The following is a 144,179-nucleotide window of genomic DNA, read 5'->3' on the forward strand; positions in this document are numbered from 1 at the left end:
AGTGAATCACACTGAAGGCAAAGGGAACATCCAAATTAAGGGCCTGGTCTTGCAAACCCCTGGAATCTGTGCTAAAACTACTTGGGCTTGACCCAAGTTTCTCTGGAGGCAACAGGGTGGGTATTTTACAATTCTCCACCTTTGCTCCCAGGTTTACAACTTCCAGCAATGGCTCCCCAGAAAACACCCCAGCCCATGGTCCCTTCCTCCTGCTCTGCTGCAGGGAACAGCTTTCTTTAGTGTGCAAAACCAGCTGGGACCATGCTCAGATTACTGAGTGTCCTTCCTCGTGATGGAGAAATCCCAACCAGAGAAAATGTAAACTGCAAGAATCTTGGGTGGGAGAGAATAGAAGAATTGGGAAGGATGAGAAATTGGGTCTTTTTTAACATGAAAATTTCCATTATCACTAGCAACCATCTCAAGACGAAGCATTTAATTTTGTCTGGTATATAAGCTCTTTTTGATAGTAAACAGTTTATTCAGAAGCAGAGAGCTGAGAAATCATGGATCATGAAGAATCCAGCCTCTTTTCACTAAAGTTAATCAAAGCTGTGGCACTAAAGTTAATGTGAGCAGAATAAAATAAAATCTAGATATTTTTCTGTTCCTCTATTATGCAAATTAACTGTGACATGCACAGCTCTATTGCCTGTTTCAACACCAGCAGGAAACCCAGGTAAGCAAACGCATTTTTCTTCTACAATTTATACTTCAAATTATATGATCACCCCCCAGCATGCTGCACTGCAAACTACTGCAGGCTGACAAAACACAAGATGAGGGTTTCATTGCTTGCAACAAGCATTTCTGGCAAGAAAGTGACTGGCGATGTTTCCAAATAAAAAAAATGCTATCACATTATGGTAAATAGTCATTGGGTTTTCTTCTTGGGCAAAGTTTTAAAATGTCTCCAACACTCAGTAAAACATTTTTATGTATGATATTATGAACTGCAGACAATAACCTACTTCTGAAAGGTTTAGAGACACATTTAAGCTTTTGTAATCAAACACGGAAATGAAATCACCTTGCAGCATTTACAGTCTTGATTAAATGAGACTGCTCTGTACCAGTAGTCACTTAGAACTACATCATAGCCTGTTTTCAGGCTGTCTGAGAAGCTCTACTATCACCACTCAGACTCTGCAGAGAGCACACTCCACTCTTCCTTCAGTCTTCCCTCCGTAGGCAGCTCCAACTGGAAAGGAGAGAACCACTGCAAAAAGTGCCCTCCACTTCCCAGGACTTCCTTGTGTATCACATGGCAGAGGGAAAACAATAGCAGGAGACTAGAGAGGACTCAAACACTTGCACCCTTTTAAAGCTGATCAAAAATCCTCCAAGCTCTTCCTCTCCCTTTTCACAGGTATAAAAAAAAAAAAAAAAAAAAACTGATTTTTAGAAAGAGACGTCAACAAATATTTCTGGTCCAATTTCCCCTTCCTATTTTGTATCAGACAAAACATTTCTCCAGTGTCCTTCATTTTCAGATGATTTTCAGCTGTGTAAGGAAATGCTATTTCTATAACAGCCATATTGTATGTTACATTACATATTTGACAAGCATTGCACTCAGTTGGCTTTACACATTTCAAAGATAAAAGAAACTGGTTGACTACACATCCTTCTTGAGGACAAAATGCCTGCATAAACATAGAACAGGCATGATATTGGCAGTTACCAAAAAAATGTAGAAAAGAATCAACACATGTTACTATACAATGATTTTTTTTCAAGGATTTTCCTTCTACTTTCCACTGGATTTAAGTTTTTGAAGACTTTGGATCTCATAAAGACTGAAGGACGTGGCTGAATACAAAGAAACACTGCTCAGCTGTATGCAACACCACCCAACACAAACTCTCTGCCAGGATGCAGAGAAAAAGGAGGACTTTGATGAATGTGTAGTGCTGCTCTTAAGCATCACAAGTTGACTGGAGATTTTATTTGTAAAATAGGTTTCTGAAAGTCTCAGGAAATTCCACTCAGCCAGTCTGGCTGGTAAAGAAAAGATCACTGGTGGAAGATGGAGAACAAACCTTAGACTGCTACAGATTTGGTTTTGTAATGATGGAATAGACACTGACTATACCATGACTTCTGTATCCACATTATCCACATTTGGAATCTATTTATATTTCTTTCACAAAGCCAGTCCTGGTTCTTTTAACCTCATTACTGCTATGCTCTGCTTCCTCACTAGACACCAACTTGGAAAAAGAGTCAAACAGAAGTGATTCGTATGCACTGACAATAGAGGCAAGTCCTTAAAACTTTTTTGGTTTAGAAGTGGGTGGTTTTTTCCCTAATAGCAACATCTGTAGAATTAAATTTAAGTGTCTATCTGCTTCTGGATATGTCAAAGTACCTCAGAAAGACTTACTCCATAAATTTCACAGTCCTGGCTGCTGAAAGTCAGTAAAGGAAGAAAAGAGCCCATTTATATCCCAGGACCCACTATAATGGCACACAGTATGTTCTTACATCACAGAATCCATGTATCAAGAAAATAAGCAAGTTATAACTTTAAATGATTAGGGAAATTTTCCATGTTCTAAAAAAGGGAAAAAAGAGAACAGGATTTTTCTATTTTATCAAAATGAAGAAATATTGTTGAAATACTCTTATAAATGTCTAGAACATCATCAGCAACGCCTTCCAAATACCATCCATACACAGTTCTATTTTTAATGCTGGACTGTTCTTGAAAGCTGCTAAGAAAAACATTTATTCATAACACATAAAGCTGTATCCTGTCTCTGCATTCCTCTCCATTTGGGAGAGTATCCCAAATGTTGGTAAAATGTTTAGAATTATTTTCAAAATTTTAAAAGAACGTAAGTCCAATCTTTTGATTTTCTTCCAAAACTAACATTGAAGGATCAGATCCTGTAAACTTTATCTCACAAATAATTCATCAGAGTGCAAATAAATCCTTTCCTTGCAAGACAGACTTAATAAATACATACCCTCTAGTAATTAAAGGTTATCCATTCAAACACCACTTTTTATTCTATTATACAATGTTAAAAGGAACTGACATGAATCAGCCCTTTCCCTTAGGAAATCTATTTTCAGGAAAGCAGAAAACTCCTTTCCATAAAATCTGGGTAAATGTATCGTGTATTTACACATTTAACAAAAATTTTATTAGCTCTTAGGAGCAGAATTCCCGAGGATTGAGCATCTTCTTGATGCAGAATACTTGTATCTGGTAATCCACCATTTCCAAACCAGAACACGTACTGTGCTGCATCACAAGTCATCCAAGGTTACCACGGCTTTGTTTTCTCAGATTATGCATCTATTGTCTCTAAGATGAGACTCCATGGAATTGCCTTTCTAAAGTCTGGCACAGATGTAAAATTCTGCAGCGGGTCTTGTAAAAAGTTGTTTTACCTTTAGCACGGACCTTTAATCAGCATAGAGGGCCATGGCACAGGGAGCTGTGCCTGTGTAAAATTGCCAGTTGAGTGTCTCATTTAGGAAAAAGAGTGGGGTTTACTTTCTTTTTCTCTTCAGTCAAATTCATTAAACACTCACATTTTTAATGGCTTCTTTATGTACTCTGGTCTTATGCTGATTCCTGAAAGTTTGCTGCTGTTTTAGTTACTGAACTTATATCATCACAATAATGTAATTTGGGTATTCTGTACTTAGCTATACCCAGAGCAGCTCTGACAATCTGTTTCACTTACTCTGCTCCCCAATTTCCACAAATACCATAAATACTGCTATAAAAATCAGCTCTGCAGTAACTCTCATAAAAGAACATCACACACACCCCCAAAAATAGAACAAGCTCAAGAACTGCAATCTTGTGGCAGAAGAAAATTCCTGATAACTATCAACACTTTTAAGTTTAAAGAAAATTGGACTAATTTTTTTTTCTGACTGTATCATCACAGTCCTGAGGTTACAGTGTGTATTCCCCTGTACTCTGTAGCGATTACACACTTGCATGATGTATCATCATGTAGTGACTATTTGCTTTAGCTCTGTTTCAGGGCTGAGAGAAAACCCTGGGTTGGTGCTGACGTGACACCCCAGCCAAACGGTTACAAGAAGTAATGGGGCAGCAAGCCTGAATGGTCTTTTCACTGCTTTTATTTAAAATGATATTGCTGAGGGATTATTTCCCTCCTGTTCTAACTTGGTACACAATTTTACGTGACACATCTCATCAGCAAGTAGTAACAAAATGCTGTGTTTCCAAGGGAACCAAAAGGGAGCATTGCCAGGGGCCTGAGGCAAGGTGAGCGTGTGTGGCTGGAGTCACCAACGCCAGACAACGCTGGGACTGCTGGAGCTGCCTCAGCTCCAAAGAGGCAAAGGGAGGAGAAAAAACCAGAGGATATCATTCCTGAAAGCCTTGCCCTGTGAGACAGCAGGTCGAGGTGCCCCAGGAGAAGCAGCCCGGGCAGATTTCAGCTGGTTTTGACCTCGCCTTAAACCACCCTCCCTCCCAGCCCACTTCCCCTACTCCTAAAGCAGGGATATGCCTTGGATGTGAAAGATAATAACTTGAAAAATAAAAGCTTTGCTGTCCTTTCCCTCTTGTGCCATCTGGACATTCATAATTGATACCCTTACATTTTTGTCTGCAGTGCAAAATAATATTTTAGCTAATATTTGTAAATACACTCATGATCATCACTGTGAAGGTAAGAGATAGTCATTAATCAGAAAAACCTGACAATCTGATTTTAAAAAAAAAGTGAGTAGAAAAAGGAAATCCATTTGAGCTGGATTATGCTGAACTTAAAACCTTGTGAATTTTGAATTAACATCTTTATCCTACTGCTCAAAGAATCCATTTCCCCCAAGCTTCCCAACTCTTTTCTGTTCGAAAGATTAAGTTTCACCATCGGTGTTATGTTCAAACGCAGTTTTCTGCTCCATTTGAAGGAGTGGATTGCACCAGTCTGTTAAACCCCAAATCTTCTGAAACACAGAATCAGGGGTTTAATGCCAATCCAGCTGGGAGGAGATACTGCTACTCAATAACACAGGCACAAGGAACTTGACTTGTATGAAGTAAAGTACAGTTTATCATTAACATACTAAAGGAAATTAATGGAAATCTGTGAAAGTAAGATTTTCAAATAAAATGGCTTTGACGAGAATAGAAATTAAGAAAAATAGAATTGGGATGACACTTTTGGTAGGTGGATCCCTAATTAAACAGTTGTCTCTGACACTGCTAGGGAAAAAACCCTCAGATTTTTTCCTCCTCACAAAGAAGATTCATCTATTCATAAAACAGTTCCTCAACCAACTCAGTGCCTGTATATCAATTTCCTTTCCACATAGATACAGAAATGAAGCAAACCCCATATCAGTAAAGTATAAGCAGATGTGGGGAATCCATTTCAAACTCTGTGGTTAATTGGTCTTCTTTAATAGAACTCTAATTCTCTGAAAGCAAAAGATTTCCTGCAGACATACTGAAGGCTGAGAGCAGAGATGAACCAAAATATAAAGGTTATTTCTAAAGACCAAGCATATGTTCTGCACATAGATCAAAAGAGAAAATCCTGAGCAAACGCCCTCCACTGGCAACAGAGGGAAAGGGGAGAGGTTGAAGATTTCCCGAGCCTCCCCACCCAGTTCTTACCTGCCTGTCATCAAGTTCTTATGTCAGACCTCCCCATCCAATTTCAAAGCAACCCTACAAGAGCCTTCCTTCTAATTTATTCTGACAGTTTCCATTGAGAACCTGTGTATGGAGCCATTTTTACACCGTTTTCAAAGCCACAATTCCCAATCCAAACAGTCCCAAATACTGAAAGTATTTCACAGATTAAAAAAACCAAACCAAAAACCACCCAACCCAAAACCAAAAAAAAACCCCAACAAAAACCCCCAAAACAAACAAAAACCCCACAAAACCAAACAAACAATACCCAAAACAAAAACAACAACAACAAAAAAAAACCAAACACAAACCCAACCAACCAACCAAGCCCTGCTTTTACTGTTATAAAAGCCGCCTCTTCTCTCTTAGCCTTGGTCACTCCTCATACAGAATTTAGGACTCATTTTTACGAGGGACAATATTTTCCTGCATTCCAAGCACTGCACAAGGATGCAGCCTTTGGGAAGAATTTGACAGACTAAGCACATCTCAAACTCAAGTCTCAACAAAGGATCCCAACAGGACATCTCTCCTGAATCTTTGGTTGATAATCCTACCACTCTCACCTTCTCCACTGTTCTCCCAAATTTGCCATGCTTGTGGCAGTAAACCACTGCAAGGAGCACCATTTATTTTAGGAAGATACTGCACAGGACAATGCAGAAACGTCTTGAGATCCAGTTTCATCCATGTACTACCTTCACAGTATTTTTAGAATTACTCTGTAGGAAATACCAGTACACCTGTAAGAACATATTCATGGAATGTGGTCTGAATAAAACTGAATAAAATTCAATGCAAGAATGTTAAAAGATATAAATATGCAAGTAGTACAAGCTGCAATTCCGAGCTTTTGTAGTTAAACTCATTTTTCTTCAGATCCCCACTCGAATTTCACTTTTATCATCAGGCATTCAGGACTTGATGAGAAGATCAGGGAACATAAATCTTTAACTGACATTCTTCACTGATTTGGTAGAATCAGCTCATGCAAATTAGTGGTCTCTGTAATGACTGTTTTTACCAGTCTCACCTCTTGTCTATCTTGGTCTTTTTGTACAAAGACTGTGTCTCCCCAGCATGCATGGAAAGGAGTCCTTGAATGGATCTTTCAGCACCAAATAAATGATAATAAATATCAACCTAGGTAAAACTTTTCATTTTTTGTAAAAACCAAAGTTGCATTCATTTCTTGACCACCCTTTAAAAGGAGATTTCTGCTATCATACTTTATATAGTGAAACATTTTGAAGAAAAGCACTACTACATTTTAATAAGACCTCGAAGTTAAACAAAGCTTTCTTGATAAGTCATTTTTAAAAGAGAATATTTTGTTTAATGAATTAGTTGCAGTTTACTTTAGTAATGTGCTGCCAGGTAAAGGACATAATTTTCACCATTCAAGCCAACCTGGAATAGCAGGCAGTTTGAAGAGTTAGATCTTTATCTGAGACAAAGATGTTGTCTCAAATCTCTTCTGTTTCTGATTTAAAACAGAGATGAGAAGGCACTAGACAGATCCCTTGCAAGCCCTTAAACACCAATTCACAGGCATTGTCCAGAAGGGAACATTCTTCTATGACCGTAGTCCCACATTCATCCTGACACAGAGCTGTCTGAAATTCTTAAAAATTTTTGCAAGGCAGAGTTTTTTTCCCATTATACGCCCATTCTAATTATATCAGATCCCTGGGACTTACGATTTTGTCAGTGTATATTTTTATTTTAGAATCACGGTTTGCTGATGGATGCTACAACGTTCATTCTTTTGTATAAATTAGAGTGTGCCCACTGCAACCTCATCGAAACAATTCAGCATCCTCTCAGCTTCTATTTAAAGTAGCATTCAGTGACCCATAGGCTTTGAATTCTGATTTGCAGTTCAATCTGAAACGCTGTTACATTGTCAGAAAAGTACCCAAAAGTCTTGCCTGAGAGCATAACATTGGTTTGGGAGGCAGAAAAACAGATAAGCCCTTAGGGCATGCAAAGTTATCTGCATCCAGAAAGAACATAAACTGTCAAACTCTGGCAGCTGCTTTGCAGAGGAGTGGAGGAAATAGTTTCATTCATTGACCACTCTGGCCAGGGTGTTGTAATGACAAGGTCTCTGTGCCAGTTTTATGGCCCAGGGGGAAGGTTTGCAGTGGATGAACAGCCACGGATGGCTCTGAAGAGGCTCACTGGTGTTGTGTCCCAGGACACACTAAACAGGTACCTCAGTCAATGCTCTCACATAACCATGTTAGGCAAAAATTCTCAATTCCCCTGCTCAGACTTCCAAAATTTGGATTTTTCTCATCGCGTGGCATTGAGGAGCATTTTATCTTCTACAAAATAAAAATCATAGCCCCTATCATTGCAGAGAAAAACACAGACATGCTCCAAAGAGAAGGCAAGAAAGTACATATATTTTTCAATCTTTAGATTTTCAAGGTCTGATTCACAATTTATAACATATAAGATTAGTCACATCTCAACTGTATCACAGGCTTGAGCGGTTTAGGCTGAAAGTGTTGCTGATGCAACTCTAAAAAACCTCAACAAAATCTGACTTCTTATGTGAAAAAATGCCTTTTAATGTTCACTTAATGCAGCTGAGCTTATTTTGGTTGGTCACATGATACAGATGCTAACATTATATCATGTCCTTACGATGCAAGAGTATAAACTATCTTTTCATCACCACCAAGAATGAAAACACTGCCCATGTAACTTCAGCATCTGCAATTTATATTCTCAGTAACAACTGTGTAATCACCATGTAACTGCCAAGTTTAACATAGCATTGAACAGTAAACCTGAAACCCATTACTGGGAGCCCTGGGAGAGAAACCATGAGTTGGACCAGGTTTTCATACCCACTATTTACTCACCTGAGTAAAATGTGTCCTGAGGAATTCTTAAATATACCCTATTTTTTCCCAGGAGTGTTATCTCAAGTAGAGAGGTGGAGAGAAAGTAGACTGGGAGGAAGATTAACATCACTTAAAATTCCTCAAGCTGTGGAAGTTATCATTTCTTCCAGAATGATGTTGCAGTGGCTTTTGAGCTCATCAGTTCAGTACTGAAAAGTCACCAGGAACACCTAATTAGTCCTGCTAAATACTCCTTCTCAGTGGCCAAGGGCCGTTCTGATCAGTTCTTGCCATGAGGTGAACTCTGCAAGCACAGCACCAGGGGACCTGTTACTGCTCCTGATCAGTCACACATTGAGAGAACTGCAAAGAGAAGATCACTGTAAATTTGGACTAACAAAAGGGTAAGAGGCTTTATCCCCAAAGCCACCACCTGCAATTCGCAGGCCTGACATCCAGTACCTTTAGCCTACCATAGACTATAAAATCCAGTTAACAAATAGTACCCAAAAATGCTCTAAAACGTACCACACTGCTTAAAATTCAGATGGGCTTGAAATTCACATTCTGAAAGGAGTTGTGCAAGCAAAAACATCACCAGGGAGTATACGGAGAGTGCACACATTAATGATGCAAGTGTGGTCAGAGAGAACTCCATTTACATCCGACTATATATTAAGAAAAGGGAACCGTGGATGGTTTCTGAGGGTGAAATGGGACTGTTCACCAGAAAACTGCATAACATCAGCTTAATTTGATAGCTCTCCTGGAACACACTTTTTTTTTTCCTCTGGAGAAAACTGAACACACACTTCAAATACAGTTTCAATGATTTAAACTCTGGAAATAAAAGATTAAGCTCTCAACTCAGAACAGGTGTACACTCATAAATACTAGTATATTCAAAGCCACACAGGATGTTGGTCTCCATTTTCAAAAAACCTCATTTTCTTTTGGCAGAAAACACTGATTCACTGGAACCCAATACATTTGCTACACTTTTTTTTTTTTCCCTGAAAAAACACATATTCAGTGATAGTATTGGCAAGCATTTTCTTCAGTTCCAGTAAGGATTTCTACTCAAAATTATTCAAAAAGAAGGAGGCTTAAATTCCCTGCAGCCAGAACAGCTAATGGCCCAATAGTTACAGTAGACACAAGGGATGGGAAAGACCTGGCCATAAGTCCCTGCTCTACCGATTCAACAGTATTCGTCTTCCAGTGGAGAAAGGAGTTATATTTTAACTGCAGCAAAAGTGTTCTCCTGGCATATTGACAGCAACAGCAAGGTGAAGGTTGGGGATTCTGAGAATCTGACCTCAAGTCTTGCCCCTGTTCCTGGGCAGATAAGTGGCCTGAAGTGTGTGAGGGACTGGATGTCCCCCTGTCCCCACCCAGGAACTGGGGCTGGTACAGCTGAGCTCCCTTCCACAGGCAGTTGAAGATAAATGTCTGCACCAACACTGGCTGTGTTCTGCAGTATTCAAGTATTAAACATGATCCGAAGTCCCTTCAAGTTGACTAAAAACTGTGGAACATTTCTGATCAATTGAGCACTTGCACAAGTTTCCATACGGTGAATCTGGCACCGCCCCAAACTGCCCGTGAGTGATCCAGGACATTTTGACAACACAGACCAGGAACATTTCTAAGCTGCTCTCTGATCTTATTCCCACAGAAAGTAATATCACTCGTGGAGAAAGTCATCATGTATAATTTTGTGCAATTGCAGCTTATAAAAGTTAATTATAAGAGTTCCTTGTACCCCTGGCACAATACATGCCTTTTAATAAGCAACACAGTAATTGAGTGCAATTGTCCACCACAAACCCATTCTGTGTACCCAGAGGCAATTATATTAATACTTGAAATACAGAAGGAAGCTCAACTATCGCATAAATTAAGCTTTAGGACAAAAAAGGCCTTCACAGACCAGCACTGTTACAAAATAGCAGTAAACACGTAGCTGTTCCCTTCAGAAGCTCACTGTAAGTGCAGATGAGCTACTCACATTCAGATGTTCTTTGCTGTTCAGCTGTAGCGTTTCAGTTCTCACACATTAAATAAAAACACCATATGTATCAAGGATGAGTTGGAGGCCATTTTATGAACATTAAATTGCTTCCTGCTATTTTTCTCCCCTCCATTCTAAATGGCAAACATCTCATCTGCTATTATAAGACCAGACTAGCGCCAGGAAATACAGGTTCCTTGGGAACCAACATAAAGGTCACATTCAGATACCACCCACTGTCCTCAAAGCAGAATTGCTTCATATTTGAGAGGTAACTATTGATCAAATGTATACATCAGAATCTCTACCTCAGCATCTCTCTACTGGTTTGGATGGAACCAGGCAATCTCTGTTGACAGGTAGAATGGCATCAATCCAGCCTTGGTGTTTCCACTCCAAACAACTTAAGATTCCCTCATCTCCTACATGATCACCTCAGCAAGCACATGGAAAACTTGGGCTCTGTGGAGGAGGCAGTGTGAAGAATATACATCATATGTATCCTCCCTTTATGATGCAGCATAAACAGTGTACAGGCCTGTGGAAAACAGATGACATGAGATTAATTTGGTTTGCCCTAAGTGAGGAGACCACCATTTTTCTAAATGTTTGAGGTTTTAAAGAAACTTCACATAAACAACACACTTGTTCAATGGTCCAGCTACAAAAGACAGAGGAAAAGATTGTTGTGGGATCTTCTGGTTTCAAGTAAAATGACTCAGAACAGTATTTGCTACTTTCCACCAGAAAATGAGTGAGGCATCCTAAACAGCAATCAGAACAAATATGACACATGTCAAGACCTTATCTCCACCATACCAAACCAGAGGGTAGCTCAAGGGCATATATTTAGAAACTGGGATGGTCCAGAGGATTTTGGTACTATTTCAGAAGAGTAAAATGAGGAAAACAACAACAACAACAAAACCCTGTCTCAGAGGGATCTGAGTGTGTTGTAACTGGCCCCATTGTAATACCTCACACTTAGTCAAGCAAGCCTATAAATAAAACGGTTTAAAAAAAAAACCCATAGCACCCATTTTTCAATTTAAAACATCATAGGCCCTTAACTTCAAAAGCTGCAATCATCAGCAAGAATGTCTATGTCAAGAGGATTTTGAAGCACCCACAGCTGCTGAAGAATCTTCTAATGGAGGCCTAAAGAATGCAGTAGATTGCAATGCCAAGTTATGCCATAGCAAAGGTAAGAAATTTTATGCATTAAGGGGATGTGCTTTGAAGAAAATTCAGGAAACCTGCATGACAACACATGATCTACAGAATTACAAGTGGAATGCTTCATGTTCCCCCAGCATCTCTTCAAAACATTAATACAGTCAGAGAAACGCAGGTTTATACTATGCTTTGACCTTTGCAGTATTTTATATTTTGAGCAAATGGGCATTCCATCCCTTCCCAGAGGCTGGTGAGACTGTAAACAGGAAGAAACGAGGAATTGCAGCCAATCTAATTACAGAATATTGAAAAGGTCAAAGAAGTGCACCAAGCCAGTTTAATTTGCAAAATGAAAGTTGTAAGGAGCCCTTTGATGGGAAAAGTAAAAAAAAAAAAAAAAAAAAAGGTAATAGAAATAAAGAGTGCAATCAGTAAAGATCCAGCTTTCCAGAGGGAAAGAGGAAAACCCGCAGAACGTACGTCTGGGGAAAATGTGACCACATTTCAATGTCAAATGCCTCAAAGTGCCAAGCAACAAAGTCTATCTACAAGTGGTTTTGCACTAACATCCCAATATACTTAAGTCAGAATTTAATTGCTCTAATACAACTGCACCAGTGTTAACAGCAAATAGCTCTGGGAGAGCTACTGGAATGCTGTCCATCCCTGCATGACCACAGCATGCCTGGCCAGAGTCATTCCTGTGGGCTTTACACACGCTCTGTGCCAGGGAAACCACATCCAAATGAATTCCTCTGAAAGGAAAACTGGACCAAAATCAAGCCAATGTATGAGGAAGAATGAAGCTTCACAAACAAATAGCAATAAAACGATGGGACAGTTGTGTAACTTAAACTAACAAAAGTAAACACAAACACCTCACTTGCTCACAGAGTGTCATTGTCCAGTGTGAGCACAACAGTTTTAATTCCCAGAAAATTACAAAAATGTCAGATCTCACTATGAGTTTATCCAAAACATAGGGGAGGTGCCCAAGTTATTCCTACTCCAGTCACTGCTGGTTTGCTCTTTCTTGCAAACAGGAGGAATTCTTTAGTAAACATTGTCCAAGATCAGGATGGATCTATGCCACAGAAACTGAAAATTTCTGTGAAAACACATATATTGCCAGTTATCACTGACTGCAGCTCTAACTTCTGCTATTTGTCAATTCTCAAAATATTTCTCATTCAGATCCCAGTAGTCATAATGAGAAGACTCATCCATCTTTATTACTTCAAAAGGAATATATTACCATTTAAAGTCTCTTAATTTTCAACACCAGCTATGTATTTTCTGGTGAACAATTCACATGGAAACCACATCAACAGCACACAGAGATGATGATTAATGTCCAGTCAAATATAACAGAGTTTCATCCTAACAAATATTTTGTTATCACCAGTCGCTATGATTTATTGTGATCTATAAACCTTGTGCTCTCTCCCCCTTTAAATAAATAAATAAATAAATAAACAAGAAAAAGGAAAAAGAGACCATCTTTATGAAACGAATCTGTGTTCCCCACAGGAAAATTCAGTTTCTGATCATTTTCAAAAGAGATGAAAACAGTGTTATGAAATGTCACAAATCACACCTCCCTAGCAGGTGTGCAGCAGGCTCTGTGAATGGCTCCTGGTTATGGCTCCCATTCTGCTCTGCTCTGCTGCTCAGCTCAGATGGAAAGGAAAATTCTCCTGCAGTTACAGATCCGGGGCCAGAGCCTCGGGAAGCGCAAGCAGCACTGCTGCATTAGCAGCTGCTTCCCTTCCACAGTGTTCCCTGGGCAGCACTGCGGACACTGTTGGGAGTGAGCTCCCATTGACAGCAGCACATCAGCAACCAACAGGGGAACTCGTGGGGTCAGGGATCACAGGAAAAAAAGGGCAACAGTAGTAACTGTCCCATGTAAGTGTCGTGTTACCCCCTCTGCCCCCCATTTCTAAGCAATGTTTAGGATGGTCCCTCCCTCAAGCTAACTCCCAAAAAAACCAGTTTGGAGCAGCTCCCTATTTTGGTAAATTTAGCAACATGGCCATGGATCCCTACACATCAGATGGTTGAAGGGCTGGGAATGGTCCTGTGCACGTTCGAATATAAATACAGGTTCTCTATCCTGGTATTTCATCACTGTATTTTTCAGCTTTTTCACTGGCAAGAAAAGGAAGATGATTTTTTTTCTACTTCATTGAAATGGTTTGAGACCCTTAAGTGAAAACTGCTGTACAATTGTAAAGCCTTCTTAATAAAGAAAACTGTAATGTTTTTCAGTATATCACCAACAAATTTTGATTTCTAAAGAGACAGCTGACAACTAAATTATTGATTCAGCTTCACCAGCTGATAAACTATCATAAATTCCTCCAGACTCTATGAGAATGCATGGACCACTGGTTCTTCTCAAAGAAAATGAAGTCTAATTTTACTGTCTCTCTGATTTATTTTAATATGCAGCAAAACCAAGAGGTATAAATACTAAATGGTGTTTCAAAACTAAACACAGAGGAAAGCACAAATTTCGGTAGTCATTCTGTCTCTGTGCAATAAAAGGATATATTTTTCTTTATAGAAAAGAACCAAAAGTCACTTGCAATGATCATATTTTTAAATAAGAAACCTACCATACAGTGCCTATGAATTTTTCAAGGTAATGCAGCACACACAATATTATAAGAAAATGCAGCTATCCTGAAAACTTTCTCTCTTGGCCTTAAAAGTGCACTCTCTGCAAGAATATTAATTTTATAAACAAAAACTTCCATAAATAAAAGTACTTTACATTATCTGGCAAGGAGGGTAAAAGGAGATTAAAGGGCCAAGACCATATAAAAGAATAATTATGGTTAAGAAAGGACTAACACTTTCCATATGGCAAATGACACCAAAAGCTACTCCCATTAAAGGGAGTCATTTTATCTCTAGTAATCTACAATTTCCTCTCTAAGAAGTGGTTCTACTTGCAAAGTGCAATAGCTGCAGCTTTGCTAACTTGGGGTACAGGAAGAAAAGGGAGTCTGTGTTACTGAAGCCCAGGCTGAGGAGCGAGGCAGCTGCTGTGCTGACACTGTTCATCTGCAGGTCTGCTGTCAGCACTGCAGCTGCACAGGCCAGCACTGCACCACCTTCCCTTCTCCAAGATTTTTAATCTGCAATGCAAGGCAGGTGCTACCAGATCATTAATTAACTCAGAACTTGTCTTCAAAAAACGTATCTCAAAGCCAAGGCTGAGGCAGCCCTGAAGGCACAAACGGCAACAACGAGCAACGCCACAAAAGATGCTGTGTTGCAAAAGGGTCTTTTTGAACCTGCTTGACTTTGCTTTCACTTTAACAGTGGCAGATTCACCTTTTTCCCCACTTTGTTTCTGTCAAACAAGAAATAACAAATGCCCAAAGATGCATGCAACCAGGACCGCCAGGCCTTCCATCAAAGACCCCATTTCTAATGAACTTAAAACTCTATCACCCTGTACTTTCTGCTTTCTGACAGTCAGCAGAGGTCCTAGGGATGTTACTTTTATTTTCACAGGTTAGATCTTGAATTCTAAAGGCATTTCACAACTTATCCTTAAAGCATTTGCCTTCACTGTAGTCTTCCTGGCTCCCTTCGCTTCCAAAAGCAGTTATTTTGCTGACATGACGTTAAATTTTCTCTTACCTTACAAGAAATCATCTTGTCTACTGTAGTATCTAATTCCACCAACACAAGTACAAAATGACCGAGGCGAGATGATCTGTAAAGCCAGTTATTTTGTGATTTCTATTTAATTTAATCTGATAGAAGTGGATTAGGTCAGAGTGCCTCGAATGCTTAGTTAATGATCCAGGTATGAGAAGGACCGAACCCAAGAACATTTCTGGACAGAGTGCGCTACAGAGAAAGAAACGCCCAATTTCTAATACAAAATTGTATTTTTCATTTCAGACTATCCAATTATGATAAATTACAGAGACACATTAAAAATCCTCTTCTGATAAAGAAAAATAAAAGTAGTGTTTTAAAGTTTGCTTTTCAGAAAGTAGCTCTCTTTCCAGAGAAACTACTGTGTTAATCTGAAAGTGCCAAATTAAGAATCCAGTTTAGGTGCAATCAATGACTTGGCCAGCTTGCCACAGCTTTTCCACTTGTAAAAGAGTTTTCCCTAGTTCCTTTTTATCACTCATGTTTTTCTTGGCTTTTTAAATTTTTATTGAGTCTGCACTGCAGCTACCCCAGAAAAGCTCTGATCTCTGCTGCACCTCCAAGCACTATTCTATCACATATAAGATGATTCTGAAACAACTCTCCTGTAATTAAAACATCTCTCTGAAGCACCTGTAAACTTTACAACAGGATAGGAATTTTAATTTGATGATGCTACAGTTGTGTTTACAGTTGTTATCTACATTCTACTTTATTTGGGGTCACAAACCTGACACAAGCCTTCAGTGGCAACAATCAGCCTTATTCCACATAACATTATACTACAGTACATACACAGATCTTGAAAAATCACTTTATACACTAGAAAAATGTACTCTGGCGCAGTTAGAAAGGCTGAAGTACCACCTAACTGATATCAGTTCACAAAGGTCAGTTAGAAGAAAGATATAATAAAGTGATATTGAAGGTAAATTACTCTGCCTCTGGAGATTTTCAACTGAACACAATTACAGTCATGCTTCTAGTGATGCCTGCATAATAAAAAGAATTTTTTCCATATTTAAAGTTGATTGAAAGATACTTTTTTTTAAAGTACACTAAATTGTCATGTATTTCAGCCTAAGTCACTCTAAAGGAACTGAGCCCTGCAAGTAAATTGGTTATATTTCTGCTAAGACTATATTAAATAAGGCCAAATTCCTCTGTGACTGGCAATGTATCTTTCCTGAGGCTCCATTCTGCTGAAACGCACGGCTTTCCAGGCACGGAGCCGAGGGAGGTCAGAGCCTGTAAGAGGGTCTGCTCCAGAAGAATGTAACCCCAATCATTTACCCAGCAGCCCTGCCACCACACATATTGGAGCCACACGATAAGTGAAGAGCTCAGACAAATAATCTTTGCTTTTTTTGTTGAACAACACACATTTCCAGTTTCTCCTTCAGTATCCACAGCTGTGCAGAAAATGCAGGGCACTTCATTTATCAGAAGACAACAGTGTTGACAGAGGTAGCACAATTAGGCAGCCTCTTCCATCTGTTATATATATGCCTCTCTCTTCCCTCTCAGCTTTCTTCTTCCCTCTGCAGAGGAGGAGCACAAGTAGTTTTATGCTAAATATTTTGGCCATGTATCCCAGTTTTGCCTTATTCTTCTCTAACTGACAAGTCAAATTCCCCATGTCAGACCAGCACAGTCATTTATGCCACTCATTGTTTGCTCACAAAAGTATGTATTGAGAATATAATATGGTATTGTCAGATCAGAATGACAGCTGATGATAATGCAAGTTCCTCTGTATTCTGGTTGCCAATATTATAGTCTAACTCTTATTGAGGCTTAATGCTCAAGGGAAAAAGAGAGTGAAGCTCTTACTTCAGACTTCAGCTAGTTTCAGTTTAGGAAGAACACAGCTCAATGACAGTAAATTAAATAAATTCAAAGAAACAAAGTTTGGAAGAAATTCTGAAACAAAAAGATGTATAATACATTCTGAAGATGAATGACTGAGAGTCTCAAGATGCACAAGCATCTTTCAAACAATCTGTTCTATTATTTTACTGGTGCTGGTTCACAGGAAGAAAAACAAATTGGCTCTGGGTGCCATCTCAAAACCCTCATTCAGTCTACAAATGTAGCTCAAATTTGTGGCTGGTGCCACCATAAGGTAATAAAGAATGAGATTTATCATTCTACATACAATGGATCCAGACCAGAATACGATTCCTTCTCAGAAGCGTAGGATTTTGTTGTTGTTGTTGTTGTGGTGGTTTTTTGTTGGTTTTTGGGGGGTTTTTTTGTGAAGGACTAGAACCTTCTTAGCTCTTGAATTTATCGCCAGTTGTTTTGTAGAAAAAGAAAATCATAGTAAGGAAAACCAAACCAAGACAGTCAGCCTCTGCAGTGGCCCAGCTGTCCCAAAGCCTTTGCTCAAAGCTTTCTCTCCTTTTCTGTTCACAGCCTTCACTTACTCCTCCAGCAACCACAACATAAGCCCAGTTCTCTTGCAAACTGAAAACATTTAAAGGGAACAAAGTTGGGAAGAGAGTAACAAGCATATGGCTAGACTACAAACACTTTTAAAAACAAGAAGTGCCAGCAGTTTCTCCTCCTATCCTCACTTCCCCTCTTTGGTTATAGGCTTTCCTTTTGACTGTGAATGCCCAACCCTTTGAAATTTTGGAAGGTTGAACCTCAGAAAGGCATCCCCTTAAATATTTCTTCCTGGATACAAATTCTGTTCAATCCTTTAATAGCAGACAGAAGCAATGTGTTTGGGAGAGATTACCAACTGCAGATTAAGGGATTTTAGGAATCCTTACAATAAACCAGAGGAAGAAATATTTGATTCTGGAAAAACACTCATGATATTAAGAATAATTCATAGAATCACAGAATTGTTTAGGTCGGAAAGGACCTTAAAGATCATCTCCTCCCAGTTCTCTCTACTATGGGCAGGGGCACCTTCCACTAGACCAGGTTGCTCAGGGCCCCATCCAGCCTGGTACTAAACTTTAACAGGGATGGGGCAGCCACAGCTTCTCTGGGCAACCTGTGCCAGTTCCTCACCAGCTCACAGGAAAGACTTTCTTCCTACTTTCTGATCTGATCTAATCTAATCTACTCTGTCAGTTTAAAGACATTACCCCTTGTCCTATCACTACAAGTCCCTGTAAGAAATCCTTCTCCAGATACCTTTAGGTACTGTAAGTTGCTCTAAAGTCTCGCTGGAGCCTTCTCTTGTCCAGGTTGAACAATCCCAGCTCTCCCCAGTTTGACTTCAAAGGAGAGGTGCTCCAGCCTTCTTATAATTGTGATATTAAAAACATTATCACCACATAATTTCTCTATGTTCTGAAACTGTGGTATTTAGAAAGAGATCCATCTGTTGGTAAGCAAAAGAATAAACATGAAATTATATTTGTAATATCAATTTAAATTTCCTGGGGCATATCCAGTAGCGCGTTTACTTATTCCATTTTTTTCATATGGCACTCCCATCTTTATCTCCTTTATCTCCTATTGACACACCAAAGAGCAAGGATTGTAAAATGTAAGTCAAAGGTAGAGTTTAAAGCATGCAAAATTTTCATTCTCTTTCTGTCTTCTGAGGAAGGCTACTCATGCAAGTCAGTCCCTGATACAAAGCGATTAACTTGGGTGAAGAGCATGGTTATAATGGAAATTTTCCAGTTGTTTTGCACAGCAGGGGGGAAGAAAGCTTACTCCCAGGGAAATTTTCAGAGGCCGTCCCGCTTTGCTGCAATTTCATGCTTACACTTCTCGTTATCAGAAGAGATTCAACACCCACGGGATTAGTTCCCCTTCTCCATTAGCCCATCTTTAAAGATTTGGACAATAAATAAGTAATAAACTGTGGCACACTGCAAACGAGCCTCTCTGTCTGCTCGGTTCATTTTGGTCTCTGCTGCAGCTCCTGGCAGCACAGTGACCTCCTGGCTGCAGGCCCTCTCTGCTGGGAAAGCAGCAGCACTGGAAGCTCCCAACATCTGGGCTGCAGCACAGAGGGACCCTGCAGCTTCCCAGTGCTCCTTCAGTGCATCCCATACCACAGGGATGGCCACAAAGGGAAAATGCTGAAACTCGGTTTAGTGGGGGTTATTATAAAGAGGTTGGCTTGTGTAAGCAGCTGTAAACCAGGAGATACATCCTGAATACAAATTTGTGGATTCCCTCTGACAGACAGAATGGGGTTAATTTTTCTCTGGTAGGGAAAAAAAATAAAACAAAAAGTATGGAAGGCGAATCTTCAAATTAACCCAGAACAATCATTTATGTTCATCAACATGCTCTAACCACCAGGAATACCACAAGACTGCAGTTCAATCCTTCCCTTGAGTTGGAGCTTTCAGGGCAGTACAATGCTTATGGGTATCGATGTCAATTGGGTGTTCAGATTTACATACAGATGTAGGGACTAATTAATCTTCTAACGTGCAATATTCTTGAACATGCACACACAATTGCTTTCTTGAAAATGAAACAATCCCAATTACACACATGCTTTCACAGGAAGCTTTTACCCCAGAAGTTTGGTGCCAGCCAGCCTGGCACAGGCTTCATGCAGTGAGTTGCAGACCATCACCAGGACACTGTGCCCCCTGTTACAACCTCTGCTTCAGAAATGACAGTCCTAACAAACATTCTCTGATACTACCATAAGCGTGACCAACATCATTTTGATAAGCTCTGGAGAGCACTCATTGCAAAATTGCTGTCTGCAGAAACTCAAGCCAGCAATGACTGTGTGGTTAATGGAAAGCTGATGTGTCTCGGTGAACCTTTAGCAAGAATCTAAATAGGAGGAATCCAACAATACGTTGCAGAGAGTTTAATCAATACTTTTTTTTGTTAGCACAAACATTAGTTTGCCTTATTACATGATATTATTAACTTCCAACTGTGGGTAATTTTTATGCCCTAGACATTCAGCTTGAAGCAGTTCTTCTTGTGAATGGCTCAGCTTGACCAGTTATAAAATAGGGGGAATGTGTAAATGCAGGCCCGATTTAGCATGGAATGAAATTCTTTTTCACTAATAGATCTTTATTTTCCTCTGTACATACATATACAGCAAGGTCTGAGGGGAAAAGATTTCAGAAACTAGGTTTCTTTTTAAGAGAATTAAAACCTGTGGGACAAAGATAAGTCACACTGTCATCCATAAGCCCCTTCTCATTCACAGTCCCACCAAGCTTGGTGAGAGCTTTCATGTAGCCAGACATCACCAGGAGATAAAGCTGCAGGTGGTTTTCTTCGCTGCTGGATATAATCACAGTCTCCCAACCTCATCACCTGCCCCCAGTATTTGTGTCTTAGTTCATATTTTATGCCCCTTTGGGGCACGTCCAGCAACAGTGACCCAGCTGTGGGTGGCTGCAGGGACACTCTCACACAGACTCCCCAGAAGCAGGGGGGGGAAAGGAGCACAGGACTGAGAACCTTTCATCTCTCAGCACCAGCCAGGCCAGGCCTGTTCTAGGCTGTGTGCTGACCATCGTGGCCATGTGCACTCATACATCACCTACTAGCATATAAACTGTTTCCAGTTAATAGTGCTCCTGACATTTTTCATCTACAACCTCACTGTCTCAGAAGCCAAACGTGATAAAAATTTCCCCACGCAGTTTTTCAGAAAATTTTTGCCAACATGAATAAAAATGGTCAATGCGTAGGGTTTTTTTATTAAACGGCTTTGATTGACAAAGCTTGACATGTCTCAGCATGTTTGCTTGTTTCAGTTTAGGGTAATCACTTGATTCTTCTCTGTCATACCCAGAAAGATATTTTAAAGCATAAGATTTCCAGTGGGCTCTGTACCTCACACAAAATTGATTTCAGCACATACAGTACTCCTGGTGTCTGATACTGATGAATGACCCTGCTAGTGAAACACAATTTCTACTAAATCAACAAATAGTTTCCTATAAAGGCCATAGGATTCACTCAGTTTCTACAACAAAAGCTCCCATTTCCTCTTCATTAATCCTTGTAAGTGAGATTCAATAGACAAGAGAAAATTCTTGCTGGCTAGCTTTACAGTGTTCTTGACCATTTTGAAGAGAAGATTAAAGAAAACCCAACCATCAAACCAGCAGAAGTTAATTTAAGTTGTGAGAGACCCAAGGGAGTCTGAGGCCACTATTCAAAACTCTTGTCTCCTATGATTATGGAAAATTATGTATTCTCCAACTAATCTCCCAACATAGATTACTGAAAAGCAATCCTTCAAGCACCGAGAACACCACTGAATTCCCAAAAATCTCCTCCAAAACAAAAGAGGTGTACCCAATTTGAAGACAACACTTTAAAATTGATTTTGAGTAATTTGTATATTATGTGCTATTTTCTCATATTTAAAACCTACAATAGACCAGTTTTTCAACATTATTGCTCTGCTTTTCCAAAAAAAAAAGACCAAAAAAATACTGGGATCCAGAATGGGAAAGTCTTTTTGATGCAGCCTTTTTGCTTTAAAGTGAAATGCAGAAGGGAAACACATTCATGTGGCATTTCATCAAATAAGGAAAAGCAGTTCTGTATTCTTTCACTGTTACTGCTAAGGAAACACTCATTCCTCTGAAAGCCTAGGTGAAATATTACTGCAAACCTTGGTTCATGGCTGTAATAGGGAGCAGAGAGATTCCATACAGTTCCACAGACGGGAGTCCAGCTCAATTTATCCCAAAATCTCTACCTCGCTGCTGTTGTACAGAACGGACCCACCGACAGTGAGAGCCAAAAATCAGGCACTGCTTTTCACCTACCCTACAAGGTACCCTGTCACAAACAAAACAATATCACATCCCTACTAAAGTGTTCTCCCATTTGCTGTATTTTCACTCACTACAGATGCCTTCACACTCAACAGAACATCAGTCCAGACAGGCTTTGTTTAGGCGACGTCACCCAGAACCTTCCATCCATTTGCTTGGGAACTCTCTGATATTTTTAGTGTCATACACAGCGGAGTCAAGTCATCTGGAAACTACTTCTTCCTCTCAGTTTTTGATAATCTATTCAGTGAAACATTTCTTCTTCTAAATCCACATACTGTTGTACTTCAATTGGTAAGAAGAGGCATTTAAGTCAATATGAACACAGCAGTACAAACAGTATTGGAAACATTCTACTATCTGCAAAAAGTTGGAAGTCCAGATGCACACAGAATGCTGATAAGTAGAAGCCAGTTAACTTGATGTTCACACCTGTAAATGCTGGATCAATAAAGTAACCTTCCACAGATTAACACAGACCCATCTATGTCATGTGAAGCGTCACATTCTGGCATGTCATAAAACAAGGACCCAAAACCAAAGAACAAAAGACAAAACCAACACTACATTGACTTCTGTGTTTTACCAGTGGCTCCACAGCACAGGAAAAAGCAAAGCACTGCCCTGACTGCACACCACTATCCATGTTTTCTTATACACCATAACAAGGAAAATTCCATTCATCTACCGTGTGGTACAGGGATATTGCACTTCCAGAGGCAATCTCACGGGGCACTTCCTACGTCACTCTTGGAGTTCTTCCCATGAAGAATGAAGGTTACATATGTTTACTGAGTGCCAGTTTTATAAAATAAAGAATGCAATTGCTTAGGTCACATAGCTGGACTCGGCTTTGAGCCATGTTCATGAGCCATTTCAACAGCAGGACTGGAGAGTCTGGATCCATGCAAAGCCATCAGCAAAATCCAGAACTGTCCAGTCCCCCTCTCAACTCAGTTATGTAGATAAGATCAACAAACAGACCCACATCCTGTAAGCAATACTGTTACACATGGGCTAACACATGGCATAAAGCAATTCTAGTTCCTTAATTAACAAAGGGGCCTTGAAGCAAGGGCGAACAGTCCCATCAAGTCCCAGAATGCAGTTAAGCCTCTGGTTGCATGGAGCAGGTCACAGAGCCTCCAAAGAGCAGAGATGTGTAAACTCTTCTCCCACACTGCATTAGGCTGAAATAATTTCTTCACTCAAGCTTTTGTTGTGTCTAATTATAAATTCTATTACAGCTACAGATTCATTATCGTCAAGGAAAAAGGAGAGCTACTAAACAACATAATGTGTGTGCTGTCTGCTCCAGAGAAACCATCCTCTACGTTCTTCAGATCTAAGGTCAATAGTACTTACCCCAGCTACACTCCCTTTGCCATCAGCCTTGATGTCATTTCTCTTTGATCCCCTCTGTTGCTGCTGTTTCTTCAGCTGCTGTTAAATGCCTGTGAATATTTTCCTCTTAGACGACTAATTACTACATCATCATGAAAGCTGCTCCGCAACAAGCATGTTCAAGGGCCACATTCCATCGTGCATCAATAGTCATTGACCCCACTCAAGTTTGAACACCTTCTCGTCTTTGACAGGAACAGAATTTCACACTGCCCTTAAGAGGAAACAGCTTTCATACCATTTGATGACTCATTCTCAACCAGGTACTACAGTGGCAAACCTCATTTTGCACTCCAAACAGTGTGAAGTCAGCTCTCATGATTAACAGGGTGGCCCAAACTGCCTGTGGAGGTCCCCTGTGCAGTTCTGCACTGCTGACAGACATACCCACAGCCACACAGGAGCTTCACACTAAAGACATCCTGTTTATATTAACAGGAGATACTCATGCATTAGGCAGGAGAAAAGGCCAAGTGTCTCTCTAAGACCTGTGTCTAAAAACCAGAAATTGCCAGAGAAGTTAGTTACTTCTACTAATGAACTTCAAAAGTCTATTTGAATCTATTAGTTTTAACTTTCCCAATCCCGAAATGTTTATTGCTCTCAGTTAATCATACGTTAGGGTGGGCTTTCTTCTGAAATATTGATGGACTAAAAGACTATTCATTCCACCCAATTAAATGAACATTAGAGAGAAATACCTCCCTCTTATCACTGAGTCATTTCAGGGAAGCTGCATGGTCTGTTATACAGAAGGACAGCAAAGATGATCACAAGGATCATCTAGCCTTGGAATTAATTCATTAAAAGAAACAGGTACACATCAAAGGGCCTGACATGCACAGTTGGGCTGCTGACAGAAACTGGTCACATTAATGGAGAAGTAATTACTGGAATAAATGCAACATTCAAGCAAGAATGGGAAGGTGGTAGGAGTGACAAATGACACTGTACTCAATAAGAGTACATTGGAGTCCTCCCCTTCACGAGCACAGGCACAGACCAAAGGTCCCTCTACAGTCACCTTCTCTTCATAGATGGGTCCTTCCATCCTTCCATCCACAGAGATCTATAGAGTAGGATGCATTTAACTATTGGAGCACCCTGAACTGCAGAGATCATCATCCACAGCCTCTGATCAACAGCTCTGCCAACCAAGGTGAAATTCCCTCCAGCTCCCCCACTAAGAGCCTTCTTGTCTTTGCCAAGGTCACCAGACCACGAGACAGTTTTGGTTAGTTTTCCCAAGGCAATAAGACTTAGAAGTCCTAAAGATAATTTTTGCAGAACTTGTAAGAATTTGATTCACTGAAAAGGAGAGACACCCACATTAAAGACACACCTCTGACCAAAAAAGAGAGGCTTAACCAAAAACTGTTACACACTCTCCCTGGCTGCCAGCTCAGAGCCCAGCTCCACACTTCACCATGAACAGCAGCACCGAGCATTGTCAGAGCTACAATTAAATTTGGGAAAGGGAGAAAGCTGTGGGACAGAATACTCAGCTCAATTCCATTGTTAATGGAATACACACTGCTAAAGCAGCATCTATTTCAGTGTGTTCACACAGTAAAGTTGTCAGAGCGGCAATTTTTGTGGATACAGAATTTCAGGCTCACAATCAGGACATTTGAGTCCTTTTTAAAAATTAGGAGTACGTATATCCCTTAGAGGAGATAATATAAAGAGAGACCAGATTTCATTTCCAGGATATTTTTTAATTTACTCCTATGATGATTGAGATGAGGCCAAAGTATCTTAAAATGCTTCTGAAATTCCATTTGCCAAACTCACAGAGTTCAAACCACTTCCCTTTAATAAACTGGTTATTGCTCTTCTTCAAATGTCATTATATTTAACATTTCTGCTTTGTTTCCTGTAGCATTAATCTCAGTTATTGACAGGCAGCAGCCACACTCAAGATGAAAGGAATTTTCTTGCCATGATTGAATGTGTTTCACATCCTGATAATTCTTTCCTCATTCCTGCTGTTTTAAACAAAACTAGCTAGAAGCACCATTTCTGCCTTTTACTTATAACTGCTGGCTGATAAAACAAAACACATCCCAGGGGCACTTTATTACATTATTTGCCCCTAGTTATTTTTAGGAGGATTAATGATGTGTTCACCAAAGCTTTATAATAAATACAAAAGTTCTTTGATATTCCTAAACAACAATCTCCCCAATTTCTTGCAGCCCACCGAATAGACATGACTACATAATGTGCTGTAAAACTGCTTACAGACATCCTCACAGACATCCTTAATGAAGGGTTACCAAAGAGCCACGGATTTATATTTTATCTTGCATTTGGCTATACTATTTCTTGTTTGTTTTTAAATGATAGCTGCAACCCCTCAAGCTCTGTTTAATGAATCCTAACTTTAACATATTCAAAGGCACAGAAGTACAGCATTTGCCAGTGTAGGTTGTTTGAGCCTCCAGTTTCCTTCCTTTGTTCCTTCTATCATCTCAGATCATGGTAAATCAGAAGACAAAGAGCAGCATTTTAGGAAGTATCTTAGAATTTCTTAAAACACAGCTACATTTTCACATTTACAGTGCACGAGCCTCCTGTCACTCCCCCCTGTGTGACTCGGCAGTAGTGCAGATGAGAATGAAGAGGAGGGACCAGACCTCGTTCTTGCCTACGAGACCCAGAGCTTCTAATCTTCCACACCTTTGTTCAACTCCTCAATACTCCCTCTGCTTCAACCTCTGATTTTAAGCAAGTTGCCAGAGTTGTTGCTGTAGATGGGCAGTCTGAGATGCAGGTTCTACACGGGTAAGCGTGACAATTACTTGCACTGTCCTGTGCTGCAGCAGGGAGCTGCTCGAGGAACCTGCTGGGCTGGAGTAGACAGGGCAGCAGCGACCGGCAGAGGAGAAATCATGCAGAGAACTTGTGCACCAGACAGCACTGCACCAAGCAAAAGGAGAAAAACCAGTCCCTACCCCAAACAGTTTATTTTTGTAACACAAGAGGTGGATACAAACAGATGGGGAAGGAGGAGGGAATGAGAAGACACTCCGATCAGATCATCAGCACCCAAAGTGCTGTCAAGACTCTGGGAGGCAACCTGCCAAAGACAAACTTTAATGAGATTTTTAAGGGGGTGGATGCTCATTAATTTTAGACAAAAAATGTAAACAGCAAGGGCTTACAAACCCAGTTCAGTTCAGAGAAGAAAATGCCATTCTGCTAAGAGGAACAGCCCTGCCTCTCTGAAGTGGGCACCAAGCACCAGCCGTGCAAGTGTTGGCCTTCTCTAAAGGACTCTGGACAACCCTGACACTTCCTCACCCTCACATCTAACACTCCTCTGGAAGAAAAACAAATACACAGGCCAGGGGGACATTGCAGAGCTCCCTGATTTCCTAAGCGTATCACAGACAATTCTCTTTCAGGAAATGAGATGTGGACTTAATTTTATTTTAAAAGAAAGATTTCCATTACCCTTTCAGAAGATCAGGGCTTTATAGAATCTGAGGTCCTGTTGATTTACAATAGGAATAAATGTCAAGATTCTCTTTCAACTGCAATTTTCAAATATAATTAAGAGAATTTTTATTACAAATCTAAAGTGATAGCTAATTGTTTTTTGGGTATTTTTTTTCTGTTCCAACACAAGGTCATCACTACACACAAAGAAGCAAGATAGATTTGGGGCACTGTTTGCTTAAGGGCTAATTCTCATTCCAAATAATGATTAACAGGAGATCAAAAAAGGGTGATATTGAATGGAGTAAAGCAATTAAATGATAAAACACAAATGGAAAACGAAAAGCATTTGTAGCTAAATGAACATACACCAAGTGACCAATGGTTTCAGGGGATTACATTCTCATGGTAATAATTACATATTAATGTAATCAGTAACAGCCTACATTCATTATTCAGTGGAAATGAAATAAAAGCACACACAATTCCCCCACAATGGATATTCAGTTTAGCTAAATTGCAATCCACAGAAACTTGGTACCGATGAATGCCCATTTGGATGATGGTTTTGCTGCCTTTACCAGTCTGAACACTGTTTCAGAGCACAGATGGGATCAAACATGGCTTGACCTGAGGATTTTGCAACTTTCAAAATTCTTGGGAAAAGAGACATTTATTAGATGTGGACAGAGATACTCTTTTTTCCATGCAAATTAATTCATTCTCGAGCATACTGGACATGCACAAGTTTACAGCTCAGAGTGATCAGCTCAGTCTTAAATTCCCAAGGCTCTCATTTTAAGATAACAGAAGTGCCCTGGAGTTTGCTTTAGTTCCACAGCACTACTAATCAGAATGCAGTGTGATTGTGAAACCATGGATGAACACAGTGCACTCTGAGGCTGACACTTTCAGTTCTAGATTGACCACAGAGAGCTGTTCTCTTCCTTAAACTGAAGACACACTGCATTCTTACCATGCTGTTCATTCATCCTCTTGACAGGTGTGCTCTAGCAAGAAGTGCTGCAGTCAGCTCAGCTGTAGCCATTTCACTGGCAATTCCTCCAGGGAAACACCCCCCACACAGCTCTGAGCTTCACTGGACCTCCCAGCCCAAATAAAGAAATAAATAAAGTTGGATGTTTAGGGAAAATAAAATCATTTCAGAGAGTGGCATAAGCAGTTCATTGGGCAAACTCACTCCTTGTATCAGAAAAGAACAAGGGACATCTTTGCACTTGTGTCTGGGAGGAGGTCACACTGCACCGCCATGACTATGGGAGTTTGTCAATGAATACCAAAAATACCATCTCCACGGACAGAGGTCTGTGTCGAATAAAGCAGGAACTAGAAGTCTCTTCTTGGGATGAGATTTGCAACACATCAGAGATAAAACTGGAAAGTTAAAAAATGCCTCTCACTTCCTACTGACAGATGCTCCTTGATACAACTGCATCTCACATGTCTCTGGGTACCTTGTGGTGCATGGCAAAGAACCAAATGCCACAGAGAACCCAGCCTATGAGAGAATGAGGGCATCAGGCAGGTGCAAGCTACAGCTCTTTTGAGCAGAGTTTCTGAACCCATATATTGATTTTTTTTTTCATAATATATAATTCCTTTGTTAGGGAACAAAAAGAAAAAAAAGGATGTAGGAATCTAAAAGTCAAAGTCTTCTACCAAAATACTGCTGTCAGCAGCAGAAAGAGGCTGAGGCAGGAGCACAGCAATGAGTGCAAGACGCAGAAGAAATGGCAGCAGGGAAAAGGAGGCAGAAACCTCACCAGCAGACAAGTATGAGAAAGGTTGTCTTACTCAAATCCAAAGTATTTCCTTAATTTTGATGCCAGAGCACCATCAAATAATAATGATAAAAATGTACAACTTTCATTCTTCCTATGTTCTATGACACCCTGCCCTGTTCCTGGCATTCATTTGCATATGTCTCATCAGAGCAGACTGGGGCATGACACTCTGAGGCATCATTAGAAAGGACAGTCTACCAAGTACAAAAATGTCACCAGCCCCCTCCTCTCTCTTCTTGATCAAATGACAGCAAAACTGGAGCTTTGTTTGCTCATCAAACTGGACCAAGCAAAGGAAAGCTGTAGAGACAACCCATTACATCAGCAGAAGTCACTTTAAAACAACATAATATAACACAGGAAGTGTTACAAAACAGTGCAGTTTTGAGGAAAGAGTGAGGACTGTGGTAGTGTGAGACAGATGCACACGTCTTAGCAACTCAGCTGAGCTACCCCTGGTGTCATTTCCTCACAGAGAATCTTCTCTCTCTCCCCTCCACGTTGAACTACATACATGTCATCTCCCCTCTTCTTGCCCCTTCTCTTCCCCTCAGCCACTCCTCCCACCCCTCCTGAGAGAGGTGCTCGTGGCCTTCACTGATCACACTGCAACTTCTACTCCCTCCTTGCAGTTCCTTTTGGCTCTTCCTGGCATTTCCTGGTGTCTCCTCATAGAACACAAGCATGTTTCAGTTGTTCCCATTTTACAGCTCCTAACCTTCAACTATACTCCAGTCTTCCATCTCGTTTCCTCTCTAATACACTTCTTGCTTACTATTTCTGTCCCTCCCTTGGCATTTTTCTGAACTTGTTCTAACCAAGATGAATGACAGTCTTACTCAAGCCTCAGAAACACGACTTTGTTCCCTCTGCCCCAGCCAATACTTCCATCACACATGACCACGGTGATGCTCTTGAAATGTCATCTTTTATCGACCCTTCTTCTCCTCTCACTTTTTGAGGTAAATCTTTGACATGATCTGGGGTGGAATTTCCTCTCAAGTTCTGGCAAGGCTTCACAAAACATGATGACTTCGGCCTTCACTTTTCCCTCCCATAGCACTTCCCCAGCTGCAAGCTCCCAGTCTGTCAGCAGAGAGAGGGGGGAGCTGAGTCACAGATCCACTCCTCCGCTCCTCGGTCCAACAAAAGAAATTTATGTGCATTCAGGAGCCCGTGGCCAACTTTGACTCTCTTGTCTCAACGCTCTGGCGTAATTTGTTCAGATCAGCACAGAGTGATTATAATAAGAAATACAAAACAAGGCTCTCAAATACAGATAAATGGTATACCAGTAACTTTACAGGAATTACAAAAATACCAATTAAAAATTGTTGATGGAATAAGCAGTAGTGTGAATCAACACCTGAGTGACAGTAAATTTTCTAAGAAGATTGAGGGCTGTTTCCTGCTATGAATAACAGCTAGTAGGAGGGTGCAAGGAAGGACTATTCTCAACATCTCAGTTCTAGCCTTAACTAGACAAAATTAACCGGCGTCTCAATGTACCATTTCCTGTGCATCATAATATAAAATCATTGAACAAAATCCTCCCTTCTTGACTGTCACTTTAATAAAAAGCACAACTTCAGAAAAAACAATCATCTTCATTTGTGCAGAAGATAAACAAATTCCTAAGGCTGCTGAGCAGAAAAAAAATGTGTTTCAGTTGCTCTAACTGAAAAAGCACAAATGCATCATGACAGAGTTAAATCTGCTCAGCCTATGGAACCTCCTACAATGAGTTTCTCATCCTCACCTAGAGCAGGAATCATCCAGTCTGGGGGATGAAGCCATAAAATCATTGACATCACATCCCTAACTATGAAGTGATGGAAAGATCATTTAAGACTTGGTTTCTCTTACTCCACAAAATAGAGGAAGTTCTCTGCCTTAGACTTAGATGAAAATACAGTACTTTTGATTAGCACTCATATCAAAAACAATATAAACACATTTTGTGAAACCATCAAGATCTACAGTGATGGATAAACGTTGTAATCCACCTACTGAAATAATCAGAGAAAATAGATTAGTTAAACTGCATCACTAGATGGTTCCAGAAAGCACCAAGAACAACTGCAAAGTCTGGAAATACAGCGTAATATTCTCAAAAAAGCAGGTTGTAATTCTAAATTAACTCATGACAAGGTACTGGCTAGCTTTCACTGGGAAAGTTGTTCTTCAAAGGGTTTTCCAGAGCCCAATGTATAGGACAAAAACAACACTTATCTCTTTCTTTTGTACAACAAAATGAAACAGCCATCCCAGTTTCTCCAAGAGGTAGAATGAACAGGAGTGCATCGCTGCAAAACATGCACCTTCCAACTCTGATCCACAGGCAGATAGTCCTTTGCACTTTTATCTAGGGATGTAATGTGTAATCCAGGAATGACACACTGTCAGAACAAGCCCCTTCCACTGGCACAGCTCCTGTAGCTAAACATGAGCTCAGAGGGGCTGCACTTCAGCTACTTAAAAACTCACTACAAAGGAAGGGCAATGATAAATAAATAATTTGTTGATTTTCTTTTCATTTGTTAGTGCTACAACTGGCAGTCACTCCCAGCTTGAAAACATTCCTCACTGGGAATAAATTACAATTTCAGACCAGCCTGATCACTGCCATATGAGAGCACTGCTTGCATTTTGGTCATTGGATCTGGGGAACACTTTCCCAACAGTGTAACAAAGAAGGAGATCAAGGACCCATTTACAAAAGCTGATGGCCCATTTCCAGATAGTTCCTCTTCAAAAGAAAAGGAGAGAAGGATTGATCTTTGCTGAGGCAGGAGCCTCACACTCATATTCAACAAAGTGCAGTTCAGAGAACTGCTGAGAACACAAAATTTAACCAGAAACCGAACACAGCTTAGAGCTTGCAATATTATATCTACCTTGGTGAACTTCAAAGTAGAGGTAGAAGTACAAATAAGTAAGCATGGCTCTCTGATTAACAACACATCATTCTCCTCCAAGATATACCCAAAATACTCCATGCTTTCTTGCCAATGGGATTATTATGAAAAATAAAAAACTTTAAGTCAAGTTTAACAATAGTGCAAATGTGAAATAAGCTAGGAACTTAACATGAGATAAATAGCAAACTACTGATTTAGTTCAACCACAAAACAAAATACCTTGGTATCATTTACGACACAAATTACATGAAGCACTAATTTATAACAGTCACTGATTCATTCCATTCCTTTTAGATTCAATGCCTAAGAACATGAGAGGTTTAAAAGTGATGTGACCATCAAGATTTTAGGCTTCTTTAGGAATTTGCTTTGCTAGAGAGTGGGCTATGTGAGCCTACACATTCAGTAGAAACTCCCACAAGTCAGGCTTGCACGCTGGCTCCGAAGATCCTGGTTTAATAGAGCCTGGATAAAGCCTGCAGCTGTCACCTAGACTCCCATGCTCCATTCATGACTTCAGGAGTATTGTAGCCACAATCTGAGAACTGAATAAGCTGCCAAAGGAGTTTGTGTCACTCATCCCTTCCCTCCTTTTTCCTGCACTAGGACTCTGAGAGCAAGGACCTCTCTGGTGAAAGGACTTGAACCGTATCTGCAAGACTTGCTGAGAGCTCCCTCCTGAGTTGCCTTTCTGAGTAGAAGCCTCTCAACTCAACACTCCAGTGACTCTACTGTCAAAAGCTCTGAGGAAGATGTCTCCTCTTGGATTCCCTAAATTTCTCCCTGCTGGGCTGCTTGCACCATTAGGGCAAGAAACACAAACCTCTGACATTCCTTGAGATAGCCATAAGCCTACCCAGTATGTAACCATTAGTTCTGTGCCTCACAAATATTCCAGAGACAAGATTAATTAATTCAGGAACAGACCAAATAAAACATTTCCAGAAGATGGAAACATATTCTGGTGAATGCAGGAGTAATATTCGGTGCACAGAAACTCCACAGTAGTCCTGTGGTTTTGTTCCTTACCTGCATGAGGGGCAATGCCCAAAAGGAGCACTTTAGGAGGGTCAAATGAAAGGTTTCTCCATCCACAAGTCCTAATGTTATCAGGAGCTCTGAAAACCTGTCTCATCCCCAATGGGTCATTCTGTTGTGTGCCAGAGTGGCATCTCACATTTCAGAATAGAACAGACTATTTCAGTTGGAAGGAACCCACCATGATCATCCAGTCCAACTGCCTGACCAGTTCTGGGCTGATCAAGTTAAAAATGGTCCAAAATGCCTCTTAAACACTGATAGATTTGTGGAATCAACCACCTCTCTAGGAAACCTGTTCCAGTGTTTGATCATCCTCTCAGTACAGAAATACTTCCTGATTTTGACTGAACTGTATAAACTTGGTGCTGCCCCAGAGATTTAAATGTTCTGAGATTTAAAAAAAAAAAAAAAAAGAGCACAGAAATGCCACGGGGCAGAACTCAGCTGCTTGCATAGGACTTCCAATAGCAAGAGAAAGGCAAGTCAGAAGCACAGTAATACATCAGCACACCAAGAACTGAAGCACCTCTCCCTCTGTACAGAAACACCACTTGTGTTACACAAAGACCAAGGACTATTTAAAGACCAAAGCTGACTCAGATGCACAATGTTCTGAAAGCGATCTCAGCCCTCTAGTGATGGAGAAAAATAAGTGAAATGGCCACCCCTTTGAGTAAGAAAATGTTTCTTGTTACACTTCAAGATGAAGTGATGATAACACTGCTGACTCCTTAAGTACATTACATCCTTGCATTTTCCCTTCCATTAAAACATAAACCAACAGTACAGCTGAGCCATATACGAACAGTGCAGAATTAATTAAATACTTTTCCCCCTGTTTTATTTTGATCTTAGACATTGTTTCCTTTTGGGGAAATGTTATGACCCTACTGCTACACTAATTATTTAAATCCATTAATAGATTATGAATCATTAGCTCTTTTCCAGTAATATTCCATGTCATTTCCCATGACTGAACAAAAGTTTTATGGAGGGAATAAACTATCTGAAGAGGGGAGCTGACCACGCAGACTTAAACCATGTTAACACATGGATTAACAACCAGCTACTTTCTTCTCACCCTGCTTTCCAGCTCATAATACTGACCTTACACTCCTATTATTGACCTCAGCCAAAATGAAGCAGATTAGTTGCATTTTGAAGCAAACAACCCACCCTCCAAGGCTTCTATCACTCTGCAGCCTTATACAACACCTCAGATAACATCAGCAAATGGTAAATTCTGGCCTGCAGGAAAGACTCTGATTTTAGGATGGCCCAACCAGCAACCGTGGGCCCAAATCAACTTTGGGAGCCCAGAGACCCAGAGGGGCACAGCTGGACACCCAGCCTGTCCACCCTGAGCCACAGCAAGCTGTACCTCCCACTCAGCCACACCTGGGCAGCATTCCACATCCCAGCTACTCCTGCAGGTCTGTGGAAGGACGCTCCAAGATGATTTTCTAATGCTTGCTAAGCAGTCTCACTTCTTGTGGTACCAAGCTCACTGGGCTTCTGAGAACCATTTTTAATCATTCATGTACAAGTTAAGGCCCTGATTTTTTTTTTTTTCCAAAGGTTTGAGAATCCATTGTCTTTTAATGCAGAGAGCCCAGCTCATAAATATTCCCTTGAAGAAAACCTGCTCCTTAAAACAAGCACTCAGCTATAGCTCCCTGGTGAACAACCCCTGCTCCATGGCAGGGAAGAGGGGGCTTTGGCTCACACCCAGGGCCCCCACGATTGGCATTAGCTGAAGGTTTCTCAGCAACTCAGTTTTGGAGTTAAGCACCTACTGCTGAAGTCTCACTTAAGCATTCCTTTTAATCCATCCCAAAGTGATTAGCAGCACACATTTGAATAGAAGACAGCAGGTTCTCACTGCAGAGAATTCTGAAAATCCCCATGTGAGACCTCAAAAAGAGACAAGATAAAAATATTTGAGATAAGGAGGGAGGGAAACCTTTTGGCCAAGCAAACATAGCTAGCAACAACTTAATTAATACAGGAGTAACAATTAAGATTAAATTTCGATATACAGATGTAGAGCTTCTGGTGATATTTTTAGTTAATTCACAGAATGCAAATAAGGTAGGTATGTCCCAGAAATTTTTAAGAATACAAGTACACTGACCCTTTGAACTACTTTCCATTATTTCAAGACTAACCTATCTAAAACAGGCTTTGAGTAGATACTGAAAATGTCATTTTGCATTCTTTTTAGAGCACTCCAGAGGATAACTTCATGTGTGTAAACAAACACTCCTGGCTAGTCCTTGGCAATACTAACAGGAGCCCCCATTAACCACCTGGAAAAAGACAATGATTACCTGTTTAGACTAGACCTCAGTAATTAGCAGCACTGCTAATATAAACAGTTAAGTGCTAAGCACTAAAAACAAGACCAAAAAAAGCAAATAAAAAAGGAAGAAGGCGGCCAGCACGTGAGGGGGACTCTAAGCTGTGCCTGTTACCACAAAGAAGTGCTGCAACAAAATAGGATGTTAAATTAGTTTCAAGAGACTGCAGTGGTGCATGAAATTATTTCTTACAGCATGCTGCATAGATCCATGCCCTGTGGGAATGCAAACCTCGGGCAGAGATAGCCACAGAAAAAGGGCTCTTTGCAGGGGTTGCTCAAACCAAGCTGCCTGGGGACACAGGGCATGTGAATTTGCCTAACTGCTTTATTCCTGAAACACCAGTTTAAAATATCAATAGTGGTTGTTTTAAGTTTAGATCAGCTTCCATGAATAATTGCCTGGATTTCTTTTCTGCAGCACTGAGTGCATGGCTAGATTTCAAATATTATTAGAACTTTAAATCTTTTTCCATGTCCCTGCTGCACTGACGGGTCAAGCAAAACTGTATTTTTTCCACAGCAATAAAGTAGTAGGAGAATGAAAGCCCATCAAGGAGAAAAGAACATATTTAAACCACCTCCTACCAAAATTATGGGGGTTTACATTGTCTTATTGAAGGAAAACCTGCACCCTTGCCTTGCTCTGGATGCGAGCTGCTCTCACTGTGCAGGCAATGTATGTTAGGGAGAAGTGGGCAGCTGCTTAGAGGAACAGTCCCTGCTGAGGATCCTACAGCCACCACCAGCACCATCCTTCTGCAACAGCCCAACCACAATTTGTAACAGCAGGGAAAGCTGATAACTCCAGGGGTGTGGAGTGAGGGGCAGCACAGAGCACTTCAGGCCAGGGGACACTCTCCATCCTTCCACAACCTGCAGCCTCACCCACACCAGCCTTACTCTCGGCTACAACCTTCTTACTCTGTGCTGTCAGGACTGCAACAGCTCCCAAACACAAAGCTGGCAGGGGAGAGCAGGGTTTATAGAGTGGCAGCACCACGTCACCCTAAAAGCAGAGTGCAGCTGCAAATAGGGGAGCAGAGCTGTGCTGGTACCTTTGACGTCACAGGGCTTGGGCTTCTGTGCCCCTGGCTGTCTGTGTGGCAGCCTCTGCTGCCTGGCACAACATACCCTTGCCTCACTGCTGGTCTGAACACACACACACCTCTATAATCTCCAGTATTGGCATTGCCAGCAGTAATTAACACCATTGTCCTCATTAAAGCCATCGTTAGCAATGCCATGTACTGTTCTTTTTCCCTGCTGTTTCCACACGTGAACAAGACCTTTTTGACACAGGTAAACATCCCAAATTACCAGATATGAATAACTACTATTTCTAGGATTAGTTGTCAACATTTATTAAGACATATGACTTCTCAAATAAAGTGAGAAGAGAGAGTTTGCACTTTTCTCCTCACAGATTGGACTGTGCTGGCAGATAACCCAAAATACCCTCCCATTTTTCTGATTTTCCAATTCAATGGAAGGTTAAAAGCGCCTGCAGGATAGTTGTTGATCAAATTTAAATCAAAGCAGCAAACAGGAGAGATGGAGAGGAAGGACATCACACCAACTTCACATTCTCCCCTTGAGGCCTCACAAATTCTGGCCTGTTCTTAACTACGTGTGGAGTAACGATCCCAGCTGCCCTGATGTCACTTCTCTTTGAGGAAATTGGATTTTCTCAGAGAAGCTAAGGCCACTCCAAGGGACAAAATATCCAAATGGGATCTAGGTAGAGTAAGTTAGATTAAGGGCAGCCCTAAGGCCAGGCTTAAATAGCAGGTGTTCTGATGCCACATGTTCTTGCATGGCCATGTAGAAGTAGGCCACAGCAGTAGCCTAGAGGTTGGGGACCTCAGGGGGTTCAGTCCAGATGGTCCTGTGGGACTGAAACTTGTTTTAATGGATTAGGAAAGGAGCCAGCAGAGCTTCACCACCCGCTCAGGGTCAGTCAGAAATTGTCCAGCAGCAAATGGAGCCCAGGGATAAAGAGATCAGAAGCAAAACGAAACCCAGGAAGAGCAGAGGGCTCCTTGCAGCACCACAGACACGTGGAGAGCTCTGAAATGGGATGCACATTTTGGAACACACATTCAGTCTGATGAAGACTAAGGATTTGGGCCATATTGCCTTCCCAAATCTACAAAAATTGAGAGCTAAAGGGTGAAATTCAGGATTAAAGCCACCTGTTAATGTAGATAAAGCTGATGACTCAAAGCACAGGATTGTAAAGCAATGAAATAGAGTCACCAGTTATGCTAATCTTTTTTACAGCCTCTTATCTGTTTAGAATGATGTATGAAAACACAACAATCTCCATCATGGGTAGACCTTGGGAGGTCCTTCACCATTACATTTAATTTAAAAGTTTTATAATGCTAATTAATAAACTTATCCAGTTAATTACACTATATTATTATAACCAAGATAAACCTCTTGTTTGCAAAGGAAGGTCTAGGAAGATAGCAGTATTAAGTGACGAGCACGAGAGATTCATTTCTAAAATACTCCTCAATGTCTGACAAACTTTTAGACACCCAGACTTGCTAAGCAGTGACTCAAACTGTGCTCAGCTTGGGTATGTGCCAGGGAGAGGCTCCCTATTATCCAACAGCCCTTTTTCCAAATTTGAACTAAAAGTGATTCAATTCTCCTTTCAGTGAAGCATGGAAATCTTTTGCTGAGCACAGTTGATTAAATAAGCTTTTCTAAATAGTTTTTGTATTCTGAATATTTCCCTCATGTGGCCCATGACTTGGAGAAGACTAAGCACGTGCTACCCTGCCAGGGCAGTGTGGGAAGGAGGCAGGTTGTGACAGGGCCCAAAACCACCAGCACTGAAACCTACTGCAAAACTTCCAACTCTGTGGAAAGGTTTGGACTAATCAACCTCATATTCATCACACAAACTGATAAATACAAAGGATACTGGTACAAAATCATTAGTATGTTACTACTGCCCCCAGAAACTCAAAGCTGTTAATGCTGGATATCCTACAGCACACACTCGAAAAGCTCAGGCACTGCAGAATAACAAAGCCCACTAAGTGACTCCACTAATGACTCTGTCCCTGAACTGTCTCAAAATTTTGGGGGGAAATTCAAGCCAACTGTTGAAGTTGTCCAGACAGATGTAACTCAGAGAACCTGGAATATATTTCATTTTTGCTACTTCTAAAGAGGAAACTTCTGAGGCTCTCAGTGACATTGGAAAGAAAAGCAGAACCTTTCTAGTGTTACAACAATATTTCATAGAAACTTACAGTCTCATGGTGTTCTGCAAGGAAAAGTGGGAAAGTAATTGCTAACATATTTTAAAATGGGAATTTGACCAAAATTATATAGAGCCTATAATATTATGCAACATTAATTATTTTCTCATTATAGCAGGTTGTTCTCTAAGATGATTAATTTACAGCATTTTTGACAGCACTGGGAGTGGGTTTAGTCCTTGCTGCAGTCCACAAAAATGGTACTGCTTGCATTGGAAGCAAATATCAAGTCTAGATTTTGTTTGGTTTAAAATACCTGCTTCCAGGCACAAGCAAATCCTCTATATCTTACATTGCTCTTTGCAAGAATGGATGACAACACTTCTCCTTCCATAACCGAGTTTGTATATAAGAACTTAATCCTGGAAGCATTGACCTGACCTCCCATGTTTTCACCCTGGAAAGAGATTCCCTGCATTTATTTATTTTTTTAAAACAAACAACCAAAACCTGAGAAGCCAAAACAAGAAAGCTGGCAAAATGTGATGTGATGGAAACCAATGGAAAATACCTGCTTATACAATTGTTTGTTTACACAATTCTGTAAAAAACAACTATTATGTTATTCAGAAATGCATGTTGAGACAGAGAGATGCTGAGCAACTTCATACTACAGGTAGGCATTAGGATTTGGAGAGTTAATAAATATCAGATTCCATTCAAAAAACTAGGTTAGCATTAGCAAAGAATAAGCAAAGCTTTTCAAATACTGCACCACAGGATGTGATGTATCTCTCAAGAAATCATGGATTTTTGTTCTTCATGACAAGCCCTGTCCTTCTGAGATGAGGGTGATAAATTAGTTAAAAGCACAAAGCAGCCAGAGAACTGAAAGATGTAAGATATTTCAAGAAGCTGTGATTCTTCAAGAAGCTGTGTCAGAGCTTGTGCCAGCAGCTCTTGCCAAACACAAGCACAATTAGCCAAAGTGAATCTGCAAAGTCTGCAGGGAAAATAAAAAGGGGCAGGAAGATAAGGAGATGGGAAATGGCTCATCAGATCTCGTGTTTGAACTGTGAAACAGCAGAAAATAGGATGGTCATGTAGCAAAGAGGAAAAAAGCAAGATTATTGAGCAAAATAGAACATGAGAAGAGATAGTAAATGGATACAGAAACACTGTAAGAAAAAACAGGTCGGTGAATATACGGGTCTTTTCAAACCCCAAGGATGTATCACACAGAACATCAGGAAACAAGGCAGTTTGTGATTGCATGCCCAAGAGGAAAGCAAAGCTATAAGGAGGAGGTAACTGGTGATAGGACAACAGCAGATGTTCTCCCTTAGGGATAGTAATGACAGAGTTTGCATGTTCACTGAAAACACTGTTGGGAGGACGCTGGTTTGGTTACAGGGAAAGGCTGTGTGTGTGTGTGTGTGTGTGTTGATAGGCTTACTCAGACACCCTTTGGTAATCATCTCAAGGTATCAAGAGAGAAGGGTGGGGGGAACAAGGAACAGAATACAAGGTGGAACCCAAAATTTGCAAGGTTCATATGGACAGAGCAGGGCTTGACAGTCCAGAGGAGTAAGGCCTGGAAACTTCTCCAAAGGTGGAGGGACATTAAGTCACAACATCACATCAGAAAACACTTAAAGACCCCAAGCCCATTTGTTCTGAATTTGAGATGAAGCAACAGATCCTGGGGAATTCCATGAGAAAGATCAGGAGTCATTTTTTTGTCTGCAAGCAGCATGCCCTCGACCTTTGTATGTCCTGGAAAGCCAAGTAGAAGGCCACTAGTCTCCTCAGCCCAAACCCAGCAATAAACAAATAATCCCAGATGGAGGGACAGAGAGCAGAGGGAAAGACAGGTGCATCTGCGTGGACCTCCCCTCCTGCCCTTCAGTCTCCTTCATTTACAAAGGACAGCATTTTCAAAGCAGGGCTCTTTTATAAAGCAACACTTCCTAGAGAGTCTGCACTAATTGGATCATGTCTCTCCAGAGGTTTTCCAGCACTGACGTAGTGTTAGCATTCCTCTTAACCTTTTAATATCATAAAGCAAGCAGAAGCTACAGCTCGAGAGTGAGATCAACTAAAATACGCTTGAAACTTGTGGCTTCATTGAGAGCATCACAGGGCACTACCAGTACTGCAGTAAGTTTTCCCCTTTTTGGCTAAGAAATCACAACCAAATATGAAAGGATTTACCAAGAAGCAGGACATAAATGAAGCAGATAAGGATGAGCAGGAAGAGGATGGGAGCTCAAATTTTTTTGAGTGCTGCTGACTCTCCTCTGTGCTGGGTATCTTGGCCCCCCAGAATTCCTCAGCCAGTTGTGAGTGTGGTCTGCAGACAGGTCACAGCCTCTATCATCCAGCACACAGAGCCATGATCTCCTCTTATCCAGAGGAAAACTTTTAGATCTAATCAGCATTGCCTATCTCGCAGAAATAATGAGAAAGAGTATGCCCCGTTCCATAACTGAATGTCATTCTGCAGCAGCTTCATTGGTCAATCTTATCTTCAGAATTATAAATCAGAGAGATGGATGTATAGCCTGAGAAATTTTCCATTTTCCTCAAAGAAAAAAAAAGGCAAAACTGAGACTACTCAGCACTGCCTGCTCTCGGAAGTCAGAACTATAAAAACGCTGCCAGCAGCACTGAAGATGATTTGAGTTTACTTTGTATAGTGAGCAACTGCAGGAGAGAACACATTTGTTTGGTGTTCTAGGGCCAGCCAGCTTTTTGGTAACCAATAAATTAAAATGTCCTTTCTGACAGCCACTGCACAGGCTTCTCAGCAGGGAAATGTTTGTTTGTTTGAACTGAATCTATTTCCCAGGCTCACTGGGGAAGGAGAAAGAGAACTTCTAGCTTTGAAAGCACTGTATGGCACGCTGGTAAATATATACTGACTGCTACAAATGCATTGTGGTCAGTGGTCCTTCACTCTTTAGGTGTCTTCAGATCTACAAACATTTTGTCACACTTTTTTCGCAGTGCCTCAGAAAAGGAGAATGTTATTCCAAACCACATTGCTCCATTAAATACAAGCAAGTCTATCTAATACCCAAGTTAGCTTGAGAAATCCAATATTATCTGTGCCTATATATTTTACAGGGACTTTTTAATGTCGGACAAATATCTTATGTGGTTTTCTTTTTTTTTTTTTTTTTTTAAAGGCACCAAAACAACAACAAAAAGCCCCCACCAGTTTGGAATAAAGCTATTACTCATCCATTATGTGCTACAGCACTGCTCCACAGCAAATTTTCTGAACAAGATTACAGAGAGGTCTCTGATTTTTCTTGAGTTTGTAGTTATAGAATTACCAGAATGCCTGAAGCAAACAGAAAGTAATGCACCAGCTAAGAAAGCTTTCCTTGATTTAGAAAGGGATCGTGGGCCATGCAGTCACTACTGAGCTTTCTGCAGGGTTCAGCAAAGGTGCACCATGAATGAGCAGTCCCAAGAGCCTTCAGTGAACAGGAGCTCCATAGGCAAAAAAAAAAACGTATTTCTGCTCACTGAAACAGACCCACAGTGCTTTCAGTAGAATATATTTTAAACAGGCATAAGTTGATTTCTTTTCCAATTTTATATTAGGGGAATCCTGCACGTCAAGTGATCAAAACATTGGATTATTCTGCAGATTATTCTGCCCTCAGTCTGCACTCCAACCAAGCAGTCAGTCTCTCTAGGCAGGATTCAGCTAATCTAATACAGGCGTATGGAAATTTGCTGTGTGTATAAGCCTGCCCCCTGAGGCCATCTTATCATCAAGAGGGAGAAACAGGCACCTTTAGAGGGAAATTCACCTCATACTTCAGCTAAAATTTATATATGAACCCGATCTTTAGATATACAACATTTCATAAGTATGTTTTTTTTTTTCCCAAACTCAGAATACCACAAACAAACAGAAACTAGTTATGGTCAGAGGTGAAAGCAAAGGCACATAACATTAAAGGCAACAATTTTCAACAAGATGATGATTTTGAGTTGAATATCTCCTTGAAACTCATACAGCACTTGGGTCAAAATGATTTAACAACACTGCAAGGAGCTTAACCTTCTTGAGCAAAGAGCAGATAGGGAGTGACTCATCATTTAGCACTAGTTTGAATTACATTGTTCTATCCTAAGCTATTAATCCCTTACCTTTGGAAAACAAACATATTCATGTTTGGAGTTCACCATCATATTCTACCTCCCTGTGAAACTTTACTAATAGCAATCCTAAACCAGTATTTCCCTACATGACTGCAAATTGCTTTCACTGCACACTTAAATTACGTGAATTTTCCCTTTATGATGGTTCCTTCAGTTCTCATTCAGAATAAGTAGCATCTGGTGCAGTACTTAGTGGGGAACTGATGTCCTTTTTTAATGGGTACCAGAAGAGACAGAAACACAATGCATGAAGAAACAGTGATTAACTTTCTGCTGCCCGAAGTCTCCCAGAGCTTACTTGTATTTCATTTAATGGTTATACACTCAAGCAAAGATAACTGTGTATTGTTTATGTGATGACTTTGCCTCCTCTTAAACATGAGAGGAGACACTTGAAGCTACATTCCAACATAAAATGAGAGGCAGAGAACTGATAAATCACTGGAAAGGGAATATCATTCCGGGGGGAAAAAAAAAAAATCGTTCAGTGACTCATTGTCACTTGCCATGCCTAGCCAGGAAAAGTTGGCTGGAATAAAACAGCTACTAAATGAGACCTGAAGCCAGATCAGCCTGAGCAAGCACTGAAGAGATGCAACAACCAGCATGGCTTTTCAGACCAGGCAGAGGTAACAAAGGTGCTGTTGGCCCTCATGAAGCTCTGGCCTGGTGAGAAGAGCATAAACTTTCCAGTAGAAATGCCTGGGCCTGAGATTCTCTTCACACCTCATGCTCTGGTAGCAGGGGGTGTGTGCCCCACTCCAGCAGCTCCACACCCAGCTCACACTCCAAGCTCACTGTATGGGTGAGGAGAGACCATCTCACCAGGTTGTCTAAAGGCAATGCACACCAGAACAGACGCACTCATAGCTTCAGTCTCATTCAATAAAGCCTGAGATCTCAGCCCCCAGGGGGTGTCTCCTAATGAATTCTAAAATATCAGTCTCGGAAAGTCCTTCTTTTCTTCTTGTGGAGAGCAAAGAGTGCCTTTATGTCTTCATCAAGAGCAGAAAATGTTTACAGGAATGAACAAATGAACCCAGGCACCTCACTGCTTCAAAGTACACACAGAACTGCACCTACTGCACACCAGAGGCAGAATATTAACATCAACATTAACAGCCAACACTTTGACTCAAAGAAGTGACTGTACCACAGTAACAGCACTGAAATGATACCTTTTACCAGCACCTAAGCTAACTCAAATATCTTTATGTCACATTCCTCTGGCTGCAGAGCAAATAAAAACGTCTAGAAAGGTGAGAACTAATGAGACCCAAGTTGTACCTGCCCATACTATACCATTTTATCTCAGCCTTCTGCACTCTCACCCAGCTGTAAAGAAAGAATAACTCAAAAATCATGGCTCATTGAATCAGTTACAGAGGAAGGAGAATGAATGGACCCTTCCCTGCTCAGTTGGGACTGTTTGCAGAGGAAATTGTGCTGAAATAATGGTTTATCAGATACCTCCAGCTGTGCAAGACCCTGCTGTGCCTATCCACTAAAACAGGCACCCAGCAGCACGTGGCTGATCCAGAAAATCCTTGCCCTGATTCTCCCAACAGCATCTGCTCTCTTTCCCCTTGGCTTTCTAGACTCACTCTACTCTCCTGCTTCCAGCTGGCTTGGCCTGCCCCCTGGGCAGCCTCCTCTGGGAGCAGCTCAATAGGGGACAAGTCCTGGAGCTCCTCCCCGGGCCCACACCCACAGGACTGGAGGCTCCTGGTTGAGGTGCACTCTTCTCCCATAGCTCTGCCCATTTTCAGCACCTCCTTTCAGCCTTCTGTGGTTAGCACAGAGTAGGCTCTTCTGAGTGACTGTTCCGTCCATCTCCTCTGTATTTAACACTGCCCCCAGGCTGTTTGCTGTTATATGTGCAGTTCAGGATTTGTGTCTTCTTCCCTTCTCTCCCATTGATCTATTTTTTCATTGCTCTAATTTTGGGAATTGCTCCTATAAACTTTCACTTATACTCACAGTTTAATCTGGGCTTTAAGTTAATGATGTGTTCAGCTTGGCATAAGCCTTTTTTACCAGAAAACTTTCAAATGCTTGAAAGAGGTGAACTCTCCTGTGCCAAGACTATTAAGCATTTCACCCCTGACTTCTGACACTGGTTTAATAGTTGACATCAGACCAAGTGTCTGCCCTCCAGTCTGTGTCAATACAGTTCACCTGCTCAGATAACTTGTTTTCTTACCTGGTTGTATGACCTATGTTAAGCATAATTACATAAAAGCTAAGAAGCAGCAAAGCACAAGTGGATTAAATGTCACCACCCCTACCCACCGCAAAAAAAAAGTTATTATTTAAAAGCTTTAAAAATGTCAGTTGGTTAGTTTAGCACAAAATTTAAAAAAAAAAAAATACAGCCTTTGCATAATTTATTCCTTTAAAACAGGATCTCTATTTTAAAGAGGTCTTCGTTCAAATACATGTCTTGACTTAGGAACCTGAGCTCTCCTGGGCAAGGACAACATTAGAGTTTGTTCAGAATACTTCATTTTGTTTTCATTATTAAATACATGCAAATAAGACAAATGCAGATGCAGAACTGCATTTATATTGAATGTGTCATCGGCTCCATCTAAACCCACGACATCAACGCTAAACATTTTTATTTCTCCATTAAAATAATTACTCAAAGAAAGACCATCCTTACTGCTAACAGAGAACACCTTCACTTTAACTTGGAGAGAGCAAAATGATATGGGCTGTAACAAAGCAGCTGACAGTCATTTACTGCTGTGGCTTTTTGGCACAAGCCTCAATCCATGTCTTTCATTAGGAACAGCAGTGGGATGGTTTCCGTTCACCCGAAAGCCACTTGTTTCCTTGCAACATGTGGCAGAAAAGCCACTGGGTTTTATGACACATGCAGAAAACAGACCGATAATTGATGAAAATAGTCTGTTTAATAAATATTCTGCTGCCAAATGATGTGACTAATGCAGTGCTAGGGGAAAAAAAAGCCCCACAACCTGGCACACTGAGAACATTCAGTTCACACAAGGGCTAGAAAAAGTCTTGAGCTGATCCAATTCTGTACTCCAAACTCTGTTTTAGTTTTTGAGGTGCCCTACTAGAAAGAAAGATTAATCTTTCAAACCATCACGTTACAGCAGCACAGAGAGGACAGCACAGCCCTGGACACGCTGAGGACACCATGACAATTTACCAAAGGCTGGTTCCTTTGCTGCCATTGGCCTGATTCCATCTCCAAACTCAAGTCTATCCAAAGTAAAGCAAAGCACTCACAGAAAGGGCAGCCTTTCTTTGAGTCATTAAAAGCATGATTGCTTCAAGCTCAGAAATCGACCTTTTTGGATTCTAAAAAAGTATATCTTGTCATTAGGGAAGTTAAGTCCATCTCCAGCCTCAAGCAGAGAGGCTATCTTTAAAACAGAAATGTCCTATTTCAAACTGGGGGAAAAAAAATTGTTGTTTATTTTCAAAAAACCCTAGAGGAACATGTGATTCATTGGTTGTTTACTTAAGCAAATTTTTAAGCCGCTAGAGATTCATCTATTGCTAATTCAAAAGTTGGCACAATTAATGCAAACATTTGTTCCAAAGTAGTATAGATTAATGGGGGTGGGGGAGTGGGGGAAGAGGCGGAAAAAATAGAAAAATCAAAGGATCATGAAGAAGCAAATATTTTCTGATAATCTGCCACTCAACTGTCCTTATTTTTGAAGTACATTATGCATAACTTTGGAAAGCTAATGGAAATCACCACCTTCTTGGAGGCAGCTGGTTTATGCAGAGGGACGTGAATTGGGAAATTTGTAAGGCATGAATAAATTAGGGGGGGTTTAATTTAGAAATAGTTTTACATGTGCACAATAGATTTCTGAATAGACTGATTAATCGTGTCAGTCCTGTGAATAAGGGGACAATCACAGGTGGTTTTCAGTTTCAGCCTCTGCAAAGGGTAGCACTGACCAACCCCACCTCAGCCAAGACTCTTCAGTCCATCACCTGCCACCTTCCCCAGCCACCCTGTGCGAGTTCCCTGGCTCTGCTCCTTCCCTGCATGGAAATGCATGCCAGCTGCTAAGGAAATCCTGGCTTTGGTGGTGCTTGTGTTGCCATTTCGGGGACAAATGGGGTGGGAGCAAACCTTCCTCCCAGACCCCAGAGGTGGCTGAGATATTTCGGCTCAGATCTCCTCCCTGGGTCAGGGGAACAACCAACCTAAGCACAGCCATTTGTAATTTTTCAAGAAATCTTTTTAAGCTTTTATGAAGAACGGCAAGTCTTCATAAAGACTTTATGAAGACCAACCAAGTTTAAAATAAACATGCCATACAAAAAAAGTGAAGCAAGACAGCAGAGAGCAAGAAGAAAGAGTTCACAAAAAAAGACACACGAGCTAGGAAAGAATCTGAAATAAATTTGGAAGAAGTATAGCTGGCAGTGTTAGATATCAAGAAGCTTTTTCTCAAAGTATAGAAGGGGACTCAGCCAAGGATGAAGAAAGATCATTTCAGAAAGGAATGAGAAATACAGCCACAGAGGATGGTAAAGCAATTCAAGCATTAAATGAATACTTACATGTTTACAACAGAGATGCCTAAAAATCTGTCAGATGACACTGGCTATATATCTGCTATCATGAAAGAATTCAGAAGCAGTTAAGGAAAAGCATTAAGCCAACTGGAGCAGTGGAAATGAAGGACAAGACCACTGGAGAGCCTGGAGCACTCTGGCTGAACTGCAGGCCCATCGGTCACGCAGCAGACACGGCTCAGCCTGCTGACCACACCTGGGGACAGCACCAGCACTGACACCTCTGCCCACTGAGCTCTGAGCAAGGGCAGCCCTGACCCTCACAAGAACTGAGAGCAAAGTTATATCTGATAATAAATTCAACAAACCGCCTTAAAAATCAATCAATAAATAAATTAACCCCACGCTCAAACAAATACCCGGGCAGGCAAGACTTGTGTTGATCAGAATAGCATATCTTTAAAAGGGAAAATTCCACACAACTGAGCCTCTTAACAGTTGCAGGGTGTTTCATGTGTGTTCATGCAGACAATGATGCTCCCCTTAAGAGGCTTAACTTCACAGTAAGTCTCTTACTGCCTCCACGTTTATTTTCACGCTAATGGCTCAAACAACATGACTACAGTAGAGAAAATGAGGGGAAAAAAAGTTCAACAAAAAGACAACAAAAGTGATTTTCAGCTCCAACAGGCTTCAAAGCTCAGAAGGAAAACTGAGCTAATATGTAGTGAATCACTTAATGAATTTAGCCTCCCTGTTTGCTAATTGTCCAACAATGCTTGGCATTTTTCACACACACTCCTTATTGAGAACTATTTGCAAAATATCTCTTTCAAATAATTCTGAGATTCCAGATTGCTCACAGGCAGTTCATTGTGACTATGAAATATTAAAATACATAAATAAATAAATAAATTGGACTGTCTGGCTTGCCTAGTGTTGCACAGCATACTTTTCACTTCCCAGACTGGATAGCATTTAGTCTCAGAACTGGGCAGGTCTGTGTCCACAGGCTGAAAGTGCAGTTTTCACACATTTCTCTAAATGTAAAGTTAAAATTTCCATTTTTTCCCTTTGCATCCTCTATAAAATCATTTAACAGGCAGCTGACAAACAACATACATACAAAAGTGGGTTTTTTTAAATACTGAAGCTATCATTTCTGCTGCTTATATCTGTCCAAATTTTGAATTGCTGTCTATGACTGCACAGTCTTTCACGGTGCAGCATCCTGGAGGTTGACTCCTGAAAATAAAGGTGCTTATTGTTTTTCCCCACTCCATCAGCCACAGGATTGTTACTGGGAATGCAGCCACCTTGCCTATGGCTATTGCTGTGTTGAGAGCTACCCTATTAACAACTTTATAATCTTCTTTCATATATGATAATTGATATTTACACAAATAGTACCAGAGCAAAGGCAAGAATCCCTGTAGTTCACCTCCAGATGAAAGCCTCCAGCCCCAAAAGCCTGCAAATATTTCAGTGCACTATATAAAGCAGAGCTGTGTGCAGGCAAAGAGAAGCCTGCCAGAAAACACAAGCTGAGGATGTCGACCCTTGATCCCCTGGGAGGTGAGGGCTTCAGTCATACTGAGAGCTGCCCCCATCAACCCAACTTTGGAAAGCAATCCTGTTGGACAGGTGTCTCCCTTCTATTCCTCTGCATGGGTTAAAAGAATGAGATGAAGAGAAAAGGGGGGTGGAAGAGAGGGAGACGTGCACCAGAAGATGACAACAAGCAAAATGTTTGTTAAGCCATGCAGGCTCCAGCCTGAAGCATCCCCATGTGTTTCACAAAATCACTCCTGGAAAGATCTCTTAGTCTTTTTAGAGAAGGATAAAGGTGTTTCATGTAATCCTCAGATTCATAGGGCAACCAAATATTTGTTTTTTCATTTTAAGGCATTTGTGTATAAGATTCTTTATGTTGTGGACCACATTTACAGTAGTTCATGGGAAAAACTAACTTGGAATTCTGGGCATGTCTCTACAAACAATATCTGTGGCAGCTCACTCACACTTATGCATTATTTTTATTCCCACGGTGCCCTCTCCTTAGTGCTAAGTTAGATTTATTTTTTTTTTTTTGTTTAAAGGAGTATTCCTCTTCTATAATTTCAGTCTTCTTATTTCTGACAGAAAGGAGGCAGAAGGGGTCTGCATTTGGTGAGAATATAAGCTTCAAGTTAGGCACAATTTTGCTAAATTACAATCTGCTTTGTCAAATAACGAGGCATCCTCAGCTGATCATGTTTTAAATAGGACTGGTTCCTTTTGAACAAATCACTTGCAAGCCTGGTTCAGAGTTATTTAAAGTGGCTGGTATTTTATGACACCACAATGCTGCACAATGCAACTGCTGAGCTTTAAAAACACAGAAACTAGAAAGTGGGTACAAGAAACTACCATCTGTCCCTCTAAACAATTATCGTCCTGCCATCTGTCTATACACTAGATAATGTTTTTGCTGTCGGTAATATTTGGTTGAAAAAGCTCTCCCTATGGATACTAAGAAGAGGAAACCATTTTAAGAAAAACAAAAATATATTGCTGATCATTCAAGTTTCTCTTTTCCACAAGCAAACCTGCCATGGCACTGTGTTAGACAAAACATGAAGGGTACATTGCAACCACATTGGTCCCCTTAAGAATGAGGAGCTACTTCACCATTATTCATGAAGTCCTTACTATACTTAATATAAAAGGCACATGAGAGGCCTAAAACCAATTTCAAACTAGGAATAGGATGAGGAAATTTAGATCCCAACATAGGATGGACAGAAAGCAGGAGCTCCCCATAAACTGCTGATACTTCCCAGCGTATTTCAGCCAGTCTGGAAGGGCAGTTACGTTGCTGCCAAAAGAACTTCCATGAAAGACACCCACGAGAAGTCTCTTGCCAGATCATGAGTTCATCCCAACACTTCAGGTTTTGCCCTGTACTTTCCAACCTCTGAGATGAAGGCCTGTGTAGAAACATGCTGCTGGGTATAACCCACACAGCAAAGCCTGCAATATAATCTTGAGTTTGAGCATGTCAGAGTTACCCTCTGATTAGGTCATTAACATCTTTATTGTAATTATGATTATTAGTGCTACAATGCACTTACGCAAGGCCCACCCCTGTAACTTGGATCACCCAAGACCTTTCTCCAAACTCAAAAGCATAATGAAGGGCTGCAATTGTGTTCAGGCTGTTGCAATTCCTCCATATCTGGCTCCTGTGGAGCCAAATGAATGCAGCAGCAGACACAATAATGGAACCAGCATCTGTTTAAAGTCTAAGCAAAGTGCTAATGAGATCTGTAAAATCTGCTGAATGTTTTATTAAATAAATCAACCATAATTCTTGCTGGGGAGGAAGAAAAGATGCCTGGATTACAGGTTTCATGAAGAGGTTGACACCTGCTTTTTGCCCCTCTAGAAAAATTAAATCATTTAGATGAGGGGGAAATAGTTTCACGATCCAATTCTAACCCTTTATGACATAAACAAGTAACCAGAAGATTTCAGCCTTTTGGCAGCCTCTAATCAGTAAAGGTCCAGTAATAGACCAGATGCTTTTAAAGTCAAGGACAGATGGAAGGCAGGGACAGGTGCAGGTATGGGGGTGTAACCTTTATTTGAACTTCATCTGGAGAGGTTATAGGTTTAGGTGAGGGTGGTACTGTTCATTTTCAGTGAACATCATGTTTAATGCAACATTTTAAGAGAATTAATAGTATTTTAACAGATTACAAAAAATTTTCCAAAACACAGTGATCACTGAGAATGGGAGTAACTTGACAATGCACTAAAAGCCAAAATGTTCATTTCTCCTGCAGCAGCAGCACACACCATTCTGGGGAAGGAGTCCCAGCAGTTTATGTGAAGTGTGCTCTGTACATGCAGAATATCCTGAGTTAGAAAACACACAGTTCTTAGTGAAAAGCTGAATAAGCACAGCTGTGTTTCTGAATGGGCTTGAGTACAGCAGATAGTCCCTGGAATCTTACGACTAAATCACAAAACTTCCCCTAGCCTGGATATGCAGAAAACATGAATGTAGACTTAGTGCTGGGGGAGGGGGAGAGAAGAAGAGAAGAGGAGACAGCATAAGAAGGGCACATAGCAGCTGGATTTCCTGAGGCATGTATTTTATTCATAAGTGTAAGCTGGTGAATAATTCACATGCAGCAGCATGTAGCAGAAGCCAGTTAAAGAACCCTACTGGGGTCATTCCTGGACTTAGCTTTGCCAGTTGTTTCACTGAGTTACTCCAACTCTGCCTTTTTGAAACATTTTTCCAGCGGAACTCAAAGCAGCTGAGAGAGCTCAGCGGTTTTTGTTCCAGATCTACAGTGGTGATATTCTTTGGGAGAGTTACTGGGAGAGGAATGAGAGGATGTGACAGGAACAGCTCTGCAGACACTCAGGTCAGTGAGGAAGGGGCAGGAGGTGCTCCAGGCGCTGTAGAAGTCTGGAAGATAAGGAGCTGATGTGTGTGCCTCAAACACCAAGAGCTGGATGGCTGTGGAGCCAACCCAGGAGTGCTGGCAATAACACCCTGTGAGAATGAACAGGACGTGGCTGGACAAGGGGCTGTGTGGAGGCAGAACAGCCCTTCCCTGGGACAAACACCTTGGTTGTGGCTCCTGAACGTAAGCACAGGAATGAGGTCAAGAAACGGGCATGGACTGTTGACCAAAGGCCAATCCAGTGGGAAGGGGGAGGAAGGGGGGGGAAACAAGACCACCTGAAACTTCTGTTGTATCTAAACATGAGTGTTAAAACCTCAGACTATACCAAGAAAATGAAATACAAATTATTCTATGTTTAAAATATATTGAAAAATTAAAGTGTTAAAGTGATGATGAAGAACACTTGTAGATAGCTCAATTTGAGCTTTTTTCATCACTAAATGCAAATTAATCACACTGGACATTTTCTGATAAGAACAGCAAATCATATCTTAGTTCAACTGAAACACTTTCCCTACATTGTGAGGATTAATTCACTAGCTGGTTTCTAATATTTACCCTTTAGGCCACAACCTATCAACTTCTTACTTCTTCACTCGAACTATAAGGCAATAAAGGAAAGAAGGATTTATGCAAATAAACTCTGTCCAACCTCCTATCACGGCACAGTTCTCCAAGTTCCAAATTCAAAATCTACACACCTTCCTCACACTGGGCACTTATCTCAGCACACCACAAGTAACCATGCAGTGTAGCAGATAAACTTTTATAAGAAGATTATAAAATCTTAACATTTTGTCTTTGTGAAAATAACAGCGAAGTTTGCCACAAAGGTGCAGTGAGCAGAGCATTCCTCTTCTCCATCACCCCAGGACTGATGAGCAGACAGACTTCTCATTTCCTTAACTCTTCCTACAGCCCCCACTTTCCCTTCAGACCCATGCCTACAATTCTTCTTGAGTGGAAAACTAATCAAGATAAGAAAAGGGCAGCTTGATAACAGAAAGGGATTAGCCCAAGCTAATAGCACAACTAGAGAGTGAGATAAACCCAGCCCCTCTGGTGTGGAAACAGGAAGGGGAAAGGGATAAAGAATGTTTTTCACTTGATCCTTGTCTTTAAGCACATCATTTTGAAAATCTGTTGGAAATGAAAGGAATCTCAGGAATAACGGCAAGAGATGTAGGAATGCTGGTCTGTCCAGCCTGAGACAGCAGCCACACACACAGCACTCCCCATGTGACAGCCAGGATAACAATCCAGATTCCAAAATATTCAACCTGCAAGTGTAATTCACTCACAAAGGAAAGCAGAAGGGGACCAGGACAAGTACCAGAAATTTTCCCCTCCCTCTCCTTTGTCACACCATGCTAATTATGCAATTCAGAGAAGCAAAGGATTTTATGATGTTGTAACAGGAGAGATTTAAAATTCTAATTTTTTTTAATTCCAATCTCTCTCTGAAGCAGAAAATGAGAAATCAAAAAGCCAAAGTTATTTTAAGAATTCATAAGTTATTGCACTCTACTGGCCAGTACAATGAACTATTCTCAGTTCATGTCAGTAGTTAATAAGACTTTAACATAATATAGCAACTCAGCATGATTAAAAATACACCATAAAGGACATTCACCTCTAAAAATAGTTATAAAAAAAATTGGACAAAGTCAATCTGAAAATAGATAGGGGGAAAGGAAGAGCAGCAAAATAGATTAAGTAGGGCAAATCAAACTGGATGCCAGGAATGAGTGCATTATTTCAAGTTCATAAACCAGTTTTAAATAAATGTTTAACCAAAGCATGCAATAGCATGTTAACCCAGTCAGAGTATCCATACCAATCACTTCTTTGAAACCATAAATAGCAGAGTTTCCAGCTCTCTTTTTAGGGATCCTCACAACAGGTTCAGTCATGCAAGACAGTGAGAACTCCAGCATTAAAAATAAAGGCTGTGTCCATTAAAGGTATGAGTAGCCTTGCCCTTATTTTAGCCTTTCAAGTTCATCAAAAAAAACCCTCCCTGCAGCCTTACTGGGATAACTGAAACCAGCTCTGAACTTGCACCACAAAAGATGATTTCATTGAGAGAAAACCCAAGTCCATTTTTCCTGAAGTCAAGCAGACAACCCAAATGCTCTCCTGGTCCAGTGCCAGAGCACCCAGCACTTGGAATGTTCACCCAAACTATTTCACCTTTCATTGTGATTGCTATCATAGCACACAGAGCTAAATGCAGTGCAAGTATTTCATGTAAAGATTGCTGGGAGAGTGAGGATGTGCTACTCAAGTTTAAATTTAGCTCCTTGCTGACGCAAGAAACTAACACCTTGTTTGAGAGAAATAAGTGTTAAAAAACACTTTTAAGAAATTGATTCCCCTTTTCTCCAAGGCAGAGCTGCTGCAGATTTCACTGATAACAGGTAATAACACTCAGACAGACTACTACAAGACTTTCTCCAAATCCTACCAGCAAATTGCAGCCACAAATGAGACAAGTTTTGTTGTTTCATGAGTTTGTTCAGCACCTCCTTCTCGTGGTACTTCTTATCTAATGGCCAGAAAGTGAGTCTGGGATCAACACTATTCTGTTCTAAGATTTCAGAGGAAATACACTTCAAAAAACATCTATACAAATTCCAAAACTATTAAGGAAATTAATATTTTTTTAATTATTCTTTGGGATTCATGTATCAAAAGATAGACTGAGTGTCTAAATCTATCTGGACTCATCCTGTCTTAAAAAAAAACCTTATTCAACTTACAGCTGTGAATACTCCATGAAATGTGTATGGTTTTTATGGCTTCCTTCCTGAAACCAACTCACTTGAATCTCAAGTTTACAGATTTTTTTGGTTCACAGTGATTACAACCATTAAGAAGAGGAAAATGTTTCAATGCAAAGTCTGTGCAATTTTCTTTCAAAACCCTTAGGTGTCCAAGTCAGAGGGATTTAATTTCCCAGATGCCAAACAGCTGCTTCCAGGCTTTGGGCCCTGGCTTAGCTCTGCTGGGGGGAAGGAGGAGCTGAGAAGAGTTAAAATTCCTCCAGTGCAGATACTTCAGCACACCTTCAGTGATTCCCTTCTACAGGCAACCTCCTCAGATATATAATGAAACAAAACAAAAAAAAAAAAAGGCCAAAGCATTTTGGACAGCTCCTGTGAGAGTCCAACCCCTGTAACGTTTGCAGTGTGAGACCACATGCCCTCTGAAGAGCCAAGTGAGTATTTCAATAACTTGCCTGCCTAGAATATTCAAAATTACTCTTATGTAATTACTCTGGCTGTAACTGTGCAACAAAAGAGCAGCCCAAACAGCACACGCTGTCCCCCCCCATATATATTTTAGTCTCCAAAATAAAGGTTTAGCTTTGGAATGATCTTATTGAATCTTGTAAATACTACTTTCACCTCAATAGTGTAAAACTCATTTTCTCTTCATTACTGATATGGATCTATTGAGGCTATTGAAGGGATTGAAGTCCAGCCATGTAAACTCAGCAAACAGCACTGGTGCAGGTGCTGATCTGTCTGGCAAGATCTTGTGGCCTTTGCAGAGTGAAATAGCCTGGACTTAGGTCAGTGAGTATGTTACTATTTGAGGAACTATCTTAAAGGGCATGTGTCAGTAGAAAATTGAACAGTCTCAAGCTTGATATATTTCTTGAATAAAATGACCTATTTACAGTATTTATAACTTGTGCACTAGGACTTCATCCAAAGCCCGCTCAAAGTCATCAGAAAGGTACTCACTGATCTAAGCAGGTTTCTGGTCAGGTATTAATTGGTATATTGTTTGATTTTTCTCCCAGAGCAACAAACAGCAAATATGCACCTCTACCATTGCTCTAATCTTAGCTTAAAAACAGAATTCAACTGCTTCAACATCAGAGGCTGGAAACAGATTTGTTCCTTTCCATGTCTAATATGGCAAATATTTTCATCTTTGCAATTACAAGCTGGCAGAAATTTCACAAAAATGGGGAGGTTAATTAAGATATTTTCATGCAAAGATTCTTCCTGTTAGGTCCTCGAGAAAACATTTTTTGGTTTATATTATGCATCTCAGGGTTTAGGCATTAACAACATGGGTAGGTAAGGTGATTACTGAGGGCATCAAAAGGATTGCATAAAGGTTTGTGGATTAAACAATGCCGTGTTACCAGCAACTGCTTAAAGCACTGCAGCTTTCAGGAGGCCTCTGATAAGGACACAGTGTTACCAAGCAGGCCAGGTGAGATCAGTCCACCATCAAGATCACACAGGGCTGGACAGATTTGCTGGCCAACTGATGGTCCAATCAGCACAGCAAGAAAGAACCCAGAAATGGCCTCTCTTCTGCCCCAGAAAGTCTCTGCACTCCTGGAGTCAGGTTGTCACGGTGTAGAGAGAAAAGCAGCTTCGTGCAGCAAGTGGAAGAACACACAAGGAAAAAGAAAGGAAAGAAGAAAAATGCCTCCTGCTGTTACCTGTGGAGCAGAAGGCTCATCCACCACCCTTCACCTGCCCCTCTTCCACATCACCAGACTATGCCGAAAGAAACAATGCCAGCCAGCAGGGTGTCAGAAAAAACAAACAGAGAAGCCTGTTCAGCGACCAACACTTAACATGATGATTAACTCCTGTAATTACAAACCACCATCTTTAGCAAGAGGGTTGGGGTTTTTTAAAAATAAATTACTGGAAGTTCTCATTGCACTTGGTAACAGTCCCCTCATGTGGGTCAAGAAGCCCCAGCAGATGCAGACATCCTGCCGGGTTTGCCTACGCAGGGATGCAGCCCTTGCTCACAGGAGCGGTCATGTGAGAGGAAACTTAATGCATTCTTTCAGATCAATAAAAGCATCATTTAAGAAGAATTCAGAGTTCAAGACTGATTAAGTTCAGGTTGTTGATATGAAAGATAAAACCAATACGAGGTACAAAAATATATGAGTGTATATTTTCCCCCACTTTTATTTCATCACTTTCTTATAATATGGGACATTTTAGGACTGTCTGCACAAAAAGGAAACATTTCCCTCAAAAGTTATTTGCATTTTCAGCAATATAAATATATCTATGAGCAAGAACATATTATTTGTACCTCTTACCAAAGGATACAACTGATGCAGCTATAAGAGAAAAAGTGAGATCTTGGCTATCAGCATTGTCACTCAGAGTTCCAGATCCACCCCCATCCCCCAACAGAACAGTAGAAAGAAGTTTCTGTTTATTTTTTTTAATGCAGGCTTACATGCCCCCTGGCTATTGGAATACAAACACAAAAGCAGATGCAGTGTTAATTTAATTCTGCAGCAAGTTTTCAGTGGTGCAGGAGCAGCATCAAAGACAGTCTAAGAATATCAAATTAAAGCCATCCATCATTCTTCTTGCACCACATTGTCCAAATGGCTTAACCAATATCAATGAGGACTTAACTGTCACCAGCAAGTGGAAACACTGGTACCGTAGGCCTAAAATTAGACTAGATTTGAGTAAATTGAATGATTATTAGAGGGGGGACATTAACACAAGCTTCAGTCCAGCAAATTTAAAGCCTGTAATCAATCTTCACCAGGTAATCAACACCCATTTGTCACTGAAAATATTGATGCTTTGTTAGATTACAGGAGAATACCAAAAAGCTCCTAACTTCATTAACATGAAAGTGCTAAGCAGATTGAGTCTAATCCAGGACAGAAGCCACTCTGGCTCCATACTGGGTCTGTCACTTGATCTGCATCAGCTTCCCCAGTGCCACCCCCTGCACCTTTCAGGCCAGGGGAGGCAGAGAGGTGGGGGGTGAAGGAGTGAGAGTGAGCCTGGGACAAACTGGAGAGGGAAGGGGCTTTATGTTTTTGTCTTTGCTTCGACCATCCAACTCTAGTTTTAACTGGTAATATATTTATTTAATTAACCCCAAGCCAGGTCTGTCCTACCCATGGCAATAAGTGATAAGTGATCTCCCTGCCTTTATCTCAACTTATGAGCTTTCTCCTCTGATTTTGACCCACACCTTGCTGGGGTGGGGTCGGGGGGCAGGTGTGACAGAGCAGCTGAGGGGGTGTCTGACAGCCATGAAAAATCAGTCAATCACCACTGTCTTGTAAAAATCCCACACCTATTGCCTGAGGATGAAGAATCTGAAAGCAAGAGAGAACTATGAGGGAGGGAAGCACACGTTCTGAGTGTCCTCCATCATCCAGAGAGGGACTTCAGATCGATTTCAAAAGCTTTGATAAAATGAAACTACAAGTGCAGGAACAGTGCAAAACCACTGATACAACTAGCCTAATGTTTGAAAAACAAAACACCAATACCGACAACAAGCACAAATTCAGGTTGAATTCTTCAGTCTTTGTCACTGGAAAAACAAAATGAAATTTGTGGCACCATGTATTCATCAAGCACTAAAGTAGCAATATAGGGCACCTAACCAATGCAAAGCAAACAGCAATCACAATTTAAAGTTCAATTTAAATTTCACTTCTCTTTGGAGTCGGCTGAGCTACAGCACTGCACAAATCATAATTGTCACAGTGGCTGCAGGAGTACCATTTCATCAGATAAGCCTACCATCTTCAAAAGAAAGATGAGGAATTACAAAAAATCAATTTTCTACTCATTACAGAGTGCGTAAGGATCACTAAAGATCGCTCTGACTGCCATAGTGCTTTGGGTAATTTATACAACAATTTCTCAGTTTGTCATGCTGGACTGTCACATATAAGGCAGCGTGCAAATGAAGAACATAAAAATAATTCAAGCAACGCTTCTGAGAACAAAACTGTTGAGGAAAAATAAACCACCAATATTTCTTGGAAAGAAATGTGAAAATGCAGACAAAAAAACCAAAACATAGGTGGTTGCTAGAGAAACAGCCAGAGTATATCACAGTATCATCCACAGTTATTCATACAGATCACTTAACTGAGACAGCAAATTAAATAGGCCCCCTTTTCCCCAAGAGAACAAAAATGATACATTGCAGTAAAACAAAATCTTTGTGTACTGCCAACAATACATTAGTTCCTGTTTTAAATGAGAAAACAATTATAGACTTGGCTGAGAAGTAAACTTTTTCCCCCTCTGTGATTCCTAATACTTCAAATCCTGGAAACATTTATATGATTTTCATAAATGTTTGTCAGTAGACAGCTGAAAAACAGTAAAGCTCTTTTAGAAATATTTGAAACATAAAAGTGCAGCTAAATCAAATGATTTAAACTTTTGAAAATATCATAGTTACAAGAGGTAATTTCAACATTATTTTTCAGAGGCATCCCTCTAACTGCAAATAAACAAAAATCGGTATAAACAGTTGTTTCAAACTACTTTATTCATATTCTTGATGGTGTAATGAACTGTGGTACAGATAAATCAACAATTTGGAAGATGGGAAACATTTTCAGTCATTTTTCCTCATCTACAGAAAGAATTTCACTATTAGAGAATATACTTCATGCCCCTCAAAATATGGTACTGCCCCTTACTTTTCACGTGGTTGATCCTTTCCCCAGCAAAATGGTCAGCTACTTCATGATAATATTTAGCATTCAGTGGAAATAGGATTTGTGCCCAATATGAATGTAATATTGGCCTTTGTGGTCAGTACTCATAATATCATTAGTAATTAACCCATAAAAAGCTTTAGGCTTTTCAATGTCACATTAAAGCCAGGTCACAATCTGACACAGGACATGACAGAAGCCCTAGTGACAGTCTGACATATTTATGCAGTACAAGACACTGGATGGCTTTTTTTTTTTTCCTTATCCTCTCTCTCCCTTCATCCAAAGATTCCAGTATACTCTGCAAGGCTCAGATCTCAACAGAAGAGAGGGGAACCCCCTTTCCTTAGCACTGACATCCCAACATAACAATTTAAATGGACAAACCCCTGCAGTAGGCAGAATCAGCAAGATCTTAGAGCTACTTTGAGCATGTATGTTTAACTGGACATCAGGGAATTCCTTCGGCACAGACCTTGGCTGGGGCTCAAACTGTATTAACAGCCTCTGGCTGTACCAAATTAGAGCATCCCCTCTCAGGAGCTGGGCTGTCACTCGCCCTGCTCCACGAGGGGATGGATGGCAGGGAGCAGATGAGAACAGCAGTACAGGTATTCCATCTTCCTGCAGCAACATATTTTTCCTCAAGGGCTCCCCTGTTGCTCTTCCCTTGGCCCTCAGGCTCTGTGCTCCCTTTTTCAGGTTCTCAGCCTGGCCCATCACCCTGGTTTGCCAGGCCAGCAGTGCTTTACCAGGATGAGCCAGCACCCAAAAGCAGGATCTGTCCCCCGATTCTCTGAGCAGGCTGATACTGAGAAGGGCAGGTGTAAAGGATGGTCAGAGCTTCACAGGGAAGGAGATAAGAGACCAGGATACAAAGAACAAAAACCAACTTCAGGATGGAAATTTTATCACCTGTTAATCATCCCTCCGAGATTTAACAAAGCAGAGTCTTCAAAATGTGATTATCTGTGGGAAACACCATTACCTGAAATTGCTTAATATATTTTTTATTTCCCGAGATTCCAGAGAAAGTAATGATAATGCATTTGTACTAATGGGAGAGAAAAAAAAAAATGGCTGGTAGGACCAAAAAGATACACCCAACCAGGCAATAAAGTGCATGGTTCTGAAAGCAAATCCTATACTGAACACACCTCACTGTGTGTGAGCATTAATTATTTTCAAGCACAGCAAGACCTTTTTCCCCAAGACTAGACAGTAGGTGATACCTGATACAGGAATTTGAAGGATTTGCTCAGAATTGTGATCTCTGGCTCTGGGGATTAGCTTGTTCTATCCACTGGTGCAGCCAGATGATTCTGTTGTTAGGAAACTGCCACTTGTGCTGAGGATTTACATGTTTATCTGAATGAAGTTAGTGTCTGGTTTCTCTGTTCTTCTGTTTATAATATTCTTGTCAGATTTAGCACCAATGACCAACACCAAAAAAGATTACTAAAGATTTCACTTTAAAAACCCAGTGATATACAGTAACTTCCATGAGCAAAATAAAGTTATAACTGCAAGAGAGAAAAGCAGAGCATTGACTGACCCAGCGTTACCCTTCCTTACAATCACTAGTCAGTGACCCAGAATAAAATCACAGAGAATATATGTTATCTGTTCAGAGGAGCAGATTACACAAAGAAAATCTTCCTTGAGATAGTCCACCCTTCCAGTTAGTGAGAGATTGAGAGACGCCAACCAATTCTGAGCTTCCTGGTTTCTCCACACAACCTGCAGGACCCCTGGTCTCTGTGAAGAGGGAACCTGCAGTGCACAGCTTAAAAGGGAGCTCCAATATGTTCCCTCCCAAGTTCCAAAATTTGATGATACAGAAACCATGACCCCCAACTCACAAGTGGCAGACACCAGGCATGGTTCTCATGTACTGCTGACAACTGTGCACCTTCACCTCCCACCAGAAAAACACTCTGCTCAGCAGCCAGTTGTCAAACATTATCAGCTTCCATCATGTTCCTTCACAAAAGAAGTTAACAGGTAAACAAAGTTTATCCCTCATAAATTAAGCCTGCTGCACTGTGAACTCAGAGACATCTGCCCCAGACCAAGTGCTAGTAGATGCAAGAAAGTAATTTTTCTTCATCTTGTTGCCTGAGTGTTTGGAGCAGCACAGAGCAGTAACCTCTGTTACTAATCGCTTATTAAGGGTTCTCAATTACATTTAAAAAGAAGGGAAAAAAAAAGAGGGTTTTAAATTCTTTAACCCATTATAATCCCAGCAGGAGAAACTTGAAAGCTAATAAGAGGAGTTATTTCAAAAGGCCTATGAAGAGCTGTCCCAGCATGGTTCCTTGAGAAGTCTGCTCTTTTCATAAATCAAACTCCAACAAACATCTGACAGCAAACGTTGGCTATGACAGAGACCATTTGGAGCCACCTTCTGAATAAAAAATAAATCTGTGAAGAAGGTTCTGAAACACCACACACGTACACACTTGAAACTTTGCACCATTGCCTTTGGAAGGTGACTTGTGCACATTTTTAGACTCTGGGGGAACCCCAAAAGAAAGGATATAAGCAGAAGGGCTGAGGCTACAGCCAGAAATTGAGCAGTTGCTGAGAATGTTTTGAGGAGGCTGCTCAGCACAGCTCCATCTCAGCTCTGTTCCATTCCTGCCACCACCTCCCCAGCCGCCTCCCCTGCTGAAGGAGGGTGCAGAGAGGTTTTGCTGCAGAATCCTGGGAGAAAGGCTTCTTCAGTCAAGTCAAGGATTTCTGGTTACCTACTAAAAGATGTCATTGCATTTCAGGAGACAGATTCCTACTGAGTCACAGTACACCAGCCTTCTCTGCTGTCACTACAAGCACACCATTAATTTTGCCAGTGCTGCTGTCTGTCTTGCACAACTCGAAGAGGTTTCTGATTTTATTGCTCATGGGGCAGGCAGTGACATTTTGAGGGCAGCATCTCTGCTCTGCTATTTCTTTTCTGGCCACCCTGCTTTGAAGGCTGCTTCTATCAAAGAAGACCCTTCCTTACCTGCTGCAAATTTCCTGACTGTAGCAGGACTAACTAAAATTCAGCTGGGTTCAAGAGATGTTTTGCACTTGTGGCTAGACGAGTATCCCTCAGAGAGAGGATATTCCCAAAATTCCCCCATCCCAGTGAGAAAAGGGATAGCTTTTATACTACAGATGTACTCCAGTAGCAGATAAGGGACAATTGGAAATTTTTTCTTCCTGAAGGAGAAATACAAGTTAGGGAATTATGGGACAGGGCTTGGGAAAAGTATGACTGGGCCTAAAGGGCCTCACCTGGAGGATCCATAAATGCAGTTCAGCAGTAGCTTCACCTTTATGTATGATAAGCAGAAAGCTGATCTTTGGCAGCCTGTCTGTTCATATATTCAAGAAATTAGAGTGTTTTCCAGAAAGGGCAAATCTGTGTTTAACAGCTATGATAATTCATCACAGTTAGTATTTCGAACAGGCCAGAATGAGACAGCCAAAGCAGGAGCCTCTCCTTTCAAGGAGGCAACACTATGAACTCCACTACGCTTCAGACACACCAGAGTTTCTGTAGAAAACCTGCTCCTACATCTTCAGAATCCAATCGGTTCAGCTACAAACCAAACTCACTACAGAAGTCCTCCTCTTTCTCTCTCACCCCTTTATCCTTCTCCAAGCTGACGTCACCGCAGCCGTACACAGAAATGGATTGTTAATGGACAGAACAATGAGCAGAAATGCAGAGCTCAAGAACCTTTTGTTTTTCACCTCAACATGAATTATGAAGCCTTCTTACCTGGGCTTGTACTTGCCTCCAGATAATGGAGAAGAGCCATGAAGAAGGCTTCTGCACAAATGGAGAATGACACAGTGCTTTGTAACAGCACGGTCTGGAGAACTCTTATCACCAACCCCTCAGCAATACTGAAAAAATAATTCACTGACTTGCCCCCCCAAATAACCCACAGCAAAGTAAAAAGAGCAACTTCAGAGCACAAAACTGGGCATTTACACTGATGAGGAAGAATGTGCATAAATACCCAACTTTTGTTAGCAACTGTGACAAAATGTGACATATTCTGTATTTTCATGTCCTTGACGCGTGTGAGAACATCCTGTCAAACTGCTGATTACTTCAACAGTGCCCAGAACGAGACCTTACAGATGGCATGGCAACTTGTTTTTTTCCCCTCCATTATATGTTTAACAAACATTATTTGGAAATATGTTAGCAGGACTGTCAGCTGCACTATCAACATGCCATCTTTGAGTCCATGCAGTCATTGTCATTTCTGCTGGCTGAAAACCTGGCATTTGCATTGCCAGGGTTGGTAGTTCTGTGCATTAGTAAGAATCCTTGTCTTCCCGTTATAAGAGCCTGTTTTCTTCCTCCCCTCAGGGTTAGCCAATGTACACAATACTGAATATCTTTGTAACAGATCTTGTCCTCTTGTTCATTTGAATTACACACAAACTTCAGCCAACATAATTCATCTGCACAGCAAAGAAAGCACATGCAGACATTCCTCTGTGACCCTCAGTCAGAGCTTTGAGATTTGCCAACATAGTTTTCTCTGCTATGAGCTCTCCCAAAATGATCCAAAGTCAGATTTTTATTACAATAAAGTTGGAATACTTCATTAAAATAGAAGAAAATCTCAAAAAAGACTACAGAAAACAAAATGGAAACAAGTTGTATGCTCCATTCTCCCATTCACCACATCAGGACAGTACCATCAACTTCTTAACAATTAATTTTTTTCCAAGCCCTAGAGAGGGTAAACATGTGGAATTTAATAAGCATGCAATAAGGAGAGATATTCCCTATATTACCTTCATGAAAGAATCCAAGTTGGTCAGACTGAGCTGTGAAGAAGCATAAACAGAATGCTTTCAACAAAGTCCTCAATTTTAGTCTTTAAAATACCGCATCACCTCATTGTGCTGAGTGTGCTCCATCTATTCCTATACGTGACCATGACATGCACAGAACTGACACCTGTTCCTGCATTGGAGAGTAGTAGAGGGGTCCATCTAAATTAGAGTCAAGAGAATAGGAAAAAAAAGGACACTCATAACTAAGACAACTGGACGGTGCTACCAGAATGAGACTGGCAGGGATACAGACGTCGGTACTTGGTTTGCAGAAACTACTCCTGAACAGTCCAAGTGCAGTGTTGCCACTACAGTTTCAGATGCTAAAGATCTTAAATGGAGCACCACAAGCTGGCAAAAGACTTCTGACCTTTTCTCTTTTGCTTCAGCTTCCCCGAGTTGCTGTCACTGCCTCGTCTCAAAGGCTTGTTGTGAAGATAAAGTCATCATTAGCGCTTGTGAAGCTCCCAGACACTGCAGTGGCAACTGCTGTTAAAAAACCCGTGAGGAGATTTAGATTTTCTTTTCAGAGCAGAGTTTCAATAGTGTGCCATAAATAAAGCATGGGACCACACGCTGAACAATGGGGAAAACATAATACTGAATAGCTGCTCATTTAGTGAGTGCTATTCATCCTGCTCACTGAATCAGGCAGGAGGAGAAAAGGTAGTATATGATCATGTAATTAAAGACTGCATCATAATGCATGCACACAAGGGGCCTGAATCAGAGTTGCACTGACAACCTTATGTTTGATTGCTTAATTTTGCAACCTTGATGATGTCCCTTTAACGTAGTTTAACATTACATTAGAATTCTTTCTCTAAAAACTGCATTAGGCAGCATTTGTCAGTAAATGCAAGTAACCCAATGCATTATGTATATTTGGTTCCCTCCAGGTCTTTCAGTATAATGAGAATGGTTGCCAAATAACATATTTAACAAGATTTTCCAGGAGTTTGTCTGCAAAGTATTCTCCTGTTTAAATCCTTTCAGTGGATTCGTTGAAATGTCTCCAACACAAAGCTATGAAGTGAAACAGCACTTCTATCATAATTATGCAACGAAATTTTAGCCAGAAGCCTTTGCTCTGCCTCTCTGTAGAAACAAGAAAATTTCCTCTCTATCCTAGTAGGACTAACTTGATAAAATGGCAATGAGAATTACAGGCAGCCCTTTAACGGGACAGTGAAGACACTGCTGATTGTGAAAATAGAGTTGGTGTGAAGCCATGTCTCTTAAATATGAATAAGTGAAAATATTGGCATTGGCAATGTGACTTAGTGAAATATTTCCTATACCAGCATTCCTGTACTTTTCTGTAGGCCAACACTTGGACAACAATGGCACCCAGTATGGCAGAGCTGTTCCACCCCTCACCATTTGCACCATTTCAAACGGGCTTGAATATTCCTGTCATGCCCATATAGTCATGGGAACCCAAACTCCTACATAACATCAAGACTTCAGCTTTGGTTTTGAAATCCCATTCTAAACATGCGTGGGATTTAATTAATTTGAAGTGGGAAGCTAAATCACTCACAGCTAGCCAAATTCACTGTATTTTGTTCTGGCAATACCAGGAATTACTGTGCTCAGTCAACCCCTTTAGTTTGTGGCTTCAGTGAAGAAATGACTGTGAGCCCAAAACGAAAGATTGCAGGCCTGACATAAAGGTAACTCCAGACAAACTGCAAAAGCAATTATTCATCCTACCATGGAATAGGTAGGAGTTCAAGAAGCGTGATTTGCCTTTTTTATTTGTTTGCTTCTGTGTTGTTTTCTCTTGGACCACCCTTGTCAGGCACCTTCCTCTGGTCAGGAGGCAGCACGATTTGCTGAAGGGAGAGCACAGACAGGATCCCCCAAAGGGAAACGCACATCCTGCTCTCCCATGCAGAACACACTTTTTCCTCTTTCTGGCCTTTCACCCTGTCCCCACCCCTCCACAATACAAGATTCTGGTATTTACAGCAAACTGCTTCCTCCTGGTTGTAGACCAGCCACACAAACAGTGTGAAAACCCTTGGACTTCTCTTTTGAGGGCCAGCTATAAGTTTTTGGCATCCAACCTCCTTCCCAGGCAGCCCCTCTTATTTTTCAGCTGTTCTAACACATCTCTTAGTTGATTTTTTCTCCTGATTAGATTATAGCTTTTATCACAGAATTCACAGATCATTAATCCTTGAGAAAGTGGTAATTGTATCTTTTCTCTCTTTTTTAATTTATATTTTATTTATTACAAGATAGCAAGGAAGATCCTTGTTTTAAAGGATTAAGTCCCAGTGGAGTCATTAGGACAGCTTTCCAAATTATTTTGGTTGGTTGTAAAAGTGCTTTGGTTTACACTTTTGAGGGGGAAAAAAAAAAAAAAAAACAAGGAAAAAAAAACTACAAACAAACCAACAAAACCACTCTAGAAAAAAAATCAAAAACCTGGATGAATGCTAGTCAGTAGATATTTTATCAGGGGCTGCTCAGTAAGTGACATAAATAAAACAGTTGCTGACAGAAGAGGCAGACACACATATGTACAGACCAACCCCTCCAAAAATCCATCTGCCCTGCCTTGTGGATTCTATCGAATATCAATAACTTTTATAGTTTATTATGTAGCACATTGTCCAAAAAATATGCAAACAGTCACTATCTGATAGCCCCCAAAGACTGGATGATGTTTAGGTGTCGAGTGCATTCAGAGCAGGTTTTTAATCACAGATTTGAAAAATACTAACAAATTCTTGCAAAGCAGAGTTGTAGGTACCTCATGTAGGTAGTGATCTGCAGGGGTAAAAAGCAGAAGCCAGTTGAGCTCCAGACACAGACCAGGCCCTTCTCATCCCACATACTCTACAGACTGAGCACACGGTTTCTAGCCAAGACAGGTGACAATCCTGGGGGGACATCTTTGTTCAGTGTTGCCTCAGTGAGAAACACGGTGTGTTAGCTCCCTGCAGTGCCACCTTACACTTCCACTGCTCTCTGAGGAGATTCTACAGCACCAGGCAAGTGTCCCATAGCCTAAGTACAACTAACTAAAGGTGAGAGATCAGAAAAGCAAAGGGCACCACCTGCTCACTGCTGTGCATCTCTACAGTGCCACCGGTGCATGCGTGGCATATGACATGCGGCTTCTCACAGCTCAGATCACATCAGCTGTCACTCCCACAGTCCATCAGCAGAAAAGGCTCCCTCAAGCCAGCAGCCCTTACACAGTGGACTAATGGAAGAGAGCAGCAACTCCAAGCAAAGAGAATATTTCATGCATGAGAGACAATTCAGAAGCAGCAAGGGAAAGCCAGTGTCTTCAGACTATGAGTGCTGCTGAAAGGGGTGGGACAGCAATCACACCTTGTCAGGTGTCACATGACTAAATAGCTGATGTGATGAGCGAGGACAGACCTAAGCAATGTGAGGTGCAGGAGACTTAAGTTAGTTATGACCAGGCATAGATGTAGAACTGCATCCAAAATGTGAAGACTTCCCCGTTGCACAGTGGAGGAACATCACAACACGCAGGGGCACTGGTCAGTGTTAAGGCTACCAAGAGTTAATCAAAGGATCGTTGTCATTTGATGCTGCACAGGAAAGGATGTTCAAACACCCTTGGTAATTCAGCTGTGAGGGGTTGCAGATGCCCTCCTCCTCACCCCAGCACACGAGCTGTTCCTCTGTGCAGACTGGCTGTGAGGAAAGAGAGCTGCACAGCAGCACTGGAGATGGAGCAAGTGCTTCCTACCACGCAGCTCCAAGGTTGTGGCTGCTGCAGGCAAGCTGGTGTTTTGAGGGGTGCTGACTACATGCCAGTGCACAACAGGCGCTTGAATTCCTGCTTCTCTTTATTTGTGGCTTGTACTGTCTGTCATTCAATCCTGAATGGTCAACAATAAAGTGTTGCTTACAATTACTAATTCCAGAATGACTGCATTTAATGCTTTCCTGACACCCTGTTAGAGAAATATGTGTTGTTGTTATTATTATTATTTTCAAATCAATGCTTAAATGAATAATTTGTATGCACCAGTGAGCTTTACTTGAAATCTAGAGACATGTCTAAAAATAAATGTTGTGCCAATGGGTAAATTCTGGCAAGTCACTGAATCAAGGGGAGCGTGACAGGGGCGATTGGAAGATGGAAATAATTAAGCTGGGTTGTTTGCCCTTTTCATCAGGAAAAAGAAACATTTTGCCTAACAGATAAAAATTTGAAGTGTTCTATAGGAGACACCTTTTGTTTTCCTCAATAATGAACCCATTGCAACACTCAAACCAACCTCCTACAAAAATACATGCGTGACTTCTATGCATTTTTTGTTCACATGTAGCTGTAGGGGTTTTTTTCAAGCAGTTTTCAGAGAGCCTGAAATGTAAAAGAGTATCTTGACGTTCCCCGAGGAAATTTGCACAGCAGATGGTAAGATATTGTGGTTTCAGAGGTTTGATTAGAAGAGCTGGTGATATCTGGTGGGTTGAGTGCAGGAGTGAGAACCAGGAGCTTTCAAATCTTCATCCCCACTTCACCACTTGCTCCCTGCCCAGCCTGTGGCAGGTTGTGTGGTGTTCTCACTCTGCATTACTGCAGAATGCAAGCACGGGTGATTCTCACAGCGTTGCTCAGAAGGATAAAGCTAAGGTGTTAGTTTGCTTGGAAGATCTTAAATGCTAGCCACAAATGAAACACTATTGTTATAGCAAATCAAAATCTGCAATGCTCTGCAACCCAAAATAGTACTTCTGGAAAAGTACGGTTCTAACACCTTCACTGGAAGCAGATCATCCAGAAAATAGCTGGTAATCAACTTGAACACAACATACTGAGACAAATTCAGTGTGAATTTTTTCACGTGGCACTTCTACAACTCTGCTGTTTTAAGGACTAAGTTTATAAACAGAATTCTGAACAATGCAGTAAATAACAAAAACAAACAAACAAAAACCTAGCAAACCCCCAACAACCCCTCCCCCCTCCGAACTGTAAACAAACAAAGCAAAGACATCATTGGAAAGAATCATGTCCTCATGGGAAGGCCTTTGTTCTCTTAAGGGCTCATAAAATATCTTGAAAAGCTCTCCTGTTGGACTGGTCAGTACAACAGCTCCAAAATAGCCACTAAACACTGAGGCAAACACCATCAAAATAATTTGCACAGAGCACAGGAGTCTAGGAGCTACAGCCTAAAACCACTAAATACAACTAGTTAAAGCCTAGGAATTGTGTTTACAAAAAACCCACACACCAAAAATTCATACACACACCACAAAGCCTCAACATTTGTTAGGGGAATGAGGGGAGAGTACGTGGGAGAGAGAAAAAACACCCTGCAAAATAAAAAGTTCAGCCCCTTCTCACAGGATGAAAGGTTCCTCCCACATCCATTCAGTAGTAGTTGGTTGCAGGTCTTAACATTCCTTGGCTCACTATCTGTTCCATCGTCACTGACACCTCCTACACGTTCCTCCAACACATGGCAGCAAAGTCAGACAGAAATAATGATGGCCATCCGCAATGCTCACCTGCCCATACTGCCTGGGGTTAGTGGGACAAAAGATACAAGGCACAACAAGTACAATTTATACAGGGTTAGTGGGACAAAGGATACAAGGCACAACAAGTACAATTTATACAGGGAAATGCAGAAGTGCACGGTTCAGATTTGTGTTAGCCAAGAGTATTTATTTACTCCTGCTTTAATTAAAATTAAATGTTTGACGCAGAAAATATTCAGTGTGTTCTTACAGGAAAAAGACAACAGATGGAAAGACACTAATGAGCTCAGGGGCAGAAGTCTCTTCATTTATACACCCAAAAACACAGAGAATTCAAAGAGTAGGAGTTCCACGTTTAGAGTGGAACACAGGACTTCACATTTAAAGACATTAAATCAGTCAAATCCCTAAAACCGAGTGGCTGTAGCTGTAGTAATGGTCATGCAGTGCTGTGTCCAAAGCACAGGTGTGCTGCAGACACCTCCTGAAAGGTGTTCATGCAGCACTTTGTGAACATGGCTGCTTGTTGCCTGCCCTTAGAAGGCCATGTGAAATACTGTGCTTCACTGAAAATTTGCCTACTGTATTTGTAGTTATTTAAGCTGTTTCAAAATAGTTTCCCATTGGGGAATGAAAAAAAAAAAAAAAAGAAACCTGAAAAATCAACTCCCCGTGCTGTATTTGTTGGGCCTATGAAAATGTGCAGCCTCCCCCTGAACCAAGCACTGAATTCAGATGATGCTTTGACCTTATATCTCTTATGTACAATCGTATGTGAACTATGCTATTATTTCCAAGTACCTTATCTTCTGTTCTGGGCTATATCTGTGTCCACAGAGAGGAGTTGCATTTTGATTTTAAATTCTGGAGCAAAAGGTCAACCTGCATCAGCAAGAGAGAGAATTAGAAGAGAACTGAGACTGAATGGGATCCCATTTGTTTAGAAAGTAAATACACAGCTATACAGGAACTGCCTTTAATTTCATTTGTCTAAAGCAATAGCATGAAATCCAAGTCTGTTTTTCCACAATGAAATCATTTCAGTGATGCATTTTCTCCTGCTTAGAATAATGTCTCATACTTCTTTATTCCATCCTAAAGATTAATTCAGAGAAATCAAGGGCACTTCTCTCGTCTGCTGCAGGCAGTCATGTGGTTAAGGTTTGTTTCACATTACCCTGCTGCTTAGTGAGGATCTACATCACCTTCAGTCAGAAAGAATAATGTTGTATTTGCTCAGAATCTTAAGAAGAAAATAATTCAAATAACTACAGTCACTTAGATAAAATCCCTCTAGTGGAGGAAAATTCCTTCCCCCGGGAGTTTCAGGATCCCAGTAACTATTTCAGATATTCTCAACTGTAGCGTGAGACTGTTTCACTAATTTCACAGAAAGTAATTGTGGGCTTAGATGGAACCAACAGTTTTCATAACAGAGCTCAGAGTTGAAAAAATTGCATGTTTCTGGATGTATCTGAGCACCCATTTACACTGAGAAAACCAAAAGCAAAACCTTTCATCAGAGCAGCCCTAGATACTGAAACTGTTGCAAGAGATGTAGTTCCTGCTCTAGTATTGCACATCTACAGCCACAGGTTTGCTCTTCTATAGAAATAACTTGCAGTTCCCCTGCCTTTTCTAACAGCCTATCCTATTCATGTTTTCTTCAAGTATCTCAGTGCAGAAATGTATGAGTGTTTCAATTAAATCCACTCACACCCATACTGGATCCCAAATGGTTAATTTTCTGGTGATTGGAAAGCATTTTGTCTTTCCCACTGACAGCAATAAAGGCTTACAATCAGATATCCTCAGGTATGTCACTACCTTTAGGAATGCCATTCCTTTTTTTTTTTTTTTTTTTTTTTTTTTTTTTTTTTTTTTTTTTTTTTTTTTTTTTTTTTTTTTTTTTTTTTTTTTTTTTATAGATAGCCATTCCTGTACATGTAAAATCACTTTAGTGATGAAAATATTTCTCCAAGGAATTTCCTGTTGGAAACCATATATATACAGTCAGAAGTGCAAGGATTTGCCCAGAAAGACAGCTCCATGCCCTTAAATCAAGAAAATATTTGGCCATTAGTCCAGTATGTCTGTTTTGGGCCAGTAAGATCCCTGCCCTACTGAGCAACTCCTTGAGAAGGTGAAGTTCCACCACCACACACTGGACTGAGGTTTTCTTAGGACTCAAGAATCATCAACAATCATTAAAATCTCTCTTAAAGAAGGGCTTAACTAACAAAGTGGTAAAATCCCTCTCCCTCATTTGCCCAGCCCTTGTTCTTGCCGGCTCAATGCCCTGACGGCAAGGCTCGGAGAAGGAGGCTGCAATTACCGAGGAGAGAATTATTTTTAACAGTTCCATCCCTTTCATTTCCAAGGATACATTGCTTCCTATTACTTGACAGACATTTCCTAGTATAATTTATGAGAGCAATTGGGGGTAAAATGGAGTGTTGCTTTTCTACACCAAAATAATAACAGTAATCTAGGCCACTTCCAGACAGTCTGATGCAAGAGGCGGGTGGAGCATGAGAGTCTGTGGCACTGGAAATGGAGGCATCAATTCTTCTCTGATATAAACTCTTCAGTTGCATCTTAGACAAGCCTGAAAATGTCATATAAAAGCTAATGCAGATAATCTCAAAGCAGGAAAGATCCACAGAGCCCTAGAAACTTATGTTTAATTGAGTTCTGGGGCAATTTACTGCATCTCCTTACACTGCAAACAACCAACAGAAATATGCATCAAAGATTGGGCACTAATTTGCACTTTACCTCTGCTTCAACTCGATGACTCCTTGCTGCTTGGGGACAAGCAGCAATCCCAGTTACTACTGCAAAAAGATGCTTAAAGAAGTAACTCAACAAGACTGAAATGTCTATGCCTCATAAATCCTGAACTGTTGTTTTTGACCTAACTTACTGCCCAGCTCCACACATCTTTTCATACTCTCGGAAGACTTATTTGGTTTTTTTTTTTTTTAAACCTGGATTCTTAAACCAAATCAAAATTTGGTATAATGAACTTCACTATGAGAACATGACATTGCACCCAGGTTTTGAACCCAGCCTTGATCCCAGCAGAATTTAATCAGCTTCACTGTCAAGCACAGGTTTCAGAAATCAAACTGATTGAGCCTCTAAGGGATTGACTTAAAAAGAAAGTATGCAGCCCTTTTTATTTTAGTATGGCCCCAGGACCATGGGCTGTAATTGCAGCAACACAATATCAGTATCAAAGATTTCAAGACTCTCTTACAAACTAAATTAATGGTCACCCAGAAAGGTGTCAAGTTAAATTTAACTTTGAAAGATACATTGCAGAGAAACTCATAAAAGTAGCTGGGTATCATGCACAGAGACACCTCCTATTATCTTACATATATGCAGAAAAAGTATGGTAAAGGATTTGCCCCCCTCCCCAGATTTTCTGTATTATTATTCAAAAACAGGGAGAATGAGAGAAAGGTAGTATTTCCTACTCCTCAGTTTCTCCCTTCTTAAAGGAGTAAAGTTTCCACAGCTATTACCTTAGTAAAACTGAGCTCTATTAAATGGGGGTGGTGTGTTTTTAAAAGACTACTGGTTGGGGTTTTTTTCACCTTTGGCCCCATCTGTTAGAAGCTGCTGAAATGCAGCTCACCAATAACTCTTTGTGGTCAGTGTCTTTTCCTGCTTTTCTAGAAACAGGATGGGAGATTAATTCTAGCAAAAACAAGGCAAGGAAGGTGGTGACTTCAGAAAGGCAGCACGGGGCAACTACAGTGATATAATTACTCTGATGTAGTTCCCCCATCCTAATACAGGCAGGATTTACATCTTTCAATATTGACCTTTGACTAAGAGCCAGGAAGAAGCTTTTTTAAATGCCAACTCATCAGTTGTGAGTCTACTTAGATGAGTGAGAGCAATACCTATGCAAAGACCACCACCTAGAGAACACAACTCCTCCATATTGACTGTGTGTTAATATAAAGACACCTTATTTTAACCCACTGAGTTTTCAAAACTCTACTGCAGAATAAAATCTACATTCCCAAGAAAGCACAGAATGCATCTCACCAACATGCCTGTCCCTGAATATTTTTAAAATCTGACCTGGTAAGGTGCTGTGATTGAACCCCAGTCAGCAACTCAGTTCCACACAGCCTCACTCCCCCACCCCAGCTGGATGAGGAGGATAATCAGCAAAGGTAAAACCCACGGGTTCAGATAAGAACACTTTAATAACTCAAGTAAAATATAAAAATAGTAATCATCATGATGATGCAATGGAGACTGAGAGATAGGAATAAAGCCCCAAACCCACGAATGCTGCCCAATCCACTGCACACCTCCCCTGAGCGATGCCCAGCCCAGCCCCAGGCAGTGATCAGCGGCCTCTGCACAATCCCCGCACTCTCTGTTCCATGGTGTGGGGTATCTTTTGTTCAGTTCTGGTCAGCTCTCCTGGCCACAATCCCTCCCAGCTGATTGTGCATCTGCTGCACTGGTAGAGCACGAGACAGCGAGAAGCCCTTGACTTAGGGTGAGCACTACTGAGCAACAGCTAAACCATCAGTGTGTTATGGACGTTGTTCTCATATTAAATTCGATACAGCACAGTACCAGCTACTGAAAACAAAATGAACTCTATCCCAGCTGAAACCAGGATTTAAGGCTAAGGCAGAAGACCAAAACCAGTGTGAAAGTAGCTTGTAGTATTATCCATTAACATTCAGATGGAGAGAAAGTTACATTTTTACCATTTCTTAAATTATCTTCTCAAACTTTTATACTCTTGTTGAGCATTTTCAAGTCGAGATCAACTCATACAGGCACTTCTCTAATTTCCTTGTCTTTGAGCTGAACCTTTGATTGAGGATGACAAGTCTTGCAAGGACAATTTAAAGCTGACACTTGGGCCAGCAATTGCCAATCACCCCTTCATGTGCGCTAGTCATGCGTTCTGCAGAGCTGAGGGGTTTTGACTTAACCTCATTTCACTTCTGACAATCTTTACAAAGGAATTATTTGCAGCTGCTACAATGTGTGATGGGTTTGAACTTAGGTCAGGGAGATTGAATTAAAGCAGAGGGCATCCTCGTGATGAAATCATACCAACTTTTCCAAATAAAATTACTTGTCCACACACAACAAAGGATTGAATAATGTAAGAAGGTGTCCTTTCATGATGGGGATTTTCTTCTCATGAGAACAGGTTTTGCTTTACTGTCAAAAATATTTAAAGGTCATGGGCATCATAACCTACAGCAATCCATTTCAATCTGTGAAAAATGCTTTACATCTCCCCCTACTAAACTAATTTGGTAGCTTGAATTCAGTGGCTGTATTTCCAGCTCAGCTGCTCACCTCACAGACTGTCTGTGTTTTGTGGTGCATTCTACATTGTTGCCTCACAGGACCCCAGGTTCATTTCTACCCTGTTGGGTTGTGAATACAAAGTTTAGGTGGCCACAAAGATGTGTTTTCTGAAGATCTGCATTTAACAGGCTGCTCCACTGGTACCCTCTAGACACAGGGGTGCATCGTTAGCACCAGAGTGATGCTGTCTCTTTGGGAAGGGAAGTGACTGTCATCAAAAGAAGCATCAAAACAAACTACCTGTCATCAGATAAATTAAGTGTGATAAGGTTAGATCAGTTCAGTCTCAGGAGGAGTAGAGGATGTCAGGAGACTCAACCCACAAGGAGATACTGTCATCAACACACCTCTGACACCAAAAGTATGCACACTGGAAAGCTCGTTTCAGCATCACTGCCTCCAGCCCTGGTCACTGCCTTGAGATGAGGATACTATCTCCAAGAGCAGCCCTGAACAGTGAAACTCCTGCCAGGCAGCTGCATCTGGGATGGCTTCCAGTGCCCCTCTGACCTGCAGGGGACTGTCCCTGGCACAAAACCACACTAATAGAGCCGTTTCCCTCTAAAGGGGCTGGGTGTGGCTGCCTGGCTGTCCCAGCACAGCCTGTGCTGGCCTCCTGCGCTACCTGTCCTTGGCAGAAGGACCAGCCACAGCTCAGACCCTGTGCAGCCCTGGGGAGCTGCAGTGGCTGCCTCTGTGAGGACACCCAGCTCTGCTGTCCCTGCCACCAACACAGAGGCCTCAGAAACACCTGATCCTACAGTACTTTAAACATGCCATTTTTCCCCATTACACTTTTCTGTCTCGTAAGGGCAAGTCAGGAGTGTTTAACACAGAGACGCCTCACGAAGCCAAGGTTACAAAAATAATCCAAGCTTTTTATTAAAAACAAACAACCCTTTCACCCTAGCCACAAGTACCACACTTTTACAAGCTCTAAGGACAGCAAGATACTAAACTTCAATAACTTCAATTGGTTAACAACCACTTGAATGTGCAGGGCAGCATCTCAGCAAACAAAACAACCAGTACTGGATTATTTCCTTAAGGTCACTATATGTGGATCATTTCTTTAAAACTCCAACACAGATTCCTAGAGCAGCAGAAAAAAAAAAAAAAATGATGGCATCTCAAGAGGAGCAGAGCAGGTGACTTTAAAAGATAATAATGTGCCTTAGTGGCAGAAGCTGCTCAGTGTTACACCGAAATGAGTCATTCCTTAGCACTGCCACGCACAAAGTGGTGCAGATTTGGGCTTCCTGTCCCATACAAAACAGAGACTCTGAGTACAAATATTTTTTCTTTAATTCCCAGCCTGCAAAGGAGAATGTCATTATCAATGTGACTTTGAAAAAAAAAAAAAAAAAAACGCTCCACATGCACTGCATTACTCAGATTTGTTCTCTTCATGTGTTCAAAGTTAAACAAACATTTCTGCATTTCACTCCCGTTATCTCAAAGTCACAGGAGGGAAATCTGGATTCTTCTCTGGCTCCTCCAACAACAACAGATGCTCAGCTTTTTACTGCACTCACCTAACAATGAGAAACTTTACTATTTCCAATAATGCACAAACAAGAGAGGCCTCAGCACTGAGTTTACCTTTCTGTCAGTCTTTTTATTTTCCAAAATTAATACATATTTATTTTTAACCAAGTTTTTCTATAAGACAACTACCCAAAGCAAATACAGAAATATGAATTGATATGCAGTTTTCACCTCATGCATACTGCAAATCACTATTCCAAATTGTAAAGACTGCACTTAATCTAATTATGTGTTAAAAGGGATTGCTCCACTTTAACTTGCAGAAATTACTAATTCACATTTTCTGTTTAGTCTGCTTTCTTGGGAATACCAGAAATACTGTCTTACAAAGAACTATACAAGCTCCTCATCTGTAAAAGGCACAGTTTCTTCCTGGAGTAAAAATAAAACCGACAAAGGAATCCATTTTTTAAAAAAACCATGTCACTAAAGGATTTATGACTTTCCTTCATTTTTTTTTCCCCACAACTAGCACAGATTTTTCTTTCTCAGGGTTCATTTCTAGCATTCTGTGTAACTAAAGTCTGGGGATTGGGTTGGGGTTTTTTTTCAGACACTAAAGCAGCTTCTTGTAGTAGGTAATGTCAGCCTTGGGTGTAGACAAGAATGAATTAAACCTCAAATACTGCATTTTAATGGGAATCAAATTAGATTGGTCTCATCTTAGGTGGCACTTGTCAACACTACACACCAAATCCCCACTGGCTGTCTTGTCAATTTACCTAAGTTTTTTTTTCTCTCCTCTGTCCACAAGGAAAGGTCTTTCTTGATCCCCTGGCAAAGCAGGGAAGCTCTGCCAGCCCAGGAAAGCATTTATGGACAAGCTTTCAGATTGTTCTCATCGACAGCTGAAACACTGACAAGTGTTTTACCTGCCATTATGTAAAAGTGTTAACACATGTTTCCATGCTACTTATAAATGCAGATCTACATATACAGACTAAATTAACATAGTCTATAATAAGCCTCACTAATCCTCCAACCAAGAACAGATTGACATTTAAAGCTGTCAGGAAAATTCAATGCCTGGAAAGGATTTATCTGCACAAGCCCAAACCTTTTCAGTTGCTCAGGATCATAATAAAAGACTATAAAAGGGAAACAAAGACTTGGGAAACCTTGTGTCAGCTGATGGCAATAACAGAACTGCAGAACCCTCAGAGGAGCCAGGAGTTCATTGCTGGTACCTGGGGCTGTGCCCTGAGCCAGTGCACACAGGAAGGTCCCAATCCTCTGCTCTCTCTCCCTCCTTTCTCTGATTACTTTGCTGTTTCACAGCAGTGGAAACCACATCTAGATTTACACACATACATAGTCTTAGGGGCTTCCAGGGCCCTTCACCTGTTTATCTACAGCAGGTTCATTTGGATTTTACTCTCTTAAGGACTGCTGTCCCTTCAAGGTACCCATCATACCATACATTCCTACAATGGCCCTCCCACAGGGCCAATAGCAAATCACATGTAAAAGAAACACTGATCTGGTTTCCTTGCCTGAAAAGTTCTTCAGTGCAAGGACTGCCTTTGAATTGTGTGCACAGTAACCTGACTCAGGCCTCTACATGATGCTTTAATATAAATAATTTTACAACCCCAAGCTAAGGTAATTAGTGCAATGCTGTAACTCACAGCAGGTGGAGCTAATCTTGTGGGATCCAAGAACACCCCAAGAAGCTTCTCCCACTTCTTTTCTCCACTCAGGGGTTTCTTCACTCTCCTGCCCCCATGCCCTACCACTTAAACCAGATTTATTCCTGGAAAGCAGTTTTCTCCACACGCAGATCACACATCAGAACTGACTTAAAGAAATTTGATCTGCCAGTTAATCCCACACTACTGTAAGAAACTTCCTCTATTGTTTTCTGAAGTAAAATTGAGCTCCTTGGTACTACTGTGCTGCACATGGCCTTAGATTAATGTCTTTTCTACTTTTTCACTGATGAAGGAGTTGTCAAATAAACGTGCCCTTTAGCTAGCTGTCAGGGAAAAATAAAGCCTCCTGTGGCATTCAGGAAAAATAGCACAGAGCAGAAAGCAGGATTTTGTATCCCAAAGTGGATAAATCTATATTAGCTGAAAGCTGACTTCCACTAGAAACAAAAAAAGGAAAAAAAAAAATTAAAAAAAAATAAATAAAAAAAAAAGGACAGAAAAAAGCAGTTCCCCACTGAAAACCGACACATTGCTATTCACAGAAGGTCCCACTTTCCAGCAGTACAAACCTTCACTTTTCTGCTCCCTCCAGATGCTTCCCCATTCCTGCACCCTCTGCAAAACACGGCGCAGCCTCGAACAAAAAGCAGGAGATGTTTTGATCCTGAACAGGGGCACAGAAGCTACCCCAGGACCAGTGGGCTCTGTGCCCCCTCACACTGAGCACGAGCAGAAATGGGCAGAGGCTCCTCCCCAGCTGAGCCAGGCTGGCTCCTCAGCAGGTACAGCGAGCCCCAGGTGTGCACCCAGAGACACCCAAGGGCACAGGTGAGAGCAAAGACCCAATCAGGACCTTGTTGTGAATTTATATTTCACAGCAAAGAGAAGCAGGATAGCTTGTCTTGTGCTGCTCAGTGAGGTTTAGGAGCAGCCACAGTGCAAAGCCTGCAAGCTCTGCAGGAGCTGCCCAAGGGAGAATGACAGATTTTCAGAAAGGGAGACAAGAGCACAGGGCAGTTCTCCCCCATGGGCACCCTGTTTGGTGATGCTTCAAGTCAGGGCTCCAACCACCACCCAGCCATTTCTTTGGAAAATTTCCATGTCGTGTACTGCCCTTGTATTGCTAAAATCATCTCCCTCATCATCCTTTGGAGATGAGAACAGCAGTAATTGCTCCTGTTAATGCAGCCTGATCCAGCCACACCAGAGATCCCCAATGCTGCAGAAACAGGCTGTTCACCCAGCAAAGCAGAGCTGCAAGAGGAAGGGGAAAGTGAGTTACAAACTCCTGTGAGCTGCCATCAGGAAGTTCAGAGTCAGACATTCCACACTGGTTCTCATAGTAAATAAAATTAGCTGAATATTTTTTTACAACTGTGTCAACTGGAAACAATTTTGCTATTACCCAATTTGCACCACCCAGGCCAAATTACAAAGCAATCCAGGTAACTGCAAATGAAGGAGCAACATTTTTTTTTATGGTGTGAATTCCCTAGTGAATTTGAAATTAGCAGATGTTTTTGCAATGCTAGGTACTACTTTGTCTCTAGCACTATTTCATTGCTGGGGGACATTCAGAAACAATCTGGGCTTTTACCAGATGTCTGCAAAGTAGTAGCTACTCCTTGATCCACTTGACTTCCTGAATGCCTGAGGATATGTTCAGCATACATTTGGTAAGAAGAATTTTTATTGGTTCTACGGTTTTATGCTGATCATCATCATGCTTGTTGTCATAAATAATAGGGTACTCCACAAGAGATGTGATTCTGGGTAACAGGACCAAGCAACTGGAAAAAATTCTCCCTAGAATAGGTTTTCAGATTTAAATAGAGATATCGGTTAGACTTGTATGTATTTGCAAACCTATTTCTCTAGGCAAAGATTAGAAAGGCAAGGAGAATCACAAAGTCAATTTTAGCTGTGAATATGCACCTAAAAAGCACTTTAAATTGTGTCTTTGTCTGTGGCTCATACATTTCTCCAATGCCCTAGAACAAGCTCAACAAGGCTGAAATCTGGATGAATTATTTTAGAACTTGAAAGAAGATTTTAACTGTTGGCAGTTTTCAGTGAAGTTCTTGTCATCTGCACTTGCACCACACGTGAATGGGAGGGAGGGAGAGAAATGGACTGAAAGAACTCCACCTTGAGCTTTGTATCTTGAGCTCTGAACAAAAACATACTCTAAACAGGCAGCACAAATGTGACACTAAAGGTTTCTCCCCTGAACTCTGCTCATTTCAGATGCAAAAAAAAACCTTGAGAGCTTTGGTTGAAAGCATTGCTATGATAAAATGTGAGAGAAAAAATGCAAATGGATTGAAATCTCCCAGGTTAATAAACAATTATCTGAGACAGAGACCAGTCAAGGTGGTTTTCACTAGTCTGGGGAAAACAAAATGCAGCTTTTGAATAATACTGGAAAAGTCTGGCCACTTCACTTATTTTCAGACTCAAAAACTGAACACGACTCCTGATGACAGCTGTGGAGCTCTGCCCAGGCCAGCATCTGGCCTTGAGGTCAGAGTAGAGTGCCCAAGCCAGAGACCCTGGGGTTCTGTGCTCTGAGGAGCTGGGGCACAGGCAGCAAAGCCCTCGGGGTTCAAAGGGGATGGAGCAGATACCGACTCATCAAAAGCTTCATCTCACTGAACACCCTGGGAGGCACTTGGCACTTGTTTCTTACCTCCCCCAGAGAAAGGAGAGGGTAAAACATCATCACGAAACCCAGAGGAAAGAACTAAAATAGCTGCTTGTGCGGGTAACTCATCCATCAGCCTTTATTTTTATTTTGCAGACTAGTGAGGAGGCCGGGGACAGAGGTGAGTATATTGAGAGCCCTCCCTTTGTGCTGCTGTGTGGTTGAATTGATGGGACAGGCCTCAGAATGACAGATGGATGCCTGTAGCTATTTGATACATTCACTGAATTAATAATAAATAAAAAGGCAATGCAGTGGCATTTAAAGGGCCTCAGTCTCTACCACCTCCCAGACAAGCAGGCTGCCCAACCTCAGACTTTGCACCACAGGAAGCTTTACAATTCTCAAGGACTTGTTTTACTGTTAGGACTGGGCAGAAATTGATGAAGCCGAATTTCAGCTTCTGCTGTTGAGAAACAGTCCCTTTTCCACAGGATTATCCTCACCAGAGCTCTCCCTACCACGAAATGGTACCACTTTGGCTGTAATTAACCCAGATTACATGTAAATGTCTTAGATTTGTGTGGTAACAAAAGGCAGCAAAGACAAGGCACAGCAGCTTCACCCAAAGCCTATTCCACTGCAACCAGTGGAAGAATTGAACTTAGATCCTTAATACATACGTGTATTATCAGAGCTGCTTTTCTTCCACATGGTGTAGGAGGATGGAGCAACAACTATAAATACAGGCATTAAGTGGGCTCCTTTCTATTACTAGAGGGACAAACTTATATCAGCAAGTTGGATCTATTTAATATACATCATATTGCCTGTAATAGAGCCTGGTAAATCCTAGCCAAATATAAGCTCATTGTTCTCCTCCACTTGCCATTCCCTTAATATCAGAGCAAATATCCTCCCAAAGAAGGTGCAGCTGCTACTCCTGAGGTGGTTCATAAAAACTCATAGCAGCCTTCAGCTATAAACATAAATATGGCACTTAGTTTTGCTACAGATTTAGTCCATTCCCCTTCCTAAGACATTTGCTGTGATGACAAATGCTGCTGTCTGATAGCAAAGTCATGGCATCAAACAAAATACAGATGTGACTTGCCAATTTGATTTAAAATAAAAACCAAAACAACAAACCATATCGATGCTTGATTTCTTTTCAAGATATTTAAATGAAATTTTATTAATGAGATCTTGTTTAATCTACCTTACTTTCATCACTGAATTGCTGCTAGCTAAGCTTAAGGTAATAGCTGTGATACACCACCATATTTGTGTTGTTTCAGTGAAATGCAGATATTTTTATTAGAATTGAGTGGTACCTTGCAAAGCAGGCTAATCCAAAGGCAGAACATCACTGTTTGCCTTTGCAGGAGCTGGACATGCCCAGTCCCTGCCTGGTCTTCATTTTGTGACACAGAACAGGACACACCAGCTGCTCCTCTGGGTTACTCTGCCTTCCCTACGTTTTGCACATCAGAAGAAAGCTACTCTGAAGCACATCCCACTGTTCTCTGTAGGGAAGAACCACACCAAGCACTGCCCCAGCAGACAGCAGGACCCCCAGGTGACAACTCCCTGCACAGCCAGCAGGTACCTGGACCTCAGGGACATGGCTGAGTTCAGGAACCAGTCACAGGATGTCCATCACAGGAGACTGGCAGCCCAAGCAGTGATTGCCAGAACACGAGTCTGATTTTATTCTCAGAAAAGTAAATTAAACTAATATTTTTGCTTTCCAAGGGAAGAGTGGGTACAGCAGTGCACTCTGACTGCACTGTCACGGTGAATAGATGGTGTATTTGCAGTACAGGGAAACATGTCATGTTTCCTTTGCCAAAGCTGCTCCCAACAGGCACTTCCACCACCACCACCAAATAAAATCCTACTGGATATAGTATCTCTTCAAGACTTTAAAGTCCCCCTTATTTTCTGCCAGAAATAGCTCCCTTGCTTACCTGAAAAGTAAAAGGTTATTGAGGCTGTAGAGCATTTACCTCTGACAGCCTTCCCCCCAAACACAAAGTAAACACAAGTCCATCCAGTTTATGGTCTCTGCACAGACAGATGGCCAGGCAGCTGCAGCCCAAAGCAGATCTGAGGGGAGGTTTCACTCCCTGCACACAACCACAGGCCTCATCCTACCCTGCCTGCACCACTTTTCCCACCAAAATCTTTGGGACATGCAGTTCTCAGCATGCATGGTGACATGGATGTTTGCAGTACTCTTGTGTCCCCAGCAGACTTCCATCCTGGAGGGCAACAGGTCTGAAAGGTGTAAGGTCAGGTATTATAAACCATGTTTGAAAGAGCCATTCTCTTAGAGACTTCAACCTATAACCCCATGACTCCCCTTTTCTACAGGGAGAGGGATTTGCGGTGGATTTCTCCCTTTAGGAAATATCACACACAAATCACTTTGCTTTTGGCATATCTGCAAGTTCATTTCTTCTTTCTTGAGAAAGTCCCAAAAGGACAGATTGTCTGTAGTAACTGGGAGGGCAGCTGGATGGAAAGGACCTATCACCTTATGAAAACCTGTGCATAGCAGAACCACTTCCTCCCTTCTTTTCTTCCTTCCTCCCTCCCTCCCTGACACTGTAATCCTGAAAGCTCGGTTCAGCATCCCCTCAAACCCTTCCATGAGTCCCCTTTATATAAAACAAATAAAACTGCCTGTCTTGTCAATATTTAGCAAAAATTTTCCTAACTATTGTATCTTGAATGAGGTGAAACTACAAAAGTGTTCAGAGCTCCACTGGGTTCTGCCAACTCCTTCAAATTCGTATCCAGAGAGGACAGAAATAATCATGCTTGCATACAGACATACCTAACACTGGACTGTACCTGTGATTCATGTTTTGGACCCTAATTCAATAATATGTTACAAGTTTTCTATGGTTTGCTTCCTTTAATACCAAATCTGCCCCTGAGCACTTAAAGCCCGTGTAACCAAAACTGTGCAGCAGCATCTTAGGAAGGGTGGCCAAAAAACTGTACTGACAGCTTTTTTAAAGGTCACTCTATATGACACCAAAAAGTCTGCTTTGCTGGAGTGTTTGATGCTTGTTTCACTGCTAAATTAATAATCATCTCCTATCTTGCTTTAGGGATACAAGGTCACAGAACCCTCCCAGGCTTTTCACTGCTGGAAGGATATAATGGAGATCATGAACAGCCCACACACCTCGGGATTTACCCATCCAAGCCCTGTCTCCAGGAATGACTGCAGCAGATCCCTACCTGGGAATATGGATTGGTGACAAGCAATCTCAGTGGAGGGCCCTTAAATCAAGCCACTTTGCACCATGGTCTGAGACACTTCCCAAAGCTGGTTCACCTTCAGGGCACAGCACAAAGCTCATCCATCTGCTCAGGCTGCTGCTGAGGGAAGGGGAGAGGATGAGTGGATCTGTTTACAGTAGAATGTCAGTTTGGCTGTACTTAAGTTACTCTGAAAGGCACTGAACTGAATATAGTATTTTTATTTTTTTTATCTAACAGTTGTTTCCAAAATTTAAAAAAAAAAAAAGGCTGTCACCTTGAATCCTTTAATATGAACACTAGAGTTTGGCAAATTTGAGCTTATCGACAGCAGATTCAATTTTATGGGCACTATGAAATAAAGAGTAGACTTCAAGTTCTCAATCCTGTTTATTTCAGTGATGCACCTATTTCTATGGATCTAAATGCCTGAGAAGTTTCACAAATTTGGTCCTTTCACTCACATTATATAGTTGAAGATTCTTGATTCAAACATCAGAGAACAGAATGTTTACATTCAAACACAGAAATTTTCTGAAGTATACCAGTTTTAACCTAATTATTCAAAGAAACGTCCTATAATTTATATGTTTAAATATTTTACAATGTAATATTTAATACACACAACTAAGTAGAGTCATCTGGAACTTCAGGTGGCCCCTGGATTTCAGCAGATTGTACTGAATGGCCTCTGCTCTGTTTTCCACAGAAAAGTAATGTTTGTGACATTTAACCTCCATATATTTGGCCTCTATCCCTTCAGAATGCAGTCAGCATTACTTACTGTATTATCCATGCCGGGGAGTTTTATTATTATACAAATAAGATTCTCACTACTGTTACTAAAATTCACCAGAAGCAGTTCACCATTTTTTTCCCAGCAGTCCTGCAAAGCAGCCAGGATTAATGGTGTTTTCATGCCATGACCCATTGCCCAAATAGCCCATTGGCCACAGAACAAACGAGTCAGAACTTCTACCTCCATCTGCCAAAGCCTTCAGGAAAGGATTACAGCCTTTCAGCAACAAAGAAAATGTGCATTTAGGATTGCTGGGTTTAACTCTCTGCTGCAGTCAAAGCTTTGCAGGTCACAGTGACCAAGACACTGAAAATACTGCATTTCATTTCACCTGTCTTAAGACAACAGCAATGCCTTTCTGGGCTGCAGACTCTCTACAATAAGCTCATTAGCTCTCTAAATTGCTTGAATTAGAGTTTCCAAGACTCAGAGGAGTTTTAAGGGGGTATTAGGGACAGGTTCTTCCCCCAGAGGGTGGTTGGGCACTGGAACAGGCTCCCTAGGGAAGGGTCACAGCACCAAGGCTGAGAGAGCCCCAGGAGCGTTTGGACAACACTCTCAGGCACCTGCTGGGATTCTTGGGGCTGTCCCATGCAGGGCCAGGAGCTGCACTTTGATGATCCTCGTGCATCCCTTCCAACTCAGGATATTCCAGGATTCTATGATTCTAAGATTTTGAAGTCCCACTACACCAAAACTCAACACTGAAGAAATTTAAGCTCCAATTCAAATTGAAAAGCTGAAAATTCACTGTGGAACAAAAATACAAAAATAGTTGTTGTTTGGGGTTTTTCAAACAAGCCTAATAATATAATGTAAAAATTAAGGGGTTGTAATTTTGGCATGGGAACTGTTGGTTGAAATCTGCACAGCTCCTTGGAATGCAGGGTTGGGTGGAGAAATAGGCAGAAAAAATTCCAACCACATCTGTGCACAGGAAAAGAGTTAACTGAGTATCACTTACATTCAGATGTACCAACTTTCAGCTGAAGCTGCTCTTAAGGAAATGGAGTTGGATGGTTTGTTTTGAAGCCATTCAATAGTAGAGTTGAAAAGAGAACAGTTTCAGATCAAAACCAAAGCAAAATTAAAAATTGAAAATCTTGTCAGAAAATCTGCAACATTTTGCACAATTTAAGCTTTTGATGGAGGGAAAAAAATGCTTGCTATTGCAGAACTGATATTTTTAGTAGAAGCAGCATTCCCTTTCAGCAGAATTTCTCCAAGGAAAGGGTCCCAGCCTCACTGCCTTCCTACCATCCAGCTGATGATGCTTCTACAGCTGCAATAAGTATTAAAACTGTGACTCCCAGGGACTAGCAAAGGTACTGCATCTTCTTGCTCTTATTACAAACTCAAAATAAAGAATAAGAAACGTGGTTTTAAATTCATAGCCACTTTAAAGGTCACAGAAAGTATTATACTATTACAAGATTAGCTAATTATATTATTTATGGAAAACATTTGTTCTAGGAGCAGAGATTAGACATAACTACAATTGGATGTGTCTGTGACAAATCTAGAAATTAAACAAAGCTCCCCTAAAGTCAAAGGCAGGGGATTTTTTTCTGCCATAAAACCACTCTGGACATGCTGTCCTAGCAGGAAAACCTCCTTTCCATTATTTATTACCCTGTGAACTGCTGCTGGTAATGCTAATAGCTCTCAGCATCGTTCCTAGAGCTGAGCAACTGCTGGATGCTGAGATTTCAGCTGAGTTGGGGCCCAGTGACAAATTCAGGCTCAGTGTCTGCAGACAAACTGCAAGAAATACATAAAAATATTCCATTTGAGCTAATTTGAGGAATGCAAGCTCTCCAAAGGACCAAGTTAGGAGCAATAGAGAGAAAAAGATCAGCCTAGTTTGGGATTAGTAAGGAATCTGCAGCTCTTGTGTCCACAGTTTCAGAAGTGGATTACAAGGGTCTCTTTGAGCTGACTGGTCCCCAAAGCTTTCAGGATCTTTGGCAGTGGGTGCAGAAGTTTAAATAAGAATGTCATGGCTTGTGTCAGAAAAGCATCTTCTGCTAGATTTCTTCTCTTTACATAATTTAACTTCAAAGCATTTTAAGGCCAAGCTTGGCAGAGGAAGTTGATTTTAAAGGTTGAGGGGGCAGAGGTTGATTTTGCAAGAAAAAAAATTCATTATAATTATTCAGTACACTTAAGCCCATTCTTGCTCACGCTGGCTGATAAAAAGTCATTACTGATTGTTGGAGTACTCCAAAGGGATCTAATGAAGGATCAGCTCGTGCAAGGGGGGAGATAAGACAATATTAAACAGCCCAGAAAATTAGGGACAACCTAGAAAAAAATCTTGAACAGAAGGTCAAGTATAAGAATAACATGATGCATTTAAACCTAGTTAGTCCCTGGGCAGTTCCTTCACTTCCTTGCAGCACATACCATGATTTACACTGGGCAGCAGGGACATGCTGTGGCAACTGGAAAAACCCCAGTATTTTCAGTGAGTTAATCACTCTGTCACAACCTCTGCCGTGTCCTACTCCCTTTGTGAGGGTGGTAGTACTCTTGTGGTCCATCATCCAGAGGAGAAACTGGTTTTGGCTGGGAGGCAGATGGATCTGGCTGTCCTGCCGGTGAGAGAAGGTGCTGGGACTGAGGCCGTGCTTACCTGGACTTGAATGCAGAGCCAGGCACAAGGAACTCAGGATTCTAACATCTCTATTTCTCCCCAGACTCCATTTCAAAACATAACTGTATAGCAGAAAATCTGGCATTTGGGGCCTGCTTGTAACACACTTTGTTTACATTAACAAGACTTGTGTCACCTGCCTCCTCCTCCCCTACAACTCACACGTTTTGTTCATTGTTTCCATTCTGAGCCACCACAGTTGAAGCCTGAGCACGTTGCTTAGCAATACAGGAGTGGAATAAGCTATGCTTAAGCTCTTCCTCCTCTGCAGGATGCCCTGTAGCGGCCATTACTAGAGGAAAAATTGACTTTTTCATTATCTTCTTATTGTTTAGAGGGCAGTTTCTCCCCTGTTCCCATTGCATCTGCTTTAGATTCCCCCTCTTCCCAATATTCTTGCATTAACCTTTTCTTAGGCACAGCATCTACTCTCCCCCCTCTCATAAATCTAATATGTTTCTCAGTTGTAGGTTTTTTGATGGGAATTTTCTACCTCATTCTCAGATAACTGAATTCATTACAGATTTAAGCAAACAAATCTGGAGTGGTACAGGACACTACCAGCAGGAAAAATAACCTCTGAGTAAGTAAAATACTTCCTTTATTTTTTTAGCCAATGTTCAGTTGACTTTGACTGCCAAACAGAAAGAAAAATAAAAGGTGACTGAATCCCATTTTTGCAGTTCAGAACCCAAAAAGCTTTCTTTCTGAGCAAAACCCCTGGCTGCTCATTTCAAAGACATATGAAAGTGAAAACTGTGTTTTACTCTCTCTCCATTCTCGTGCCTGATATTCAAATAAGGCTCACCACAAAATTAACAGTTTATAGGAGTCCCTTAGACTAACCTTTTGGCAAAATCTCCCAGTCCTGGGTTACTTCCAAAACACTCACATCTCAGGCTGACTCAGGTTTTATCCTATATCCACCTTGACTCTAACCAAGAAAATAAATATATAAGACTTTTTTAATATATATACTGCAGGCATGACGCTTACATCTGAACGTTTTGTGGGTTATGATAGATTTTCATAAATTCATCAATCATCCAAAGATTTTCGTCCAAGAAGTTTTCAGGAAATTACAATGAGCATTAAAGATCGCACTGTTCAACAGATATAATTTTAATATTAAAAATCTCATAAATTCTTCAGTGAATAGTGCTGCTTAGATTAAAATCAGAACCTAGATGGAAAAAAAAAAAATCTATTTACTTATTTATCTCTGCAGACCGAACGTGGAGAGCTTCCTCCTTTTGAAAGCATCTGAGAACAAACCTGTCTGGGCTTTGAGATCCTGCACCACACAAAGCTGGAACACCTCAGAGTGCTTGGGCTCAGCACACCTGATACAAATGCAGGGGTACATGCAAGGTCAGCAAGTCAGGCTCCTGCTACCAGGAATTTACCTTAGATAAGGGTTTCTCCCTTTTCTCAAAATTCTGTTGGGTTTTATTACTTTGCTTGCCTGGTTTCTGAAGGACAGCAGAGGCCATTTGAAGGTGAAATGAGAAGCTAGTGGAGAATTTTATCGAGTTGCAGGGAAAACTGAAGATTCAGATGATTTCCTTGTATGTAAAAAGGAAATTCCTGCTGAAACATTGTTAATATCACTAGATCCAGAATAAAATGTTAAGTGTCCCTATGGTATTTCAGAGGAATAAAGGGATAAAATGAGCAGTTTGCAAGCTAATTCTCCATACGTAACAGAGTATTTGTCCAGATTTAGGCTATGATCTTCAGAGAGGCTGGGGAGAGGGAAGTTCCCAAATCCCATTGAAAAGCAATGAAAATTCCCTTTTAAGGGAATTCAGATTCAGATTAATTTTTTTTTCTTTCTACATTTAATTCTTTTTAGCCCCTAACATCCATCAAATTAGTGAAAATATCTAAAAAGATGTTTCAGTCAAACAGCTAGAATTTCAATGGTGTAATTCCAAAGAATGATGTTATCACAAGTTACCATCCAGGTTAAAGGGAAGCATGAAAATAACCACACAATCTGGACTTTCCACGTGTAAAATGAAAGGAAACTAAACTAGCTATTAACATGATACTAACTGTAAAACAATAGTGACAGATACTGGAAGTTAAAGGAAGGAACTAAGGGTGGGCAATAGGTTAAATACAGTACAACAGAACTTGAAAATGAAAGAGGAAAAGAGAATTCTAGATGAGGACAAAATCCATTACTTGGATTAGACTTTTTTTTCTTCAATCAATGTAGAAAAGTTGAGCAAATGTTTCTGGTTTATACCTGATGGATAACATTGTGAACGAAAACAAAAACAAACAAAAAAATTAAAACAAAAGGAATTTTCCTGCAGACACCAAAGAGCCAGCTTAAGCTACTATTGTTTCTAAATTAACCAGCCCAAATATTGAGTAGAGAGCCAGAGATCCCTCTGAACCACTGAGGTTTACTTTTAACATGTCTCAGAAAGGAGGAAAGTTCTAAAGGGAGGCAGGACTGCCAGCTTAGTTTGTGTATTTAAAAGGGCAAAGGCAAGGCAGAAAGGGCAGCAGTGACTGGGCATCTTGCAGTTTAACACTGGTATAAACCTGAGATGGACTGCCAGTTAACTGTTGTTAAGAAAAATACATTTAGTAGAGCCCTTTGTCAGGTAACACATTTGGAGACGAGTCACAGTGTTAATTCAAAAACAGAAGCACAGGGAAAAGCTGAGGCACCATCACAGGTGATTGCCTCAAAATGATTTCCCAACAGTGTGCAGTGGCAGGAAAGGACTGATACCATCCCTGAGTGATTAAAAAGAAGACAACTGAAGAAGAACAAAGTCAGTATGACCTCCAAACCCAACTTGGTTCTGTTGGGCTGTTGCTCCCAGTTTAATTCAAGGCAGACATGAAAAAAGTGATGAGCAATTTGAAAAGTAGAGCCACGAGTGTGATTCACCAGCTGGGAAACGTGCCTTCCAGCGGGGGGCTTCAGGCATTAAACAGATTTAGCTTTCAAGAAAAGCTTCAGCTGTAGCTTGATCACTGTACATACAGGTGAAAGAGAGAGCTGTGGTGGCAGCTTTTCAAAGCTGTTGACAAAGAAAAAGCAAGACCCAACAGATGGGAGCTGAAGTCATACAAATTCAATCTGGAATAAGAAATAACTTCCCATCACAAAGGCTAATTAAACACTGGGACAGTTTTTCATTGAAGGTGATAGACTTCTCCCAGTGTAAGACTTTAAATGGAATGAAACACTTTTTAAAAGATGTTCTTTAGACCCTACATCATTTGAAGTGCTGCACAAGACTCCTGGTCAACAGCCTGGAGGAATTACATTGCCCCTGCCCCCACTTCACGTTCTGCAGATTTGCCTAAGGATATCTCACCTATTCAAACACTGTAAGGCCCATGCAGAGCCTCTGTAAGGTTCAGAAATTATTTCTCTTCTTCCCCCTAATGGTCCTACAGGACATCAGCCAGATTCCGATTTTGTTTGGTTTTTTTTCATTCCAAGTTCTGAAATTTCAAACATTGTCTACAGGCAGAGCAAACACTTCATGTGGAGTTCCTCAGGGCTCTAATATGGTGCTGTGAAGCACCAGATTTTGTATTTCAAGATAAAAATTCCCAGCAATGATGAAAATGATGAAGTCAGACATTTAACCTCAGCAGATACAAAATTTCCCTCATTATTTTACCTTGGCAGCTTTGGGGTTTTTTTGCCTACTCTGCAACTTTGGCTTCTAGATTTATTTAGACAATTTTCCCCTAATCAAGTCCTTACCAGTGAACACAGTTTGTGTTCTGGGGACAACTCTCCCTCTAATTTCTTCTTCCAGTACAGAAGGTTAGAATTAAAATGCTCAAATTAACCAAGACGCCAAGGTCAATCCAAGAATACTTTGATGAAAAGGAAGGAAAACATCACATTTAAAGGAGGGATGGAAGGAAAAAGAAAAAGGGGCTAAAAAGATACATCTTTACCATTAACAGGAAAAAAGTGTAAATCTTTTGACCCAGCTCCACTGTAAGCCTGGCTGGAAACGCCGTGAGGATGAGCATTCCATCAGCACACCACTGAAACGCTCTAATTATGCACTTTCAGCATGTTACTGTGTTTTGACAAAATTTAAGTTGATGGCACCAAGGACATTTCTACCACTCAAAACAGTTGCTAAAATAATCTTGTGTAACACAAATCACTGGGTAATACGTTCCGTAAACTGACTTCTCAAACAAGCTTAGAATGATCTTTTACCCTCTCCTTTCACCAGATTAAAACAGAAAGAAAAGGCACAGTGCAGTGGAGACGTGCCCAGCGTCTGACAGCCTGGGAAAAAAAATCTAATTTCATTTGCATGGCTAAGTAAGTGCAGTAGTCCTTACCCCAAATCTCAGATGACTCCCCTAAAGCCACTGCAATCTTAAAAATTAACAACTGAAGATGTATTTTCCTGACTTAAGCAGAAAAAAAAGGAGGGAAATAGGGAATGTCAGAGAGGGAAACTGCATACATTTTATAAATACTCAGTGAATCCTATTTACAAAACCCACTTCATCTGCTGCTTTCTATGTTTAAATATTCTGTGACTGGAGAAAACCAATATCTTTCTGCTTATCTCATTCTTATTTATAACAGTTTATTACATTTTCATTCATCCAACTGTTCTATTGGATTTCCAGGCAAGACGTGCTAGAAGTCTATGTAAGAAGTATATATTTTACTAATGAAATGGGATCCACCATCATGGAAGAGAACATTTGATTTCTCCAATTTGCTATCCTGATTCCACTGGATCCTAGATGGGAGCCTTTTTCCCAGATTTTCTGTGCTCAGTCACTTTTCTTGTTTATTAATAATAATTATCCTAAACTACCTGCAGTTACCATTAGAAACTGTGATTTTCCCCAACAACCACTGCCCCCAGTGACAGCCAATACACCTACAAGAAAAAGATCACAACAAGCATAGAGGGAAGGTGGAACAAGCATGAGCACGTCAGAGGCATCAACATCTCCAATTAACAGGAATGAAAGAAACCCATGGGCAAAAACTGTTCTGGAATGGCTGCTGAGGTACACTGAAAGCAACAGATCTCTTCCAACCTACTTCAAGGTCAACTGGTGTCAGAGCAGCTCCAGTCTGAGTGCAGGGCTCAGCAACGTTCCCCCTTCACACACAGCTGTATTATAAGCACTGACAGCCCGTGGTGCAGCTGTCACCACACACACCTCCCATCTCTGCAGGTTGTGCTTCTGCATGGTTGGGATTTCCAGTATGAAAATAATCAAGGACTGGAAACCCAATCATATCCCATAGGGGAGAAATCTTAACTCCCTAAGTTTTCATAGGAAAAGGTAACTAGATACACTTTTCTAGCATGAAGATAAATATCAGGCTACAGCAAACTATAGGGGAAATCCCCCAACTTGGTGGTTCCCAAGTACCTCCCCAGATAACTGGGTTGTAATCCTGTGCTGATTGTCTGAAATAACCTACAGAAGAACTCACTTATAAACACAATTCAATGAGTTCAGCCCTGTCTCTGCTGTGGAGTTGTGATGCAGATAAAAATTACAACTGGATAATCTTTTTTTTCAGGATGTGCTCTATTAGCATCATCTTCCTTTTTAAAATTCAGTGCTCTTTCCCACTGCTGAAACTCCAAACATCCAGGATTGTATCTGTGTTTAGTGACCTACACCACGAATGCGTTGCTAAGCTTAAATAGTTAATAGTTTCTTCAGTGCTTTATAAATTCCAGACAGTAGTTTTAAGACTGGTGTGAAAGTTGGAATTTGCTGGCTAACACCAAATTTCTGCAAGAGTTGTTACATATGCAAAAGACATTCTGCTCTCCAGTCCCAGATCTGTGGTTGTCACAGTGATTAAAACTCCATGTTTCCTAAACAATTAACTAACATAGTCTATTAAATCTCATTTTATTACTTTGAATGGATTGAGTTGGTACAATAATCCAACTCGGGAGCAAGACGGAATTTGCATATCTCTTTCAGAAAATGGATGAGACATAAAATGAACGACATGGTGGATAAAACTAAATCCGAGCGTGTTCTCAGTCTGCTTTGCATTTGATTTTCTCTGCTCCACTCTAAACAAGTTTTAGCAGTGATAGACTCAGATTGTGTAGAAACCAAAGAGAGAGAGGGAAAGCTCTGTAGGCTACCAAAACAATTCACTTTAAACAGACCGCACATCGCTCGGTATATTTTGACAAATCTGAATGTGTCATCAGCCAAAAATGTTTGTTTTCTTTGACTAGTACTGCTGGAGACAGTGCTGCATCTTGTATGTCCCATGCTGCACTTTAAATTCAATTTTGTGATTTGGAAAGTTTTTCTGTTAGTGCTTCAAATGGAATATATGACCTGCAATTCATTTATATTTCCTATGTAATTAGTAGCTGGCAAGTAAAACAAATTAGGTGCTTGATAAACACAGACAATTACATTTTCAATGCAGTTGTATTTATGCTTGGAAGGAAGGACAGTTTTATGAATATGTAATCAAGGATGTAAAATTGGAAAGAAAACAAAATAGAGCATAGTTAATTTGGTGGTAGCGACAAATTAACACTGAGCCAAGCCCCCTGCACATGCACTGCCCTGATAAACTTGTTATTAGCAAAGGTTCGCTCTAAGAGGAGCTGGGTAATCCTTCTTCTGTGTTTGCTCTTCTTTATTAGTCCTTTGAGAAAATATTGTTTGTAAAATAAAGATCTGCACAAGCAAAGATAACAGAGCCCCCATTCCCTGCCTAACCTGTTTAATGGCTAACAAGCTGGGGATATATAGCTCTTTTTTCCTATTTCCTTTATACATTTGGCTACAGGTGTGTGCTGCACACCAGTGATTACCAAGCATTTAGGAGCAGCTGTGCCTCCAAATGAAAGATGAAACTGAACTGAAAGTTTGTTTGAAATGGAAGAAAAACCTGGCAGATGGCAGCATCCAGAAATAGCACCACTGAAAGGGAATTTTTTGTGCAGCTCCTGCTCCAGAGCGCCAGCGAGAACATGGGGGAGGACGTCTCAGCAACGATCTACAAGGGTAAAAGGGGAAAAATAAAAAGTAAAGGCAGTTTTAGGGGGAATGAAAACCACAGAGGGGCTGAGAAGAAAAGAAGAAAATTAGCTTTGGATGTCAACACCCAAAAAAAGAACAGAAACTTAAAGAAGAATCTATTAGCAAAAGGAAAGGATTACAAGTATCTATAAGCTGGGTTTATGCCTTGAGCAAAAGAAAAACTAGTGGAAGTACATGGAAAAAAGAATCACTTAGAGAAAGAAGATGAAAACTGACCAGCAGTCAGGATCAAACAAAGAAGAATTTAAATCTTAATAAGCTTTTGATGTATTGTGGAAAGTCACTTTCTTTGAAAGACGGTGGAAAGTCATTATGCTGAAACAGTTGTAGTTCTAAGCTTTCAAAGAGATATGGGGTTAAAGGCATATGCCAAAAGGAACATTCAGTGGAGTCATTTTAGTTATTTTGCAAGAGAAAACTGTGACTTTTTTTAAGCAGCAGACACGGTACAGATGCTCCTGGCCAGCAGCTCCACGGTGCTCTCTGTGCAGCTGTCTCAAGGTGAAGCTTTGGGGGCTGCAGTGCCGCAGCAGATCCCCTGATTCCCTTAATCCTGCTGATGGCTGACTACAGCTTTGTGTAATTATTTGAGCTAAAATTTCTCAGAAATGGTCTAAATCTGAATTGATGAGGAAATGCAGCCCAAAGTGGTACAGCCTTTGGCCATTCTCCACTGGACCAGCACTACATTCTCCCTCCAGTGATGGTAATACCTCTGAACATCAGAGTGGTCTTGTAAGTGTAACTCATCTTTGCCAGGGATACAGGCTTTTGACTTTGACATATTTATGCATAGCTCCACTCTGTGATTCTCAAGGTTTAAGAAGGTTTAAAAGTGTCTAAATCACTTTTCAAAATGGAATTTTATACAGGAAGGTCACAGAAATCTTCAGAGAAAAAATCCCACATCACCAATTCCAGTTTGATTGACTGGCATCAAATAAATGCTATAACTGCTTTCTAAGTGAGGGGGCCAGGAGAAATGTGTTGCTCTCTATTCACTGTGCACACACAAGGTGGGATAATATAAGGTGACAGAGTAATTAGAAACTGTAAATTAATATCACATCTGGATGTAGGAATAACTTGAACGTCCCACTTCAGAAACGTCTCTTTCATTTAATGTTGTCTTTTGGCTGCAACAAATGTCAGAGCATTCAGTGGTCTGAAATCAGCAAAATCATAGGGCAGAGCACCCTGATGACTTAAAGAGATCTCTAATTGCACTGCTCTTCTCCATCTCGTTGTTTAGGGAAAGCTGACAACCTTGTCTTCCCGACAAAAACTGTTCCAGATGATTCAGACGAGTTACTTGTGACAACTACTTTGCAAAAGTCTTCTAATATGAGTCATTTTGTGGTGATTCATTTATTTTTTCATCATTTTAAAACAAACTTTCCGTGCGAAAAAGTTTAAAGACCTCTTTGAAAAGGCAATTTGCAATTGCAAAGCTCTATTTTTCACTAGAGATAGAATTGCTGCTTTGCCAAAACAAAGCTCTTCTGAGCAATTTTCATCTATTTCTGGCCTTGTAAACCAAGCCCAGTCTGAGTGCCACGTTGAAAACAGTAACATCAGATAAGCTGTAGCATGGGTGGGTTACTAGGAGACACTGCAAAGTTCTGCAGTGTTATCCAAAATCCCAAGGTCTCCCTCAGGAAACTACAGTCGTGATATTATATTCACCCATTAAATAAATGGCTGGAGCAACAAAGTACAAAACTTGTGAAACATTTCTTATTTGCATAAAAAGGTTTTCTTCAGAAGTTAATTTTGCACATCTTAAATAGCAACTGACATTTTCCTGTGCAACGAGCATTTGTTTTGCTAAGGAAGTACAGGGTACCCACTGTACCAAACTGTGACAGTGAGATCTACTGATTAGGGATTTCTATATCAGACCTGAGGTTCTAAGATTTTCCCTAAACTGCCCCAGAAGGCCAGAATTCTGACCAATCCTTACCAGAGAGCTACACTAGAAGAGACAACATACATTTATAAAAAAATATTGTCATTATATATTTAACCAGTTGCAGTGGTCATGTGGAAAAGTTGGCATATTTATAACCACGGGAAACCCCCTAATACTGGGCAATGTCACTCGCATTTCAACTCCCTGAGAGCCAAGATAAATGATTCCCACATCAACAGCCAGCCACAAATTAGCAGAATCTTGGAGAGACCAAAACCAAGGGAAGTTGTCTCCATTGCTGCCATAATGATGGGCTTCTGAGTCAACAGCATGGATTAATGGGCCTCTGCTAAAGACAGCCAAGCTAAACAGACAGCCCTGGGCTGAAGGAGGAAATTACTCTACAGTCATTTAACAATAGGAATGTGACAGGAACAACCAAAGTCAAATTTGAAACTAAATCCTCATCAAATGCCGCTTTCCCAAAGAATATGTGGCTGTGAAACAGCAGAAGCTTTTACAGACCGGGCATGGTTTGCTCTGCAGTTGTTGAGTCTCTGGAGGGAGCTGAGGATGCTCTTTCAGCAGCTCACATTCCATACATCACATTTGTAGATTAGAACCATGAAGCCCAGGTAGAAGAGCCCGAGGCTTTTGAAGAGGCTGAAAGAAACTTCAGCTTTGCAAACATAATTCAGGAATACAAGTTTTCTTCCCTTTTGCCTTTTATACACTGTTACTATAACAAAAATAAATAACCCAGTGATGTGCAATGCACAGATCTGTACAAGCAGTCCTTCCAAATGAATGCTCACGTGTACTAGAAAGGGCAAAATCTCTGTCTTCCGTTATACATAAATTAGTGTTTTGCATTTATGCAGTAAAGCAAGACTGAATAATGTATTACAATAATGAACTTGTTGGGACGACAACAAGCTCTGGAGTAAACTTTCCCCTGATATATTTGTGCCATTCTAATGGTTTCAGTGTTTTCAGTGTTGTCCTAATTTTCTTGGACATTTAGATTTCAACTGGTTTGTGACATTTTATTAGGAAAGCACAGTTTTCTCCACATTCCCATTGGGGCTTAACTCTGAGCTTAACCAAAACTCTCCAACTCTCTTTCTGCTAAGAACAAAATTAAAATTCCACATTGTACCTTATTTAGGAGAGAAATGTACAAAAAAAACCCCTGGTGCTTATGAATGGGTGTGGGGGGAAAAAAAAAAAAAAAAAAAAAAAAGAGAACATTAGCCCATGGTTCTGGAGATCTTCCTGGCCAAACTATTCAGCTATTCCATAATACCTATGAAAGGCAAGTATATTTCTTTCTTATTTACAAAATATCCTCAAGTAGAACTTTTCTGCCCCCAAGCCTGTTGACACAGAGTGCTGTCTATGAATATGCTATTTTGCTTGGTATCTGCAATACCCATGTTAAGGGCCTGAAGCAAAAGGAAGCAAAGATGATAAAGGTGTTTCAAATATTCTCCCTGTTTCAAACATTTTCCCTGATGGTCAGAAAAGCTGAGCAGTGGAGGGATATGGCTCTGCCTAATAATGGGACAAAGTAAACCCCCAGGAATACAATGAGACATGTTGTTGACTTTAGCTGGCACACAGACAGATACTTCTATGACGTGCTAGAACTAATCAAAAGCAGAATTATATACCTCTTTATGGCCATTCCTGATTTCACATGCACCAAAAAGAGAGGGATTCTTGCTGTTCATATAGTACCTCTCCAAATCTTTAACCAGCTCACCCACAATCAGCTTCCCGTCAAAATCAATTTTTTTTTTATCTCCAGTTTTTTATACCTCTCCTTTTTCCTTCCCTAACCCATCAGTCTCCACCTCCCAGATGTAGGTGGTGCTCCATATCTCTAAGCTGCATATACACAGTGTGTAGCTGCTGGTTATACATCTGTAAGCTCCAGCCCTGGGCTGTAGGGTATCCCAGCACATACAACACAAGTGCACTGCTCCTGCATGACTCATATCAAGCCCACAAGCTGTGGCAAGGCAGGGCACCCTTAAACGTCCTAAACTCCCACATTTAACAGAATTTTTACTTTAGTCTTCTGAATATTGGTAAATCAGTATCTGTTACAGCATCTGCTGACCTGCTGCACTATCCCAATTACCCACAGCTACGCCACACCTGGTGGTAACATTCTTATCTCCTGCCAACACAACATTAATTCCACCTCTAGACAATTAACCCCCTGTCAGAATCATACTCGCCAGATTGAAACTTCTCAGGACTCAAACTATTTTATTAAAGGCTTCGCAGTTTAAATGCTAACAGCACTAATTCTCTTCTTTGTTGAGTTCCCCCGGGGGGGGATAAAAGAGTCAATTTGGCTGACTAGCCTTTGTTTTCAGAAGCTGAGGACATCAAAAAGGGCTGTAGATAGTGGATATAATCCTACAGTATTAGATTTTTTGATGTTCAGCTCTAAGTGAAGTGGATGCCTAAGTTATTAGTATACATAATAGTTGCCCCTTGAATTGAACTATGTAATTAATACAGAAATATGAACACATTGAGTTAAAAGTTAAATAGCATAAAGCTTGATATTAATGTTGCTTTCATTAAACATCAAGAGGAACAAAAAACATATAGAGGCCCTTTGATTCTCTTCAGCTGCTGTTGTTCTCTCCATGTCTTGCAGTAGGGTATTACTGACATATTTGACCTGGTACACACTGCATTTGCTATCCTTGTGTTATACACTTTAATATATTTCTATTAACATGATAAGCATCTGATTTACTTTACAGTAGCTTTATAAATAGCAGTACTGTTTGATAAATCCAAAGAATATCTAGTAGAAATTATCTCAAGCTGCACAAATTATCTTGCAGGATACAGGCAAAGTCATACTATATATGCAAATGTCTTTCAAACCCCATCTGAAAACACTCTGAAAATAGAAAATTATGTTTTATTACAAGACCTTTGTAGTGTAATAAGTTCACTTTCCTAATTCATTAAGAAATGTCTTATCCAACATCTTGAAATAAGTGCCTTAGAGAATTTGAACAAGGCACTGAGAGCCTCAGTAAAAATCTACTTGGACACCAAACTTTGCATATTCAGAACTGAGGAGAGAAATAGATTCGTGGGTGAAAGATCATTTCTCATTAAAAATGCCTGGAAGAAGAATGAACCTTTTCTGAACATCATTCATTATTCTCTAAATTTGGAGTTGGCAGCACCAACAGCCCAACCAGATTCACATCAGAACCTGAATTCATGGCATCTCTTCACAGAAAACCAGGGAGATGTCAGTGGGAGAGCAATCAGGATTGGATTGTACATATTAAATTTCAGCACACAGTACCTAAAAATACATAAAAATAAAAGACAGCTGAGATGGCAATTTGCCTTCCTCTAATCACCTGCTCAGTGCAGTGCAACGGGAGCATCTGCAAAACACAACAGACTCATCTGGGCATCCTAAAGGTGCTGCTGCCCCGAGGACGAGGGCTGGCAGGGTCCAAGATGTTTCTTCTTCCGCTGGTATTGTCAAGGCTTTGAGAGTTTGCTTTTAACAGAATCCTTGAAAACTCAGAGAAGAAAAAGAACAAACCTAAAAATCTGGCAGACAACCAGATATCAGACAACACCTATGTGTAAATCTAAAAACAATATCTAAAACACAACACGTTAAGCAGCCACCCACTACAGTGGTGTGGGGGTGAAAGCTCCAGTCAGACAGCTCCTGGAGGTGGGCAGGAGGGCTGGAAGGTAAACAGGCAGACAGACTGACTTGCAAGAAGAACAGAGGAGGAAGAATCTGCCTCTAATAAACTAGTTTGATGAAATCAGCACAGTAGAGTTATTGTGCCAGCAGATTCTGCACTGACAGCAGAGCAGCTCCGACTGTAACCCTAAGACTTATGAGGGAGCCTGGGTAAGAAGAGTGATTACATCTTCCAGGGCTCTAGAGATGCTCGTTTATTAAATTTCTTCCAACTATCTTGTACTAAAGCAACTTTAGAAAATTTAACACGGTAAATAAAAAAGCTGCAGCTTTTAAATTGATTGTACTAAACGTCAAATGCAATGACTGAGTTTAAAAGCACAGATGTCTCATCAGACCTACCTTCCATCTTTTAAGGTATCATCTGCTTGCTTCCACTGGCAGACTGTGCAAGGGAACAATATTTTGTCTGCTTCAGGGAACTCAGCAAAACCCATTTGCTTATTTTTGCATTAATATCGTGTGACAAAGCAACGTTACTCTGTGTGAGTGCAAACACTGGGCACGTGTACACCTTACCATGAATTCCCTTCTCTGGTAATTAGCCCTTTATTAGCAATTAGCAACTGTCTTCCTTGGTTATGGAGCACTTTTATATTAAAGGAAACTAGGGCTAGAACTTCATGTACTTTTATAGTATGGAATAAGTAAAATGTCAAAGTTTTCCTTTTGCTTAATCTATTTACTAATGCTGTGAATGACAGAGAATGGAGACAGCTCTTGCTTGTTTCTGCTGTGGGCAGGATGTTGCCCTCCCTAAATGCTATGCTTTCCTAACACATTATCTCATGGGATGAAGCAGTTTCCTAAGATTAAAAAGGAAAGGGTGATTGTTTTAATTAACCTGCTGCTACTGAAAATCTGAGGAGATTATTTCCACATCTCTAAATATTTGCAAGATAATAATATTTTCCTTGTTAGCAGAAGAATTCTTCTTGATTTCCATTTTTAACATGTATCCTCCAATATAAGCAGACAGCTTTTCACAAAAAAAAAAAAAAATCAGTCGCATAAATAAAACCAATGCAGCAAAACAAACACAAACATTTAGGCTGTTGTTTTCCTTCAGTTAAAAATATGACAACAGCTGTAGCAACTGTGCAACAGAGAAGAGCAGAGGGAGAGAAAAGACATTGTCCATCTTGATGTGACCGGTTAACGGAGGGAAGTGGAAAAGCGAAGAACATGTGACACACTGTGTTCATGTGCTGACTTCACAGAGTTGGCATGGAACCGATGCCAAAGTGAAAAATAGCTCTCTGCAATTATTTAATCTATTTCTCCACATCTCTAAAACACCCAGAAGTGATTCTGCAACTTCTCAGTTATAGAAAACTCTCCCTAATTTCAAACATTTAGCACAGCGAAGTCATTCCTTGAGAACGGGTAGGGAATTCTTTTTAGAATGGTCTAGGAATTTCCACCAAGCAGGTTTGTAAAAGTCAGATCCAGAAGGAGCTTGCATTCTTGCACCTGGAAGCTTGCAAAGCACCAGGCAGTATTACACAGCTGCAACCAACACTTTTAATCTTTCATTTTCAGCAACACTCATTTGAAAGAAAACTGCTTAGTAAAAGGGAATTTAAACAATATACACCCCACCTCCCTTTTTAGCTCTCTGCAAGGAGACCTTTGACTCACTATTTATAACAAGCCTATAGATGTAAACTGTCACACCATAGACTATGAGTTACAGCTACATACCAAGAGTAACTTCTGACTTCACCCCTTCCCCAGTGCAGCTACTAATGATGAATCCCACCGTGGGATATTCTGTCAGAACAAGACAGAAAGATTCAACATGTCAGAGCTAAGGGATGGAATCAGCCAATTCAGTGAGAATGTGCAGCTCCAAAAGACACAGAAAAACAGGAGCCATTTCCTGCTGAAGCTGAAGGACCATGAGGGGCAGAGGTTTACATCAAACACTCGATTCTTGACTTTCTAATCTATTGTTTCCTCTCAGTCTTTGCCTTCCTTCTTCCAGTCTATTATAATGATGTATTTTTAACCTGTTTCTTCAAGAAATGAGGCATATGTGGTTGTGTTGCCTGGCCATCTGTCAGTTTGCTATTTTCCCTCAAGCACATTTTGAACCTGTTGAACAATTTCAGCCAATTTGACAGAAGACAAAAGGTCTCAGACATAGAAATTTCTGTATATTTCATCAAAAATTAAAGCTAAAGGAAGACCCACTGCTATGGGAAACAATAAATATTTGTTATCTACCTGCCAGCTTCACGTTATTTGTTATTTTATAGATACCCACCATATTTTCCCTCAGTCATCTCCCTTTCTAGATGAAGGAATCCCAGTGCATTTGGCATCTCCTCTCTGAGAAATCTTTCAGTGCTTTTTCCATACTTGACAATCTGTGTTACCCTTCTCCCTGCATCTCCAGTGCTGGGTGTATCCTCCCTGAGAGGGCAAGGCCAGAACTGTGGATTCAGCATGTGGACAAATGGGGAATAAGTGATGGTTATCAATGTTCATAGTGCTGTTCTCATTTCCTTTACTAATAATGCTTCAGGTTCTATTTTATTGCTAAGAAATGGTCTAATTCTTTAGAGATGTCCACAATGACTCCGAGATCTCTTCCCTCAGCAATAATAGAGGATTTAGAGTCTGTTGTTGTGTATCTGTTTATTTTTCCCACGTGCATTCATTTTTGAAACACTAAATTTTAGATAATTTTTCTTTTAGGCAGTATTAGATTTCTGTTATTATTTCCATCTTTCTTCTACTCCTCTATTTTTTTTTAGCATCTCCATCTTCTTAATCTTTTCTGTATTTTAAATTCAAAAGCATATAACCTTATCTATCTTTATGTCCTTGTGACTTGCACCTTCAAGTTTTACCAGCAACACTGAAGTAGGTCATAACAGTAAAACCAGTTTGACATTATCAAGGAAAATGTTAAATCAGCTGTAATAAGATATATTGAAAGTCAAATTAATTGTGTAAACTTTATAGTGTAACAATTCAGCAACACTGTCAGTGCTTTCATCTACACCCTTCTGCAGCTTCTGTGAGGGCTTTTGTGTACCTCAGATATATATATATGTGTATATATTGTGTCTACCTCTTTACATAAGGGATATTTCAAAAAGATTTCCTGAAGTCTTTTGCTCGCTCTCTGCACCACGCAGAATCATCAACACTATTTGCAGAGTGATCAGGGAGTCCTAAGCACTGCTCTGTGCAGTGGAGATACCCTGTGACAATATTTGAGTGGTGGGATGAGTCACGCTGGGTTTGGTTTCAGGACTGCACAGCGCAGTGTGAGGCAGCAGCTCATCGACACTGCAGTCACACACTGCCCCCCTCACTGCAAACACAGTCACAGGCCACGATGCTGCTTCTTATACAATATGATATCCAACTGTTCTTAGCGAGCATTGTGCTGAGTGCCAGTGGAGTAACGTGCAGCACGACTGCCCCTGCTGCTGTTTGAGACAAAGAGAGGGAAAGCCAAAGTGTTTTCACAGACTCTGTGCTGAGGCAGAAGGTGCCACATCAGGAGTCACAAGTACTCTACTTAACCTAGGCTGCAAGCAGAGGTGTGCTGTTCAGTGATGGACAAGTTACCAACAAAAAGATAGGGGGGATAAAGATCTATTTGTCAGCTCTTCGTTGCAGTTTTTTTAGTGTGCAAGTTTTTGCTTCTGTGTTTTGCAAGAGTTGACCATATTAATATGGTTGAAAATGTTCTGCAAAGTTGCATCACATCATAGGAACAAATGTAACTGAAGACAGGATATTTTAAAGGACTGGAAACATACTGCCATCACCAATTAAAAAAAACCAAACCAACACTGTATTTCTTAAAAGCAGATACTGATTGCCTACCCTGCTGGAGTTATGGCTGAAAATATGACCAGGAATTTTGGGGAGAACAAAAGACCCTTCTTTACTTCAATCCTAACAGTAATAAAAAGGCAGCATACATCAGAATCCTTGTCTCTCTGGTGATTTAATAGAATACCCACTACCTTATCTCTGAGGAGCTCCAATTTCCAGCTACAGGGAAAAAAATATATGGATCTGGCACTCTGTGAAGATTACAGGAGTTGTAGCTGTTTACCCAGTTATCAATTTAAAAGAAGTGAGAGGGCTAGAAGGCTCCTACCTCAAAGCAGGTTCAAATGCCTTTATATCACTCCTGACAGATGCTTGTCTATGTCCAGAGATGAATATGGCATTAACTCTTAAGGAAATTTATTTCAGTGCTAACATTTAAAATGGTTCTTACAGGAATGTTTCTGAGTTAAAAAAAAAAAAAAAAAAAAAAAAAAAAAAAAAAAAAAAAAAAAAAAAAAAAAAAAAAAAAAAAAACCAATAGGCAGAGAAAGCTGGCAGGAGCAGAACACACAGTTTAGGATAACAATTCTCCCTGGAGGAAAGTTAGAACAGCTCTGCATCCTCCAACAAAGCATTGGACAAAAATCAACAAAATGCAAGTAGGAAGCATCAAAGTTGAAAAAATTCCTGAATATGAGCCTAAAAATAAGCAATAAGAACAAAAATATATACAGGCTGTTTACTGAAGAAAGTTTAGAATAAAATTTGATACATAAATAAAATATACCAAGAAGGAACAGGATCACTACAGAATGAAATTCCAGTATAGGCAACAAAATAGCAGAGTGAAGTTTATATTATTGACTTATCAGAAAGGTGACAATGGCTGTGACAATCACATATACTGAGTAGGTGTCAGTGGAGGTGACACTGAGACAAAATCCTTAGATATCATAAATATTTGCTTTTTGGAGAAATTTGTTTAGGTACCAAAAGAAAAAAAACAAACTCTTGACTTTACACTGAAGGGGCCTGTGACCTAATTCAGAATATTGCTTTGAAGGCGAGTGTATCTGCACACAACCAAATCATAAAATAATGAGCAAAGGAAACCACAGATAGAGGAACAAACCTGTGGTAACAAAAACAAGTGAACACAGTTCTCCTACGGGTAAGTCATAGCATTGCAGCTTGTTAAGAGTTCTCTGTAGGGCAAGGACAAGGCAGTTTCTATGCTGGGCTTGAATTTTCTAAAGGCTTTCACCAAAATTTCTTAATTACAAGTGGATAAAATGCCATGAGAATGTCCTCTTCTTGATTAATAACAGATTAAAAAGACAGGAAAGTAAAGTAGGAATAAATAGTAGGACTTCAAATGAAGCCTCTGGCCTGCTATTTAGTATTTTTGTAAATGATCTGGAAAAGGGGTGGCAGGGATAGCAACATTTGCTCCTGGTGAGAAATTATTTAGGGTAGTAAAAAGGCAAGTAAACTGCAAAGGCTTGTATAGGAATTTCATGATTCAGAATAATTAGGCAATAGAAGTACAGAAAAAAATTCAGTGTAAATAAATGTAAAGTAACACAGATAGAAAAGTAACTTTAACTGTACATTTTCAGTGACTGAGTCTAAATTAGCTATTAACTTCCAGGAAAGCTATCTGAGAGTTATAACAGATAGTACCATGAAAACATCATCTTGGTACTCAGAAGCACTTAAAAAGGCAAATAAAGCATTAGAAATTTTTAGAGAGGAAGAGAGAACGAAAGAGAAAACATGATTATGCCATTTTATAACTCCACAGTGAGTCTGCTGCTGCATGAAATCCAATTTCCCCATCTTGGAAAGCACCAAAGACCAAAGGAGGTTCAGGGAACTGCAGCAACAATGATCAAAACCCTTCAGCACTCAGAGACAACAGAGAGGAAATTCTGACATTTCAGGATTCCCATAAAGTGGAATTCTTTGAGTAGAGGAGAAACTCACTTTTGAAATGCCAGCATATGTTGATTCTGAAACACAATCTGCTCCTTGGGCCTGTGACAGCTGCGACTGAAATGACAGTGAAAGTGCTGATGTTTCAAGGCTCGGAGCCTGTGAGGGCAGCCCTGGCACTCTGAGCTCAGTCCTGAGGGCACTCATTTCTTCAGTCCTTCAGTGCAGCCCCAGCCCTGGTTACCCTGGGTGGGTGTGATCTGTTCTGCCGCAGAAGCCTGAGCCCAAAAATCCCCACTGCGGGCTTGAACCAAGGGTCTGCAGAGCTCCAGCTTGTGCTGAGGCTTCCAGAGACCCCACACTCAGGGACCTGGACAGAAAAACTTATTTACAGGCAGTCACACATGATTTGCTGCACGAAGATGTCTCAGATTGAAACATTTTAAGCAAAATTTTATTCACTATCAGCTGACAGCTCTCCTCAGTTTTAATGAATCACAGCTTGGAACAGGAAACTCAACTGAAACCACCAAGGTCCCCCCATTTTGATCAAAGTCATTATGTGCCTTGTGGTTTCTGACCAAAACCTCAAACCACCTTAGCTTTCTCAAATTGTCCTAAATTCCTTCTTTTACTTCTACCCTGTTTTATTGAACCAAAATAAACCACAGATTCCATGAAATGTACACATAGTACAAATATTGGCCAACTGGAAGCCCAGACTAACACAGCACATCTTTGGACTGATCCATCACCCCCAACATGGTGTGGCACCAGTCTGAAAGCCTAAGATTTATAGCTGCTAAATAACTTAGTGCAGTTGAAACTTCAGCCCATTTAAAGGCAATGGGAATGCTGCCTCAGGCTCAGTTGGGACTAGAATGTCATCGTTTTGCTGGAAGCTCTATACTTGTTACAATAAAAAAGCATTTTTTATTATTTAGGGGTGTTTAATCCCTCTGTATATGTATTAAAAACAACCTATTAAACGTTTTTGAAATGCAAACTCAAAGGACTAGCTGTATCATGGGTATAGTAAACCATCCTTTTATATGGAATTTGTAGCCACATTACTCTAAGGTTCAGAGCCCATCAATTAGTAATTATTTCAATATGTTACAGCCATTGGAGGAACAGAGAAGGCCCAAAATCAAGCTTGGGCTTCCTCTCTCCTAATTTGATTCAATCAGGGGGTTTCCACTGAATTTGCTGCAGCCAGTTCAGACTCTGCTCACTCAGTTATAGGTATTTGTAGTATATTGGAGAACAATCCACACAAATAACCTGCTCCTTCTTCCTGCCAATGACAGTTCTTCCCTCAGGTGAGCCAGACACAGGAAAGAGCCCCACTTGGTTCCCTTATCATCATTCTATTTACAGAAATAATCTGAAGAGTCCCAGGCTAGTTATCACAGATCCATCACTGACAAACTGTGATGAGCTACCTCGTTAACATTAATGCACCACCTACCTGGAAAGCTGCAGTGAGAAACAGTCAAAAATTCATTTCTACAAAGGGGCTTTTTACTCTCTTGAGTATTGTGGTAAATGTATTGACTCCATTGTTTTTGTTGCTGTTGATGGGCAACATTTCAGAGACCTCAGCTTTTTGTAGGGGCACAAATTTAGACAAGCGGGTAGTCTTTTATATTTCTTGAAAGAAAAGATGGAGAGAATTGTAGAAGGTTCTAGACAAACACACAAAACAAACAAGCCAGGATTATAGGAGATATGACTTGAGACATGTCATGTATGTAATTACAAGCATTACAACCATGATGAGTAATTTAAAGATGCATCATCAACAGTGATTTTGTAAGCAATCAACAGACAGGTGTAGATGGGTGGCCATGGGGGTTGACAGATCTTATTGAGCCCACGGCATGTCCCTTACCTATCTATCTGCAATCCAGTGAACTCTCTGCTGTGCCAGCAGTAACCCAGGCATATAATTACAACATCTTTGAAAAAGCTCAGGAACAAATAAACTCGCTTGAAAAAAAAAATTCTTCATATTGCCCTGACTCATAAATCTATGATGCACTTAATTAAATTCAATAGGCAATTTTAGGGAGAGATAAACAAATTAAAGAACCTCCACTAAATGACAGAAAATTCCAAATAAACATAATCCATTTTGCATTTTAATTCCAGCGTTGCTTGTCCTTGTCATGGCTGATACCTGCCTTATACATCCTTTTTCTTCTCAAAAACAGTTCTCAGGTAATATTAAAGAAACACGTTACAGAATACCTGATACTTGTTTAAATCAAGTTACCCACTCCATCCTCCATGGACACACAGAAGAAGGCTGGAAAAGACAGTGGCAATTCTTTATTATGCCAAGGAGCTTTTCTTTAATGATTCTTCTCCTCCTAACCCCTCTAGAGAACAGCAATTAGCATGCTGTTTGTCCAGATCCATCAACAATGGCACGTAGAAAGCTGTAAATATGCCACGCATGTGGTAGATTTATTACGGTGCCTTCCAGCCTGACAGATTTATACATTGCCTTTTTTGTTGCAAAGGGGAGAACTGCTGTACCAAATCAAGGAAATCATTTGCAAGCAGCAGTCCTCAGCTATGTCTAGGAATTCATGGGAGTCTATCCAGGTTCTCCTGCTGTTCCCATCACCCTGGAATCACTGTTTGCTACACTCAGCCTCTCTCCCCACCTCCAGAGAACACCGTTTCTTGCTGTTGTGTCTCACCATATGTGTTTGTCAGTTTGCAGAATCCTGTTTAATGTACAATCAGGGAACAGAAAACAGCCAAGGCACAGGTTCTGAATTCGGCTCAGGAGGGATCTTTCCCATCTAGGTGTCATGGAAAGTTTTCTCTGTGCAGACTGAGCCACCCCTCAAGTCTCTCAAACCTGAGAACCAGCAGACAGTTCCTACCTCCCCTTTCCTCGTGCCCACGTTCTTCTTCACAGATTGTTCTCCCAGGCACCAAAAAGCCAAGTTGTGTCACTGCTGTCCCTGTTCCAGTGCTGAGCCCCAGGCAGAGCAGCCATGATCTGGGGGCAGGTGGGGGATTTCTGGCACTGCAGCAATACCTGGGGGGGGCCCTTCACTGCAGATGATGAGAAAGGCCAGGGGTGAGCAGGGAGGGGGAGCAACCAATGACAGAGTACATTTGTTTTCAACAACGGAAAAAGGAAAGGAAAAAAAAAAGAAATTAAATCTAGATAAGCTGACAGGTGGTAAATCATGAAATGTTTCATATGGAATTCTAAGAGATATAGGAAAGCACCATGTGGTGCTCCCACGCAGAGTTTTATAATATCTGGGTGTCTATCGGTGAGACAGGGAGCAAGGAAGGTGTGCACGCTGCAGAAATGTTACAGCAATGCTTTTCAGCTCCTTGTCACTGGGCTCCTTTCACTCCACCCACCAAACCTGGAATAGCATCCCAGTTTGTCTAAGTCTGGCATCTACTCTGTCCTTCTCCTTCATTTTTTCAGCTCACAGTGAACCATTCACTGCATTTCTCAGCTCTTTGCTCTCTTCCTCCTCCCTCAGCCTCTGTCTCCTCCAGAGTCCCAGGGTAGTTTAAGACCCAATTAAACCCTGCACCAAGTAATTATTTCATACCATCTTTCACCCTTTTCTTCATTATCTTCCTAGTTTGACTGCACAGATTAAAACTATTTTCTTGATGCCTCAGAAATGACAAAGGGAAAAGTTACGAATGTTCATAAATAATTATTGTGTTGAATAAGGACAAGGCCTGCAATGTTTAAGAGGAAAGCCTATTTCTTCTTTAAATCCTGTATTTTTCAAAGTCTTTAAAACTCTCAAATGTGGGACCACAGTTTCCGTTGCTTGGCTTCGTACTTTGAATCCATTAGACAGATGGTTTCAAATTCTCCAAATGTAAAAATGCAGCCTCCTGACATGCATTACAAACAGGGAATTTTAAGACTATGAGAAAGACTGGGGTATTTTTCTAATGAGATCAAAAGATAAAGTAATTGAGGGGAAACAGTTGTTCAGCCTTAGATAAATGAGAAATTTTGGTGATGTTTTGAATTTTTGAGCCTGATCCCAGATCCAGACAGGCAGTTCCAAGTAAATTCCACATGCCATTTTTATTCTTCCTCCTTTTTCTACAAACATGGATTTACAATACAAGGAAACACCAATACTGGTCAATACATTAGGAATATATTAAAGATTTATCTCTTTAGGATACAATATTGAGGATAAAGAAATGATTAATGCTTATAGAGAAAAAAAATATTAGCAATTTGGGTGGTGTTGGCTCAGCTAAGTTGCCAGAGGGACTATATACATCTTGAATTTTATGATTTCTGCAACACAAAGAGTTAATATAGACCTTGGAGTGTTAATCTAAAACTGGACTGTGTTATTCAATAGACAAGAGGTTGCACTGCCCACTGGAGCTCCTGAGCGTGATGAGTTGAGCTACTGAAATTGCTCCTTGCCAGGGTACTGTGGTCATTTTTAGGATACTTCATGGGGAACAGGTATTTCTCACTCTTGGAGTTCAGCACAGTTGGTTTCTCATGTAATAGGACCTCAGGCTCTGCCATTAGAAGGATCTCAGTGACTGTGAGATGCAAAGCCCAAATGTCAGGCATAGAATATTTATTAGAGGCAGCAAAAGAAAAGGTTGCAGCTGCCCTGTGCAAAGTGACTTCTGAACTGAATGGAAAGCACCACAGCTCCCAGTAGCTGAAGAGTCAACAGCTACAGACTGTAAAATTATAAATAAAATCCTTTAAAATATAAGAAAGCCTTCCATTTTCTCCAGCCAGAACCTGAGACTATGAATGAGTGACATTGCAAAGGTGCAGAGAGAATGACTGGCTGCAGGCTTGGGGCTCCAAACAATGCAGAGTGCAATACAGCAAGACATCTGCAAGAGCAGCTCTGAGATGCTTCCAAGTGTTTCCTACTTCCCAAACCAGGAATATCAGATCTACAGCCTCTTTCGTTGTGTTCTGCACTAAAGGAGAACTGTCAGGGAGGGGGAATCACGATTTTAAGTGAAAGTCAAATGGCAACATTTGACTCCTAAACAACCTACTTAACCCTCATGAGAGGCCTGTTGCAGTAACACAGCTGGATTTCAGCTGTGCAAGATGACCCAACACTGCACAGTGTCACAACTTCTCTAGGAGCACTTTGAAATCTCAAATATGCTTGTGGGAAAATATATTTTGTTTGTTCCTAACAAAGGTAAATCACTGTCTTAAATAATGTCCACAGAAACTTTAAAAATATTTCAGCATCCAGGCAGGCAAATGGATCCTTCCTTCTATTGTTTCCCATTCAGAGTAAAAACCTACATTTGGGACTGCAATGTCTGATTCAGATATTCATAAGCTCAAATTTCACCTTGAAATATCAGAGGGTTAAGATTTAAAATTCCAGCTTGATCCACCCCTGTTAGCCCCCAGTCCTTATTGTTCAGTGGAAAACTACTTTGAATCCTGCAGCTCTCAGCCTTCTGTTCCTTACAATAACTTATCCCGTGTGATATTTGCTGCATGTGTGGAAAACAAATTTACCTCCCAAGTGCCTATATTTCCAATGGTCTCAAAAAACAGTGATTCAAACAGATGTAAATTTTCAGCAGCACTAATCCTACAGTGACTGGGGGGAAACCCCTACAGAATTCTGCTAAAAGAAGAAATATGTGGAACAATAAATAAACGCAAACAATCCTTCCCATGTGAAGCATGCACAAAACTATTAGTGGTGGAGAGAAATCTGCAGTGCATTTAGACAGCTTAATTTATGAAGCTTACCAAAATAATTAGAAGAAATCCTGCAAACTTTTCAACCCAAGTGGAATCCTTTCATTTAATGAGTTAGAGGAATGACAAAGGTCTTGATGAATGTGAATTTTAAGTTCCCAGGCACGATAACCAATTAAGAATCTTGCCCCCACACAGAATCTCACAGGCAGCAGCACTGTCTAGTCCTTGCTCAAAGCCAGGACCCACTTCTTGAGAGTGGTATCAAATTCTAAGTATCACAGTGCCATCGCCATGGTAACTCATGGACCACCAAAATTCCAGAGAGCAAACAAACTACCTACTCCTACTGCCTCATTATGCACTGAGAAAGAGAACTTCTTCTTCCTACATGATGATGGTGTTGTGAGAAAGCTGATGTGAAGCATGGCCACTGCCATGTCCAAATGCTAAATAAATTCAAGACAACCACTGAAATCACTCATCCCTCGTAGCAAGCATGGCACTGCTTGGCAGTGTAGGTAGTATAATATCTGGGCACTCTGTAGCTGGGAGACAAATAGCTTTTAAGAGTATTTTTAGCTATATTTGGAGGGTTAAATCAAGAGCCCAGAACAGTCAGGAGACAGCCCTGACTGCTGATGCCATAGCCCAGGTTACTCACTGGAGCCCTCCGCAGTTCCAGGCAGCAGCTTTGCAGAGGCAGGACAGCAGCCACGGCAGAGCTGCAGCTGAGGAGGGGCAGCTCCCACGTGTGCAATGCAGCTAAAAGGATTTCCTCTAAAGAGAGAATATTTACTCAAAATATGAGAAAAGAGAACAGAATGCTCAGGAATGTCCTCCAGGCAGCTGCCACCTGGGAGTCTGCTATCTCTCCCCAGGGAGGGATCAGATCAGACCTTTCAGTCAGTTGGGTGCCGAGGGCTCGCGAGTTCCACCCCAGGGCTCGCTACATCCACAAACCTGTGCAGGTTTGCCCACTGCCCTCAGCTAAAAGCAGAGATTCACCAGGTAAACTGCTCTGCCAAAATAGAGCTGTGTCCCAGCCTGAAGAGCAGCAATGATGCCTGAGTGTAGCAAAGAGAGTAAAGCTCTTATCTACAGCTCTAAATCCATTTATATTCTCACTTGCACATGACTTATGTTGGTTTCAGTGGGTGGCAATTCTACTTCTCTGACAGCATTTTATAATAAGAAATCTATCCAAAGTAAAGAGGGAAATACATTCTGATTCCAACAGTGCACTCAGGATGGAAACAGACTTCCAGCTGAAGACATTCTTGCAGATGTATTTTATTGGTTTGATAGAGCATCAGCAGTAAAATATGTGGAGTTTATCAATTAAGGGACATCAGCCTAAGACAAATCTTCAGCATTTCATGACATTCTGCAGTGGCTGCCTCACCTGCAGTGTTGATGCTCTCTACTAGCTACACACTAGCTCTTTTCAAGCAATTTTCAATCCTGTGAATGTAAATAGTTTTAGTTTCAATTCTTATGTGCAGAGGCTTTTAAGGGAGCAGAGAAAAAATATGCCAGGATGTGCTTGCATTATATTTCTATTTTTATGACTTTTCCTTGTAATGCCGAAGTACCACACATTTATTTGCTTCGACCTAATTAAGGAATACATGAAAACCTCCTTCACTAAAGTTCAGTGATGCCAGCCACTGCTGCAAATGACAAACACAAGGACTTACTGGGTCACTGCTGCACACTGAAATGTAATCAAGGGCTGAAATGCAAAAGCATACCATGAAAAATGCAGCCGTCTTCCAAAAAGAACGTACTACTACTACAGATTTACATTATACTCCTCTAAATACAAGCACAACGTACTCTCTTGGGAAACTGTAAAAAGTTAAGGGCTAAGTTACATGGGAAAGATCAGTCCCTACCCAATGAGGTCACAGTACCAATGTAGCCTTGGAAAAGGTATCTGAAAATATTGAGAGTCTCGTAGAAACTGGCAGAAACAACGAAAGGTATAATATCAGCAGCTAAACACAACACACCTACACCCCAATTGCAGCCATCAGCATCGATGTCTAGGGCATCAGTGACAAACTTTGCTGCTTTGTAGCTGGGAATTCATCCTTGAAAAGCCACTCTCCCTTTCCCCAGTCCTTTCTCACCATTTCTTGCTAGAAGACTGGCCAATGGAAAACATATTAATGGTGCTTGAACATCTTTCTGCTCAATTCACAAGTGCCATAAGGCTCATGTCCAACAAACAAATGCACCTGCATTTACCTGCAGCTGTAACACTGATATGATAAACTGCTTGCTTTCACAGGAATTTCACTTTCTCTAGGTGTCCTGTCCTGTGTCAACCCATGCTTCTCTTTAATTTAGTTCTGTCCCTTTACTCTAAGATCCAGGGACTCTGCTAGGAGTGAATATAATCAGTGACATGAGACACAGAAGTGGTGGTGAGAGTCAATGCTAAACAGCATTGGGCAGGGGGGGGAAAGGAAATTTAGCTTGAAAAACTACAAAGCACAAATATCCCTTCTTAATGGCACCAGAAAACTTCATGCTTGAGGGCAGGATGGATGTCGAGCTGGAGCACTGCCACTTGCACCTCGTCTCACTGCTTGGTCAGTATAAAGAACACACTCAAAAGGTAAGGAGCATCCCAGAGGTTGGGATGCCAAAAACAGGAACTGTGATAGGCCACAAGGAACTGCATCTACCAACACAGCAGCCACAGTTCTGGATGAACTCCCTTGTTTCAGCACAGAGCTACAGTCGGGCACCCGCAGCAGTGGAAAAGTTATCCCCAAAGGGATGAGATGGACATATTGCCCCACTGCAGCAGAAACATGGTATTAAGAAGTGGAATTTGCCATTTCTTCCCTTTAAAACTATTAACAGTGAACTGTTTAAGTAGAACTTGGTCTATATCTTCTGCTTCACTTGAAGTTCTTTGTAGGAGGCATAAATCACACAAGATGAAACAACCACCATATCTGGAGGAGTAGCTCTTGGCTTTCCTGCTCTCAGCACAGAAAGTAATGATAAGAATATTGGCAAAGGCTACAAACAGGCTTTTGGGAGTGTGGCTACTGGGATTAGTGACTCTCTGTTCTCATCTCCTTTTTGTCTGTGTGGATTCATCAGTTCTGAGACCGTTCCCACTACCCAGCTGCTCCTGCTATCAATGGAAGTCGATTGAACGTCTCCAAAGCCCCTTACAAATCAGAGGGGCTCTCCCAGGGGATGCAGCAGAATGATTGTTACAAAGCACCAGGGATCTCCTAAGTGCTTTCCTTTCCCCAGAGGGCTGAGTCATACAGGACTGGGGGTAAGGAGAGCACAGAGCCAGCCTCAGACTGCTGAGGATGCTGCTTTGTTAATTGGGGTTCAATACAGATGAAATAGATGCTCTGTGCTGGTCAACAGCGATGCTGTGGCCAACACTCAGGAGCAGATATTGTGAATACACCCCCACAGGTCACCTTGCTTTCCAAGGACACCTCAGCCATCCATGCTGGCTGCTGTTTCTTTCACTGGTTCTGGGTTTTGCCGCTCTTCAAAGCAGCTCTGGGGATTGCTGATGTGAGTCACTGCTCTGGGACAGCAAAAAGAGTGAGTAAAAGCCCTAGAGAAGGCTGACCACCCAGAGAAGCCACATTCCCAGGGTCCTAAGGAAGGATTGTCAGGATGCAGTCAAGTTCTGTGGTCCATGCAAATGTGCAGCCTTAGAGAAGAGGCATCCAGGTAAAATAATGTGCTGGTGGACATACAGGAGAAAAATCTGGTTAGTTTGGATGGTTTTAGTTATTAATGTACAGGGAATTTTATTTCTGAGCTAAGTGTGGTCAAACTACGTTTTTATAGCTTTTTCTTGTAATGTCAAAGTACCACACATTTCTTTATTTTGATCTAATTAAGAAATTATGAAAGGCTACTGGAGTCACTGATTTTGAGCTCGTCAGGCGTTGCAAAGAGAGATTCCTGCATTTCTGAAAACAATTAAATCTTACTTTGAATGTTGTCACCATAGCAAAATTAGAATCTCTGAAAAATATTATCCATTTTTTTCACCTTTATTTCTCTTTGTACTGGCACTCACAGTAGTAAATATGCAATGATATTATACCTGTCTTCAGCTGCTAATCAACAATGCACTAGATAGATACACAGCTGTCACCTCGCTCCTGGGATCCATGGCGTATGTTGAAAGGCTTTTGGAATTATGAGTTTGATACACATAAATGTTTTTAAAGTTTTACTGACAAAGGAAACTCTTTCTGAGAGCAATACATCACTGGACTGATGTCACAGAACATGATATTAACTTTCAGTCATCTTGGCATGCCATGTCCTAGTGACACAGCAAAGAACTTGGTGAGCAATCAAGTGGTTTATACTTTAATTTACAGCAGGTCCTTTGACACCACAGCAAACTGAGCACCTCCCAGTTAAAAACAGTGCTTGGAAGTTCATTTCCCAGTTACTTTGGTGACACACAAGAGTACTAAAGAGCAGGTTCCCCAGTTCTGTCTGGAATAGATGTAAAGAAAAATTTCAATAGAAACAGTTCTGGGGAAGAAATTAAAAATCACATATCCATGATGAATTCTTAGATTTGTTACAAATGTGAGTCCTCACTTATTAACCTTTATATCACAGCATGTCTTGGTTTTCTTCTCTGGCATAATCCTGTCAGCTGTGCAAATTTGAATTGCTTTATCTTCAAGTGCCAGCTTTATCAAAATTCACTAATTTCATCATCAAAAATAAAAGTCAGTAATTTCAGTCAGTCTCATTCAGCATCATTCAAAATCACACTGACCAATTACTTGACAGGGCTTTGTCCAGTGCTGATTACAACTTCGTGCCTCCATTATGCGAAGTGGATCATACAATAGTCATCAGTCACAGCCTGTCCTGCTGCCCAAACCCTTCCTGAATGGTGTGAGGCAATTACCCTCCTACACACTTGCACTATCTGACAGTGAAGCACAACTTCCACCAGGTAAAATTGATTAGAATATCATTGCCTGGACCTGATTTACAACTCTTAGCAAACCCCCATGCAGACCAAACCACTGGAAAGTAGAAGTGGAGTTGCTCTTTGCAGCCACCCCAGCGCTGCAGGACAACAGCACAGCCAGTCCAGGGCTCAGGGTGGAGCAGGAAGGATAAGAAACTTTCCTGTGAAGTACCACCAACCTCATGGGAAGAACTGTAGAGACTGAGATCACGATGGAAACAGCACCAAGGGTTACACTCACCAAATCCAGAGCTAAAGTTGAAAGAAGGTTTACTAAGTTATATGTACTAAAAAATCACCATTCAGGAAACCAAGCCCAGTGCAAAATACACACTAAGCTTCAGAGAGATCTTGGGCAAAGCATCAGTAAATCTGAGCTAGGACCTAAACCCATTAGTGGGCTGGTTTCACACACACTTGGATTTTGGGCTGTAAATGTCATGCAGCTCGTGCAGTCATTAGTCATCCCTATGCACAATACATACACACAGAGGCAAAATGAATGTGGCTATTGACTTACAGCTCTTATGAACACCTATCCTGAACATTAATATTGATAAAAGTATCATTAATAATATAGGATAGCAGAGTAAATTGGTTTCAGTATATATAGGAACCTCTCAAACTTTTTACTATAGCTGGGGTGGAACCTCTGTGGCCATTTATATAAATTCAAATTATTTTTTTTTTTTAATTTTTTTTTTTTTTTAAATCTTGGTGATTTCTCCTGCCTTTGTACTTGAAGAGTCCAGATAAACAGGGATTGAATGCTGAAACACTTTGAGAAGAGCAGCTAAAATAAGATTTCCAGCCCCAGGTTGAAGGAAAAGGGCTGGAGCACCAGATTAACACCCAGAGGATAATTCTGTGCCTGCATGCATGAATGCAGCTCCACTGGGTGGAGAATTGGCTCCCCAGTCCTGCCACAGCTGATCCAAATTGAATTCATTCTCCTGCCCTCTGCTGCAGGAAAGGACTAACAGTACCTAGCTGTTGCTTTTACAAGCTCTCAGCTAAAAGTGAGGTAAAAGACCACACCAGAAACCTTCCTGTTCCAGTTTATCTCCACAGCCAAAGCTTGCACTGTCAGCTACTACCTCTATCTGCCATGTCATGTCCTCTCCCACAGTTCCTGCATATTAACTGCCCTTTAAATGACACTCACTTCTCCATCTGGAAAGAACATTTCCTTTTTTGTATTCTTTTGAGGAGGGCTAATAAACTGCCTGAGTCATCACCACTTTTCACATGGTCTGGTCTTAATGTTTCAATACTCCAATTTAGACAATATCCACTTGGAGGAGTTCTCTGCTCAGCAGCAGGAAAGAAAATAACTTGACTCCCTAATGAAAACCTCGAAAACATCCCCACTACTAAAGGGTAATGAGACGTGGCCCTGATTGATTGCCTAATAACCTTTATCTAGATACTAATGAACCTAATAAATCGTGGGATTTATGGGCAACCCCTGCTCAGAGACCATCTTTGAAAGCACCTACTTGGAGAATGCTAAGCTGTGATGTGACTTCCAGCTCCAGTATCACTGGGGAAAAAAGGTCTGTGTAATGCATAGACTGGAAGTGACAACCACTCAGCTGAGATGTTAAACAGTCTAGGAGAATAAATTAACATTAAGTAAATTTGAAGTATTATTGGGAAAAAAAACCTGCATTTAAAAGTTCAGGCATACTTCAGAGGTCACAAGGGCCAACCTGCATAGTAATATGATTTTATCATGGTTACTTATTACAATATTTGATAATTAATTATTATCTTAAAATCAAGTTCCAGGCAGAAATCTTTATAGCATATTAGAACTGATTGTAACACTTGTCAAAAACAAACAAACAAACAAACAAAAAAAGAGAAACAAAAACCTCAAAGCAACTTAGGATGGAAAATCCCAGCTCCAAAAGTTACAATTTCAACTATCCATGTTTCATATCTACCTCTCCTATAAATCAGTGTTCTGACTATTAGACTTCATATCTGAAGTGCTTTCAATAACATTTAGACTTCCAAAATTTGAAAAGCAGGACATTCAGGCCCACTAATTTTTGTTTGCCATTTAAACTCTTACCCCTTACACTTTTGTTCTAAAAGAAGAAAAACGAATAAGAGATCTGGGATAGAAGCATGGTGAGCTAAACAGGAGCTTCTGTTTGGTTTGCCAGTTCTCATATTTGAGGGCAGAAACTGCCTTACCATTTTTGGTGTTACTTGGCACCTCCAGGTCTATTTTGTTCCTCCATTTCTTTAGGGCACAAACTCAAGGGCCATGCCCAGGAACATGGCCAGTTCTTAAAGGGCATTTGTAGCTGGAGGAGTGCTGCAAACAGCCTGATCTTTGCATTTCTCCAGTTCAGGTAACACAGCCAAAGCTCAGTGTCAAACTGCACTGATCCCCACACACGTGCCAGGAGCGTGCAGTGTGTTCTGGCCCTTTCCCCTCCAGCTCAAGGACACTGGCCATGCCAGAGGAGCACCTGGCAGCTCCCCCAGGCACTGGGCTCTGCTCCAGCCTCATTAAGGAAACCAGTGGGTAGGATGAACCTAGCAGGATAAAATTGGGTCTAAAATGCTTGGGGGTAGACTGATGGCAGCAGAGCATCTCTCCGTGAGACAGAGCACAGCCCAGAGCTCTTGCCATGTTATGCCAAGAATAGGTGTTAGCCCAGGACTGCTGGGAAGAGATTCTCTGTATTTGGGGAACAGTCTGAACATGAGTTACTTCCAGAAGAAACTGTATAGCACTTTCAGGATGTTCACTGCAGAATTTTTCCCTGCTCCTTACAAACTTGAGACAAGCCCTAACAACTCCCAGTAAACTCTGACTTCTTAAAGTTGCTGCTAGAACAGCAACATCAGTAAAGCCTATTTACAGGAGCACTTATGAATCATCCGTGAGTGCTTCATCCTCATTTTGAAAGCGCAAATATAAACAAGCCTTTGACTTCTCTTTATGCTGGCATTGCTTGCTACCCAAAAATCAATGTCAGTACCAATGAACAAAGAACAAGAGAAAGCTCCAATACTGTCTCCATTTAAATATTCCCATGCTGGCTTCCAACTTTCAGCAAGCTTCAGTATGAATTGGGAGTAACTTTGTGGCAATATCGATGCCCATGATTACAAATATTCACAGTAAAAGTAAGAGCTTTACTTGTGCAAAGAATATTGATTCTTTTGTAGAATCTGTACTATAAACCATCTTTGAGAGAGAACATTTAACCCTTACCAGCCAATGGTCCCCGCATGGCTGCCCATTCCCTGTGTTGGGAAGAGCAGTGTTTCAGATGCTTCCTGTGGTGTTGACACACAACATCTGCTCAGCACTGCAGAGAAAGCTGCAGTCCCTCTGTAGAGATGATTTATGAGCCAATGCAGACACAGCCTCGCCACAAAACATCTCCCAACACGCAGCACTTGGGCTCTTAGAGACACCTCTGCTTGCATCCAGCTTTTCCTGTCCTGAACAACTTAACCTCCAACTAATCCTGGGTTCAAACGGTGCCACTGCACCACTGCAGCATCTGCTGCACATGGAAACAGCTGCACCTGCAGGACAGGTCCCCCAGGTGTGAGAAACCCTGAGGCCAGTGAGTGTCAGCATAGTTACAAAGGAGACCTTGCTCAGGAAGACAAAGCTCATTTATCACTTCTTTTTTCAAGCTGTCCCCAAAGGTCTAATTTTTTTCCTATTTCCTTTTTTCTTTCTAAACCTTGAATAGCGAATAATCTTTGCAAGACCTGCAAAGTATGAAAATGTTTCCAAGAAGGAATCTCAGATACTGGTCTGAGTGAATAATATTATTAATATTATTTTTTAAAACCTCACATTAACAGCCGCTTCCAGAATGGGAAGCCTCGGGGTTTTGGCAGGTTTATTTTCTGGAGGCACACATAACATACAAATTAAACAAATATAATACTTACAAAAAATCTTTAGTTGCAAAAATAGAGCTGAGGTTCAACTAATTGTTAAGAGACACATACTGCCCTCTCAGCACTATATAATTCCAAGCTATAAAACTACTTTGTTTATGTTTTTCTCACTATGTGGAGGGGGAAGGAACAAGAAGCACATTTTGCATTTTATGGCATCCAAACACATGCTCCTCCTCCTAAACACAGAGCAGAAACATAAATGTACCACACACTATGACTTCATTATATTACAGCCCTGTCAAACAACAAAGCTTTAAAATAGTGACACTAACTACCAGAACATGCTCTAAATCACCACAAAACCCTAACAGCATAAACACTACCTGCTTCTCCTTCAGTCGCCTTGTTTGTTTAGCTTGTCCACTATGCTCAAAGTGTGTTCCACAGTGTCACTTGCCAAGCTGAGGGCTTTTTCTTTTGTTATTCTTTATAAATTCACTGACCAGGAGACTAAAATTAAAATATTAGCCAATTAGATATCAAATCAACTGTTAGTAAGGGCATGGTAAACTTATTTTTATCTTGTTGCTAAATATCAGACAAACAGGACCATTAAAGGGAATGAAGAGAGTTAAAGAAAGTTATCCTGGTTTATATATTAAACTGAGGTTCTGTCTTCCTGCCTCATAACATCTAAAATGATTGATATAACCTTAACAGCCACCATTAAGGATTAGGAAAGCATTACTGCAACAAGGGAGATACATGTGGGTGCCACCAGTTCAGCGACAGCCTGTGCCCTGTATAAATAATGGGCTCAGAGCCAGATTCATCAAAGGCAGAACAGGGAGATGTCTTGAAAGGGAGAGAGGGAAAATGAATACTATGAATCATGTAAGTGGCAGCCCACGTCTTGAGGGAGCAGCTCTACACACTGTAACTGTGAATGTGGTACATGCAGAGCTTCATCAGGAAATGCTGAGGAGCAGAAAAGAGCATGGAAACAGCAAGTGGTGGGTACAGTGCCTGGGTGGTTTCAGTTCCAGGCCCACAAACACTTCTGAATCGGGCTCAGAAGGGCTCCACCGGTACTGAGTTCCACAGGCTCATCTGCAAGGCCCCATCAGGGAGGAGGAGGAAGGAAATACAGGACTGCAGGTACACTTTATAAGGGTCACCATCTTGCCCCAAAGCTCCTATTGGTGACAGGTCACAACTGCAGCAGCCAGTCCCTCAGCCAGGTAAAGTCCTCTATATAATTTAGGGGAACTCTTCTGCAGCTTCTTTCCAACTCAAATGCACAGGACCCCAAAGCATTTGCGTTTATGGAAAAAAACCCACCGAGTAATCTAGAGAATCTACGTTGCAAAATATCTGTGAAAAATATGCTATTAGGCCAGTTAATAGAGATACTGACTGGACACATGTTCATCCCTCTCTTTCCTCTTTCTTTCTTTTGAGAGAGGAAGAGGGTGGAAAAGAGCTGCTGTCTGCCACCCATCCCACAGGACAGAGCCCTTCTTCACCCAGACTGGCTACCAGAGCCCACCACCTCCCTCTCTCCAGCAGGCCAGGCTTCCTTCCAGTGCAAATGCAGGTGCCCAGCAGGTGGGGAGTACAGTCTGTGCATTCACAGGGGGTACTATCCCAAGCAAAGAGCTAAGATTCACTCACAGATCCCACTAGGGATTGGGGTTGTCCTGTGGCTATTCATACTGAGAAAGTTCTTTGGCAGCTCAAGAGCCACTGAAAGAGAGACAGATGCAAAACTATCATATCCCTGATTGCATCATGCAAACAGCAGAATGCGTGGAGTGAATCCTCCCTACAGATTTCAGAGCTGATCATTTATAAGCAACTCACAGACTGAGTTGTAATTACATAGGCATTCACTGAATAATTTTAAATTAATGAATACTCCTAAAGCCCTTTCACAGACCATTCATACATAAAAGGGGCTTCAGAAGCCCCACAAGAACTTTTGGGAAATAGGCTTTCACTGTGAGTGGGGTTTTGTAAGTTTAAATTCTCATTGATGCTTTGCTAAATTAAGAGAAGGGAATTTTCTCAGCCAGATTTAGATGATACATTAGGTTGGCTGGATGAGGGTATAAATGAAGCTCATGCTATTGAAATCAATGGAACATCCTGTTAGATGCATTTAGCTCACTAGTGTGGCCATCTTCTCTAAGGCAGTCACAGCTCTAGGGGAAAAAAGGTTCACAGCCACCTCCCTCCACAAAACCCTGCTCAAGCAGCAGCAACTATTTCGGGAAACTACATTCCATTTTGGCCTAACACTGTAGCTGAAAATGAGTTGGGACAAAACCAATTACCAATGAAGTCTAAATAGCAGTGTAGGAACAGCCTTTGGCCTTGCAGGCATCTTAGATTTTTTTACTGGGGTAGAAAATTAAATTCATTAAATATATCACAACCTTTTTTCACTACCGAGCCATTTGGTCTTGCTACCTGGCTGGGAGGCTCTGCCCCACATTGTTAGATGAGCACTCAGTCAAAGAAATTCAATAACGTGCAGTTTCTGGAACCATTGTAAAGCTTTAACAGTGTTCTGCTAAACAAGAAAAACTAAAGGAGCTGCAGCTGGTGCCAAGACAGGAAATAAAGGTTCTTTCACTCTTGTACTTCCTTCTCTCCTCCAGCTATCCATGGGAAAGTAAGAACAATTCGAGGCCTTAAAAGAACTCTGAAGCACTTTCAAAGCTCTTTCAGGTGTTTCCAGAGGCCACTTCTCATTCAAACTGTGAAGCAGAGATAGGCAGGATTAGAAAGGATCTTGTAGGTAATTAATTTTCTGACAGTGAAGGAACAATAGAAGTGCATGCAAATTCACAGATCATGAGACTCCAGCCAGCATTTTTCTGAAGAATCAGAAGACAGGAAATGGGATGACCTACATTTTTAATGTAATGTCTTCATATCCACCTCAGAAAACTCACATGCAATAAATTTTAAGGCTCTGCCCAGTGTTTAATTGCTGATAGTTCATGGTAGCTTGCACTGTAAGTTTGACAGATCATAGAGATTTTCCATAGGTAACACAGTGGCTGCTAGAATGACAGGTGCAGCAGCTTTAATTTTGAACCATGCACTGTTCTCTTTAAGTTAAACAACCCCTTAGTGCAAAATAAAAGGAACTGTATAATACAGCTGACCTAGTTTTTTATTAAATTAGTGGGATGCCTATCCAGTCTGTGATGAGTTACATTGATTTGAACTAAAAAACATGTAGATTTATAATACCTGGATTTAAAGGTGAATATTTATTGTACCTGCCACAGTGATGCCAATGGACTGTCAGGGGCAGAATATATTATCTTGTAAATAACAAAACAGAAGATAAAACTATTTTTCAAAAAATAGAGATGACAGTATTTAGGATATGTAAGGGATATTTGGTGAACCTACTGCTCAGTAAAATAGGTAGACTTAAAAAAAAACACTAATAAAAATAAATATTGTGTTATCATGTTCAACTTTGTCACCTAAAATTGATGTAGCCAATACCTCTAAATGAATCACTTTGCTCTTTTTCTTTTTCAATATACTTTACCCATAAGAATACCTTGCCCAAGGTTTCATTGAATGGCAAGCTGATCCACTGCTGTCCCAGGTGTCTATAGAGGGCTGACACAGAATTCCTGATTCACACTGGGGTGTATTGCTCCATCTGGCCTAAGTTTACATTACAAAGAGATCCATGAGAACTGCAGTATGAATCAGCGATAGGAAAAGTAAATGGCAAAAGAAATTACGTTTATCATCACTCCTAAAAATAATAATGGAAGAAGAGCCTCAAGAGATAGTGAGCATTTTAACTTTCTTTCCTCAATTTTCCTTTTAAACTGTTAACTCACCCTAGACTAGATGATGATATTCAGGCCCTCCAAAAAAAACCTGTAAGTATAAAAGGTGATAGCTGAGGTGGAATTTCTCCCTGTGAGAGGTAAATCAGGGGCAGCAGCACAGCTGACTGATCTCATGATGCAAATGTGGTGGCTGTTGCCTCTTTCCTGCCACATGACATGGAGCAGGAACCTGGATAGGAACACTAACGAGGTGGGGGAAGAGGATCACATCAATGCTTCCTTAAGAAATCTGCTCTTGGAGGCTCCACTGAAATGATTACAAGGACTGATGAGACACAAATGTTAGAGAGCAGTTTAGCTGCATCCACAAATAACCACTGACCTGCAGGCTGGAGAGCCAGGACCCTTTGGAATCCAGTACCTTTGGATCCAAGTAGGATGTACACACAGACTGCTGGCAGAGATAACCTGCACTCTATCACAGAAACAACTGAGAGGAAACACGCAATCATCTTTTCCACTCAAAGTTCTTCTGTAAGCTGTAATTCTGATAGGAAAAACTATATATTTTTGGAAGCCAGGAAGAAGGCAGAAGAAAGTCTATTACATGGACCCCATGATAACTACTCTCCAGTCATTCGGTAAACACATTCCCGAGAATACCTGTCACCATCTTTTTCCTTTTCAGTTTACTGATCTTACAGTATGTAGTGAAAGAAACATCTGTGAGAAAAAAATGCAAGTGTGATTGCACATTCAGCCAGAGAAAGTTACATTTTGCTATCTAGCAAAAGCAGTGATGAAAATTTACAGCAGGAGGTCAGTGACAGCCACTGGTGTTTGATGGGCAGAGACACACTCCAACTCCCAGACAAGAGGTGGTGACCCTATCCTACAAATTTATTGTGTAATTTGGTACCTTTGATGATTTCTTGACTTCACATTCCCTGAAAAGATGCCCTGAATGCCCCTTCCCGTATTTCTCTGTGCAAATTCACCAGGTCCTCTCCATCCTCTTCCAATCACATCCTAGGGATGGTTTGGTGGGGATGGTGAGAGGATGGCTTTGCAACACCTCTCATCCCTTGCATGTGGATGGACACGTGGGGACAGTGATCAACTGATCTCTCGGTCCATGCTCTTAAGCAAGGCTTTGATATGTACAAAAAGAAGATTGGGGAAAGACAACTTAATATCTTTACCTTCATATGGCACACCTCAGCTCAGGGACTGAAAGCACTGGATCATACTGGCAAATTCCTATTCCAGAGATGCAGAAACTAATCAAAGAAGGAAAGTAATTTAGCAAAGGTCATGTCCAATTCTATCATCTCTCCCTGGATAAAATGGTAGTAGTCGTGCGAAGTCTGAATTTAAATCTGAAGCTCTCTTTGGAGTAAGGAATGACTACAGGCAAAGCTTGGTGTGTTTTCACAGGAACACAAAGACAACAGTTGAGCAGCATCTAAATGTTCTTAAAGCAAGAAAGTCTGTGCATGTACATTATACCTGTTCCTTCCTCCTTCTTCAATTTTTTACAGCTATAAAGCAAGTTCTTTCCAAGTCTCTTTTTGCTTTGCATTAGCTGAATTTAATTGTAAGTGCTGAGAAGCCTCAGAGTCTCTCAGCTCATTAGTGAAATGTGCACCAAGAGTTAAGCAGACAACTGACATTTTATCATTTTGTACCTTTAAGCTTATTTTAATGAGAACAGATCCACTTTTTTTTAGTAAACTCATAAATAACTTTCCTCATAATGAATTACCTCTCCATGAAATTTTAAGATGGATTTGAATTTGCCAGGAGAAGGATGATTTCCTTTGTAATTAACTAATGTATCAAAAGGGATCATTTATATCTGTGGTCAACGTCAATCAGAACTGGCACAAGGCAGCACAGTAGGGCATGACTAACAAGCACATGATGGAATCAAAGCTGACAGACAGAAAAGTCATAAATCATTAATTTGCATCCTGAAATTCACATTTTAAATGGGCAGTTAGTATTAAAGTGATGTGATTTGTGGACAAGCTAAAAGCCTGAAGTCAATGTCAAGTCTGACACATGTAGCTGGAAATTGCTCTCTTCAGCAAACGAGCACTGGTTCTCCTGTGGATAGACAGGCATCAAGACCTAGTCCTTTGCCATCAACAGATTTGCTAAGTTGTAATATTTCTCATGAGCACCTCTGCAAACAGAAGCATTGATTACAGAATATACTAACGAGGTGGGTGCTCCATAAATACCTAACATCAACAGCATTCTCCTTATCCTGGACAACAACCTTCTGCATCTCCACTCCCGATATTGACTCCTCTCCTCTTGGCTCCCCGTCTAACCCAATTAGTTCCATCCCAACAGCTTTTTACCCCATCCTCCAGTCAGGAGCTGGCTGAGCTGTTACACACACGCTGAGACACCGTGAGCCACGCGCAGAACAATTCCCTTGTCCGACCCACGGAGCCCGGGAACAGTGCTGGGCTTATCCAGGCTCGGCCCAGCAGTGTCCATCTCCCCAGCTGGGCATGGAGTCACACTGTGTCCCTTCCCACCTGCAGGCACAGCAGTAGGACAAGCACAGTGGTCATAAGAGGTGGGGTCACACACAAAGATAAGAAAAAGGGGTGACAAAGATGGTCTCAAGTTGAAGTCAAACCAAGTAATTTTTTTAGACCCAGCTTCTCATGGGAGTTTGGTTCGAGCAAGTTCAATTGCACTGATTTTGTTTCCATCACCACAGAAATAAGGTATTACTAAAATTACAAAAAAGGTTTGCTTCTAATGCTTCTTACCCTTATCCAACCTGCCCACTCACTCATGGTTTTCTAGAGCCTTGGCAGAATAAAAACCTTACTATCACAGTCAATTAATAACAAACTGTGACACTTTGTGTCTTTCTGGCATAAAGGTTGTTTCCAAGCCCGCATGGTGCTGGGCCTAACCTACAGGCAGCTCTAGAGGCAGGACTGAGATGTTCAATGCTTTGCACATCATATGGAAAGAGCAAAAAATAACCAAGAAGCGCACAAAGGGACTCGGAACATTGGCAGCATTTAGAGAATGCTTTCCCTCAAGTTTGGGGCACACAGCAGAGGAAGAAGAAAGGCTTTTTGGGTCAAGGCCTTCTGTACTGTACAGCAAGGGCTCAGTTTTGCTCTGCTTGTCTTAGAGTTAGAATTTTGATTCTCAGCTGCCACTTTGTATTTAAAAATCAATCATTCAGACATGATTTCTACACAGGGAGAGATCACCCAGCAAAAGGGTTAAATAAGGTCTGTAATACAAGAATTCCACTTTGTCCATGCTGAGAGACTACCCTTAATATTATGGCAAGGATTATTCCTAATGACAGCAACTTTTGTATATGGCCAGATGCCGTATTTATGAAGTTCTTTTACAAATATCCTCAAAGGTTCCAAGCTGGAAGCAACCTAATAGAAATGGATTCTACCATCTACATGCTAAATCATCCTCCTGAAGGTCATGTTTTTCCACCTCATTGTGTTTGAGTCAGCTCCTGGTAGATGGCCATATTTCCTGAGTTGCAGTGCCACAGAGAGCAAAATAAGGGGAACGTTTTGGCCTACATGCAGAATATTTTTGCTTTCAGGGATTTAAATGCTCTAATAGCTACTTGGAGTCTTGCATAGGGCAAATAATAATGAGGCTTGTAAGGAGCAGTCAATTAAAGAAAAATAAAACTAGATACTGCATTATTCTTCAGTAGATGATTTTTTTTACCTACAATTCTCGGTAATGTGAAGATTAGTTCAAGAAACATAATATTTTGAAGAAGAAAGGTGTATATCTGCTCTTTTTTATTTCATCTTTATGAGCCTGCTGAGACACAAATAAGAAGAAAAGATTTTAAGTTCTTGTACTTAATACTCATTCCAGGACAAAATACTTGAAACATTCTGTACTTCAAAATCAAATATATGTCAACTTGGGTTTAAGATACCAGATTTTCATTTGCAATGTCTGTATTTTTCACGGTAGATCTTTATAATATATTTACCATTGTCTCCAAAAGCCTGTGATACATGGCGTGGGAGACTAAAAAGACATACTGAGGCATTTGGGGGTTTTTTGGGGTGTTTTAGTTTTTTCAGGTCTAAAGAAAACAGCGTTACATTAAAGCCAATTCAAAACCTCTGGTAATCAACAAATACTCTCAATTTATAATTTCAATCAAATATACTTATTTACAAATCACGCTGAATTAACTGAACTGTTTCAATCTAAAACCCATCTTATTTTTTTTTAAGTAAAAATGTTGTTTCTAATACCTTTAAAAGCAGTTTTTTAACTGTGTGATAATTAGATGATATCTAAGGTCCCTTCCAACCCAAACCACTCTACGATGCTATACAGTTAAGCCTACATTTAAATCTAGTGGGGTTTTTCCTATTAACAACGTTTTCTTTATTTTAATCATTCTACAAGCCAAAACATGGCTCCTCACAGGACCATAAGCAGACCTGCACGTGACACTGTGATCCCGGCTCCAAGGAACTCTTGGTGTCTCGGATGTGCCGCCCACCTGCCTCCAGACACACCTGCCTCCCACTGCCAGGGTCAGCAAACACAGTTTGCTGTCACGATCCAGTTCCTGCCTGTTTGTCTCACCTTGTCCCCTGGGTCACAGCCCAGCAGAGAGTCATGCACAGGCCCAGCACAGCAGCGTTCCAGCTGGCAACCTGCAGGAACCCACCAGGCTGTGCTGTGTGTGAGACCGGATGAGGTGAACAGCAGGGTCTCAGCTGACCTTCAAATCCACAAATCTATTCCTTTAAGTATGTGATCACTTAATAATAAACTCAGTTTCAATGCCTTTTTGTGCAGCTCCAAAGGATATTATCCCTTTTCGATCTATGATTCATTTTGCCTCTTAATTCAGCAACCCTTTTTTTTATATCCAACAAAGAGCCCTGCAATCACAAGCACCACAGGCAGACCACATTTTGAGTAGGACTACAACTTGTTATTGCTCTTAAATTTCCTATTTTTTCATTTCAAGAATTATCATGAGCATTTTAGAGAAAAATGCCTCCTGAAATCCATAAACAAACGACGAGATTTTGCACTTATCTCCAAAGTAATTTTGCGATTGTATTGCTAAGCTCTTTAATTGTAATTGACTTTGTCCAATTTTCCCTGAGAATTTAATCCTACGATTCGGCTCAATTACTCTATTTTGACTGACCTTGGCTATATGAGATGTAACACTTGTTGTTGAAATTGAACAAAATTGGGTCCCTCTTTTGAATGTTTTGAAAGATTAAGTGTGAAATTACATACTGAGTATCAACCAGAGTAATGCCAGGGTCAGGTAAGTTAAACCAGTTACATCTGAGCACTCAGGATGTAACTGGGGAGTAGTCCCATTAAAGGCTTTTACCATGTTTTTTTTAAGGCCCAAAGCCCTTGACTTTTCTGAAGAAGTGGAGAACAGAGCAGGGATAGGAACACAAGCTCCATGAAGCTGTTTAAGCAACCCACTAACCACAAACTGCCAAATACCCATACCATAGACTACTTTAAAAAGTTTTAAACTATTATGCCCAAACTGCCAGTTCTGGTTTCTAAAAAAAAAAAAAAATCCCTTAATCACAGACAGAGCAAGAGCCAAAACCTGCATTCCCGAGGCACACTGTCATACACAGGTATGGAAGTTATAGGACGGCACAGGGAAATCAAGGCATTTAAGGGATTAACACAGAGGGAGCAACAACCTTCACTGCAAGATAGACATACCCAAGTAGCCTGTAAATTAACTAGTTGTGCCAGGCAACCAATCTGATCACAGCAGCACAGAGCTGAGGGCAAGCTGATGCTTTGCTCTGCCCTGTCAGACCATAAAGTCCAAAGGATTCTGAACAGAAGGTGGATGGACAGTGCAAAGCACACAGTGTCCTCACACTGCTACACACCCTTTCCTGGATTTGGTGCTCCTGCATGTCAAGCTTTTTCCTGCCAGCTGGCACCGTATCGATCTGTGTCTTCACATGTTGAGTAAATCAAGGTTAAGGCCACCTGTGAATCCCTAACTGATGCAGTGCACATCCTAAATCCTGTCCCTGCTAGTCTGAGTTACCCAGACGTCTTTCAAGCCTCACTGACAAAAACACAGAGGTACAAAATAAAGAATTCTCCAAGGTGCCACCTTTTCCATTCACCTTCCCTAAACATTAATTCCTCACCAGCTGCCTCCTTTGCAGGTTTTCTTCAGGCTGCTGTTGTGATTTATTTTGGGCAACCTTTTGAGATAGATCCTTGAGCAGTGGGACTGGGAGGCTTCCCAGTTGCCATGACAGCTAGTTTACAACCCACATTGTTAGTCAGAGGAGTATGAACCATCTGTGGAAAGAAATCTAACCCAGATGCACCTTGCCTTTTCTTTTCCCACAAAAAGAATTAGTGTCTGGTCCTTCAGGGGGGTGAAGCTTTGAGGGCAGGCAGGGCCATCCCTCCCATGCAGCTCTTGGTGGGATGGTGGCTGCCCTGTGTCCCCTGAGCTTTTCCTCTGCCTTCAGAAGGGCTTAGCTGAATTACCCTGTGTCATCCTAAAAAATAGCAAACTCAAAATGCTAAACACCCAGACAACACAAGACAGGACACCACAGGGATGTGCTTTGATAGCAAATATAGCTTCGGCATTATCTGGATCAATAAAATCAATATTAAAATGCATAATCAATTTGTGCAGATCTCTACTCTCAAGATTTATATTTTATGTATTTTATGCAGATCAAGAATTTCCTACTAGGTTTGTTCTCACTTCTGACATTTTTTTTCTTTCTCCCATCAAAACTATAATGTAAAGCTCTTTGGCTACTAACCCTGATGCCAAAGAAAATAAAGCAGAAAAATCCCTTCCTCTGAAATCAAAAATGTTTGGTAAGGAATGGTAAGGAATCCTTCCTAAAGGCAATACAAATAGAGTGAAGCTCTCTTGAATTCTTCAGGTTTTTGCAGTTTTTTAAGCAAAGTCTTCTTACATTTGATTCCCACTACAGAACTTCTTGTACCACACAATTCTGTCAGTGTACACCCTGTCATTGGCAAACATAATTTAATTTTTGTAAATACATCCTTACATTCTGTCTCATGTCCTTAAAATGCCTCAGCTGAAGCAATCTTCTTCTGAAAACACAGCATAGTCTATACTTTCAAAACTCAAAGACTCTCAGTACGTGCAGATGATAAAACAATAAATGCCTGCGTTTGCATATTACCCAGCTGATAATTTAACATAAAGGGCTGTAATTTCCAGCTGCTGGACACTCTCACTTGCAATTCCATGGTTTTTACCACCAGGGTTCCTGAGCTGATGACTATTCTCATATCTCTGTCCTCACAATTAACAATAAACTCCTGGGTCCTTGGGCCCCCATTTATGTCACTGCAACCTCACTGGCTTAAGGGGGCCCTAACAGAAGAATTCAGCCCCACACTTGGCACGCACAAACTCAGCTGGGCTTTCAGGGCCTTAAAAGGGCACCAACAGTATCAATAAGATGTAACAAGTACATTTACTTTGTAGACAGAAGGGAGTTTCCATGGATGAAGTGTGCAAACTGCTGATGGACGGGAAGCCAAAGTTTGCTCGAGATATTTGTCTGACAAACACGCTGCTTTCCCTCAACTCTGCTAAAATCCCAGCAGAAGCAGGATTAAGGGCAACTCTTCCATAACAAACATTGTCTGTTACAAATAGATAACATGCAGAAAGTGGACCAGGCTTTGTGGTTTTATTAATCAAACGTAGTAGCATGAAAAATATGTATTCTCCAGGTGGTTGAATAACTTTAAATGAAGATGAAGGGTAATATTGAGAAGGGTTTATTATATGTCATCTATAGCCTATAGTGAAACTCAAAAAGTTTAAAAAAGTAGTATAAAAATTTAGTAATTCATATTTAGTTGCATATGCACATATGCCTAGTTTTACATAAAAATGCATTTAACTTTTTATTAAAACTACAGATTATATTTTTAAAGGAATATTTCTTCATTTTTATAAACTTCCAGTAACGCCTTCATTGGCATGTCCCTGTATTAGAGTTTATGAATTACAAGTAATTTCATTCTTCATCTCTTTAATTCAGCATGAGAAACATTCAATTTCTGTGAAGACCCTTTGGCTCCAATTTATGTAGTTTCTGTTTACTGATTGGTGGGTTTTATTTCATATCATTTGCACTCTAATTAGACTTTCTTTACCTTTTGAAAGGGGGTTTATGACTTCATCACAAGGACCAAGTTGTGAAAACCCCCTTAAGATAGATGTGGGTTAATTGCCATTATGGACAGGTGAACAGGTATCAGCTAATTTTCTACCTTCGTCATGCTTGCTGAGAATTCCAGTCTTACCCCTTTGCCTTCTACCCACGAAGCCCTGGAGAAAGCAGGAGCCCCAAAGCTAAACCAGAAAGAAACCACTTATGAAAGAATCATAACCTGCACCCCACGATCCATCCCAGTTATTGTTTCTGGAGCTTCTTTAAGAATAAGTTGCAGAGTTTATCCCTAATCAGAAAAACTGTTCCTGGGTAATCCATGGAACAAGCCAACTACTTGCATCAGCAACCTGTGGGTTCTTTTCCTCCCCAGCCCAACTTCACTACACAGTAAACCACTGTTAACTCTTCTCCCTGTTTCAGAACCAGACTAAGCAGTGCCATTTCCTCCCCACCGTGTCATTTTGTGCTATTAAACAGAAGGATCAGTACAGGTTCTCTAGAGTCTCATCCTGTTAGCTTTAAGAAAAGAATGCCCACTAAAATGTCTATACTGAGAGTCCTATGCTGGGCTCTCCTTCTCCTTAAACACTGGCTTGGGACTCTGGCAAAACTGAAACTCCAGAAGGAACAAAGGATCTTTCTTTCCCAGGTTGTCCTACAGCAAAGAAACTAAAACCAGCAAAACTCCTTCTGCTACAGCTCACTGCCCTGTTTGTTCCACATCACTGCAGGGTTTTAAATAAGTGAACTTCCATCAAACTGGCTTAATATGAGTGTAATAGCTGAAATCAATGACATTAATGCCTGATTCCTATCAGGTAGCAGCCAGAGGGAAATTAACCTTGCAGCTGAGAACTGCATGTAAATCTGATTTCTAAAACTTTACACTTGATGGACTACCTTGGGGGAAAAATTAGGTGGGTAAATCTCCAGCGTTTCACTGCAAATTTCCATTGACTTTAGCAGAGCTACACACAAAACATCTGCATAGAAATTAATCATGAATACAGATGTCGTAAATTAAACTCCCTCAGAGATTTTATTAGACAAACCAGTGAATGATTTGCCCAGTATTCTTCAATAAAGCTGTAATTAGGAGTATATATTCCAAAAGATTTTCAATGAAATGCCAGATAATGCTACAATGTGAACACTAGTTGTTTGAAAACATGGCAAGTATAATTCTTTTTTTTCAGCAAAATCTTTTGCTAACTCTGAAAACTTTTTACCATCCAATATATTCCAGAGCAGTTGTGTTGGGAGAGATGACTAAAGAGAACTAGAAGGTAAGAAATCACTAAGATTAGTGAAACCTTCACTCTGTTTTATGGTCATTTACTGAAAGGAACTGCTGCAATTTTCCCTTAGTGGTTCTCACGTTAACAGATGAGAATGGCAGTTTTTCAAAGGAACTTTCCATAAAAGGAACATTCTTTCATGAAAGAATGAATAAAAAGGCCTTTTCCCTCATAGCTGGAAAAAAAAGGACTTGGAGGATTTGGAATACAGTTTTTTCTCTGACTGCCATTTTGAAAGGGACAGTTGTTGCATCCAGCAGTGCAACAGGCACAGCACGGAGACCTCTGTTACTCAATCTCTGAAATTGGGTTTAACACACCAGCAAATGTTCAAATTCATTTCCAAGCACTGGAAGAAAGGGAGAAAGTCGGAAGGAAGACCATAAGTAACTGTAAAAATTTCATTTCCTATAGAGACAAAAATGTAAACTCTTCAAAGTGCCACCTGCAACATACCTAATAAAGACTACGGTTCCTTTAATTTGAAAGGTGTTTTAATGCTTCTTAGTTAATTGCAGTTTGATTTTTAACATTTCAGATGAAATTTTTGGGGGATTAAAAATATTCAATTAGAAAATCTTGAAGGGAAATGTTTAAATTTATTCTCAGTTGTAAATGCTTTTCACTAAGTTCCTTAAAAATTTAGACTTGCCACATCTTGATATTGCTACATCTGCATGAAACACTTAGCTTGGAAATAAGAAGCCAATATCAATCTATATTGAAAATTGATAAAATCAAGAATAAAAATTTCTACTCGACATGCTCATTTCACTTTCACATTAATAAAAAATATTTTTTTAATTCAACTCCAAATTGCATTATCCCTATTTTGATGAATTTGTGGTGACTAGAACTGAAGTGATCATCAGCCAAGTGACTTAAAACAGAAATTCAATTAAACTACCTCTTGTCATTAGCTAAGAACATGAATACGTGCTAAAATGCTTGGATAAATAAAGTTTGCTCTTAAATGCTTTGTTAACTCAAAGTTTTAAAGGTAAAATCATAACTAAAACAATAAAGATACCTTTCTTCTTCTCATGTGTGCTGGATAGTTACACTACAGGCATTACTTCCTTGATATTTGGCCCTCCAAACAAGAACATGCACAGATTAATTTACTGGCATCTATCACAGGAAACAGTTGGAACTATTTTTATATTTCAACAAAAATATTCCAGCTTGAAATAAAAGCTTAAAAAGATTTTAAATTCTTTTTTTACAGAACTGTGTCCCCCCCCTGAGTGGCACAGACTGACATTGTATTGGCATCCAGTGCTTTTGTCACCGCTGGCATCAGCCCGTGGCACCACCGAACCCGGCACCGTGGGCTGAGCCCCCCTGAGCACTGCACAGCTCAGCACTGGGAGTGTGGATTTCTCAGCAATGCACACTCTCAGTGTGGGAAGCCAACTGCATGCTCCATCACACTGACCTTTAGGAAAGGAAAGACTTGGGAGGCTTATGGGAATAGTCCTGGGTCTGGTATTTAACTCCTCTAAACACTTTCTTGTTAAGCCATAATGACTTTAAATAAATTCCTGGGGAGACTCTGTGGTTTATGGTAGTGCTTATTCATTTCCTTTGCCTTGTGCTCATCTCTGTTATCATTCAGGGCTCTACTCATCTGTTGCTTCACTTTTTCCTACCAGTCTTCTCTGATTTTTTTGCTTTTTTTTTAATGGCTTTCAGCAGCATAACCTTGAAGAGTTTCTTCATCTTTTCGCTGATTTTTCACACCCAACGAGCAAGATGTGACTTCCTACTATGTGTACTTAATGGAAGAAATATGCTTTACATGCTTCATTAAGTTATTTGCGAAATTGCATTAGTGCCATTCCATTAGTGTACCTCTTTCAGCTGCATCCATGGCCCGCTTTTGACAGACAAATTACCAGTTTCAGAAGCCTATTTGGAGTTAATAATGATTTTCTAATATGTTGAAAAATATCCATCTTGGTAGTAACTGGAAAAGAAAATAATGACGTATTTATCAATATAACAGGAGCAAAATTATCTGCCACGGGGCAAAAGAATTATCAGATTTCTTAAAACGAGAAATTACAGGTAATTTTGGATATTTCACCAAAATTACAGCTTTATACGATACAGAAATATTAACCTTGAAATAAGATGCCATAATGAAGTCAATATTGATTAGAAGAAGTGAAAGGAAAGCATTTACAGTGTTAAAATCTTTCAAGACACTTGGAAAAATTTTAAAACCATAAAAACGATGGTGGGGTGATTATGCACTAAACTGTGAGAAAATCTTCACACCTTTTTGTTCTGCACGGTAACAACTCCTTCAAGAGAAGCAAAACATTACTGACCCTCTTGTAGGTACTAATTAAAAGCTGAGATTTAACACAAAAGTAATTATTTTTTCCATTTTATCCCCTGTTGCATACTGAGATCCTACCTTAAGTCATACCAAGACAGATGTCTGAGGCATGAAGTGCTATTTTCCAGCTTTCTTCTAAGGTTAATGATAACACTGCTTGTGACCACTAGTTGTTCACTTAAGGTCAAGGTCTCACTATGTTAAGCATCATAAACACAAGAAGTCCTTTTCTAGCTCTTTATCACCTGAAAGGATGGGTTTAAATGAAGAAACAGATCTACATTTATCATTTCTCTGTCTAAGCTACTGACGACTCCTGTCCTTTCTCCTGCCTGGCTGCTGAGCTTCAAAATGAATCAGGGACCTCATGGCAGGATTTAATTCAGTTATATTATGTGTGTTAAAAGAATGAGTAGATAGTAGCTGTCTCACTACACTCACAAAGATTACCTGCAGCAGAAAAGAAGCACTTAAATTAACAATTATTGAAGTCAGTAAAGCTCATGGTTGTATAACACTTCTGTATGCAAATCCTCAGTTTGCATGTCTCAACTTCTTGAGGGTCTTCTGGTATTCAAAGACATACATATTGAGTAGAAAACATACTGGAGGTAAAAATATCAGTGACTGAGACAACATGAAGAATTACAGTATGTGTTGAAGGCAGCTGTCTCCAAACATTTTGATTTTACTCTAAAATGAAAGGCTTGGCAGGATTCTGTCAATGGCAAAAATACATCAAATTGGATGGCTGGTTTGGAGCACTAAATAGCAAAGTAGGGCAATTAACCATTCCACAATTAAAATGGAATAGTAAATAGTTCAGGCCTGTTTCACAGCTTCTCTGGACACCCAAGTGCTGCCCTTCAGTGTCTAGAAATTGATCCACTCACAACTCTCACTCTTCATTATTAAATCTTGTTCATCATAGAGGAGTGTAAGACGTCTCACATGGATGAAGGAATATAAATAGTCTTGGTAAGCTGAGTTTACAGTGCATCTGTATTTAAAATAATCTCATTTTATCTGAACATGACAGCCAGGACATCTGTATTTGGTATTGTGGGGTTTCCAGACTCTGAAGCAAATCAGGCTGATCTATAATTTTGCACCACTACCAGAGGAAGTTTCAGCTTTTGATTGTCTTGCTATGAGGTCAGTGGCACATATATGCATAATAAAATCCAAGTAGATTGTTTGTGTGTGTCCCTGCAGTACAGAATCCCCCCATCCCCTACAATTCCTGCCGTTATCTGACACATCCTGTTGTTTAGCCTGTGCTGGGAACACTGAACCCCCAGCACTGTGGGCAAGCCCCACTGTAAAGGCAGGAGTTCTGAGTTACTGCCATTCTCCTTGCTTTACTCCTTGAACAATTTGTAACCTTTCAATGACTCTCTTACTCTGGACTGATGATCACTTACTTTTTCTCCTAAAATTAAAGACAGGAGCGGGAAATGGCACATGTATAAAATGCATCCCTTATTTCCAGGCAGGAACCATATTCATGATAGATTCATGCAGCTTGAGCAGCTTTGAAGGGCTGCAGCTGAGATCAAGGGCAATGCCACTGAGAATTTCCTCATGTAAAGCCATATGTCAGGTTCATTAGTATATTTGCTTCTGCCATTTACAAGCACAACTGTAAATTGCACTCTTGCTACCCTCACAGATTTCAGAGAATATTGACATAGCAGAGCGCCTGGCCCCAATTACAGCTCACAAAAGTCAAAGCTACAAGACTCATAAACACCCAGGACAAATGAACCACAGGGAAAGAAAAGTACCATTCAAGGAAGGCTGGAAATAGGTCCTATTAATAGCTACAGACCTGTGGGACCAGGAAAGCAGCACACATGGGTAGACAACAGCGACCTACATTCACAAAAAGGTTACAGAGAGCCCCAGCAGGCCACGAATCACACTCACAAATAGAAGGGCTGCTCCACAAATCAGTGGGTTTGGTTTCTTTTGAGTTTTGTGGGGGTTTTTTTAAATTTTTTTGTGATAAAATGTTGTTATTCTCTTCAGCTATTGAATCAAAATGCACTAAAAGTTGCATCAGTAATACAGAGGCACAGGCGAAATGCAACTGTTTTCATAGAAAATGTATCAAATTCAACATTTAAATAAGATACTGATTTACCGACAGCATATAAACTTTGCTTCTCCTCTTGAATCCTATAGATATAGCAGCTCCATGAAAACTGTTCATTTTTTATTGGAGGGTAAGATTTAATTTTATGTTTTATAGAACAAACATTACTCAGATCACATCTCACTTAGGATGTGAACAGACAAAAAGACACCTGAAGGAGGATGAGGAGCTAAGCCTGGATAGACAGAGCAGGGGTGGCACCTGACAATGGTGACTCTGCTCCCTTCCTCTGCCTTCTGCAACCCCAAACTATTGCTGATGTAACCACCATGAAGAGCCCTCTGCAAAATCCTTCCTAAGGACAATAGTGATCTGAAACATGATTTTTTTTTTCCCCCGGTACTAAGCCTTAAAATAGGGTACATTTTTAAATTTTGTGGATTGTTATTTCCCTTCAAAGGCTGAAGCAGAGTGACGTCAGAGGAGCAGGAATCACTTAACCCACTGTTAATGTACAGTATATTTTAATGCTCAAGCTCCACTCAGGTACTAGAATAATTATGTGTATTTATAGAAGCACTTTTAGGGACCAGAGATTTGAATTTTGGCATGCAAGTAAAATAATCCAATAAGAGGTGTTAAGGCCAGAATTTCTTGACCTTTATATTTGTCAAAGTTGTTGGTTCAATAAAGGTCAAGATGTGTGACAAAATTCAAGCCTGTCTAAGCCAATTAATGACAAGTAACCAGACCATTAAAAATCTCATTTATGCTGAGCAGTCAAGTGGGTTATGTGAGGGCAGTCTGTACCTCAGATAGCCTACACACTTGGTTACAGGCTTGCTGTAAGACAGTAAAGGGCAGAAGGCAGGAAAATGAGAGAATACTTCAAGTTTTAAGAGGAACAGGATAACGTTTCCAGCTTTCCCAGCAGAGAGATAAACAAACAAATTCATAAATAAAATAGTAGCCCTTACTCATTTAACTGTAAATATTGGTAATTCACAAGAAAATTATGAGGAAAAAACTAAACATTAATAATTCATCTATACATTGTATTGATAAAATACAAAACACAGCTATAAGCAGTTCATCAAGCATCACTGACATGCAGCTCTAAGATATTAAAGAAATATTTTAAAAGTACTAAAATGCTCAGGGATCTCTTTCAAAACTCTGGAGGACTGAACAAGTAAAGGACATGTCCTGGTTTTCTCTAGGACAGAGCTCACTTTCTTCTTAGTAGCTGGTATCCTGCTGGGCTTTGTGTGGGAATAATGTCAGCAACACACCGAGGGTTGGTCGTGCTCCCTCCAAGTCAAGGACTTCTCAGTGTCTCACGCTGTGCCAGTGAGCAGAGGCACAAGAAGCCAAGAGGGAGCACAGCCAGGAGAGATGACCTGAGCTGGCCAAAGTACAGAACACCCTGCCCAGGATATAAACTGGGGGGAGTTGCCCAGAGGCCACTGATCACTGCTCAGGGACAGGCTGGCATTGCTCAGCGGGTGGTGAGCAACTGTATTTGCATCACTTGTGTTCCTTGAGTTTTAATCCTATCTCTCTCTTCACCCTTCTCCCCCTTATTATTATTATTAATATATTTTACTTTATTTCAATTATTCAATTGTTCTTAACTCACAGGTTTTACTCTTTTCCCTTCTCCTCTTCATCCCACTGAGGCAGGGGAGGCAGTGAGTGGCTGCATGGTACAACCATATCAGTCATGAGAAAAACAGGGAAAAAGAACCTGAGTTTTGCTGTTAATGTCTGGTAACTTTCATTTCAGTCCCTAACAAAACAACGAAACTTGGGCCAAAATTATTTGTTTGGTTGTTGTTGTTTTTTAAATTATTAGGAAAGTGAAATAGTGGTTTCAAGGTCTTAAATTATTGTATTTAACTAAGGTCTTTTAAAACCAGTGGAGAAAAGTGCAAGCAGGTTGCTTTTATTCATACTAAAAACCATTGGATTTTACCATAACAGCAAAATGTTTTCACTAAGTTTAGATTTCAGTTTCTCCTGGTAGTAACAGCAATTTTCGGTTCAGAAAAATGTATGAAATCCTGCTTTGTTAGGTAAGGTGCGATGCTGATGGAAAGAATATGTCCCAGAAATGAAAGGCAGCTCGTACATATTTTCTATTTCTACCTATTCGATAAATAGGGAGCAGAGACAGCAGGGCTGGCAGGGCTGTGCCCCGGCCCCACAGAGCCCTCCCCACACAAAATGGACTCCCGCGCCGGGCACGGGCGGCTGTGGCGTCGTGGGCTTTGCATCCACTCATTGTCTGCTTCTCACACACAAACCTTAAGCACACGTGACTGCGCTTAATAAGTAAACATAATAATATATAATTCAAATATGTGATGCTCAGTGCGCTATATAAGCAGCTAGTGAGGTTGAGGCCTGGGACACGTCACAGCGTCCCGCTTGGGCACTTTCTGGAAAAACCCTATAAACAAAACTCTAAGTCACCTCTGAGGGAAACAGATTCTTACCTCACTCTTTCTTTCTTCTTGCCACCACGTCTCCATAGCTATTTTAGCACTAATTCAGTAACTCTTCTCCCTTACCAATGTGTTCCCCTCAATATAAAACTTAGACCCGTTCTTTACCCCCATCCCCACAGTCTGCCCTCAGCCCGGGCTGGCTCTTTCTGCCCCTCTTCTCTCCTCCTGCCCCCTCTCACTCCTCTCTCCTTTCTCCTCAGGTCCCACCAGCTTTCTCTCATCAATAAAATAAGGGCAAAGCTTTTTCACATATTTCCCCCACTTTGCTATAGCTGAATCAGTGAGATTTAGTTCCTAGGAAAAATTTGTCTCCCAATATTCATAAAATTTATAGATTTAAAATAGTGCTAAATTTGCTCTTTGGATACAATAATATTTTATCATGCATTCCATCTGTGACGACAAATTAAGTCCTCACTAAGAAAAACACATTCATCCAAAACATAGCAATTTGAAGTAAACACATTCCTTTACAGCTGTTATTTTCGTGAGTGTTGCCAGAGATGAGATACACCTCAACATAAAATCTTTTCATAGCCTTCCATCACATTTCAGCTTTCCTTCAAATAAGACCCAAACAGAACAGTACATATAAATACACACAGGTATAAGATGTAACTCTGGAGTAAACTATTCTTCTACTTTAGCCTGTACCAGGAAAACCTGTGAGCAAATTATCAGCCTAAACTACTTACAGTGCTTCAGGTTTTTTGGAGTTTTTTTGGGGGATCAGGGGTTTGGTTGGTTGGTTGTTGTGGGTTTGTTTGGTTTTTTTTTTCCTAATAACACGTGGCAGCAATTACACTTCTGAATTAAGAGGGTCTGCAAGTTAATTCTAAGAAATCCAACATATGTTTTGTGCAAGTCAGGGTTACCCACATTCATGAACTTGTTTATGACAATAAAATACTATTGGAAGAAAACATCTTACACAGCTAAAAGAAAAATTAAAGATTCTGAACATGCTCCCAATTCCCCAAACAACCCAACAGTTTCCCATTCACAATATGCAAAATATCAGTATTTCTAGGGATGAGAGAGAAAGAACTTATAGTGTAGAAAAGCCCCAGATAATTTCAAACTCTAGATAGCAGAGATAAAATTCCTTTTGGTAGGTTTTTTGGGGGGATTGTGGGTTTTGTTTGTCTTTGTTGTTGTATGTTTGTTTGTTTTTCTAATCTGGAGCATGTTAGTGACAGTATAACTACGCTTTTTTTTTTTTTTAAATCCAAAAGACATGTTGAGTCCCGGAGAATCTGCAAAGTCCAAATCAGAAGCCCTGCAGAACACCAGTCTGTTCACAAAGCTTCAATTCGCAGTCTCAGCACTTTGCTTCCTCTGAATGGTACGACTAAAGAAACTGAAAACTCTCTATTAGTATTTCTGTAATGCAGTTTAAAACATGACTCCCCTCTGCTTTTACAGGGATTGGAAAGCACAGTCGTTTTTCACACTGCGTGGAGTTGAAGCTCTCGCTTTGCAAATAGATACAAGCCTGAGCATCCCAAAAGGAAAGGTAATAATGTATTTGTATTTCCTTCCAAGCCTAGTTCCTCTACTCATCAAATTTCAGAATCATTGAGGAACAAACAAGCTGCAAGTAAGCTGGCAGGTTTTCAGTTTAGTAGTGCATTGCAGTTTTTGTATTCTCCACCTTAGCCGGCACTTTATTTTGCTGACAGTTTCCTTTAACAGAATGCAGCTTAATTATACTCAGCATTACCTGATCAGCAGGAGTTTACTTCGTTCAAACTTTTTTTTTTCTACTAAATGTATGAATTGAATCTGGTCCATACCTACCTTTACACTCTGCAATGCTTAATTTAACAGCCTATATTACATTATGTTTATGCTCAAAAAGAAATGTAATCTCAAGATGATTCATAGGTGCTCCCAGTTGCCTACATAATGAGCACTCGGAAGACTAACAAAAACTGATTGTGCCCTGGGAATCAGTGTACAACACATAAACTTTCTGTACAGCCTGAGTCAGTTTGCAAACTCCATTTTGATGGAATAGCTCATCCTTGCAATTCCTAATTCTGAGCTACACTTCAAGAGGGAGATGGGACAAGATCAGTGACACAGAGGGGACAGCCTTGGGTGTCTCCATTGCGACAGACACAAGCCTGGATCATCTCTCATCACAGTCAAACCTGTTCTCTGTTTAAAATTTGAGTTTGTGTGGGGTGGCAAACAAAACAAAAACCACCTGGCCAAAGAACTCATGAGAAGACCCAAAGTAGGAAAGGATGCCAGAAGAACAAAGAAATAAAGCTCTATAAATCAAGGAGTCTCTTGGTACAAAGTTAAGCTGACTTGCAGCAAAATCAGCCAGGCAAGCCTCCAGGTGCCTGAAGAAACACTGCACAGAAGAAAGGGATGTCCTCAACCTTTCAGGGGACTGTGCCCTCAGCCCAGATGCTCCTGAACAGTGTGGAGGTCAATGCAGGTCAATACTCTGTGTTGTCTCTGGCATTGCTGCCCTCTACAGCCCCCAGAGCAAGAAGTAATTTGCTGTAGAATCTCTTTTTGACTAGTTCTGCTTCAAAGCAGACAGGAGTTATTATTCCCAGAGCATGGATTTGACCAGACTGTGAAACAGAGACAAGCACTCTGCTAAAGTCATAGCCTGAGCTCTTGTCAGCTCTCCCAGAGAGCGGGTACAGGCTCATAAAAGGAGGAAGGAAGGATCACAAAGGGTGGTAGGAAGGGTCAGAGACTTCTTGTCTCCTCTCCCCAGGAACACATCAGACAGAGCACTTGCCCAGGGCGTGGTGAACTGTTTCCAGCTCTGTCTCCTGATGCCAACTCAGACATGCCTTCCTTCTAGAAAATGCCTTTAATTGTAAGGTGGGGCCTGAAGAAGTCCTCAGCTGTGCAGGCAGCCTTGTCAGGTTGACCTTGTTTTTATACTTTGAATAATCTCCCTATCACCTTTATTTTGCAAGCCCACCTTCCCACTGTGTGTCTGTAGCATGTGATGGCAACATTTGCTTTCTATTCCTTCTCTCAAAGCTGTTCTACTTTGTAGACCAGAAGTTTTCAGAATAAGTGAGAGAGAGCACAGCATGGGGCACAGCTCTGCAGGCTTACAGCACTAGGCACAGAGAACTGTACATTCTATGCCCTGTTCCAAAGCCATTTACAAATAAATTGATAAAATAAGGTTTTCTCATATCCTGGAAAAAAAAAATCTACATAAATGTCTCCAGAATCAAGTCCAGGTTCTATTAGAGTATCAGTTAGAATAATAATGCCACTAGTGGCTTCACAACTTCCAGTTCAGCCAGACAGCATACACAACTTCCAACACTACTCTGAGGATTTCAGCTCCAGCATACAATTATTCAGTTCTAGGCAGGATTGTGGTAGACACTTAATTCCAGACTCTCTTAATTAAATCAAGGCATGGTGTTTTACTCTTCTCAGCTACAACAAACTTACCAGCAATAGCAGCATCCAGGCTGCATTAATGCTCTCCATTTCTTG

The sequence above is a fragment of the Empidonax traillii genome, unplaced genomic scaffold (assembly GCF_003031625.1).
Source record: "Empidonax traillii isolate 1590-97213 ecotype Southwest subspecies unplaced genomic scaffold, ASM303162v1 scaffold20:size5563877, whole genome shotgun sequence".
NCBI lineage: Eukaryota > Metazoa > Chordata > Aves > Passeriformes > Tyrannidae > Empidonax > Empidonax traillii.